The sequence below is a fragment of the Rhipicephalus microplus genome, chromosome 1 (genome assembly GCF_043290135.1).
Source record: "Rhipicephalus microplus isolate Deutch F79 chromosome 1, USDA_Rmic, whole genome shotgun sequence".
In the NCBI taxonomy this organism is placed as follows: Eukaryota; Metazoa; Arthropoda; class Arachnida; order Ixodida; family Ixodidae; genus Rhipicephalus; species Rhipicephalus microplus.
In genome coordinates this window covers 254,337,174-254,465,243 of record NC_134700.1, presented here as the reverse complement: position 1 = coordinate 254,465,243, position 128,070 = coordinate 254,337,174, and the positions used below count along the sequence as shown (strand labels likewise).

Sequence of the window (128,070 nt, the reverse complement as noted above, 5' to 3'; positions counted from 1 at the left end):
CGTGTTGTGATTAGAGTGCTCGGCTGCTGACCTGGAGGTCGCGGGTTCGCTACCGGCCGGCTGCGGCGATCGCATTTCGATGGGAGTGAAATGGTTTAGGTGCGTGTACTGCGTGGTGTCAGTGCACACTAAAGAACGTCAGATGGTCAAAATTTGCGGAGCCCTCCAGTACGGCGTCTCTCATCAAATCGTGGTTCTCGGACGTAAAGCCACAGATAATATTATTTGATGCCTGCGGCTACCAAAATGGAAGCGCGTGCAATTTTTCAAGATTATCGAATGAGCACTTAGCAAAGTGCATGGCAGAAATGTACGCATGACATAACTGTTCTGTGGCTCGGGAACGTGCCTCCAGCTTTTTTTTTTTATGGCACGTCGTTGCTCGACTTGTTATTTTTCAATGATAACTGGGACAGTTTGATGACAACCACATTTCTTTTTAACGGCGCAGCCCCTTATGCCGAGTCCCTCCTCCGTTGTCTTAGCCACCCCTTGCTTCACACAATGATCACTAGATGGCGCTGCGCTATTGCAGGTTCTACTTGGGCAACATTAGAAATTAAGCAACGTGGAATAAATAAGCTTGCCTTAGGAGCTCATGGGAATACACCAAATCAGGGAGTACAAGGTAATACGAGATGGACATCATTTGAGGGCGGGGAAGCTAGCAGCAAGACAAAATTTGAGAAGCGATTGAGAGAAATGGGCGAGGAGCATTGGGCGAGGAAGGTTTTCAGCTACTTGTACATGAAGAATGTCGATACAAAATGGAGGAAGCGAACCAGAAAATTGACTGGTACATACTTAGAAAGCAGCAGGGGACCAAACGGAAAAGAATTATCGGTTAAGAAGAAGGTGAAGAAAGCTTAGACCGAAATGTGAAGAATCGGGATGATTAAGAATCCCGCACTAGAGATCTATCGAACTTTTAAGCAGGAAGTTGCCAAGGAAAGGATCTATAGTAATAATAGGGGTAGTTCTCTACTCTTTGAGGCCAGGACGGGAGTATTGCTAACCAAGACATATCGGGCCAAATACGAAGGTGTATACACGGTATGCAGTGCGTGTGGAGAGGAAGAGGAAACTGCCGAACACTTGATAATGTTCTGTAAAGGGCTTCACCCTATAGTTCAGGATGATGGCGCAGAGTTTTTCAAAGCACTGGGGTTTAGGGACAGGGAGGGCAAGATAGACTTTAAGCGGGTAGAATTAACTAGAATGAGGTTATCTTATTGGGGGCTAAAATCAAGGCACGAGTGAAAATTAAACCCTTCACTGCAAAGTACGAGTCCTCAACCTCACTAGTTAAGGGGGAAAAATAAATGTAGTTTTTGTTCGCTAAGTATTACGGCTTGGTGGCGTAAGCCACCGCCCGATCTAAAGGGTACAACCAAATCCATCCATCCACACATAGTAAAGTCCCTTGACACAAGATCAAGGGACTTTAGCTGGTAGAAGGGTTACTGCTTCCTACGGTATATGCTCCCTACGGAAGCAGAGTTGCGCATAGGTCCGCCATAATATCTTAGAAGTGTGGCGGCATGGGCTATAGTTGGTATGGCATGACGATAGTTATAGCGCGAGAACAAAACGACGACACAGAGAAAAGAAGGACACGAGTCCTTCTTGTCTCCGAGTCGTCGTTTTGTTCTCGCGCTATAACTATCGTCCGCCATTATGTTTCACGGCTGTGCAGTGAAGCCATACCATTGCTCGCGCAGGAGAAAAATACGGTGCGATGTTTCGGCGCGGAAGCGTGCCGCAAACGTATTCACGCGTGCTAAACAAGGTTGCACTGTTGCGGTGAGGCGGTATATTGCTCTAGGTTGTGAAAATGCTTGAGACCCGTGTGCTTAGATTTAGGTGCACGTTAAAAAAAACCCCAGGTGGTCGAAATTTTTAGAGCCCTCCACTAGGACGTATATCCTTATAATGTGGTAGTTTTGGGACTGAACAACTAATTAATTTAGGTGAAAATGATTGAAAAGGTAACTCATGCGAAATAACGCCGCTGCACGGTTTTGACACCGAGCATACGATGCACAATGTTTCTGCAATAATTTCAAGTTCTCGGTACATTTTTTCCCCGCTAGATGGCGCCACCTATTCAGTCTGTCGGGGGCAAACACGTTTGCGGTTTCGATGTTATTGCCATTCTAGCTTTAGTAATCTTGCTGAAACAATGTAATCTCTATCGGTGCTCGCACTTCTGCTTATTTTGACAGGATGTCTGGAGTCTCCGCAGTGCGGATATTGCGAGTTCCTACGAACAAAAGGAGATTTGCAAGGTTGCGCCGCCAACGTAAAGCCTATCCGGCGGGTAGTTTACGTTACGTGAAGGTTTAGGTTTTGTAAAGACCCACATGAATATGCACAGATTCTCTATCTGGTGACACGGTAACGTAAAGAAGTATACGTACACGGTAAAAGCCCATAAAGGCGGCCACGATGAAGTCGGCACGGGCAGAAGATGCGCGGGCGTCGCGCCAACGTACACGTAAAGTTGGCTTCACCGCGAAACTGCAACATTTCACGTCACTTTGCACCACGTGACAGCGCTCGCCGATTAGTGGCTTAAGCGGCGAAGGAAAAGGTGTGTGCAACTCAGCTACCTAAAGGTAGCATATACAGTAACTCTAGCAGGTAGGCTTTCTTTAGATTGTGGTTGTGGTTATAAGAAGGAAAAGAAGAGAAAAGTGAGCCCCGTAACTGTCTGCATCAGCGCGCAACACGTCCACAGTAGCTTAGAAGTGTGGCAGCTTGGGCTAGTTGGTATGGCATGACGATAGTTATAGCACGAGAACAAAACGACGACACAGAGACAAGAAGGACACGAAAGACACGAGCGCTCGTGTCTTTCGTATCCTTCTTGTCTCTGTGTTGTCGTTTTGTTCTCGCGCTATAACTATCGTCAACAGTAGCTCACAAGGGATTGGGGTGAGGAGGAATTAAAAGGATAGGATTAAAGGTAAGAGAGAGAGAGAGAGAGAGAGAGAGAGAGAGAGAGAGAGAGATGCGCAAGGACAGCGAGCGAATGACATAAGAGAGATATGAAAGATGAAACGCGGTCACAGGAGTCCGAGGACGGGGCATCACTTGCGAGAGCTCTTGTCGACGACAGGAGATAGCGTAGGGCTAATCCAGTTGGCCAGAGCTGCTCTGTCGTCGGAGATTGCGCGGGCACAACCGGTCGGCACGGAATCCAGCGAGAGCTCACGGGAATACACCAAATCAGGGAGTACAAGGTGATATGGGATGGACATCATTTGAGGGCAGGGAAGTTAGCAGCAATATAACATTTGAGAAGCGATTGAGAGAAATGGAGAAAGAGCGTTGGGCTAGGAAGGTTTTCAGCTATTTGCACATGAGGAATGTCATTACAAAATGGAGGAAGCAAACCAGAAAATCGACGGGTAATTACTTAGAAAACAGCAGGGGGCTAAACAAAAAGAACTATCGGTTAAGAAGAAGGTGAAAGAAACTGAGACCGATATGTGGAGAATTGGCATGATTAAGGAGTCGGCACCAAAAATCTATCGAACTTTTAAGCAGGAAATCGCCAATGAAGGTATCTATGAAAATCCTCGGAGTAGTCCTCTCCTGTTTGATGCCAGAGCGGGAGTATTGAGAACCAAGACTTACCGGTTCAAATACGAAGGGGTAGACAAGGTATGCGGTGCGTGTGGAAAGGAGGAGGAAACGGCCGAACACTTGATAATGTTCTGTAAAAGGCTTCAACCTATAGTTCAGAGTGATGGCGCAGAGTTTTTCAAACCACTTTAGGAACATTGAGGGCAAAATATACGCTAAGCGGGTATAGAAATAACCAGAATGATGTTATCTGATCGGCGACTACAATCAAGACACGAGGGAAAATTAAAGCCTTCACTGCAAAGTACCAGTCCTTTACTTCACTATTTAACTTAGGAGGAAAAAGATATATCTAGGTTTTGGTTCACTAAGTACTACGGCTAGGTGGCGCTAACCGCCACTCGATCTAAAGGGTACAGCTATATCAATCCATCCATCCATACATGCATGAAGGGGAGGCGGACGAACGGATGTGTTAGAGACGCGTGCCTATAGTGAACTAGAATATGATATATACTCTACTTCACTATACACGTGCCCGAGAAGTGGTGGTGAAATGCACACAAAGGGGCTATACACAAAGACAGGCGGGTCCCGAGCTGAGAGCTCACGAAGCTTCGCCCCACTCATCAACATTCACTCCGTGGATATGATTTCAACTTTTTTTAAAGTGTGAATACACTTTATAAGCGACCCCAAACCATCCACCGCTGTCGGCGGCGTCCGCAGTCTTCTCTCTATCTTTAAAAGAAAGAGGACTTGGCTGGCCGCAGCGCGACGCTCTACCGAATAAGCCCCGGACGCGACGGTGGTGGTAGTGGTTACAATGAAGAGGAAAAAGGCACCTAATTTCTGTCTGCCTTCAGGCGACACGGCGCAGTGCCTTATAGGGGTGGGGGGAAGGAGGGATAAAAAGAATAGAAGGAAAGTAGAAGCAGAAGAAGACAGCCAACGAGAGGAAAAAGAAGGAGATAGGAAAGTGGGGATCCGGTCGAAGCAGTCCAAGGGCGGGGTGCCACAATGCGAGAGCTGATATCGGTGTCACTAACGCGCCTTATACCCCCTCCCCCTTCGCTCGCTCCTCCGCTTTCCTCGCTCGCTGCAGCTGCGCGCGCACCCCTCTCTCTCGCGCGCCCGCCTTCTCTCTCAGTCTCCCGTCGAGAGCGGGTCGTGAGGGGGAGTAAAGTTAAAATCCGTTGGCATTCGCCAGTGAGTTAACGTAAAGTCCCCCGTGTGATCAAATTGCGATTCCCAGGAACCATTACACCATAAAGGCACCATAGTGTGATTAATAAATAGAATAGTGCGAATTAATAAATACCCCTCATAGCATCACCCCGTGTATTCGCACTTAACCATGTTCACCCTCGGGGAAATGCTTGGGAGTTTTTTTATTGGGGCAGCCTGAGTGTCGTGAATAATCGACGCATAGCCATTGAAGCCAGGTCGTTACCTGATCACGTGCGCTCGACTTGATACTTCTTAAAAAATGAAAAAAAAATAGAGAAAGACGACAACAATGTTACCGAAAATTAACGGGCGCGCTTTCGCCGTGCCGCCAGTGGCGGCTGCTGACCCCTGCGTGAACTTACGCCATGCTTCCAGATGCGCAAGGCGTTTATTTTCACTTTATATTTGTGATGCTTCTACGCAGAAGTTCGAGCTCATCCGTTGTACATCCGTTTGTTATCCTGTATCAGCGACAAGTTTCTGACTACGATGACGTCACGAATGAACACAGGAATCGTTGTTTGTCCTTCCTCCGTTCCGTAAACTTTCTTATGCGATGTTCTGAGCCGAACTAAATGATCTGCTAGCAATTGTGGAGTTACGTTAAACTTAAAGAATCACGGCAAGCAAACCCGAGATTCACGTTGAGCCCTGATGAGCGCACTTAAAAGTGTAGCTGTGCAATGGCGTAGGTATTCGCTCGATTCCATTTACGTTTCACCTATATTATACTTAGAGAGCTGTCCGACAGTTTAACGCTAGTGCATATTCTTAGAACCCCACAAGGTGAGCCTTAAAAACACATAATAACCAATTACCCATTTACACGCGCTGCTTAAGGAGTGCATTGAAATTCTACTCACCTCCTGACTATCGTTGGCAGACTCGGCTCCGCTACGGTAACGTCTCGCGGGTCGCCACTGCCTTCTGTGCAGCCATTTCCAAGCTGGCAGCTTAGCGATAACTTACTATAGCGCCTTTGCACTCGCGAAGCGTTGTGTTTTGACTGCGTACCGCTAAGAACCGTGATACCCTGTGTACTGAGCGCGTACGCTGCGTACACCGCCGCAGATCCCCGCACAATGATGCGGCGGCGCGGCATCGCAGACGCTAGACGGCGCTGCGGCGTAAAAATTTTTGGATATCAAGGGAGCGTACGATAGCGTGGTTCAAGAGGAATTGTGGGGAATACTGGACACACTAGGCGTGGAACATGTAGTCACTAATCTTTTAAAGGGAATCTATAAAGGTAACAAGGTAGTTATAAAGTGGGAAAAACAGGTATCCAAGCCTGCAGAGGTAAAATGTGGGCTTAGGCAGGGGTGCCCCCTGTCACCCTTTTTATTCATGATGTACCTACAAGGATTAGAGGCAAAATTAGAGGGAAGTGGACTGGGCTTCAGCCTCTCTTTAGTCAAACAAGGAAAACTTATTGATCAGGTACTACCAGCATTAATGTACGCAGATGATATAGTGCTAATGGCCAACAACAAGGAAGATTTGCAGAGATTGATGGACATCTGCGGTAATGAGGGAGATAGGTTAGATTTTAGATTCAGTAAGGAAAAATCAGCAGTCATGATTTTCAATGGCAACGAAGGTAGTGAGCTTAGAATACAGGAGGTCACGCTAGAGATAGCAGATAAATACAAATATCTGGGCGTATGGACAAGCAATGGGACCGAGTATCTCAGGGAACACGAAATATACGTGACGACTAAATGTAACAGGAATGCAGCGGTCATGAAAAATAGGGAACTGTGGAATTACAATAGGTATGATGTTGTGAGAGGAATATGGAAAGGGGTCATGGTTCCTGGGCTGACGTTCGGCAATGCGGTCTTGTGCATGAGATCAAAAGTTCAAGCAATATTAGAAATTAAGCAACGTGGAATAGGTAGGCTTGCTTTAAGAGCTCACGGGAATACACCAAATCAGGGAGTACAAGGTGATTTGGGATGGACATCATTTGAGGGCAGGGAAGCTAGCAGCAAGATAAATTTTGAGAAGCGATTGAGAGAAATGGGGGAAGAGCGTTGGGCTAGGAAGGTTTTCAGCTATTTGTACATGAGGAATGTCATTACAAAATGGAGGAAGCGAACCAGAAAATCGACGGGTAATTACTTAAAAAACAGCAGGGGGCTATACAAAAAGAACTATCGGTTAAGAAGAAGGGGAAGGAAACTGAGACCGATATGTGGAGAATGGGCATGATTAAGAAGTCCGCACTAGAGATCTATCGAACTTTTAAGCAGGAAATTCTCAAGGAAAGGATCTATGATAATACTCGGGGTAGTTCTCTGCTGTTTGAGGCCAGGACGGGAGTACTGCGAACCAAGACATATCGGGCCAAATACGAAGGGGTAGACACAGTATGCAGTGCGTGTGGAGAGGAAGAAGAAACTGCCGAACACTTGATAATATTCTGTAAAGGGCTTCACCCTATAGTTCAGGATGATGGCGCAGAGTTTTTCAAAGCACTGGGGCTTAGGGACCGGGAGGGCAAAATAAACTTTAAGCGGGTAGACTTAACTAGAAGGAGGTTATCTGATTGGTGGCTAAAGTCAAGGCACAAGTGAAAATTAAACTCTTCACTTAAAGAACGGTTTGAAGCCAAACTTGGTGTAGCCTTTACTTGAGTATACGCTTCTTTCAAACTCAAGGACATGAAAGGTGGGTTAGGTTTCGTGTGAGTTTCATCGAAGATAAACGAGTCCAAAGGATGTTTCCCCTCGACGTGTGGTCGCGCGTTGCGGGCGGTGGAGAGGGGAAGCTAGATAGAGACAGAAGTGTGTTGCGAGCGGGCGCGGGAGGAGCCGGCAGCTGCTTCTGGTGAGAGAGCGAGTGACGTCAACGAGCAGCTGTGACTTGACCTACTTGGTATTGTTCCAACAACGGCGGGGGGAACGCGGTGTGGCGTGTTGGCACGGAAACACGGACGGATAGCGTTACGCAGGCTAGTCAAAGAGCTGCTTCGCATCTAATAACAGACGTTCCGGCTACCGTATACGAGGGCTTTCAACAAGAACCTCGTAGGAAGTCGGAACATCTGTTATTTGGAAAGTGTTTTGGTGCAGCGTCTTTCTTTTTATTTGTTTGCGCTGGACTTACAACTCAGTTATAAGTCCAGCGCTTGTCCTGTGCGGTTGTCCTTCCTATTACCGACCAGACTATAGTTTCCGTCCAACTATTGATTTCAATATTGTATTAAGCTTAAGCTCCAACCAGTATATATGTACGTTCTCAGCCTACCGCGTAGTATCACTGGACTAGTCCCCGAACAAGAGCGCTCCCACTGCGTTTCAGACTTCGCTACTATAGTATCGAGGGATCTAGTATGCATCTGAAATGTCCTGATAATGTATCTAGCTAATATGGTTGATTGGGAGTTGGTTATACATGATTGTTTTGAAATGAGAGCGCACTACTTAGACGCGGACAGAAAGGCAGGAACAAACGCTCTCATTTCAAAACAATCATATGTCTAGCCTTTGGTAAATTATTGTGTGGAGAAGAAACTCAAGCCAGGAATGTCAGACAAGGAAGGGTACTTCGTAATTAGCTTTTGCCTCAGAATAACGAAATACAACTTTTATACATCATCCATAAAGTTTCAGAAAAAAGACGCCAGGCCTGCGCGGAAGGCACAACACAGCCACAACGAAAGCTAGCGGCCTTTCGGAGCCTTTTGAAAAGACTCATTGGGTAACTATATTGCCAGCACACTTGCTTGGTGCCCACTAGGGCATAAATTATAAACTTTTGGGTAGTAGGCTGACATTCGCTATGCTATTTTTCGTCAATTTTCTGAGAAGCGTGGTATATATCCGCTAAACACTTGCTAGGAATTTTGTGCCAATTGTTCATGCAGTGCACGTGGCTGACGACGATGAGGAATTATGGCTGAAGTGGGTATGTACCACAGTTAATAGGGGAACAAGAACAAGCTTTTGTGATGGTTTGGCCCACTCGTTACGCTATTCGCTATGTGCGACGACTGGTTGTTTTTTCGCTATTCTAAAACGCTTTATAAGTCGTATTAACGCGATTGCTTTCCCGACATCAAGCCTGCATAAGGCAAGTCTGACAACAACCCACAAACACCGGTGAGTCTCAGTGGTAGAATACTGGGCTGGCACCCAGCAGACCCGGGTTCGAGCCGCACTGTGCCATCGGTGCTAGGTCATGCCTGCCTAAGGCAAGCTTGACAACATGTTACAAGCACCGGCGTAACTCAGTGGTAGAATATTGGGCTGGCACCCAGTGGACCTGAGTTCAAGCCCAACTGCGTCATTGGTGCAAGGTTTCTTTCTTATTTCGCACGTTGTGGTTACCGACACCGGCGGCGGCGGCGAACAACAACAAATGCGCGTGACCCGAAAAGTGATCTCGTAACAGCTTTCGCTGTAAAAAGCACGTAGGCGCCATGCAGTATTCTCCTAAGTAAATCTTCAACATCGCGCGCTTAAACTTTTGTCGAATAAGTTGGTTGAAACGGTATTATAGCCTTGTCGTGCTTAAATACTTCCCTAGCCAAGTATTGTGAGCACAAATAGATTTTCACGCACAGGTGAAGTTCCTTTTAGATGTATACGCTCTCTTTGCGTTGCAGTCGCTAAACGTTTAAAGAAGTTGTTTAAAAAAAGTCCGAGTGTGGCTACAGAGAGCGATACGAAAAAACGTGTCGTAGTTACTCTTCACATTCATTGCATTTCACAGGCTAAAGAAAGTAGAAAGTATTGATTGATTTGTGGGGTTTAACGTCCCAAAACCACCATATAATTATGAGAGACGCCGTAGTGGAGGGCTCCGGAAATTTCGGCCACCTGGGGTTCTTTAAAGAAAGTAGGAAGTAGATACGGTGTTAATGTTGTATTTACGGCTGCTAATGAGCTAATAATTTATGCCGCTGGGCAGAAAAAGAAAGATATACTAATATATAGGCAAGAAGCGGAGCGGCATTTTTTTTCGTAAAACATGCATACAAATTTACTTATTGCCGCACAGGTGTGTTGATTTGTGGGGTTTAACGTCCCAAAGCACAGGTGTGTTGTTTAAGTTTTCTTTCGGCTGCGACCGCTTCTACTTAGGACAGACGGGCAGCTCTATCAACCAGGCATTATTGGAACAAAATAAATCGCTAACGGGAGGCTCACCTTGCAATCTTCCTTAGCATCGTTCAGAGTGGAAGCTCCACGCCGAAGCTATTACAAGAACACGTCGTTTTGCACCGCCAAAGGAATGAAGAAACGTGTTCAATGATAGAGGCTTGGCGCGTCGATAACAGTGGAAACGCATACGTGAGTTAACCGACGATTAGATTGCGAAAAGAATAAATGAAATGCCTTAACGTAGACTCGCACACATGCCGCATTGACAGGTTTGCTTGCGCTGACAAATGGTCGTGCCTTCTTTCTTTTCCTCTGATTTGCAATTATGCGTTCGGGCTTACATCTTACTTCCTTTGTCTGTCCGTGTTTGCGCACTATGTATATTAAAATAGGGATGTTTACGCAATACGAGGCAGAACCATTCCCTTTCATATTAAGTTCGGTGGTGATATGCCATTTGTGATGTTTGTGCTCACGTCAAGCTGTTGTCTCGTATCTTACGGCACCAAAAGTTCTGCCCACCGCGGTGGTCTAGTGGCTAAGGTACTCGGCTGCTGGCCTGCAGGTCGCGAAATCTAATCTCGGCTGCGACGGCTGCATTTTCGATGGAAGCGAAAATGCTGTAGGCCCGTGTGCTCACATTTGGGTGCACGTTAAAGCACCCCAGGTGGTCGAAATTCCCGGAGCCCTCCACTATATGGCGTCTCTCATGATCATATGGTGGTTTTGGTACGTCCAACCCCACATATCAATCAATCAGCACAAGAAGTTCTGCTATTGCGCGCTTCAGATATAAGCAATAAAAATATTTTGGGTTATACGTCCCAAAACAAGGATAAGACACAATATTGAAGGGCTCCGGAAATTTTGACCATCTGAGGTTCTTCAACGTGCACCGACAACACACAGTACACGGGCTTCTACCATTTCGTCTCCATCAAAATGTGACCACCATGGCCAGGATCAAACTTGCGACCTTCGGGTCAGCAGCTGAACACCATAACCACTGGTACATCGCGGCGTGCTAAGCAAACACGTATACGGTTTGTGTTCTCGCTATGTCGAGTATGCGAGAACACTCACCGCTCTCGTACACTGGCCCTGCGATTGTTGATTGTGGTCTTTCTCAACGTCTACGCCCATACTGAGAGTTAAGCTCCGCCCAGCTCTCAATTCCACACAGCAACGAGGAAACAACACGGCGACGATTAAGTGAGACACACACCATGTTGTATTGCACGGCTGTAAGGAGCTGGGGTCTTGGGTTGTCGGGGTGTCTTGATTTTATTTCGGCCATCAGGTGGGTTGAATACACTCGCTCACAGGTATGACCGATAGGAGACGTTGGTATGGCACACTGAGTAAGGGGCACACGTGATCACTGCTGGAACAGGTGACTGGGTTGAAACACCGTGCATCGCGCCGTACGGCTCATACAGTGCACCTGCAGCGTAGTGTCGTCACTGCTTCTAACAGCTCTGTGACTGCTGGGGACTGCCTTGTAGCGATGCCTCTTCTGATGCCTGCCTGCGCTCTTCATCGGTGGTCAAAGTGATAGCCCGCCAGAGTTATGAACGGCATCAGCCGGCTGTGATTGATGGATGGTAACAATGGCCCAAGGCCGAGCGGGAAGCATCGCTGCGCAATGGCGGCCCGGGACTGGAACATTAGCGCTCAAGGGGCACCTCACGTTTCACATTTGGAAGGCTAGGTTTAGAGAAATTCACGGAGTCATCCCTGGAGTGACGTCATGTGGGTTCGAAACAGTTCATCCCGTAGGCCTTCTCGCGCCTGTTTCTCTCGCATAAACACGATGAGCATATAGTCAGCAATGGTTTAGCTCTACAACCGCTCGGGAAAGATAACGCACGAACAAGCGCTAGAGATGCGTCCAAGGGCCCGGCAGGCGTGAACTCAGCTATATATACTGGCATCACAGTCACAATGCAGCCGCTAAGTAACCAAATAAGAGAGTGAGTTCAAGTTAGCAAAATGCTTTCAACCACCGCTGTGCTGAGTTCTGAGCGATGGAGTGAACAATAGAGCAACGGGAGTTCATTGGGAACATTCACCTGTAATCAACTACATATGAAATACGACAGTTTCGAGACATTCGGGAAGATGGCAACTGACCACTTCCATCGACACCACGGAGCGCGGAAACATGTACGCGAGACACAATGAGCATTCATAGCAGATTTTTTTCATGCGCAGGAATCGATTAGCGTATTGTACATTGAGTCGACGTACCGCAGCTAGAAATACAAGAAATAAAATGCAGTGGGAAGCGCGACAGGGCGCAGCAGGGGTTGGGGTGAAGGTTACGAAACACCGTTTACAGTCATTCCGATTATGCAAAGAAATTCGTTCTCATGTGGCACCCACATTTAGTGAGAAAGAAACGTCGGATGTGTTTGAGCAACGTAAAAAGCACCGAAGAGATACAAAAGGCAAAGGACCGAAGAGGACTGGAGCTATTCCTCATCGATCGCTTGTCTTGTCTCTTCCGCTATGCGTTGCCAGCCGAATAGACCGATCATGCACCTTGCTTCAGTATATTCGAGTGCTTAACGCATATTCTTAGATTCGTTTAAAAAGTAAATTTCCTTCATTGATAATTCCAGGCAACCCCTGTACATAAAATCGGGGGATGTGATGCCTATCGCCGAAATTTTAATGAAACGATAGACTGGCCTACTATACGCCTCCTCCAGAGGCGTCAACAAGGAGGAGGTGCAAAAGAGAGAGTTCATCAAGCAATAATGAACCTCATAAGTTGCCCACGGAGAAGCTAAACACCGCCTCCTCTAATCTCCTCTATCGTCGCTTAAAACATTAAAATTCCCAGTTAACGGTTGAATATGTTGATGAGACACGTAGAATAACATCTTACAACTATTCATTTCGTAGCCATTCTACTTCACCTCTCTCCCACGAGCAGTCCTTTTGCCCCTCCGAGAAATTCGGAAGGCTACCACCCTGGCTACCACCACTGGCGAAGCGTAAGGTCTGGCATCCATAACGGGTGGCGAGGCCTGGACTAATCTCAAGTTACCGAACATAATTGCCGAGCTGTACGCAGCAGAAAACACAGAACGCCGGACAAGATGATGCCCTTTGCGCGAAGAGGCTGCATGATTCCTGACAACCGCGTTACGCACGTCATCTCAAAACAGCTCCCAGCGTTAGGCTCTTGCGAGTCCGGTGAACCTTATCGAATGATCTGCAAGTGAAATCACGCGCTGTGCAAACAGTTGGACCTCGAAATGACTGCATGTCCGCAAAAATTCAGTCGCAGCATCTAGCTGCTCTTCTTTGTTTGACGAACCAGCTTTCTTTTCGTTTTATTTTTTTTTAATTGCGAGTAGCACGTTGGTGCCCTGATGTGAGCTGTGGGACTAGCATATTTAATTCTGGCTGCATCTGTTGTTAGTGTGCGCGTGTGCACGTGCGTGCAGTTTTTTCAATTGTATTTTTTTACCTTCGTCCTGTACAATAACACGCTAGTGCAGTCGATCACGTATTCCGACACCTTTATTTATTGTTGACAACATTTCTGATAGCTGACTGCGGCCGCTATCATGTTATTTTAAAAGTGTGCTCGCCTAGAGCTGGAGCGGCAATTTGAATGTGCATCCGGCGTCAAAAGTTTACGCACTGTTGAATTTATGCACTGTTGGTGCGCGATGTTTTTAACCCATCGCGTTACTGTGTTTGTCGCTGGAACTACAGGCTGAAACATAGAAGTGGAGGCCTTGTTTCCAGAAGGACATGAAATAGAGCTTTCCCGGAAGTTTCGCGTATCACGAACTTTACCTAGGTGGGAGGGTGGAGGGGTAGTTGTAATATATGGTTCAATGTTTCGGTGCAGTGAGCGCAAGGGGCTTGCGATACTACTGGTGGCTCTAGGCTCGAAAATGAAGATTACGTGTTCTTCAGGTCTCGTAAAAGGTCTGAGGGCATTTTACTTGTTGTATGCTTATATATTTACCCAACAAACACATGTTTTTCGTATGCAAGCCAACAGTAAAGCACCCAGGCAGTCGCGATATTTGTTATTATTAAGACGAAAGCCTTGTATCTCACACCATTCAAGAAATTTGCTCGAGATTTTGTAAGACTTCAGAGAGGGTAAAATAACAGCAAACAGAAAAAAAATAAAGGGTGGTTAAGTCACGTGACACTCAAGCGAATGGATGTGCGCCGCCAAAGCAGCATTACTTCAACATCGGTGACGTCACACACCGCCACTATTTGTGACGTCATAATGACGTCATATTATGACGTTATGCGCAACATCGTCGCGTGGTCAAAGTGGGCGACTCCAGGAGACCATACAAAATCACGTTAGCTGCGGAAGGCTTCGGGTGAGGGGGGAAAGGGGTGTTGAATGGAATGAAGGATTGATACCATCGACTGAAAAGAAAAAGGTGGTTTTCTCCTTCGAGTCGTTTCAAGCGAATGCTTGAAGAACCGTGTAGCTTTTTATTTGGATCAGTCTCAACGTTGTGCTCGGAAAGAGGACGTGCACTTTCTTTCTCTTTTGATTTGCGCATATTACGACAAGCTCGCATTACTGCTACCGTTGAACTGTTGCCATTGCTTTAGGAATACCATGAAAGGCGGGCTGAACTTTTGAATGCCGCGCGAGTACAACAGGTTGTATTCATCTTGCGCAACGAGGAGCAGGAAAATAACTCCATGTCCGACGAATTGGTTGCTTTATAAGTGAGTGCATTGTCATTTGAAGATGTCGATTAGGAAGGAGGTAGCTTTTATGCGTAGCATGAGTATGTGAACCTTGAGTAAACTGTTCAATCGGTGGTTATTTCGGTCAGCTATCGTTGTACCATGAAAAACAAGGTGCAGCTTCTAGCACATTACAGCAAGACTCACTCGTCTCCGGTGCATCCGCATGCTGATTAAGTGCTACATACTCTGCTAAGTTTCTGTTTCTATTTTCTGTTTATTATTCATCGCCGTGTGTAATTTAGCACTTGCATGTTACCAGCCTCTCTGTTATCAACTGAACAACACATTATCTGAGCTGTCCGGAACGAAAAAAAAAAAAACAACGTTGGACCAGAAAGCTTCCTATACACCGTAGTAGGTATTGCTTATCTTCGGTGCTGGCAGAAGAAAAGAAGAAAGGCGTCGAAAGAGAATAAGCATCTTCAACGGCAAAGTGCTGTGCACGAAGGATCACAATATACCGGGTACACGCGAGTGGAGATGTGCGAGCTGGCCCGTAGAAATGAATGCGTGTGCTACTGAGCCTTCGTCATTTGAACAGAGCGGTGCGGTGCATCTGGGACAACCTGTCATCTTTGTCACATCACACTGCGGTCCGTCTTCGTGCGCGTCTGTCAGTTATTTATGACTGGTTCCATTGATCTCGTCTGTGAGGCAGGAGAAGAATAACTGTTACAGAAGACATCGGGTCATTAATTTATAGCGCGCACTATTTCGGTCGTAAAATAATGGCATGATATGTTGAAGGTTGCTACGTTGCAAAGGCTTATATAAAGCTACTGAATGGCATTACGCTGTTAACTATTAGCACCGCGAAGATCGTTATTAGAACGTCACATTCTCCGAGCATCTTTCTTTGTGAGATTTCAATCTCCCGTGGCAGCGCTTCGAAATAGCCGTATACAGAAAGATACGAGCAATGCTAGCCTGTGCACAAGTATAACCAGTGCTCCCGTCCCTGTAATATACGAGGAAAAGATGTATAAAGACGCTGAAAGAGGGGGATGACGATTGACCGACCAATGCGAGACACTATGGGCAGAGCTCATGCCATTTCGTGTTTGCGGGCCACTTCGTGTTAATTTTTTCTGAAGCCTCAGTCGCTACTACTCCACGTACATGCTATACGATGCGTTCTGAATCGCAGCCATAAGTAAATGTGCCATCGCGAGCACCAATTCTGCAATGCGAACGACCATTGCATGTGAATAAAGTTGGCCGCATGACATCCGCATTGTGGACCACCTGGACATCGAAACCTGTCGGTTGCCTTTCTGCACCTCCACTAACTGAAATGGAATGAGATCGAAGTGCAGTAGTACACATGCAGAAGAAGTGAAACGATATCTTGCATTGCGCGTCATGGTATCCCCAGTCGGCATTCAAAATTAGACGCATATACCCCAGCAACTCTCGTGGAGTCAAACTTTTTCAGCCCGGGAACGCTGCACGGTGTTAAGGGGCAGTATACCATATGCAGCTGTGCTCAGCCGCTCATACACGCCCCCAAGATTAGTTGATGGACGCCTGCTTCTCGATACACAAATACCTTTGCGACAGTGACGATTATATTACACGACACTACGACGAACGAAAACGGCAGCCGCTTTACACGTGCACTCTGCGACATTGCTTTCAGTGAACACAGCAGGCGCTTTGATTGTATGCACGTGCCATACTGGCATGTGTGTACTTGATATGTAAATACTTTCAGTGTTACAACAGGGAGAACGATGTGGAAGATCCCCAGCGTATATGGTGTTGAGTGCCAACTGGCCTGTGAGGCACGGGCATCGGGATGCGCTTGTCGTCTGGTGCAGCTATGGGGAATAGTCATCTAGGCATGGCTGAAGTCGCTAGGGAGGCCATAAATTGAGTGGACGCGCCCGATAAGTTGTTCGCCCACGTGCACTGCCCTGTCGCGGCGCTTTGCTGCGAGGTGCGGCGAAGGGGTGAGGGACTCAGATGTAAATAACGCCTCTTCTGATAGGGCTGACCGGTATTGGAGTTAGAGGAGTACGCATGAGCCCAACACTGGAACGACAGAACACGAGAGAGTGCCGGCTGCTGGCCTTCACCTGTTACTGCTTCTACTACCATTCGAACACTTTGAGATATACGTAAGAGGACACTGTATTGGGCTAGTTGGTAAGATAACCTCTAACGCATCGACCTTTCCATATCCAATGACAAAGACAAAACGCCTCGTTTGGCTCGCGCTGCAAGTCTCTCGACGTGTCAGTCGTCACAGCACAACAGTTCAGCGGCAGCGCCTCTTGACCGGACAGGCCTACACCAGCAGGTCTCGTCCCGTCGTCCTCCAGGTGGGATAAGGGTCGGGTGATCAAGGTCTGCTCGCAAGCAGGTTGAGTGGGTACCTGGGCCGGTGGACCTGGCAGGAACATCCGCTGCGGTAGCGGATGTAGTCGAGCCTCCAGGGCCCGTCGGACTGGAACTCGCGCACCAGCGCATACATGTAGCTGTACGTCTGGACGCAGCGTGACTGGGCTTCGTATTTGGTGCGCACGTAGCGGCAGGGGCGGCCCTTGACTTGCTCTCGGCACGACGTCTGATAGAAGCGTTGCGTGGCGTTGGGCTCGCGGTACAGCTCTAGGATGCGGCCCGTTATGGAGACGCCTCCAAGTGGCTGGATGGCCTCTGTCACGGACGGGCAGCACTCCGCCGACCGCACGTAGCCCATGTCGATGGGACTCGAGGGCGGCGCCGAGGGGTCGCGTCGCCGAGGGCGAGGCCACTCCAGAGGAAGTTCCCTGCAAAGCAAGAGCTTCAGTGAACTACTTTATTGGTGCGGTTAGGTACACTTGACAGACTCGGCTAAAAAATATCACAGCATAACCACGGAATGAATGACGATGGACAAAGCTCCGGGAATACATCGGTATACCGTGAATCCCACTCGCAGCCGTTCCAGAGTATCGAGGAGCCTGTCCCAGTGTGTTTCGTCGGCAAAAAGCGCGAGAAACGCGTACAGTTCGCCCAGCTGACGAATCACGGCAAAGGGCTCCTTACAGCGTTCTTTCCAGTTATGCACCGTGTTGTGAACTCTCCGCATGAAGGCCAGGTCTCGGTTGAGGACATCGTCTATAAACTCGCGCCCACCGCTCTCTAGTTACTGTCGCGTGAACGAGCTGGTGATGAAAGCGAGCGCTGCAGCGCCATCTAGTGAGCACTCCGAGAACTAGGTATGGCTAAGACCAGAGTCCTTCAAAGTATTGAAGGATTCTGCTAAGACGGACAACGGCGGACAAGCCCACACCCTAAGAAGCTTCGTTCCTAAAAGTATCACTACGACACTTTGCATGAAACTTTTGCCTGGCCTCAGAGCAATTTTGACACCCTGAAGCAATTACAATATGAGAAGTGTTTGTTGCAAAAAATAGTTGGTACGTGGACGTGGCCCGCAGCCGAACCTTGCATGGAGCTGGCCCCTCAGGACTTCAACAAAGTTCTTTGGCTGACTGGCGACATATATTCAAGCTTCAAATCTGCTCATTGGGACGCGCAGTTTAAATTTCCTCGGACCTATATGGTATGGTATATATGGCGCAGACTGGGAGATGTATTGACAAGCGTTTAATGAAACACTATAAATCACTGAACGATGACAGTGGAAAGCAGTTGACAGTTCATTGGAATACTTGTGCCAATAAGCGGACGGCCGTTTACAGCAGCACTAAGGTTATAGGCCGAGTGAAGGACCAAAGATCACGTCATGTCCTGGAAGCCTCGTGGATAGCAAAACATTGCCCTGGCAAATTTTCTCTCTCTTTGAGAAAGAGCTCGATTTTTTTGTTTAGATAACGGTCTAGCGGAAGGAGTCTACTAGAGTCATGTGGTCATGACTGTTTTTGGCGCATGTGCATTGTTCCAGGAGGCAAGAGTGTGTGACTTCAATAAATCATCCGTTAGTATGCGTTCGTTCCGTCTGCATCTGATCTGGTGTCCCGTTCCAAGCACACTTTAAGTTTGAATAATATATACATCTTTCAGGATGTCCTTCAGTGCTCGAAGCACTCGATCTCGGCAGACGCACGGCAGCATTTTTCGCATGTAACCATGGGCGTCTGCAGGATTTTTTCTTGGGAGTATATACAAAACTTGGTTTTGTACGGCAGTGGAGAGTTTTTGTACGCCAATTGAGAATAAAACGCTCGTTTTTTGTATTTGTATTTTTGAGAGGCTGTAGAGGGACCTTTTAAGGTTCGTATATATGTTCCGGTTTCAAGAAGGAAATTGCTTACAATTGTTTTTTTCAATCATAGCCACTAAAACATGCACCAAGCGTAACCATCCCACAAAAAGCGCGAACTGATACTCACAGGAGGCGCCTATTCTTCCTTGGGGCGGCTCTGCCATGGGCTTCTGTGGCAAGGGAAAGTAAGCAGGTCGCCAGGGACACCACCTGCAGTGACCCAAGAGACGTATTATGCCAAGAAGGTGGACTCTCTCGCTGAACATACTCTGCAAGTCACGGTCGCGATTAAATGAGAGAACCTAAATTCAGCATGCAACGTCATGTTTTCGTGAATTAGCTGCATGAGGTGACCGGAAAGACTGTTGCTTATTCGGTCACCTGACATTTGATGCGCACAGATAACAGTGAGGAAGTTGTGATGTTTCGACCGATTGCACTTGATTTTTTCTTGTGTTTTCCATGTGTGACAGTTAGAGTAGTTATATTATTTGCACGTTTATATTTATAACAAGTGCGCTTAAAACGTAGAGGGATCCTATGACACTTTTGTAACAAACAGAACACGAGCCAGATATCATTCATGATCCTGTATCAGTGAGGCTACTGGAAAGTTAGCGACAAGGTAACATTTCTGGGGTCTCACGCGCCGAAACTATACTACGCCGTATCAGGTGCATCGTTGGAGGGATCGCGGATTAATTGTGACTAGTTGAAGTTATGTGACGTGCAAACAGGTTGCCATTTCTTTCTTTTCCCGGGCTTTCATTAACACCACATCGTTTTATGCCGGTATCCGCCAAGACTTTGATTACGTATTTCCGTCAAGGAAACACGTCAGCAAAATGAATGTGACCAGATGGCAAAGAAGAAAAAAAAAACATGAATGTCCTGTTGTCTAGATTCAAACTCACTATCTCTCGGTCCACAATGATGACTGCCGCACGTTCAACCCACTGCGCCACCGTAAAAGCCATTAACGAGGGTAGATGGACGTGTCTTTTTTAATTTTGTCCCCGTCGCCATTTTACCGCTCGTGCCAAAAAACAGAACATGCGTCGTCGTGCTTGCGACCGACACCGGTGCTCACGCTCATGGGCGTGCGCAGGAATCCCCATTTAGGGATCAGCGCTCCCATCCCCATCCCATTGGCTGAGTCCGAAGCAGAACAACACTTCAGAAAGCACGAGAAAATGAAAAGGAAGCGATGATGTGCCTTTCACAATGGTCTGCCTTTGGTCCCTGGCTTTCTGGGAGTAAAGACGGGAAGTATATAGATAACTCTTGAAATTAGGCACCAGGGGCCTCCAGTCGCCATCATCGTCAAATATTTGCGTCGCCACAACGTTTCTCTTTAAACAATGACGATAGAGGCCCAACTAAGTGATGGGGCAGACTTCGCACTCTCCCCCTCTTAGATGATTAGATGGGGGCCTCTTCTCCCTCCCCCCTGAATCCCGTGCGCATGCCTACATAGTGCTGCGGACGGGTGGATTAGAGTATCATCTTTTTTGAACAAGGCTTAATCCCGCACGGCGCCCTTCATTTCTCGACAGCAGTGCACGTTCCAGGTCGCTGGATCGAATCCCAGCGGCGGCGGCTGCTTTTTAGATGGAGGGGAAATTAGCCCGAGTCCTCCACTACGGCGTTTCTCAAAATCATATCTTGTTTTTGTAGCGTAAGACACCAACACTTATAATCATGCACGCATAGCGCATGGTGCGCCCCATCAGCCTCGGCTGTTTGCGTCGGCTTGCTTCCGCAGCTGCAGCTTGCACGCGGCTGGTGTTAAATGTTGGTTACTGTACTCTTCGCACGATGTCCGCAAAATTAGTCTTGAGTAAAGCTGGTGAGCATACCGGAGTCGGCAATGACCATAAGTGAGGCAACTTGCACTTCTCCTCTACAGGCAGCACTTTTTTCTCTTTGGCTTACGCAACGGACGCGCTCACTCAGGTTTTCATAAACGTGAAGTTCCGCCCTCAATTCAACTAATCACGATAAGGGAAAAAGAAGAAAGTGATGTGAAAGAATGGAAGGTGAGGCGATATAGTTTTTTTCTCTTATCGAGTAGAAACACTCGCCGGGACAAACATTAAAGTGCAGACGTTGAAACACAACGCTTCCAGTTCGTTAACGCGAGCTTTTACTTCTCGTTGTCTGGATTTCCGTAGTGCTGACAGCTTTTTGCTGGTGTTGGACATTAAAAAAGGAAGAAAGGGAGAGTGCCATGCATACTTAACTTCTGAAGCTGCCTCGCCTTCTTGAGTAACGAACCGTGACAAGCGGTACGCAGTAGCACGTTATTCTTATTTTATTCAGCTTTAGAAACGCACCGTCAGGATTCTTTTTTTATTTTCTTACCTCGCGTACACTTTCATCCACTTTATCTACACGCTTATCTTCCTTTAAAGTATTTCTGTGCTGGCGAAGTATTTTGTTAATGCAATTACCGGACTGACCAATGTATACCTTTACGCAGGCGAGAAGAATACAATAAACAAAGCCAACGGAGCAGGAAATGGCAGGTCGATTGCGATGCTTCACCGAGCAACCTACATGTGCACCCACTGTTCATCTAGTCTCTTTCTAAATCGCAGAACAAACTTTGTTACTCTCTGACTGCTCCAAACAAGAACCTACCGGAGCCATGCGGCATTGCACACAATAACCCATGAAAGATTCTCAAGCCCGGATTGCCCCTTGTGTGGCGGTTATGCGGACTTCAAGCATGTACCGTAGGGCTGTGCCCTTGCCGGCCCCCCTTTCCAAGAAGAGGAAACGAACAAGCTGATTAAGGCCCAGGACCTCACCTCTCAATTTCTAGCCGTCTAGAGGGCCCGCACGAGGGCGGTCAGGTTCAATCTGACCGTCCCCGAGTGGGCCTTGCCAGGTGACGCTAAGTTAACTCGCGTCTGTTATCGACACAATAAAGTTATTTTACTCGCCTACTTTTAGCCTGAAAAACGTGAAACGTTGAAAGAATTCAGAGGGGGTTGGGGTAGAGAGGAGGTGGTCTGAACACTCAGCCCCTTCTTTCACTTAGCTACGCCACTGATTGCCATTCAAGTTATTGTACACTAATGGCGGCTGAGGGCCTCTTGGTGTTGCATTACAAGAACTGCTTTTGCTTCCCACCAGAAAGCCGGGAATCAAAGGCACTTGAGAGCAGCACGAAATTGTTTCGTTTTTTTTTAAAATTCGTTGAGAAGCTTGTATTTTTTGAAATGCCTTGTTTTGCCGTAATTGAATGAACGAATGTGAGAATTATTCAAAACGAAGGCCGACTATTGGCCGCTGCTGCTGGTGAGGTGGAAAAAGTGTAAGGGAGTTGAGAAGCGTGTGAACCACGGTGTAAAAATATACAGGTGCTGACACTCTCCCCGCAGCGCATCGAAAAGCGCAATCCCAGAGCGTCCAGATTCTAATGTTCGGGCAGTTATCAGTTATCTCGTAGATGGCGCTACGACCAGCGGGGTCAGCCATCTTGGTCTCAGCAACACGTTCGGCAGAAACGTGCGTGCAGCCGATTCTGGGTTCTTTTGTTGGCATGTGTGACCACGTTGTTTTGAAGCCAGATTTTTTTCTTCGCGTATGTTTAAATCTATTCTGTCGTCGAGGGTGACATCAAATTGCTGAAGGGTTTTTGAAATGGCTAGAACATGTTTTGTAACGAATTGCCGTTCTGGCTTCGGACTTTTGCGGAGCGTGTCCCTCTCTTCAAAGTGCCGTCTGACAGTGATCGTCTGACGGTGATCGTTAACATAAATATATATGCGAATTCACATCGCAACATCTAGCCATGAACTTCCACATTGCTTTAGTGTGCTGTATATGAAATACTTGCGTGGTTCAAATATTTGTTTATTTCATGCAACAACTGCATCGCTCTTGTGTGCTTGTTATGGAATACTTGGGCGTTTCAATTATTTATTTATATGGCGTTCACATTGAACAAGCATAAACGTTTCAATGATTTCTTGTGTAAATGAAAGCAGTGGTACGCATGAAATAAGTTTCTGGTGCAGTAGCGACTCTCTTTTAATAGAGGGTAATAATTAATAATGAAGGTTTACGCGTCCAAATCATGATTTGATTACGAGGGATGCCACAGTGGAGGGCTCCTGACTAGTTTTGACCATCCGTGCTGTCTAACATACACCTACATCTAAGCACGCGGAAGTTTCTTGCATTTCTTCCCCACGGGGAAGTACTTTGATGGAGGAATAGCACGCTGGCTAACATTTTTATGTATTTATTTTTCTTTGCCTCGAACAATACTGTGAACAGACGAAAATACTTGTGCGCGTGAGCGGAACTATCTGTGTTGACGACGTTTGCACCTTGCACAAGGCATTTTCGTGTTAAGAAATCCACAAACCTGGTATGCGTCTACCTTTTGATCCGAAATAAAAACTTTTCTTCGCTCTTTAAGTGTTACTCACACCGCTTGGAACGAAAACGTTGGGGAGGCGGAGGAATACGAATGCGCCAGCACCGCTCTCTGGGTACGTTGGCCGCGGCGCCATCTGACGGCTCTCCGCACAGCGCGCCCGCGGGAGCGAACATCATCTGGACGCTCAGGCGCGCTCAGTGTCAACACTTGATTATTCTTACACTATGGTGTGAACGTAACCTTGTTGGCACACATTCACAGCAAAAAAAAAAAAAACGCACGAAAATAAACAAGGACGAGACAGGACGAGCAGCGCTAGTCCAGTTTCATCTGTCTCGCCCTGGTTACTTTCACGCAGTTTTTTGTTTTTTTTACTGAGGCTTGGGATTAAACAGACGCCTTTGAATTACTAGTGCGTGGAATGAAGGTGCCGTAGGCAAAGTTGTTGCGGCCCTCCTTTGGAACAGCGTAGAAAGTTGGTAACACCTGTTCACAGGAGGGGAAAAAAAAACACCGCCATAATGGGCTGCGCGCGGGAGTACAAAGGCTAAGGGCGCAGCCAAACATACTGACAAGGTATGTTTCCACCTTGTCAGTGCATTTTTCAGGGATCATGCCAATTTGCGCAGCCCAAAGAGGACTATGGCGGCTCCCAGAGAGGCGTTTTTGAAAAAGTCTTTATGAGTGCACCGTGGAAGCAGTGCGAAAAGACGCAGACATTGCCAAGACATGATCGCACAGGACGAACGCCTCTCCTTCCTCTCAGCCTCGGCTAAATAAGGGAAAGGCGGTGGGTGGTATATATATATATATCTTTCAGTCATTCTCCCGTGTATCTCTTCCACGTTAAAAGAATGAACGCGTATAACATCCGTCCATGCTATGGTCAGAGAGACAAATACAAAATACCGGCTGACAGCACTAATCGCGTCGTCTTTGGCCAGTGTGAAATCGCCTTCTCGATCGTGGGCGAGAGCTTAAAAGAGGACATCGTGTCTCAGTGACTGGCCGAAAAGCGGATGTACGTGCATATTCATGAGCTGCAAGGACCGAAGTGAGATGATCGGACTTTTGAATCGATTCATGTGCGTTTTAACGCTCTAGAATAATTCTATGCGCTTCTATAACGACTACAAGACTTCGCGTTACCAGCCTACATGCCCGAAGCGTCGAACAAAGGCCGTCTTTGGAGAGGGTCCATAGACGGAAGAAGGCTTTAGCGTAAGTCATAAGGAAGGCGCATGCAGGCGGCCTGCAGCCACAACGGATATATCGCGCGGTAAATATGCGCACTCGCCGCGAGGTGTTTGTTAGAAAGATCCTTCAAAAGCGAATAACAAATGCAGTTTGTTTTCGGTGTTTTACAGCCGCAAGTTTGGGGCGACCACCTCAGACGCAGTCGGAATTTTTCCTTTTTTTTTGCTGGATGTGCACTCCTTGAGGTGGATTTTGTGGAATTCAAAATCTCTGGGCTTTTTCTGTCGAGCACCGTCTACATATTCGATATACATACATATATAGGCACCGATGTCCTTACGAAAATTGTGCTGTGAAAGTTCGGCTCAAAGGAAAGTTTTTTCTCTACAAATTATGTGCTCTTTCTACTAACTTGTGCAAAAAGTTGTGCCTAAATTTGGATGTTTTGGTGCGCTGGGGTATAAAGTAAGAGTACTAATAAAAGAGCATGGTTCCAGAAGCTGTCTATATATATTCGGCGATGACAGCTTGCGTTAGACAATCTCCACCAGTTCAACGACCGTGCATTTCAGACATGGTATATAGCTTCGCAACAGTATGTGAGCTTGCGGAGCTTTGCCGTTTAAGTATATGATTCGTATTTTTAGTCGGTGCTTCTGATGTTTTAGATGCGAAGCAGCTTGTGAGCAAGCTCGATCTGGTGGCATCCGCGCTGCACTACGCATGGGCGTCCTCCACTCTATCTCCTCTCCTATGCTTCCCTCTCCCTCGCCTCGCAACGCCGACGCAGGCAGTGTCTGCAAGCAAGTTTCTTGCTTGCAAAAAAAGTGAGGGCAGATCCACGAGGTGAATGATGATGAAATTGGGCGAAGCTCCTGGAAGTAATACCGTGAAATTTTCTTCCATTAATTCGCCTGGCGATATGCGTGCTTCCTCGCCGCTTCCCATTGTCGAACGTTTTCAAGATCTGCTTCGCGACGTTGACGTGCTGCCTCGGCCTCTCGTTCCCGGACGGAAAGATCTTTTCGACGCTGACGTGCCACTGCAGCTTCTTGTTCTCGTACGGCGGGATCTTGCCGACGCTGCCTTGTGGATGTGGCTTCTTGTTCCCGTACAGCAGGATCTTGGCGGCGACGTCGCGCAGCTTCCCGGTGCGCTTCTGCCTCGCGTGCTCTCACTTCAGGGTCCTGTCTGCGAGCGCGCGCCGCCGCTGCCCTGCGCGCCCGCCTTTCGGCATCCTTATCCAGACGAACACACATACGGCAATGATCATCGGCAACTAGAAACCTTTATCGATATGGTTTTGATTATAAAAACATTGCTTTAGAAAACCCCTGGCGTCTTCTTTTTGTTTTTCTTTAGAAACATCTGGCGTGTTTTCGTTTTGCTTTTAGAAAACACCTGGCATCTTTCGTTGGTTTATTTCATCAATCAACGGCGTTTTGAACAAAAATTCTTTATTGTTTAATCACGCACAGGTGAAATCTCACCAGGCACTACCTTGGAGGTAAACAATGGCTGCTACTGGAAATTAGAGACAGCAGAAGTCGGCTTTTAACACTTATACTTCTACTAAGGTTTCCTACTGGAACATGCCAATGACTGCTGATGGGGAATGAGAGACAGAAGAATTCGGCTTTTGGTAACGCGCACGCTGCGATTTTTTTTTATTGTTCAACAACGCACAGGAGAAATCTCCCACCGGCACTACCTTGGAGGTCAAAGCGCAAGACAGGTTACACACTACGACTACGACTACGACTACGACTACGAGGGACGAATGGGGGCCGCTATAAGGAGCTTCGCCCCTAAAAACCGACTGCTCGCGCTGCACAATCGTTCGGTGACCAGCCCGTATATATAGGCACTGGATCTTCACCTCCAAGGTAGAGCCGGTGGGAGATTTTCCCTGTGCGTTGTTGAATAGAAATTCGCAGCGTTAGCGTTAACTAAAAGCGGACTGTGGGTCTCTGTCTACTCGGAGACTTCTGTATCTCATTTCCCATTTGAAGCGATTGGCATGTTCAGCAGGAAACACCGGTCCAGCGCTGCATGCTTTGCACCTCCCCAGGTTTCTCTCCTGCTCAACGCCGCTATGAGCGCCAGCGTCGACGCGGCCGTCAGCGTAAGCGTTAGCGGCCGCTGCTTCGCATCTACACATGCTTCGCTTTAGCAGGAGATGGTGTAACTTTTTTTACGTGTGTGTGCCGGAGCATGCATATATGCGCATGTCTTGTTTACTTACTTTGCGGAAGCTATACACAAACACGCATAAAATCACGACCTGCATATGTTCAGACCAGGCACGCGATATAACAAAATGAAAACAAAAAACAAAAGAAAGACCTCACATCGGAGTTTAAAGCTATAAAAGAAACAGTAACCATTAATGCAGGAATTCCATCTCCAAATGCTAGAATGTCATAATTCTGACGTCAAAGGAAAAACTTCTTTGTGCCGTTTGTACAAGCTTATATAGTGTACGCTAAATCAAGGCACAAGAAGAGGAATACGGTGTAAAAAAATTCAGTACCCCAATTCGTAATGCTTGTAATCTGTGAGTGTAGTTAACCGTTTATTAGCCGTCTCAGCAAATAGTATATGGATCGGCTGAAATTAGCACTTAAGAAAAAAATGAGCCTAACAGATTTTTACGCGAATGAGGGGGAGGGGGGGGCAGTACTCAAAGCCTCGCGTATGAAAGCGCTCGTGTTTTTTGCCACTGCGGAAGCGTCGTTCTTCAAGCTCTGGGTACTCACGTATAATTGTACAGTCAGACGCACGTCTCTTGTCGAGATTCGGTGGTCCATATTACCTTGAGCTGCAAGAATACCGAGGAAAGATTTTGTCTCCAAAAGTTGAGTGCCTGTATTCCTTGTATTGTTTGAATCGCACTTTTTCATATCTATTGGTTTCTCGTATGCGATTCAAATCGCACCTGTTGATTTGTTTTTTTGATGCACTTTATTTTAATTTGTGCCCATGCAACGTTGAAATCTTGCAGCTGCCTGAAATAAAGCGTTTCTGCAATCCGTGCGCGTGATGGTCGCGTTGACAACCACGGCAAAAAGCGTTTTCGAGCAGCATGACGGCCTGCGCAAAACCCCTGACGTAACTGGTCGTTCAAATCCAAGTTGGCGTCGATGTCATAAGGAGCTCCGTTTCGCAATCAGTCGCATGTCAGACAATTTAAAATTGATTCTACACATGTACCGCACCCTATGTCAATTTCCCTCGGCAATTCGTAACAAATGTATGTGTGTTCACACAGATCAGTCTCGCAAGCTATCTCACCTTCAAAGTTTTGTCTCTCTGTTCAATCATATCATACCCCATTGCAGAGTTAGCGGCAAACGCACTGTATGTAACGCAAGAGCATGGCAACAAACCGGAACTAACCAGCTTACCCCCACCCTCCCTGCGGCCTGCTTCCTCTGTTCACATTGCCAGTTTCGTTTGCCTATAGGAGAGGAGAAACGGAACGAACCACGCGACAATGGGACAGCGCTGTGTCGTTATCCGGCGGTTCGCGCCATTTTTTTTTTTCTACACACATGCGCCGACCGGTTCAAATTAGCACTCCGGTTAGTTTGCCTGTTAGAAATGACTAAAATCATTGTGGTCACAAGAAACTGGAGCTGTCGGGTCTCAGACTTTACGTAATACATACGTTATTTTGCAGAAATAAATAGCGCTAAATCGTAGAAGGCAATGACGACGCACAGAAGCACAAGACAGGCGCTGCTCGCAACTAGCTCCTAAAAGTCTCCATAATAGAGCGCTACTCGCAACTAGGCACTGTTCCGAAATGTCTCCCTAATATAGCGCGAATCACAACTAGGCTTTATTCCGGGAAGTCTCCTTAATATATACGCGGTCAAGTGACGCACGCTGCCTTTTGAACGTGAGGGTCAAAAACGCTAATCAAGATCGAAACAGCCAGACAAATATAACATGCACATCATAGCCTTGTTTCTAAAAAAACAAACGCTAGGTGGTCAAAATTTCCGGAGCCCTCCACGGCATCTCGGCCATCTCTATATAATAATCAGATGGTGGTTTTGGGACAATAGACCCCACATATACACCAATGTTTCTAAAAAAAAAAGTTTTTCTTCACTGCGCAGCCCAACGGAAGTGTCACTGATGCAATCACCATCTTTCTTGTTAACCTGATAAGCCTCCATTAGTTCTCTCGCCAACGCACTTCCACTTTTGCGCATTCCTACGCTGGCGAGAGAACTGATGGAGACTTATCGCATTAAAAAGAAAGATGGCGATCGTACCAGGGGCTCTTCTTAGGTGCGGCGCCGACAAGAAAAACTATTTTTAGAAACAGAACTACGATCTACGTATATGTCTGGCTGTTCCGATCCCGATTAGCGTTGTTGACTGTCGCGTTCAATGCGCCTGCGCACGCCGCTCGGCCGCGCATATTCTAGGTAGACTTTTCGGAATAAAGCTTAGTTGCTAGTACAGCCTTTTCCGTGCTTCTGGGAGTCTCCTTTGCTTTGATGTTATCTGTTTGTGAAACGTATGAACTGACTAGCTCAGCACCGTACTTTGTTATGCCTCATCTTGCTTCGCCGAGAAAGCGGAGCATGCATGTGGTCATTCCTTTCGTTGTGTACACATTCCCACGACGACTCGCAAGTGCTCGGGCGGCGCAGTGCATTCCCAACCAACGCCGTGGAATGTCTCTCGTGTATATTGGGTTTTCATTTGTTCAACCTTGCGACACATGCAAGAAAGAAACCGCGACCCAACGGCGCTTTGGTCTCGAAGCACGTGAGCAGTCTTTTCAGAGCAAACAAAGAATCGTGTACGCTCAGTGAGTCTTCCCACGACCTGTCAAAACCGTCACGGACAGCGAAGCTACTACGAGGAAACCATGCAGCCTGCAGATAACATGGCCCCGTAGCCGTGGTTGGCGCAGAGCGCTCAATTCACGCCAGCGAACACGTCGTGAGCGAACGCAGTTCGGTGCAGTAACGTTGTTGCGGGATACAAAAATGTCATCCACGCCCCCTGTTTTTTTGGAATTCATGACCAATGAGTATTCGGGCAGCTGTCGTGATTGACGCTATTTTGGGATGGCACACGCGCAGAGCCATATCGAGGGTGATCATCAATTGTGTGATGATGATGATATGTGGTGTTTAACGTCCCAAAGCCACCATATGATTATGAGAGACGCCGTAGGGGAGGGCTCCGGAAATTTCGACCACCTGGGGTTCTGAAACGTGCACCCAAATCTGAGCACACGGGCCTACAACATTTCCGCCTCCATCGGAAATGCAGTTACCGCCGCCGAGATTTGAACCCGCGACCTGCGGGTCAGCAGCCGAGTACCTTAGCCACTAGACCACCGCGGCGGGGCAGCATCAATTGTGTGAATGATACACTTTGATGACTGATCATATACCACAAAACAAACAGGAAACGTTTAATAACATATTTTATTTTCTCCTAAGCTGAAAAGCTGTTTCGCAATCGGAAAGTATACAATCGGTGCATATTGCCAGCAGTTAGCAGCTCTAACATATGGGACTGAAACATGGAGGATAAGATAGCAACTGGTTAAAAAAACGTTGAGTGTTACGCAGTGTGCAATGGAACGAAAAACGACAGGAGTAGCATCAAGAAATTGTAAAACGGCTGAATGGGGCAGGGAACAAACTGGGTACCTAATACCATATTCAACAGAAATAGAACTGAAACGGCCACGTAATGTGCAGGACATGTAATCTGTGGACAGTATGATCAACATAACGGTCACCAAGGGATGGCCGTCGAGGCAAGCAGAGAGCTGAACTGTGTGACGAATCGAGAAGTTTGCCCGGATAAAATGAAATCATCTCGTACAGGATAGGGAAAACTGCAGATAACGGCGAAAGGCTTTCCTCCTGCACCTAACGGAAACAAGCTGAGAATTATGATGAATAACAAAGATGCAGAGCACCTCTCAAGGATTCTTGTGGTTCACTACTTGTAATCTCTTAAGCTTTCATAGAAATCTATATACAAAAAATGGGACATCGTTAGTAAAAGGCGCGTTTGTAACGTTCCCCGAGTATGTGGTCGTGGCGCAGTGGGTATAGCATGCCCGGCAACTGTTGTTGCGGACTGGAAAGTCCTGGGTTCGATTCCTACTGATGGAACGTTTTTTCTTCAGCTCTTGCGTATGTTTTAATGTCATTTCCGTGACGGAAACACGTCACTAAAGTCTCGGTGAACTCCAAAACAAACCAATTTCGTGTTAAAGAACTATTCACAGCGTCTGTAGGAGACTCTAAGCAGAGCACGACATAATGACGTGAGTCAAGTTGTTGCGTCACAGTGAACTTTCAAGTGTGATACTAACGAGACACTCTTATACTGCACATTTCCCTTAATATACCTTTATTTTCTTAATCAGCTGCTGTGGTGCAAGTCTTCATCTGCTTCCTTTCGCGCAGTAAATATGAGTGCACTTCCGTTGTCCTCGAAAAACTGTCAGAAGGCGAAGCAAAAAGGTGACCAGAAAGAGACTGCCACAAGACTTCTTAGCCGTTTTTTAAAAAGTCCGTATGTTTTTTTTTCTGTTATGGTTTCAAAGCCACTGACTTGGAAGGAGCCGCTTGTTCTTGTAATGACTAGCATAATCACTTGTATTTTTAAAATGTCATCATGAGACAGGTTACACTTAGTAGTATTTCTTGTGAATAAACTTGCAGAAAACACTCCATCTGTAGTAACACCTGTCCATGTTGAGGCATTGTGACATTTATTACATTTACCATTCCTTGTCATTTATTTTCTTAATGTGTACTTTATCGCTGCCCATTATTATTATTATTATTATTATTATTATTATTATTATTATTATTATTATTATTATTATTATTATTATTATTATTATTATTATTATTATTATTATTATTATTATTATTATTCACAGGAGATTTGGTCTTTAGGATTCGTACTTTTGTTGATCTGCATGTATTTCATAGCTTACAGAGATTGTTTACTTCCTAGCATTTTACCATTTTAGCATAGGGTCTCGAATTGCACATTACCTTTTCTCTTTGTCTGTCAGCCTGCCATGTGCACTGTTGCGCACGATTTCATTTGTCATGGCTCTTGTGAATTTATCACGTTCCATCCTGATATATTTTGCCCTGTACTACCTTTTCGTTTTTAGATGCATCCTCTCTGCTGTAATTCTGCGATTAATGTATTGTTTATCAGTAGTAATTTTTTGCCTGCACCAATACAAATACGCATAGCTGTTCCGAAACACGTTAAATAAATACGTGAGTGATCGATTTAATAATAGGATTGGTAGTATCAGTAGCACTTGGCTGCTAAGTATGAAAGGTAAAGCTGCAACAATTATTCTACTATACACGTACTGCACCGTTTTAACAGCGAACGTCTGTGCCGGCGAATGTAATGCGTACGGGAAAATGACTTCGCCATAGCTTTCAAGTGCTGCATGGTACAATTGTTGACGCACGGTATATAGATTGGCGGCTACTGCTCGCACCGGTGCCCGATATACACCACTGCTGAGCTGTCCAGGGGGAGGGGAGTGGATGGTGCTGGTATGTTCTGGAGGGGACAGAGGGGGCGGGTTCCTAATGTTGCGTGGGTGTGGCATGTTTGGATTTGACCTTGGGACTGACCTTCCCACGGCGTCCAGCTGAGCGTGATTGCGCAAGGCTGACGTCGAGTGTGGGTCGAGTACTTGGTCATTGAATGGGCTCTCAAGTCCTGCGGCAGTTTGCAGGCAGCCAATGATGAGCAAACAGTGTCAGTAGTGTAGGGTTCTGTCGTCCGAGCATTCAATCGGATGCGAATGGGAGAAGCCTTTGACGAGGAAAATCAGTTTCGTTGAAATGGGATTGTCTCGCGTTAAAGGGCGCAAGGGATGCGCAATTTTCCGTATCTTAGTTCATCATAGCCACCCAAAGGGTAGCATAGCTACTCAATGAGACTTTATGAAGCTGCACTTGCCGCCTGTTGTCTTTTATAAAGTAAACTGAATAAAGCAACACGCAGCAAGAATTTTTTGAATTTAGTTTCCTCGTGGTCGCAACACTCGCCGCACACCAAATTTTAAACGGAACTTTAGCGCAAGGAAGTTTCCTCATTAGGCTGAAATTAACCTAAAACGTACTCTTAAGCTATTTCTGGTCCCGGGGTCATTCACCGAAACAACCTTGTGTGAATAAGTGATTTATTAGAGACCATAAGCTACTTCTTTATCGATTCTGAGCAAACTTTATTACGACTGCGCCAGACAAAACTTCGCACAATGCATATTATCACGCTCTGTGCACTGCCGTGCCCATAGTGAAAATGAGCATTGCACACTATATTGTTCTGAGTTCGACGCAAAGCGTAAGATAATATTGAATGGATTAAATCACAAGATGGCCACATACTTCTATGCAATGACATTTTGCTCCCACGAGGACATTACGTATTTAGGATAAAAGTGCTCTGTGTGCTCATAAAGGTCACCCGTAACACCGGTTTGGAGTGCGAACGATAATATTGTTTGTGTCAACGTAATTTGCTTAACGTGAAGCGAGTCTCAATTAATTGTGATGGCGTTCGGACGTGTTATGTGGCGGTTTGGAGAAACAGCGGCCAGTAATATTTGACTGCAGCAAACAACGCTTTTTCTCCGTACTTTAATAAAAAATAACAGTAGCTATCGCAGGGTCGAATGGCTCGAGTCATAAACCTCTTTCTCGTTGTCTGACCGCCTTGGAATATGTTCGGCATCAGGACGGGCCTGATTTCGTTCTTTCAATACCTGGAGTGTAACAGCGTAAGAGCAGTACTGGCCCTTATATTTATTCTCAATAACGGTTTGGTTAAAAATAGATGATTACTTTGTAAATAGGGGCTGACATTATTGCAACGCAAAAAGATGAAACCGACCATTCTTAAGTTTTCGTAGGAAGCCAGCATTACAAAAAGAGAAAAAGAAGTGACGGGTAAAGTGCAAGCTATATCTATAAAAGTTGACCAAATATGGTCTTGTTTTTTTTAGCTATATCTGGCACTTTATGCAGGACGCGATGAAGAGACTTCTTAGATTTACGGAAGAGCGGGCTTAAGCCAACAAGCGTTGAACGAAAACAAAACAGGCGCGGTCACTTTTTCAAAGACTGAAATGATTCTATACTGAATGGCACTGGAGTGGCAACTATATACATGACCTCTCATACTCTCTTCTCGCTCTTCAGTCTTCCTTTCTGTGGTCAATATCTCTGATTTTTTCTTCGGTTAATATTTTTTCGCTGTTGTTTTTTCATCTGTGGGTGAAGGCAGTTCTCCCAGTTGAAGACCCGGCCCACATGCCGCGAGCTCCAGCACAAAAACGCCAGTCTGAACATGAGCTCCAGCACAACTTTGATGAAGACACGATTATCTGCAGTTCACTGCCTCTGATTACATCCTCAGCTGTCGCTTTCGCCGCAATCTTGATGTATCACGGAGCTCTTTGCTTTAATGTAAAGCCATGCCGAAGAAGGAAAGACAGAAAAAAGAAAAAACGAAAAAAAAAACAGGCAGACATAGATAGATAGATAGATAGATAGATAGATAGATAGATAGATAGATAGATAGATAGATAGATAGATAGATAGATAGATAGATAGATAGATAGACAGACAGACAGACAGACAGACAGACAGACAGACAGACAGACAGACAGACAGACAGACAGATAGATAGATAGATAGATAGATAGATAGATAGATAGATAGATAGATAGATAGATAGATAGATAGATAGATAGATAGATAGATAGATAGATAGATCTGCACATCCATGAACTAAAGAATTCGTCTTGCAGTAATGTTTAAAATGAAAGCCTCACTGCTGCTGCAACGGTGGAAACTGGATGGGAATGTTGCAAATTGTGTAGAGGACAAGGAGTGACATTATCATTATCATCGTCCTTTCCTCAACATATGTTGAGGAAAGGACAAGCCGCCGTCCCCATGGCGAAGCGCCCCGTTGACCTCTTCTTTATTCCTAACGCTGCTTGAATCCCCGATTATGATAATTTCGCTCCTCGTCCTCTACATTATTTGCAACGTACTCCTCGCCTCCACAGTGTGGGGACGTGTGATGTGATGAACCATATCACAGTTGCTGCAAACACTAAACACACAATGTTCACCACTAATAGTTTTAGGCACACGTCAATCCACGTGAAACAATCCGGGTTTGCTCTTGCGCCTGGTTTTCCAACGGCGCTTCCGACGCTTGTTCCATATGCGTGCCTTCAAACACTTGCAAGTGCCTTCGGTTCACTTGCACTCTCGATGATCAGGTTTCATTGGCAGAAACATAGTTTCTTCTGAGAGCTTCTGGTGTAGTTTATTTTGAGAAATTTCGCTTTTGAATTTCCTGCCTTGGCCGTGTTCACCTTGGAAGCATCATCCTTCTTCCTCTATCCCGGACTTGATTGCTTCATTCGCCGCTGTGGCCCTGTCTCAATATACTTAATCGGCAGTGAGGTAGCTTTTACGGTTAGCATTCCTCTCCCCCTTGATGTTTGTAGCTTACTCGTAGAGCCCTTAGGACTAATACAGGCAGCTGGCTCCCCTGCCCTCGCACTTGTTTATTTGCTTCTTTTCGATTGAATGCGTCTTGATTTGCTTCTGTCAGACATCTCTACGCGTGGCTGCGAGGACTGTGCAACATCTGCATTTGTTGGCTTCGGCTTGCAGCCATTCTTAATATCCCACGAATGCCCTTTTAGATCTTCAATGGCTTCCCGATTTATATTAATAGAACTTTGTCCTTTCACCATATGCACTTGACTTGTTGTAACTGTCGTGTCCTTTGCTTCATTCATGGTGCACGCTGACGGGAGCTCTAAAGGCGTGGGCCATTTCTTTGACAGTAGCGGTTCTGTTCGTGCTTGAATGCTCGTTACGGTGGTGAAATCGGTGACTTTTCGGCTTCCAGCACGTTCAGCGATTCGTCGTGAGTGTGAGTCTTCTAGCTTTTGTAGAAGAAGATTGCTGTTGAAGAAGCAGAGGCTAGATAAGGGCGCCACAGACTAAGAGCGCACGTTAGCTTGTACTTCTGTCAATCTTTTGCCTCATGGCCTCCAAGTGAGCTTGTCGAGCGTTTAATACGTCAGTGATCTTACATTCCACTCTGACCTTGGCTAGAATGATCTGGTGTTCATAAAACTCTGCTTCGCCCGTCTCAGTTTCCAAGTAAGCGATATGAACTTCGTTTTCTACTTCCTTTGTATTTCTATAAGAAGTTCGTAATACTCAATCAAAATTTGATGAATATATTGTACCTCACTTACTGACGGATGATCCACGTGTATTATACGTTCAATATTGGCGATGGCTTTCGTGACGGCCTCGCGCACTTCATTCCGCCTTGCGAATAGAGCCTCCATTATCCGGTCCAGTGTCGTAAACGTGAGAAATCACTGGCCGGTCACGTCACGAGGTGAAGTCGCAGTCAACGTGGTATCCGTCACAAACGCTTTGCAGCACGAAGTCTCAAGCAATGTCGATGTGTCATGCTTCTTGATCGGGTTCTCGAAAACGGTTTGGCTTCGCACATCAGCTTCAACCAAGGGCGGCGTCACGACAGTCCCCCAGGCTTTATATGCGGTCGAAAAATCGTAAAGTCAGCTTGGTCTCACTTTTAAAGGTCCTGTATCCAGGGTTTTGGCCCCAAAATGTTCAGGAAAGAACGAGCCGCCGTCCTTGTTGGTTGGTTGGTTGGTTCCTCAACATCTTGGCGCAACCCACCTAGGGGGATAGGCCATGAATGGGATGGTGCCTTGCTTTTTAAATTAATTCACTTCTTGAAAGAGAGGGTTGGAATAATTAGGTAATATAGGTAATAATAAAAAGGTGTTAAATTTCTAAAAAAAACCTTGAAAAGAAAACATATAAACACACAAAAAAGAAAAAAAAAACATTATACATAAAATAACTGAAGTTACTTATTTTTAGCATTCCAATCTTTTAGATTCTCGTAAGAAATTTGTAACAACGGTAAAAACGCTCCTGTGGCTGAATCCAAATGCGACTGCGCCAAATGAAAGACTCACTGGAAGTGCCAAGTTTAAGCCCGACTTTCGTAGGGGTTCTTCTAGTAGATTTTCCCTTTGTGTTTTGAATTTTCGGCATGACAAAAAGAAGTGCTCCAAAGATTCCCTCTCATTACAATAAAGGCACAAAGGCGACTGTACCAGACCCGACCTGTGAAGGTAAAAGTTCAATGAGGTTATTCGACAACGCAGCCTGGTAATCACTATTTCTTCCTTTCTTGATGAACACCACTTGTTCTTCCAAGGGAACTTTAGCTGTGGGAAGTCTGATTCAAACAAAGGGGATTTTTCAAAGTTATTGGCCGTTGTGCGCTTTTCAAAGCGTGCTGCTGTGATATATTCCGAAGTAGGCAAAATAGGTAAAACAGGACAATCAAGGGAAGATACAGCTAGTGCATTTGCATGCTCATTCAGAGCTAAACCTCTATGGCCTGGTACCCAAACTAGTCGGACGAGTCGCACATGTGTAAGAATGAGCGAGTAGAAAGTTTCTAAGGTACGCGAAAAAGTTGGTGAGCTTAAGGCAGTACAGACCGAGAGACAGTCTGTTAGAACAATCACCGCTGATAGATCTTGCGGCACTTTACGCAATGCAAGGACTATTGCCAGTAGTTCAGCTTGGTAAATAGGTGTAAAGTCGGGAAAGCCCAATCTAGAGGGGATGATACGATTCCTACGCCAGCCTTCTTTTCCTAAACCGAAGCGTCAGTCGCTATCACAATGGATGTTTCTAGATTGGCCAAATGATCTTCCAAAATGCCATTTATATACTGATATGGTAATTTTTTTGCATTCTTGGGATATATATCGTCAAATGCTATCCTAATTGCATCTACAGTGTAGAGCACAAGTATTTCCCAAAGGTTAACTCTTAAGGGCTCCAAAAGTTTCTGAGTAAATATTACTTGAGGACACCTTAATTTAGGCCATTGGTGGTTGAAGAATGAGGTCTGCTGGTTAATGAACACATACTGTGCTCTCCGCTGAGGTGATGCATAGATTTTAAGGAATGTACGTACTGTTAGAATATGAAATCTTTTGATAAGAGAAGGCAGGCGGGATTCTTCGTATAGGATATTGTTGGCAACGTATTTGGGTAGCCCTAGGCAAAAGCGTAAAGATTCGCGTTCTAGCAAAATCAGTGGTCGAACTTTGTAGGCCGGAGCGCCAGAAAATAAGACACAGCCGAATTCTAATATCGGTCGAATGTACATGCAATATATCATAACGAGCACGTCTCTACGCAAACCGGCACGATAATTATTGAGCCTGCGCAGCATTCCCACGGCACGTGCTCCTGTAGCAGCCATGTTTTCTATGTGGCGACTCCAGTTAAGTGTTTCGGTGTAGGTTACCCCCAAGTACCTAACTGACTCGACCTGAGGTATGGCGTCCTGTCGGTACATTAGGGAAATTCGCACTGGGGCATTTTATGCAAAAACTATGATTGTACTTTTGCTTGTATTGAGGCATAGGTTGATATCCTCCAGCCACGTTTCCGGACTGTTCATGTATGTCTGCAGAATCAGGTATAGTGTGTGAATGTCCGCCGACGCAGCAAAAAATGCAATATCATCGGCATACACATAGACCTGTACAACTTGCTGTATGGGAATGGTACATAGTAGTGCATTAAATAATAAGGGCGATAGTACTGACTTTTGCGGTATACCTCTCGTTTGCCTGTATATTGAAAAGCTGACACCAGATTGCGGGCAGTAAAATTCTCTATCACCTAAGAAAGCATGGATCCAGGTCACAAAGAATTGAGGCAGTCCTAAATTCTGAAGTGAATCTAGCAGTTTAACATGCTCCACGCTATCATCGGCTTTTGTGATATCTAAGGCTACCAAAGCGGAATATTGTTTCTCATATCGAGCAATTTGAATTCTGCTTTCGAGATCCACGTGCGCACACCTAATGGAGCAACCATGCCTGAATCCAATCTGACATGGGCTCAGTGTCAGTTTTTCTGACATCTATCGATCTATACGTCTATATAAAATTTTTTCAACAAGTTTTACTAGGTTCGATGTAAGTGAAATTGGCCTGATATTATCTAAGGTAAACCCAGCGCCTTGCTTTTTTAATAATGGAATCACTTTTGTCATTCTACAATCAGGTGGCATCCAAGAACTTCTAAGTGAGTGATTAATAATTTCGAGTTGGCCAAGTGGGTATATTTTATGTACTGATTTTATCACTGATGTCGTCATGCCATCAGAACCAGGAGCCGAATGGGGTAGTGTTCTGACTACGTTTACTTGTTCTGCAGGCGTAACCTCTTCAAAATCCTAAGCCCTTTTGGGGGACTGGGCTTGGTATGAGAGAGGTGTCGTAAAGCGACTTTCTAGGCCCTGAGCTATATCTGCTAGAAGGGCCTTCAGTTAAACTGGTGATGATACTACAGATTCTATATTTCTTTGTACCGGAAGAACTTTCTTAGTTCTCAGAAAGCGAAAAAGTGCTTTTCTATTGACCGGCTTTGACGGGAACTCACATCGGTCGTTGTTAAATTTGTCCTTCGCATTAGCGATGGTTCTTTTAAAAATAGCCGTTCTTGTGGCAAAGCCCCCCGTTGACCTCTTCTTTATTCCGAACGCTGCTCTAATGATGATAATGTCGCTCCTCGTCCTCCACACAATTTGCAACAGGGAGGACGGTCTTCCAGCTGAGGACTCGGATGGCAAGAACTGGAAAAAACGGACTCATAAAATCGCACATAGACGATTCCGTCGAGAGTTACGAGAGAAATTCGTGCCTTCGTGCCTTCTCATTACTCACATGAAAGTGAGTAATGAGAAGGCACGAAGAAAGGGGAAAGAAGGAATCAAGAAATGAGTGCAAAAAAAAGGTGAAACATAAAAAAAGAAACAATTGCTTAGAACATGTACACATACACAAAACCACGCTTTTCATTATGCGGATTGAACGTTCTCTTTTTTGCAACATAGTTTTTCTTATTAGTCCGCTCCATTTCTTTTGGTTTCGAGATACAGGAGGTATTTTATATTTACGTGACATCATCCCCAAGGTGCGGCAATCGCCATATCCGTAGTCGCGTGTGAGGTCGACATTGTGGGACCGCAACTAAGGTACTTGGCCACTCGTGTTGTACTGATATCTTTTCTCGTCTTTTCATGTGACATCACATAGTTATACCCGGGATCGCTGAACTATTCCGGCTATGGTGGCCAGATGTCGGTTTAGATGTCGGCGCACACACGCGCAGTCTGGCAATGCGGCGAATATCAGAGAATACCTCCTGTAGAGTGACAGAGAGACATATAGCTTAAAGTCACTTTGCCACATACAGCCGTGACAATTTCTGTCGAAGTCCAACTGCCAACTAAAGTGATAAGTGGCCTCCAAGGCATAAATCTTGGTGGGGAATGGTGGCGCTTCCCCCAACTGTAGGGACACGAGGGCGTGGAGGTGGAATGAAAAGAAATGGGCCGAGGTTGGCCAGAGGGACGTATTTATAGCCGGATTCTGGTCACCGGGGTGAAAGGGGAGAGACAAAGAAAGGGTTAAGAATGATGGTCGAGGGAGGACGTAATTACAGTGGGCTATAAGAAAATAGGCGCAGTAGCGTGCGTGCGATTTGTAGTGGGCTACCAGCTTTCAACCATGGCGCCGTTATGATAATCACATATTCTGACGCCCGTTGGCCATGAACGCTTGTACCACGCATTATTACTGCAATATTTCATGTTGCATTGTGAAGCATGTATACATGTAGCACACGTATGTTTGTCAAAACAGCGAAAGCTGCTGCAGAGAAAGCAGAGAAAGTTCTTTTCGCTGTTCCCACAAGTAGAGGCGTGGCCGTGTGGTTGAACATCCGCTTGCCAAGCAAACAACCCTGGTTCGGTCCCCACTGTGCTCCAAGATTTTTTATAATTTATTTATTTATTTGCATTTTTCTCACTTTTTTGGTCACGCATAAGATGATGATTTCTTGCTCACAGTCAACGACGCCGACGCCGGAATTTCTGCAAAGCAAACTCTTTAACGCTATCGCATCAGAACTGAACAAGACCCATAAAACAAATTAAGTATTCTTCGCACGGCTTGTCTTGAATCTGAGCACCCACATCACAATCATAAGCTGCTCGACGATGGGGCGGTGCACGCAGGTTTACAGGACGTGAATATATCTGAATCAATCGAAAGCGTTGTACCCGCGATCAGAAACGAATGTAAGAAGAGAATACTTGAAAATTGCAAATGACGAAGACCAGACACATGCAACAGAACTGGGGTGCTTTACTCGTACCTGGCGTTAGTTTGAAATGAACATTATGATGTAACCGCGCATCAAGCTCTCACATCATCCCACTAGATATTGCGCGGGTCAATTTACAAACATGCAATTTGAAAAGAAATATCTAGAATATCAACGTGATTGTATTCTTTTATTTCACAACGTTTTTTTTAACAGAAGGCAGTTCAAACACAGAAGGATAAATCGTTAAGGCTTACCTTATGAAGAAAGCAAGGGACAAGTTTGTCAGCTACCCATCTTTATTGTTAAAACAAAATGAAGTGGGTTCTTTTTTTCTAAGCAACATTCATACACCGCAGATTTGTTTTGAAATTTCATGTTCGAAGAGTGCCCCACGCATCTCTTGCGAGATGATGTGCGCACATGCATGAGCCTGAGGCACGGAAATACATCATGACGCTCGTTTTAAATAAACGCCTGTTGCAAGTGAAGCAGCAGCCCTGTCTAATGTTTCGTCTTCATTGTGAACTTTTCATGTTTCTTCAAATGACGGGGACATCGCCCAAACCAAAGTATTGTTGATGAGTTATTACAGCAAATCGGGTAAGTTGGAACATATTCATGGCGGTCAACGCATGTGTCATGTACGTTCTTGTATTTCGTGTTCTTTTTCGAGCTGACCGTCATGAGTACTGTTTCTAAGAAGGGCTAGCCGGGAGTAATAATTCTCTCTAGACTAGTAAAACCATTGTTTGTACTTGTGTTAATAGACACAGCCGCAGGCATCCACAGGGTTACATATACTTGGGGTGGGGTGGGGGCAAAGTAACATTGCAGCACTCCCCCCCTTCACCCTCTCCGTCGGACATGTCGAAAGATGCTTTTGGATAAAAAAACAACTAAATAAAGGAAATGATCACATGCTTCTCTCAACGGTCTGGCTTTGGTTCCTGGCTTTTCTAAAGTAAGCTTGGGAAGTAATAAGTTCTTGGAATGCAACGATAGAGGTCTTCGGTTACCATTATCACCGAAAATATGCATGGAAACAACTGAGTGCCCCCCCCCCCTCCCGCCTGCCCCTTCTTCCTCCCTCATGAGCATGCAACTGGGCACAGCCGCATATCTATTGAAAATCAGGTCCCTCAGTAAGCTACCCTCCTTTCGTTGGAATCAATTTTTAAACACAGTGGTTGAACCATTTTTATATTAAATATGGGTAGCTCTGCCTGACCATGTTATGCGTGATAGCTTATAAGATGGAAGCATTGTTGCGGAAGTCCTAAGTTGTCGAAAGAACATGTCGAATACCCCCACCCCCCCCCCCCCTCCTCTTCGGCAGGACACACTGAATTTAGTTTTTCGGCCTGTTCTAAAGCACGCGAACAGCACGCACTCTTCAGTTCGTTTGATTACAGTCCCATATTGTTGGGAAAGTCAGATTCTTAACACAATTTTTTTTAAATGTAAGGGCCTTTAAACTTCCGATGCCGTGTGCATACAGTGCCACAGCTCTCCGTTCACTCTGCGCTTAATTCAAGCACTATAAGCGAGAGGATTACGATAGAGGAAAAATGATGATGATGATAATGATGATGATGATGATGATGATGATGATGATGAAAACTCTATTGAGGTCCAGAGAAGACGCAGGGGAGACCCCGCGCCACCCGGCTAGTTCCACGTAGGGACCGCCAAGCCAAGCTTGGTGGCCAGGGTGTGATCGCAGAGTTCGGGGCCGCGTAAGAGCGCGGCCCACCTGTCTTCGCTGAATGCGGAGTCGCTAGCTTCACATTGCCACAACGGTTTCATCTGTATAGTTCGAGAATACCTCTTAAGAGCGCCTAATCGTGGGTTTACGTTGACAGGCTCATTCCACAAGTTTAATCCAGGAGAACATCGGCGGCATGGTTGCAAGTATCGCACAGCCCGAGAATGCCGTCAGTGTAGTTCCTGTCCTACACGTAAAGGTTCGTGAGGACTTGTCGATGAAGGGAAGAGCATCGTACCGGGCGGTCAGCCAGCGTGTTCCGTTGAGATAGCGGGCGCGCATAAGGCGTTGCCAGACAGACAAAAGAAGCTCCCGAATTCCCCGAAGGCCGCAGACGATTGCCTGGAGATAATGATGGCTCTGTCGAGACCACCTACAGAAAACCTTTCATGGCACGTCGTTCCTCCGCTCGCTTCTCGCATTCTCGAACTGCAATGCGGGCACAGTTACACGAATGCGGAGTCCCGCAACTCTTGTCTTCAGGCTGAGAACCCATAAGTTTTCCCCGACTGTGTTTATAGCCAGGAACTTTATTGTGGCGTCGTGTCTCAAACGGAGTTGTATGTGAGTGGAACATAACAAACCGCACGTTAGCGGACGTGCCATCAAAGGCTTAACGCTCCGCTGCAGTGATGGCATTTGTGTACGTGGAGTCCGTTGCGTAGGCTCGTAGTGATCGTCACGAATTTGTTTCGTCAGAGACGAATGAATCGAATAGAGTATGGCTGCGATTCGCAAAGGGTGATTGCGTCCTTCTGGTGGGCGTCTAGCTCGGAAAGTGTATTGCTTGGGGAAAAGAGAGTGAAGTTGGCATTGTGCGGGAGCCGTGTAGAAACGTAAACGTTAGTGCGTCGTTTCGTGGGCGAGCGTTGACATCGTCTGAGCCATCATCGCAGCGCTGCGCGTGCATTTTGCGTCGAGATGTGTGCGCAGCGGCTCAAGCAGATTTGCGGGCCAAGCATTCCGCAATGGCTGTATGGCGGCGACTTTCTGCTGGGGTCCGCCAAAAAGACGCAGTATAATCCAGCATGCGAGCCGTCACCTGTGGCGCGTGGTGCGTCGCACTCGAAGATAATGTTTCTAACAGTACCGACGAAGCGTTGCTCCTGTACAAGGAACAATAAAGACATCTATACAGTGCATTATTTAGTTTTTTTTTTGCTTCATGAAAATCGTTTAGTGGTGTTGCGCAAGTCGTCACGTCAAATAATGGGAGCGCGAATAAACTTACCTGTAGTTTACGGACGTATATACAAAGAAGCGACCTTTGAATGGCCGTTGCCACATCTTTGCCACATCTTCAGAAATTTGGCTATCGTGTCTGACAATTTCTTAATCACTCGGAACCGACCTTAAAGCGTGATGAACATTTAACATGGCCTCCGCGACTTGGCGGCTGCTTCAGTCAGCCGTGAAGAAACACTGTGCTGAAGAAGTTCACAAAATTTTCAGGGTTGACGAACGCATGGCCCACGAACCGCATGCCACCCGTCGACCTTTCGCTTGCGGCTCAAGGCGAGCATAATGAACCCCATATTTTTCTAATGACCTTGCGACTGTTTGTGACATTATTATATGGTGCCCACATTATTTTGTCGCCTATCGTAATTAATAACGTTTTGTACGGGTAACCCACACAAAGTCATAGGTCTTATACGTTTTTTTCGTAAAGTACCTAATGCGGTCACCTTGTCAGTAACCTAACCACCAAAAAAAAGCTCCATACTTCTGCATAGGCGTTCAGATTTCGGACATTGGGAAGGTCGGTATTGATATATTTCTGGAGTCCTTACTCACGTATGACAACTGACCCAATACATGACACGTGGGAAAGCCTTTGGATTTTCAACGTCAGCTAACGCTTTGTTCAAACCCCCTCCCCGAGATATGACATATGCGTAACGCCTATAAAATTGCAACATCAGCTGACATTTTTTTCAGCCCCCCCCACCCTATCCGAAATATGAAAAATGTGAGAAAGGTCTTCGAAACGGCGACGTTAGCTGACGTTTTGTTCAGCCCCCCCTCCCCCCTCCCGCCTCCACTTATCGAATATGACAATGCGACATTAGCTGACATTTTGTTTACCACACCCCGGAGTGGAGTGAACGAAATGTCAGCTAACGATGCTACCTCAAAAGGTTTCCTGGTATTTCATATCTCGGGGGGAAAGGGGGGGGGGGGACGTTGAACAAAATCACGAAGTGTCCCTGACCCTTCGCGAAACTGAATTTTCTGACATCAGCCCGGTGGCTGACGGGATTTCGAGACCCCTGTCATATGCACCGGCGTTAGAAAAAAATGTAAGTGAAAGCCACGAAAGCCATCTTCTATGAACAGCGAAGCTGTTTCGGCTCGCCGTAGTTTGCGAGGTGTCCGCACCCGAAAACTTCTCAAGATGGTATAATGCGCCACAAGAATCGGGCAAGTCGCACTACCATGTATACGGTAAGTGCGAGTGTGAAACAAAAACGAACACGTGAAAAACAGAGAGCGTAAGAAGAGAGAAAGAAAGTGATGAAAAGAAAGTGGAAGAAAAATTTAGAAAGGAATAAAGGGAATAAAGACATAAGATGATAGCGAGAAAAAATATATATAGAGAAAGAAACAAAAAGAAACAGGCACAAAAAAGAGATATGGAAAACCGAGAGCAGTACAAAAAACAGAAATAAAACAGAAAGAGCGAGAAAGAGGATAGAGAACGTAAAAAGTAGAAACACAAGGATGACCATCCAGTAGCACGCTTTCTTCAAGTTGGCAGCCCTATAGTGTGAAGCTGCCATAATATTTTTTTTCCGTTATGTATACTGATCCTCCTCCATACCCTTCCGAAAGGCGTCTGTACCTCACTTGGTTTTGCACTGCTTTCGTGATCAGCGCACCAATGACCAAGATACGGTGTCGTGGGACGACGTCATCGCAACGTGGCAAATTCTGGTGAATATAATACGTCGTCTGTGACGTCATCACTCGGTGATTTCTCGCAGCACTCTTGCTGACACCGCCGACGCGATTTTCGCGTTTGATGAGGAATCCGAGGCCTTCGCTTAAATAATATACTAGCATCGTTTGTTCGTTGAAGAAGACGCTCAAAGATTATGAACGTGTGCCCGTATACGAGGTTCATTCCGCGCTTAGATTCGGCGCGCTCTTTGTTCACTACCTCGGCCGTGTGAGGAACAGTGGGGGTGGAAGCACACACGGCATGCGCCCTCTCCATCCACTCCTGTGCAGCACGTTTCGCGCAAAGCTCGCCAAAATCGCGTACAAAAGGCCCCTCGATTGGTTGCAAGCAGGCGCTTTCACGATGACGCCATAGGCATTAATCATCGCCATTTGATGCTCGGAGTTGCGCACGCCTCCTCTTTGTTCTTTACTTTTCCCCGCACAACGTGCTCAGTTCGCGTCCCCGTTGAAGCGACGAATGATCCTAATGGAGCCTTCCCTGTATGGTAAGGAACACGCTTCACACGTGTACAAGCTATGCTACAGTTTGTTTACGCTGTGGACGGAGATGAAGGGACATATTTTATGCGTATACACCCGTTGCGTCGCATACACGCTGCGCTTGACGCTGCAAGGTGCGACGTGGGTGGAACACTGGCCAAGCCGATGTGGCCATTCATGGTGTCACGCGGAATCGACCCCTTGTTGCAGCGCCCTGGTTGACAGATGTGTCGAAGTGCGGCGAATCACTTGCGGAGGCACGCCCATTCTTGTGTACAGAAAAGGCTGCATAGTGCTTTTGGTTCAACGAACCCTGTACACAGTTTTTGGCGACCCGTATGCTCCAAGAGTACGCAGAAAAAAAAATAGTACAATGTGAATGAATAAGCGAAAAGTTTCTATTTTGGGCACTGAGAATGTTTTCAAGGGATAAAGCTGCATGATTCTTCGGTGCTTAATGCCGCGGCCGTTGACAGAACGTTTTTCTGGTAGCGGGTGTGGGGAGGAAAACGTTCCGAATCTGTGCCGTGTACGAAGCCGAGAGCTGGGCGAAAACTGTTGTTCACAAAAGCCAGACGAAGTCGGGAAGAGAGATACTGATGAGGGCGGATATAACACCGCAACCCCAAAACTTGGACGAGGAGCTGGTGGACGTACCAGACCCAGTCCGACGACATATTTCGATCGCCCCTATCCCCAGGAACATGACCAAGGAGCGGCATCACGAAAGGCGAGAGGAGCGTGTAAAATGGATCAGAAAATTAGTTAGAGGCAATGAGAACGTGCTATACGTTGACGCGTCCAGGTATAACTGGAAGCGCTGCGTCGTCACCATGGTAAGCAGTGACACGAGAAGCATGGCGTCCAGCGCATCACTGTGCACTACATCGATCACCAAGGCCGAGTGTTTCGCCATCGCATTGACGATTAAATGTCGAGAGCGCAGCGACGGCCAGACGCACATCACCATACTCTCAGATTCGCAAGAGGCGTGCCGGCTTTTCACGAAAGGCCGCCTCCCATTAAACATTTGCAAATTTTTAGGCGGCGAAGTGAGCAACACTTACAGGTTGGTCTGGTGCCCTGGACATGCAGGCCTAGAGGGTAACGAGAGGGCGGACGCTCTAGCTCGAGCGCTCACGAACCGAGCGGAGCAGCAGCCTTTCTCGCTGTTACCACCACCCAGCAACGACGGCTTTCGCGAGGAGGAGGAAAACGACCCGGCTCGGATGGCTCCGCGAGAGCTTCTTGCTCACCAGCGATACACGCGGCAGAAATATGGCACCCCCCACAAATCTCTTAAAGGGGAAGACGCCATAGACCTCCGTAAAATTCAAACGGGAGTTTATCCAAATTTATTACGACTGCACAAAATTCATCCAACTTTGTATGGGCGCGATTGTCCGTGGTGTCGCGACTCGCCACCGACCCTTTACCATATCTCGTGGAGTTGTGCTAAACGGCCAAATGAACTTGATCGCTTACAGCGTATGTATAGAATAGAAAACTCTTTGGAGCAATGGGAGGCACTCCTCGCTAGCTCGGACCCGGAGGTGCAACTAGCACTCCTGGACCACGTCCGGCAGGCGGCGCAAGCCAGTGGAGCCTTGCACATGGGGCCCCACCCTTCTAGCTCCTAAACCCCTTCTTTTTCAACCCAATAAAGTTATTTCTCTCTCTCTGTCGTTCACAAACAAGACTCTCGTACGGGAACCAGGACGTCTTCATTTTATGTTGCTTTTACTTGTGGTTGGTGCTTAACTTATTTGTTTTTACCTCTTTTAGATATGTTCGTAACTTGTGTTTGTATACAAGTGCGCGCATGTATACATACACGACGTCAAACATTTGCGAAGAGAGGGGGGGGGGCTGTAAACTGTTCAAACAACCATACTGGTTAGGCTAACGTTTAATGGGTACTGAATAAACAAAGAAAAGAAATTGACGAAAACATCGAAGTTTTACTGTGAAGACGCGACTATTCCGATAAACAGAGCTCATTTTGAGTATTTTTTGAACATTCGGCTCTATTTTTGTTGAATTATCAGCGCGTGGCGGCTGCACATCTGCAGTGCGTATAGTGATGTCATATTGACGACGACACATACAGGGTTAAGTGTTTCTGCGCTCTGTTCCCTTTCACAAGGCACCGATTACAGTGTAGCGATGAGGAGGAGCACACAAATTTTGCTAAAAACGAACGAAAATAATCTCTTCTGTTGTGGGGGGCGACGACGGTTAGTCGGCCAGGAGCCCCTGATATTTCGCGGCTGCCTCAGCCCACCCCGTGATCCAGACCTGCTCGTCGCTTCCGGTGCCGTTCATAGTGGTTCAGCGAACCGTGGTGTGAGCTCATCGGGTTGAGATACGCGGGTGACAGCTGGCATTGTGAGCATGCCCGTTTACGCTGCATAAAACTTCACCATACGTCACCTCCCTTAGTTCTCGAAGCCACCACTAGACGTTGCAGTTAGTAAGAAACGCATTAAATTCGTTATTATATAGATGCGAAGCAGCTTATGGTCGAGCTCAACCCGGTGTGCCGCGTGATCATCCTTACGGCGCATGTGCGTACCCTCCTCCCTCTCTCACCTCGCAACACTGACGCCGGCAGCGTCTGCTAGCGAGTTTCTTGATCGAAAAAAAGAAATCACAGCATATCAACGAAGTGAATGATGATGAATCAGGCGAGGCTTCGGAAGGTTTCATCGGTAAACTTTGTGTCGCCTGCCTGCCTGCCTGCCTGCCTGCTTGCTTGCCTGCCTGCCTGCCTGCCTGCCTGCCTGCCTGCCTGGTCTGTCTGTCTGTCTGTCTGTCTGTCTGTCTGTCTGTCTGTCTGTCTGTTACTCCTTTTGTTAGCGGAGTATGTACCCCATATGTTAGTACAATCAAAGCCGACTATATCAAACTCGCGTAATATTTTGGAATGCTACAATGGTTGAACGTCAACGTATAGAATAGCTAACAGACATTGAATAAAAATTGCTGGAACGCTTGATTTATTGAACACCGGGCAGCGTGAATTACCCCAAGAAGTTTGCTTTCCCTCACAAAAGGTTAGCCCTTTATTAACGTAAAGGGACTTTTCCGCATTCACTTGGCATGCGCTGTGATTACCAGGGTGCCGGGCAGGGCGGGTAGAAAGGAAACTGTCGCTTACCATTGCATGCTTTCTCCCATGATTTACTGTCGTGTGTGTTGACCGTTTCACTTCTCATCTTTATTTGTTAAACGCGATGGCTGCCTTTAACGAAAGAACATGGCTGTTCTAGGCAAAGCCGTCGCTAAACAACACTCTAACGTATGAAAATTAAGGCTGACATAGATTACCAAAGAGTACGCTGAGAATGATACTGGAAAACAACGTTAGAGCCAAGGCAGACTACAGGCTCCTGGCGTACGACGAGCACGCGCAGAATTGCTGATTACATCAATACCGTATTTTCTCGCCTCAACCTGCGTCTGTATATAACCCGAATCCCCAAATGCAAATCAGTGAAAAAAAAAAGTCTCACGTGTTATTGTAGGTTGCTTTTCTTGCATTATCGCTAACCAGTGACATGAAATCAACTTGGGCACCGAGGTTGTAATTGGAAGTACAGTAAATTCTCTGAAAGTTAAATATCAGATTACACAATATATTAATCTAGTTTCTGTTCTTCTGTTAGTTCAATATATGCGCATTCTACTATACCTGCAAAATTCAGTGGTTGTATTATTCAGGAAAAACGACTAGTTGTCGATCATAAATTTGAATGCCTACCTTATCCTCTCTTCGGTGCATGTCCTCTAAGTGTAGTCTCTCTCGTTAGTAATTGACCTAGATACACGCATTTTAACATATTGTTACGGTGCATCATCCACAGGAGCAAGCGTGGCACTTAGCGAAGATGAAGAAGACGCCTGTGCGTTAGGCGCTTGCGCGAGAAGCAACTCAGACATCTTGTTCGGCTGCCGATTCTCGGTGACGCTGTCTTGTAAGCCAAGACCTCGCCCCGTCACAATATTCTAGAGCGTTTTAACCAATTGTGAACTCTCTTTATTTGGGACAGATGTCATCTCTTTGTGCCCCGTTATGTTGAACCCTACTTTACCACATCCTCGGCTCGTGTCTTCAATAGATTCCTTGCATACAGAACCTCCTGTCTTGTATATACCTATGGTTCAAGCTATAGTTACTGAATAACGTTCATAAACAAGTTATATATCATAGCTATAGTTTTACCTATAGTACCCATCTTTTTATACCTATGTTAGAGCTCTATGATTCGATCATATGCGAAATATGCCTAATAAGCAGAATTCATTGTAAAACGCTGATAGTCATCACCGCTGATCTTGGTGTAGATTTGAGCCCGTATAAAAAAAAAGACCGTTCGCCAGAAATTAGTGTTATACAATATTTCAGCTAGTCATGATACGGGAGACATCATTAGCAAATCCAGACGCACAGCAGGAAAATGCTTTTACGAGATATAACTTCTGTGAATTTGGCCCCTCATCTGTGCCCCTCACAGAGCCCCTCATCAAGAGATAAGGGGCCGTGTGTCAACGCGACATGGCATTTGCCCGCGGAACACTTCCTTTTTTTTTTACCTAAACAGAGTGTAAGCCGCGTACTGGTGCCTTAGTTTTGTTCTCAGACTATTCCTGCAAAAAGGTCGTACACGATCATTCTGTAAGCAGCGGCGAAGTCTAGCACTTGTTACTGCGTTCTGAGAGAATCTCGCGTACTGCGTCTTCTCTGCGCACTGAGCCCGTTTTTAGCGCCTAGCAGATTGGCTTCGTTACACGCATGGGCGTACGTAGACCGAACGAATGATGAGCACTTTCAACATAAAGAAAAAACCGCGAAATTCTTCACCATCGGAGTACATCTGCACGCGATATTCTCACGGAACGTGCGACGAACGCGAGATATACTGTAACGATTCTGTTCCATCTATTTATTCCCAGCCTTCCAAGAGGCCTGACGCTGCCTTTCTTCCAATAAAGGCAGCATTCAGTGCTCGATGAATAAGTCAACCGCAATAATACGAGCCCACGGCTTTCGACACATATACGTGCTGTTTCTAAGCTTCGAAACGCGCTGAAAAATTTCTCCCTCGCTGGCATTCGACAAAGGCAGCTTTTTCACAGCGCTTTCCGCTGTTTTTTTCTATAAAACTCACATGTGTGAGAATGAAGCTTATGTCAAGCGCCGATTTCATCACGCTTAAAGGCAGCAATAAAGAAAGGAATGATAGATAAAACAAAAATAATGCATATTTGTCAGTATCTAAGTCAAAAAACAAACGTCAACATTTCTATATACATATATTTTTTTCTAGTGCCGGGAACAGAAAGCTTGTCGTAGCGAAGTAAGTTAGAGACACTTCCGTTACTTTTCTACCGTATAATGGTATACCTACCGTCTACTGGCATACCGTTAGCTTTACGTAAGAAGGGAGCCAGAGCTCCCTTATATACGTGGTCGTTGCGTCCTAATGCGGTCGCAAGACTGACCCATTGGCGACCGTATGTCCTCGTTCTACTCGTGCGTAACATGTGTTGTTCTCCTGGGTTTTCCAGCTCTGTATAGGGCTGCGTATCGAATGAACGCCATTAAAAGACGAGACAAGACAAGTCTCGGGAAAGGAAATCTCGCCTTAGAAGTACGCGGCATGCCCACACGCACGGCTTACTTCACCGTTATTTCTCTGGGCGTCCGTGTTTTGCCTGCCGTGTCGGTATGTTTACTCCGCCCGCGCTGCGTGTGGTAACAAGAGCGACAAATCAATGGCGGCGAAGTGGGGCCCGGAACAAGACGACATGGTCCCATGTTGGTTACATTGTGTATGTGGTTAATTGGAGAGGAAGGCGCCGTAAACACCCAACAAGAAGTGTAGACATTATATATGTATAAAAACTTAACACGAAAAGCGGCCGAGTCACTATTTCTTTTACGTTTTAATGCGTTTGACTGACATGAACGATATGTGTGGTTTAACGACCCAAAACCAGCATATGATTATAAGAGGCGCCATAGTGGAGGGCTAAGGAATTATCGACCACCTGGGGTTCTTTAACGAGCACCCAATTGTGATCACACGGGCCTATACAGCATTTTCACGTTCATCGAAAATGTAGCTGTTGCAGCCGGGATCAGATCCCGCGATCTGCGCGTCAGCAGCCGTGTACCTTAGCCACTAGTCAACCGCGGCGGGGCTTAATGTGTGCACGCCCGTAGCGGAGCGTAAGATGTTCAGACTCGTTATGTACTGCCCCTCGGAAAGAAAACGTTAATTTGCGGACTCGACCCGAATAGACACACTCACACGTCTTCAGTGCTTTCGTACTCGGCTGTACAAGGAAAAATCGTAATGGTAGAAAATCTACAAAGCTCGAAATGTCGGTCTGAACACATCGTGGGTCAAACGTGCGTGGATACGTGCGTGTGTTTGGGGGGGGGGGGGGGGGAGGACAGGGATTATTTGCGAACTTTACCTTTACACATGCATCCACACACACACACACGCACAAGCACGCACTGTAGCTCACTCACTCACTCACTCACTCACTCACTCACTCACTCACTCACTCGTTAGCTTGCGGGTACTCTAGGGTTTAATTATCGCACACACACGCATGCACGCAGACACATAAAGACGAAAAACTGGCCACATTACGTTTAAACCAAGAATATCCAGCTGGTACATAATCGACACATAAAAATTAATCGTTTCTCAAAAAAAAAAATGGCAGCATATCCACGGGGTGAATGATGGAGAGTGGGGCGAAGCATCCGTCCGTCCATTCGTTCTTGTTTCCGTCCGTTCATGCGTCCGTCTGTGTGACCGTCCGTACATCCATCCGCCCGTCTGTGCGTGCGTCTGTTCGTGCGTCCGCACGTCCATCCATGCGTCCGTCCCAGCGTTCGTCCATGCATCCGCCTCTGCGTCCGACCATGCGTCCAACCGTCCGTGCAGCCATACATGCGTCCGTTCATGCATCTGTCTGTGTGTCCGTTTGTCCACCTAGTCAACACTCCAAGTACCACCATCTCGCATCTTTTCATCATATATTCCGCATATAGAAGCACCGCCATCCAGCGGACATTCTAAGGACTAAACGAGAGGTGGCACACGCACACTTTCTTACGGCTTGCGCTTCGTGTCTACTTCCCACCTTTAACCACCTCGAGTATATACTAGTTCACTGTATTCATGGCACTGCGGCCCAACACTCGCTAAACCTTTCTAAAACCAGTGAGCATAACTTAGCAACCCTTTCTTGTCAGATATTCCTCAATGTACATTTCAATGGCTGCTAGTGGGGAATGAGAGAGTTAACGCGCACGCTGAGAATTTTTTATTGTTCAACAACGCACAGGAGAAATCTCCCACCAGCACCACCTTGCAGGCCAAAGCGTAAGACATGTTACGTAGTACGACAAGGGACGAACGGGTGCCGCTTCAAAAAACTTCGCCCTAAAAAAGAAACGCGTAGAAAACATGTTTTGCTCTGTTCTTAATGATGTTCGGTTCATTTTTTTAAAAGAATTCGTTTCTAAGGCGTGTCTTTCGTTAATAATTACTGCAAAGCCGCTTTTTTTTTTACTTTCAGACGCGGCTAATTCTTGTTCATATCTTTTTGTGTTCCTCTCAAAGCACTACAGTAGCTCACGGGTCATTGACTCGCTCCCTCGCTTTTTCAGCGTGTTAACACTCGATTATAACACAAAGTACGCGGCCGAGGACTCAAGCCCTGAGGCGCGCAGGCCGGCATTAAGATACGCCGGGAGACATTAAAAAGATTACGCAGAAAAAACGGTTCATAAACGAAGAAATGCTCGCAGAAAGTGTTCTATGTGAGGCATGCCCAATTCATTCGATATGCGTCGGGGGCATCGTTAGGATTAAATGACCGTCGAAATCGCGAGAAGCGCAAACGATGTGACGGGTGAAAGCACGCCCTTCTACGCTGTTGGGCAGCGCTGTTGACTGTGCTAGAAGATAATACAACTAGAACTTTGATTCCGTTGACCGAGACTGCGATATATAGGTACATATAGTGCGGGGGCGACTACGTTATCGAAATACCAGTGGCGTTTGTCCTTACCTCTTTTTTCGTCATCGGCACTGGAGTCTGTAATGTAAGGCTTGTTTCTCGTTAGGGCAATCACTGGCTTCGCCATCTGCGTAGGTGTCCTACGAAATTTGTGCCACAATATGTCTTTTTGAATCTCTCTCCGAGGAACCGGCCATTCACGATCAGTTGTGTTGGCTGTGAAGCAGCGTAGGCGTGTACGCTTTTTCTTTTAGGCCGGAAAACGATGTCCCATGTCGGAAATTCAGTGAGCTGTGTGCAGTGGTGAACTTTGTATGAAGAAAACTAGTTGTTATCAGTAAAAAGTCTTTAATATATTGCAAATGAAGTGAAGGCTCGCGCTACGAAGACCACCTATGGGTGAGTGGGATGCGCTTACGAGGTCAATTTTATCGGTGTCTGCACACACGCGAAGCAACACAGACTTGTATCATTTCGCTTCACGCTTCATCGCGCAGCAACCATAGATTGTTTCTTTCAGCTTTTGTTCAGTAGTTCCTCCCATTGAATAAAGCAGACGAGTTCGATGCTTTATTACCAAGCAGCAGGGGAAAGTTAGTCTATACATAGGTTGCAACGTATTAACATCATTACAATTGAGATATGTGTCGTTTTCTTTTTTTTTTATAAAAGAGCCAAATACAGAAACCGAAACTGTGCCCAACTCCACGGGAACGTGAGGCGCGCCTAACAAATCACAGCATATCCACGGAGAAAATTATGATCAGTGGGGCGAAGCGTCCATCTGCCCATTCGTCCGTCCATCCATGCCTCTTTCCATGTGTTCATTCATCCGTGCTTCCGGATGGACGGATGCACTGACGGTCAGGGCGGAAGCATGGACGGAACGATGGACGCATAAGCGGAAGCAAGAACGCACGCACAGATGGACGCACGTACGGACGGACAGACAGACGGTTGGACACACGGACGAACGGACAGCAGCACGGATGGATGGACGGAATCACGGAAGGACAGACAGATGGATAGACAGAAGTACGAACGCACGGACAGACGCGTGGAAGAACGGACAGACGGCCGGAAGCACGGCCGGAAGCACGGCCGGAAGCACGGCCGGACGGACGGACGAAAGCATATACGAACGGACAGAAGCACGGATGGACGGAATCACGGACGAGTGAATGGACGGAATCACGGACGAGTGAATGGACGGGCGAACGGACGTATGCACGGAAGGTTCGACACAGAGATGGACAGACGGACGCTTCGCCCCACTAATTATCATTCACTCCGTGGATATGCTGTGAAAACCACTAACGCCATTTAGCTATAATATTCCCAAGGACATATAAATACAACACCATCAATTAAGTATATCATAAATTAAAAGTGGCAACATACTGCATACAGAGGAGAAAATGACTCATGGCCCAAGGAGCTTCGCCCACAAAAAACATAGGGCAAGCACTCCGTACAGATGGTTAATTAGCGAAGCCGAAACGTGCGGCCATGGTGTCAAGAAATGGGTTAATACCGAGGGTGTATTGAAGCCCTTCGCAAGTGCTGGTGTGGTTCGAACGATGAAATCAGGCAGTCTTTGAGGATGACGTCGAAAAGCTCGTGGACGAATATCGCACACGCCACAGTAAAGGACGACGCGGTCGACGAACGACATCTCCTGCCCGAACCAGCGTTGCGTGTCGTTGCCGTGAAGCCTGGCACGTTCGAGCGGCTAAATTTACTGGTACCAGTAAACTTCGGAGGCCGACAAAGTTAAAAATGCCACTGGCTTGCCGAGTTGTCTCTCTAATGCGAACACCCCCTTCTTGCGTTCAATGGACCGTCCGACCGTGTTTCGGACTCCACGCATGAGCGCAATATCTCGGTGAAACACTCAGACGTGCGCAGGGTTCCCGTTCAGGGGGGACGGGGGGTTTGTAACAGCTTTCCTCCCTATGAAGTCAATGTATAAAGTAGATTTTGCCCCCTCCCCTATTAGGTGACCAGTGGGGCCGCTGCCCCCCTTGTCTCCCTTGTGCGCACCCTTTTTCCAGTGAAGGGTTGCAAACCAGAAGTCCGTCTGACCTAACCTCTCTGCTTTCTTTGCATCGCTCTCTCTCTCTCCCACAAATTTAGGTAGTTGTTGACCTCACGCGAGTAATGCATGATGCATCACTCACATGATGCATCAGTGGTACGAAATGTGACGATATTTTTGCGACATGTAATTAGACCACCCTCATGGCCATGTACACGAGTTAGCCGATTCCACGCCTTGACGGTCCCATGCTAGACGACTTGAATGGTCTGATGTCAGATTTTAGGTCACATGGACTGAAATGTGTGTATCTGAAAGCCAGGTCTTTTCGGAATAAAATATTTACTGTAGAAGAATTTTTCAGCCCCGCCGTGGTGGTTTAGTGGCTAAGGTACTCTGCTGCTGACCCGCTGGTCGCGGGATTCCATCCGGGCTGTGGCGGCTGCATTTTTGATGGAGGCGAAAATGCTGTAGGCCCGTGTGCTCAGACTTGGGTACACGTCAAAGAACTCCAAGTGGTCAAAATTTCTGGAACTCTCCGCTACGACGTCTCTCATAATCATATGGGGGTTTTGGGACGTTAATTCCCCACATATCATCAGAAGACTTTTTGAGACAATCTTATTTTCATTCATCGGTTATCATGCTCAGTGAAACACGGAGCACAAACGAGTGTGACGCCTTCAGAATGAAAGGCTATACGTTTAAATATAAACGCTTGCATTTCCGATGGAGGTGGAAATGTTGTAGGCCCGTGTACTCAGATTTGGGTGCACGTTAAAGAACCCCAGGTGGTCAAAATTTCCGGAGCCCTCCACTACGGCGTCTCTCATAATCAAATGGTGATTTTGGGACGTTAAACCCCACAAATCGGATAAATATAAACGCTTTGTTTCTTTCTGGCTGGCTTTTGACTTGCCACTGCCTGGATGGTTCCTGCCCGGCTTTGACCCTCGCCACATGGTACCCAGAAGACAGGAGGGGCCTTCGGTCTCTTGGGTTTCCAACTTTCCAACCAGAACGTTAAAAATACATGTGGTACAATTGAGAACAAGGCTAGAACTTCGGGCGTTCGTTGTATACAATTGCTCATCAACCCCCCCCCCCCTTTTTTTTTTCCCGCTACGTTGGTGTGGCATATAGGAAACCCCTCTCTTGTGGCAGATTTCATGTAGGCTAGTCAGGTAAATGCAATATTGAAAGACTACGACAGTAAAAAACTGCCTTAAAAGGAACGCTGACGTTACACCTCGTGACAAATTGTAGGGATTATGGATGAAGACCGTTCTTCGATACCCCTGTTATCCTGCACAAACATAGAAATAAAAGAGCGCAGGTACTCGCGGGAGCGTATTCCATTCAAGATGCCGTAGAAGATTGCATATCTGAAGCGCTGGTTTGCCTTTTAGATTGTGAACTACGTGAGTTGTATGAGTTCTTTGATAACAGGTAATCTCTGCGAATGCGTTTTGGGTTTTCAAGATGGTTGAAATCTCCTTCAATGAACTTCAGTTGTTAGACAGCGTTTGTTCGTATCTCTTCTTTATGCTCCGTTTCATTCACGCTGAAAAAATTTTCAAGAATGCAGAAGTATCGCTATTCGCTGGGGCCAGAGGCTGGTCCGTGTCGCTGGAGGGCAAGTATAACACGCGCGCCGTAGCGCTTCGCGGTTCCCACTGTTTTGCCAGCGTCACTGCTGCCAGAACTAGAGTCAATGGTGACGTACAGCTCTATACGATTGACGTCATACGTGACATAAATGTTCGATTCACGCGACCGTTTCACATGTGACGAGGATCGGAAGCTTTGCTGCTGTGCTTTTTAGCACACGGAAGCGCGCGCGGCAGGCGCCAATATGGGGCACAGGCAGTGACGGTTCCGTGATAACGAGCCATAAGCCCTCGTACGCCTATAATCAGCCTGACATCCGTTCAATGAAGAGTCTCTCCCTTATAACTGAAGTATGCTAGCCGTAAGTTAGTTCCTTTCACTGCCTATTCTTATTGAGAATGTGTTTAGTGAAAGGCGTTTGTGTCGTCCTGATCTGTTCGTTTTTGTCCGCCTTTTGACGTTTACGTTCTTTTGTCATAGATTTGTTTTCATTTTGACATGGTTATGAGTGTGGCTTTATGTTTTCGGAAGTGACGAAACAATTTAAAACGAAAAAAAAAAAGACCGGAAGGATGAAACAGACTGTACAGGAAGCCTTCATTATAGACAGCTTGCAAGCGTACGCAGCGACAGCTTTGAAACACGGCACATTGGGAGGCTGAGAAGGGTTATTGTAGTCTTAGCTTTTCGCAGCAGTTTCGGTCAGCAGTGTCAGGTTTCCATTTATGCGCGGGAAAATTATACGAAAGGGTAAGCCACTCCGTTGCGTTTACGTAGGCTCTGAACCCCGTTCTGCGGCACACAACAATAGGTGTCCGAATTGTGTCACGTGAAGCACCGTTTCTCACACTTCAATCTTTTTTATGGCATGAACGGGATTGGACTAGTATTTGTGCTTTCCGTTCTACTTTTTGTGTTGGTCACAAGGCACAATAATACAAAGTGCTGTCGATTTAGATGAGTTACTAAACCCTTGTGTTACTAAAGATTCTCCATCAGTTTTGCAAAATCTAGAACACACCGCACAGTCACAGCAAGAACTGGAGGAACGACATATATTGAGCTGGTTGTGAACTCTCTTGGGGTGGCTGTTGAAAGTGCACTTGCAAGGTACCCGCTACACCATAAATCAACATAATTTTGCGAAGTAGTGGAAGTACCCACCATATAACATCGCTCATAATTCGGCGAAGAACTGATGTGCCCACTACGCGTCTGCAGGCATATTCTCCATTTTAATGATGCTGTGGCTGTTGACTGTGACCAGTTACAATTAAGCCCTTTGTAATTAGACAAAACCCTTAATCCAACCACTTGCACAATTCGCATTGCGTGGTGCATGGTCTTATTTTTTACTGTTATACTATACGCCAAATTACTTTCCCTAACGTGAATCCTTGCCTGCCATCGGGTTCGAATCCCGGCTGCGGCGGCTGCATTTCCGATGGAGGCGGAAATGTTGTAGGCCCGTGTGCTCAGATTTGGGTGCACGTTAAAGAACCCCAGGTGGTCTAAATTTCCGGAGCCCTCCACTACGGCGTCTCTCATAATCATATAGTGGTTTTGGGACGTTAAACCCCACATATCAATCAATCCTTGCCTGCCATGACGCCAGTAAACGGTCTTTTAGCGGAAAAGTTTTAAACACCGGTTTGTACTTGAAGTCGAAGACTCCACTGCCTCGCCGAGGGCCCTGGTTCAAATCCCACCCTATCCTGTATTAACTTTCCAATTTCAGGCAATAACAGTTACGTAAAGCGGCGGCGGTGGACACCTATACCATGAAAATAGGCTGTCTGTTGTGATTCCATAATATCTTTGGCTGCAAAAAGCACCCGGGCGGTCGAAATGCGGGCAGTCACGTGATCAGTGCAGGCATGTCACGCATGACGTCGTACCACCGAACGAAAGAAAACGGTTAGGTTGCTCCGTCTCACTTTAGCGCCAACAACTGTGCAGTGCTTCTGCGCGGTTTTCACCATTGGGCCAACATACGTATCACCAGAAGCAGAGAGAGAGAGAGAGATAAAGATACAAGGAAAGGCAGGGAGAAGCAGAGTCGACAGTGACGTGGTGCTGTGCCAACGATGTCACACGTGGGGTTTGTTCTTAGGTCGCGTCATTCACCCATATGTGACAACAACCAAAGGTGTTTCCACTGCTGTGCTTTTGTTTTAAGGTACGGAAGTACGCTGCTTAAAGAAAAATTTCGATTTAGCACCTATCGAAGAGAGTGTAGGGATGTACTGCACGTTGTCAAAGGTCTCCGTTAAACTATCGTTTCTGTTCCCTTTTTCTGAGAACAAGCTCGCTGAGCATAACGTCGGTCGTGCGAGACTGGCGGTGTCACGAAAGTAAGCCACTTCGCGTTTTTTTTTTAAATTACCCAGCCGCGTAAGCATATCTCATTTTCGGTCGATCCACAAGCGCGTTCTACTGAACTGTCACATCCTGCCACAGCCAGCGATATATATAACGCAAGCGACTGTCATATGCATGGACCAGTTCTTCTTGCAAGTCGTACACCCATTCATGCACAAACGGAGCGCGAGAAATAGGCAAACCAGGTTTGCGAACGGTGGTAGCTAAAAAGAGAAGCTGTATAGGTCTTGCGTGAGCTTATTCTGAGACGATAACAAAGGAAACATCTTCCTACATCAATAACAAAAGAAATAAAGATGTATAAATTCTATGCTAGGGCTCTCAGTTGTCACGTTATATTCAAAATAAGGAAGTACAGACACATTCGGAACTTTTTAAAGTGGCACTGATCATTTCTAAACATAAAGCCTCTGTTATTTTAGGCTATATATGGATGAGTTCTATTTTTTGCAAACACGTCGTAACGATGCGTCCTCGAGCGCTGAGCATATGGACGTGTAATTGTTGGTGTCAGTCACACATCCTGTGAGAGTTAGCCGACGTACTCACGCAAATATATCCTCGTGCTCATCACACAGGGTTCGTATTTCATTGCGACGTAAGCTATAGAACGTTGAAATTTGCACTTGTTGGTTTGTTTCTCAGTCTATTCCTTCAAAACTCATGGTGGCTCTCGTAACCATTATCACCGTGGTCGTTTTGTGTCTTCTGCAAGTCTGCTTGTTGTCTCTTGATAGCGTGAAAGAAAGGTGAAGGATACTTTGGAGAGTAATAGGGCTTTTTTTCGTGCTGCAGACACGTTGCAGCAAACCGACCTATATCAAATGACATAATCGATAACAGAATTGTGTGATTGAGGAATTATGCGTTCTGCCCAACAAAGCAGCAAATTACGAAACCATATCTGTACACTAAATAGTCAAAGAAGTTATTTTAAAGCACCTTGACTTTGTAATGTAACGATGGTTTACGACGGTTTGGCGATGCGGTTAGAAAGCTATAATTTGCATGTTCTAATGCACTGGGTTACACGCGGGGCAATTACGAGGGGACACGAGACGGCTCACCGGTGTGCTCGTTTACTACTCGAATACACAGCTCGTTGAGCACCGTCCAAAAGGTTAGTGACCTCACTAATCCCTCTTTTTCATATGTCGCGTTGACACGTGTCTTTTGCTTTTACAATCTCAAAGAGGGCACACTGGGATATCGCGTTATCGCACAAGCGTTAGTCGCAATGCTATACCGTGTATGGACGAGCGTGATTAAACAACGTTTGCTAAAACTGATGCTTGGGCGAGTGGGCTCATGATTAGGATAAACCCATCAGCGCAAATGTGTGCGTCAGCGCTGTGCGTGTGTGTGTGTGTGTGTGTGTGTGTGTGTGTGTGTCTTTCCTAAATGTTCCGTCTTCTTTAGCGCTGGTAAATTTATCTTAAAGTTTGACGGCTGCACGGTCCCACTGTTCCTACTTTTTGCTCCAGGCCTAACTCTCATGAAGTCAAACAGCTGCCTTTATAGCGTTCTCTAACACGTTTACAATCGCACAAGCAGCTAACCGACAAGGCATCGACGCTGTCGGTGTCAACGCGCAGTCAACCTGAATGCAGTCAGGGCATCTGGCGTTGGCGGCACGAAGTGCTGATTTTTAGCATCTGTAGGCTTCTCCTCATGTGTTCGTATTAATCTTTCGCAGACGGCAAACTCGCCTCTGAAGCGCTTTTGCCGACGTTACTACATCACCCGGGGCGCGTGCAATGAAGCACGTGATCTACGTGATCACACGTTAGAGAAACGTCGGCGCGAACTCATCTGCGATGATTTTTGCGCCAGGCCACAGATAGTGTGTAAATGATTGCCCGCGGGTGCTAACGCAGTTCAGAGACTACGACATCACCTTGACTGAGCGAGAAGGTCAGATTCACGGAACGAGGCGTTTTTATGGGTTTCTACATGGAAAAGTAAAGTTGTCACTGTAACATGTGGTGATTATGTATAATACGTTATTATGATTATGTGGTAAGCCGCTGCAGGGCACGACGCATGAGAATGATTTGCAGAGGTGACTAAAGAGAATTCGTATTTAGAGAGGAACGCAATTCGTAGCGGAATCGAGAGATCGACCGCGTTTAATGACGGAGTCTGGGAGAGGCATTTGCAGTTCAGTGGAACTAGTCAGGCTAATGATGACTATGATAATGGTATTCGTCCACACGACCATACTTACAAACATAACGAGAGCCGATCAGTTTCCCTCCTCCCTCCCCCAGAAAAAAGTGCACAGTTAGTGCACACACCTTCAACATTTTCATCGTCGAAGTGACAAGCGCCTCGCTGAGTCGTGATGTGATCCTTTGTTTGTGTGGAGAGAACTGGAGGCGCACGCGCGCGTGGATGTGTAAATCTGAAGAGGCAGCTCCATATGCGACCTTTACGGCGCATAATTTCTTTATTTGCTAGAGCAAAGTTTCCAAACTGGGACTTCGTTGCCATTGCGAAGGCGCGGACGCTGTGTACCGCCGTTCGTTAAAGCAACGTGAGAGTCGCTCGAAAGCTTGAACGCTCTTTCGTACAATAAGTGCGGCTGTGAAAAGCTGCTTAGCGACGTGAAGTGTTACTCCTATTCTCCCGAAGTGTTTTACAACGTGACGCGGAGCGGTGGCGCTTGCGTAATTGATCAAAGGTAAGAACAAACAAAAAAGGCGACGCATAAAAGAACATAACGAAAGGGTTTCAGGAAGTCTCAGACGAGTCACGTTTTGACAAAGACGAAGGACAATTCGATGTCTTTGTTGCCCGTGACATCTTTCTGTGTTTTATTTTAGGTCGGAATACCAGGCTTGAGTGAGCGATATTTTTAGTATGCCTGACTTGGAAGGAAAAACAAGTATTATAGTAGACATTCTACCAGAATCCGGAACCGTGAAAGGTCAGTGTGCCTTCAAAGCTACTTGAAAACCACGAGGAAATCATGCACGTTGTCTCCTCAAAAACTTCATTACAAAACGTATCCGGCGACAATAGAAGATAAAGTCCAATCTGTTTTGTTCGTTCGTTTCATAACGCTAAACGGAACTGCTGTATACTTGTGTGTTCTCGTCAGCTATCGCACGATCAGACACTTTACTTCTTGTTCTCTAAAAAGGAGGCCACTGAGTGATTACGTTAGTTGTTCCGTGCCTGCCATTCTTATTATTGCGATAGCAATTATATGGACACTCGGCTGGATTTCGCCGCCGGTGTCGGCGTCGATGTCATGCACCGTATATGTATACGCATCTATTTACATGAAAATGCAAGACAGAAATAAATCAAAGAAAAAAAACACTCCGGCCCACGGAATAGAACGTGGGACCTCCGCGTCGTGAATGCGAGGCGCTAATCACTGAGCCCCCGAGAGGTATCTCCTTGAACGTTCAAACGGCAAGCTATTCGTATCTGCCACTTACCGCTGTTGGCGCGCATCTCGAGGGGGAACTATCGTGTTTTCAGCATTACAGCAAGACGGCGCAGTGAGCGTGCGGCGGCTCTCATCTCTCACGCGTACACTTTGGCCGATCGAGCTGCCCGTTCTGCCCACACTGGAAACTATCATATGTCGATTCCACTCTCCAGAACTGACGCTGCCCGGAAACTCCGCATGCTTGCTCGCAAGCGCACCCCGTCACAGCGGAACGAGTCACATTCCACCCATGCGCGATTATGTACCTTAGACCCAACTCTCAGCCTTCGAATTCCTCCAGAACTCCACAGACGAGACGCTACTATGTTGTGCAGATTATGGCTGTGTGTTGCACTTACCAATGCGCACGCACTCCGCATGGGAATGGCCGACCCTGCTGCATCGACCATTGCGGTAGTGACGAAACAACTTGACACATTCTGTGTGAATTCCCACAATACTGCTCGCAGAGACAGTCACTCTGCAATGCTCTAGACGAACTGGACAACCAGACTCTTTCGGAAGAAAGAATCCTGCGCTACCGACAGGACTTTATGCCGTAGACAAAGGCTGTGGAGGAGCTGCTGCGCTTCTTGCGTTGACCGGCCTGTCCAAACGAATGTGATCGGAACGCCCTGGAGGTGTGCTCATGTGAATTTTTCTTTATATATTTATTTTATATCTCTCAATCTCTATCCTCTTTCCGACCTTGTTTCCCAACCCCTGTACAGGGTAACAAATCAGTTCTTCTAGGTTAAGCTCTCTGTCTCTTCTTTTTACTTATTTCTTTCTCTCTCTCTTGGCCCGCGTAGAGAGTAAAGGGGATGCACGCTCGATCGCGCACCCTTATCTTGCAGTGGGGAGAATTGGCTAGCCTTTGAGTTCCGTCGGAACAATTCTGTTGTAGTTACCGGGCGCACAAAGGTCACTGCAATGGTTGCAGAGCCTCCGTTTGTGAAAAGGGCGCGCTTTTCAGACACAGCGAAGCAACAACTGAAACGCTTATTCACGTTAATCTGTACCTGTGAGTACGTTCCGTGCGTCCTTTGAGCGTGAGAAGCGTGGGACACGTTTTATCGTATTTAAAATCCAGATAGCGAAGATGGCAATTATTTTGACCTGCTTGACGAGATGCAGCCTTTCTTGTCCTGTTCATAGTTGATAAATGATTCTTTCTTTTTAGTTTTCTCTTACAAGACAAGTCAACTACCCGTTCTGCCCACGGAGAGTCCCCGATATCACGATGCTGCTAATAATTGTAATACAGAATAACATATCTGCTTTCCTATTTTTTTCTCATCACTTCTATGCATTAACGGCCTATACCAAAATGAAAGCTTTCGTTCAGGGCTTCTTTTAACTACATCAGCGGTACCAAAATGTTAAAAAACAAGAAGTCCTAGGCAATACGATAGATTTTTTTTTCTCCATGCTTCACCATGCAAAACGACATTCAAAGCTGTGTGATAAGCGGCAACATTGCGCAGCAAAGAACAAAAAAAATCTCAGGTGCATGTTTTAAGTGCAGAAATGACGCTAGTAAGTGCTGGAGGCTTCCTCATATAATATCAACGTAAATATTGATTTTCTACAATTTAATTTCAGTCATGTGCGAACTCTTGACTAAGCACTCCCATCACGGTTCATGCGAGCTGCTGCACAACATAATTTCCGGATAAACCGCTACCAGCGATCACTTTTAGGTCTGTGGGAGGAGGTAGTAGGCAGAAATACGGTTTTTTTTTGTTTGGGGTTTGAGGAGGCACTTCCTCAATTCGGAGCGGGCTCTTGGCCGGCAGATGTGGTAGAGTGGCATTTCGTCCTCTATATTTCACAGCACAACAACAACAACAAAAACAAAGTAATCTGAAGGACGGGCATGGCCCCAGAGTGCCATCGCCTGGCTACGCCACTGAGTCTTGGCGTATTTTAATCGCAACTCTTGCGTGTTTGGTTAAACAATTTCCAAGTAATCCAATATGCGGGCGCAGGGAGTGAAGTGGTAGAATGATTTCCGTTGAAATAGTCCATGGGGTACTTGCAGATAGAGTGGATGCTTGGGCATGTTGGTACGACATATTGGAGGGAAACAGTGCGAAAAACGAGAAAACTGGCAAAGAAGGACGCATACACGCGCACTCTTGTATGTGTCCTTTTTTGACCACTCTTTTGTCTTTCGCGCTGTTTTCCTCCAGTACTTGCAGATGCTGCACGTATTTTCATCGCCATGAAAGTCACGAAGAGTGTCTTAGTTCCATAAACGCACTTATATCCTTAAACCCCGTCGCCTCCAAGAGACCTATTCGCGAATAACTTTATCGCAGTATCAGTGACCACTTCACGGCGGCGCATCCGGTGGGACGCACTTCGACCCAGTGTCCGGGTGATCGCGTCCGCCTCGAGGCACCTCTCGCCGCCACTATAGATCCCACATTGCACGCTTCTGCAGCCAAGCATTAGTTGTCTTAGTCACGCAAATACCAACGATCGAGGCTATATAAGTTCCTGCGCAGCAGTGGTATAACTATAGGGCAAGCCATTAGTACACCGAGACATAACCTCGGCAGCACTACCTGCAACACTCCGACTCCATGTTCGGTCTTCTGTGCTGTGCACATCGTGCAGTGATGTAGTAGGAGCCAGCTCATCTGAAAACAGCAGCGTTATATCATAAAACGAAGCCGGGTACGTTCAATAAGTGCGTTTCATGAGTCACTTCGCAATTGGTCCACTGGCGGTAAGCAGCTCTCACACACGATGGGTGAGATAAGATCACTCGCGAAGTCACCAGCACGTGCGTTACCCAGTGTGTTTGTTGGACATTGCAAGACAAACTGCATGAGGTTCGGCGCATCGTGCGTGCAAAGAAACGACGCCGTGAAGCGCGGGAAGTGAGCCCCGGTGTACGTCAGGTTTGTAGCTTACAATCTAGCCTATTCCCATAGAGCAGGAAACGGGATCTACTTCGTTCTTCGTTTCGTGCTTTCGAAGGAGAGGCTTCGTCGAAACGTGGTGCTATCTTACCACCTTACGCAAGCATGGCAGTTCCTACAACGCTGCACCGATTTACCCGCGCAGCCCGGCCCCATAAATGCCCACCGATGGCAGGGGACTCCCAGAAGAAACGGCCGCACTCCAGCCAGGGCTGTGAGGGATTTCGAGTTCGCATGAGACAAGTAGTGTGCCGACGCATGGAATGGCCTGCGTGTGCCTGAAGTCGGCCCCTGCTCTTTCCTTCCTACGCATCGCTTTCGGCGCGGCGCACTTTGTGATCTCTCTTCGGGCGCCACCGATGGCTGCGGAAAATAAGAAAAAAGCGATGGCCAGATTGCCATGCGGGATGGGTCGTTGTGTCCCAACGCATGGATGGCGGTTGTCGCGAGGATCTGCGCGCGTTGGCGCCGCGTCACGCCGTTCGCGTGCAGCGTTGATCCCCCGATCGTGGAACGCGGCCGGACGGGCGCTATCCACTAACAGAGCAACGTGCCACTCGAAGCCGCGTAAACAAAGCAAGAGAGAAGCGTCACATAATCCCCCGGTCATTCAGCGGGGACTCCCACCTCACTCCCTGGCGCAGATGTCGAGGAACGGGGCGGGCAGCAGGCGGAAGAGAAAGAGTGAGCCACGAAGACACCGAAGCGAGTGCAGCCCAAAGATGGCCGTCGTATACGTCGACCGGAAACAATACGCGTACGAGGCCAAGAGTAGCGAGAGTGGTTTTGCTCACCGGCAACGTATGAGCAGCACGTGTCGCCCCCTGAGGCGATGCACTCGAGTGAGGAGTCATTGTAGCGAAATGACGAAGAAGTAAGACCGGACCCGGACGTCTGGCTATATCGAAGGAACGGAAAAACGAACGAGCCAGGAGCTGTTGCTCCTGATCCACGTCGCTTAGTTTCCTTTATTCGGTAATAGCCCACTAGTGATCACGTGTGTTCGCCGAACGCTATCGCATTGCTATCAAGAGGTGAACTTTGTCGTTGACCCTCACCTGAGGCGCGGGTGGAGGTTCTGACCTCCTCCAACCTGAAACTCGATCTCCAGGTGGATGAAGGGGCTTGCAGACTCAGCCTGGCAGATAACCTACCCACATAAAGTCCGACCACAATAAAGCTGTGTCCTGTCTCTTTTTAACGTCGAGTACGCCGAGCATGTGGCAAGGAGGCAAGGAGAAGAATTTAACGCCCGTAGCAGTTCCGCCTTGACTAAGCGAGTTGAATATTAAATGCCTCCATGAAAGGAATAGTATTGCCAACCAAACGACCTTTGCGCGTAAATTCAAATAAAATTTATTGCTTATTATAGTTGACGAAAGCTTCTCAGTTGACGTTCTGAAGCATTATCCACTTAGCAAAGCTCCGCGGGGCTTCTCTACCATAATTTGATCTCTCTGTACTTTGCGTTCTCATGATAGTTTCAGCTCCCGACTTATAACTGGATAATTAAAAACCTCCACCAAGAAAACGTCGAGTTCCTTTCAGTGGACAACCACTAATTTCAACACGTTTTAAAATAAGTATGGTGCATAGCTGGTTAGCGCGAATTCATGGTTGATGGAACCTCTAAGTAGGTTTTAAATAAAGGAGATACTTATAATTGTTGGTGTTTTACGTACCAAAATGACGGTGTGTTTATAAGAGACGGTGTGTTTATAATGGGGTGCTGAGAAAATACTGACCATTTAGGATTTTTTAGCATGCACCTAATTCTAAGTGAGCGGGCTTCCAGCATTTGGCCTCAATCGAAACGCGGCCGCCGCAGTCGGAATTCGAACCCGCGACCACACATATGCAATCGCGCAATATAGCCACAAGAACATCGAAGAGAATACAAGATGAAGAAGAAGAAATGTTCAGCACGCGTTCACTAACACGATCTACATTTTAGCAAACCTACAAGTGTAACCTTTGCTGAACGAGACGACACCTTTACAAATATCTTAAATACAGCACACCGTCGTGACACAACGCTGCTTCGGCACGTCGTTTCACACACAGCCAGTGCCATGAGCGACACCGATCGAAGGTAAAACAAACTTCGTTCTTTTATAGGCGGGCTCATCGCGAGTGCAGTATTGGTGGTGTCAAACACGCGCGACCAATTGACGCAAATGGGCTTTGTCGGAGGAAAGCGGCTTTAGCAAAAGCCCCGTCGGCCAGGCGACACTAATTAGGCTTTTCGGACACACTCAGGTAATGCCACATCTCGTCGTCGATGTAAACATGTCGCTCAAACTGGGGTGCCCAAGCACGCGCCTGCTTGTAGGCACTTACTACAAGCGAGTGCCAAAAACAAAACAAAAAAACGACAAATTTAACGACGATCACAATGTTTCTTTCCGGAGACGTCACTATTTTTCGTTAACCTGCTCATTCCCAGAAAAAAAAAAACTTTGTATTCTACGAGCTCGTCTCGTCTTTTCGACGTTTTGTAATTAAATAAGAAACGTTGCCAACCAGTTTGACACCGTCACACTCTCACTACTGCCTCCATTCAGCTAATGAAAGCACAATGCAGTCAGATGAGCGCAGCTCCGCAGTTACCTCTTCGCCACTCACTATTAAGTTCCGCTACGCCACGCTTTCTGTCTGTAACTCAGAACGGCTTAACTGTACCCGCTCGTTTCAGAGAAAGTTTTCAAGCCCACACCCGACAAGCAGTCGACGTGTATAGGGGCGCGACAAGCTCACCTCTTGTGCGTCATCAGCGGGCGGACTTTGAAATCAAATTGCCACGTACGATAGCTGGATGCCGAGCGACCTCGCGTACCGACTTCATTATTCACTACGGCACCTAATTAGACACGTAGGTGGTTAATTAGGTTGATTATGACTGTATGTGACTTTTTGCACTATTTAAAGAACGAGACGCTAATAACTGGCTATCATATCTAGAGCGTCTCTCTTTATATATATATATATATATATATATATATATATATATATATATATATATATATATATATATATATATAATGTACCAGATCAGCTGCGCAATGCACTAACTGACTGCTGTGTCCACCAGAAAATGCATAGCAGCAGGCAGGTTTCACGTAAGTTGGACTACCAGAAGTTTCATCTGACTGTGCTGATTAGGTAAAAAGTTAGGCCCAACAACTTCCCTCTAACGTTTGTGGCTCTGCACGAGGGAGAAGTGTGCTATAAAAGTGGACAGGGCGACAGGAACGTATAAGGTCCGTCCTCACCTTTCTATGTACGTAGCATTGTGCTGTTGCCGAGCGCAGGTCAAATCGTATAACCAGCCTCTCAAGATTAGATAAAGGCTCATCGCTCGCTGTCGGTGTCAGAATGAAGTGGACACGAATGTGCTAGAAGAAACAGACGAAAGTCGAGGTACGGAAGGCAAAGAGGACAACACGAGTGCTGACTACCAACTGAAATTTATTATTCGCAGCACACATGATAATATATACAACAGGCAACCTTTGAACAGCACACGTGAGCAACGTGACATATTCTGGGGAATGTTCTGATGAGAAGAAGGTACAAAAATGGCTAACCCTTATCTAAAAGCGCACACTCTTTGTCATGCAAGGCCACCGAAGGTTGGCTCACGCATCCGTCACCATTTTTTCTAATAAAATACGCTTCAGCTATTTCCGGAGTTAACTTGTCCATGTGGCGTGCCAGCACACTCACGCCCGGAAATCGAGGCTGGCACCCGCAGCTTTTGCAGGGAAAAACAAGGTTTGAACTGATTCCTTTGTATAGTCAGCGCTCGTGTTGTCCTCTTTGCCTTCCGTACCTCGACTTTCGTCTGTTTCTTCTAGCACATTCGTGCTCGCGCTGCAACTCTTATTATCATGAATTCAAACCAACTAGCCCAAATCGCCATTCTTCTTCAATGCGGAGTAGAGTAGACATATGCACATGCATATACACTGAACATTATTAGGACGCTCAGCGTCGCTGATACCTGAATGCGGCTATGCCCTAATTTGGCATTAGGAATAGTCATAGGTTTTTGTCTCCCTCACTCTATCTCTCTTTGGAGCACCTGCTTCGATTAGACTGTCCAAAAGTTTTCTTCTGCGACCTCAAGCGCAAAGAGGAGGCTACAGAAAACTGTCTATACTTGTTTCGAATGAGAACAAGCTACGATACATCGTTCTCAACTGCTTTTCGCGTAAAAAAAAGCCTGCTGGGAAATTACCCAGCTTTAAAATTAGTTCCTCTTAGGCTACATCATTGACAATAAACTGGCCCGGAAGATTGTAGTTTGTAACCAAAAGCCACAGCGTTGCAATGTTGCTCTAACGTTGTCACTGCCCTTACTTGGCATGTGCCAACGTCGATCCTCTAAGCCATGCTGCACTGCCATTGCACATTAATCCACTGAAACCTGACACATTCCTTTAGGGATTCGTTCCCAACTCGCTGGCGTTACTCTATACGAAAGAAAAAAAAAACTCTGATCAAGAGCAATTAGCAAAGTAATTACTTAGCGGCGTGCGAAAACCTGTCCAAGCTTCGTGTTCCGTCTTTTGTACGTTGCTGCGCCATAGCTTTAGTGAAATGGCGTTTACGTACCGCGCAGATATATCGCCGACAATTATGTTTGACGCTAAGTGCAGCAGCTGCTCAGTTTTGCTGACATGGCTGTTGATTTCAAGCGTGATAAAGTTCAGTTTAACGTGGTTGGCGTGAAATAACGAGTTTACTGTGAATGCCTGTATTTCTCCGAAGCAAATGCAGGCGCTTACGAGTGCGTCAACCTTCTACGAATGAAAAAAAAAAAGAATCCAGCAAATCTAACGCTTTGAGGGAATGACTTTCATGCTAAGCTGTAAATTAATAGCACACTACGTATAACGTTATTTTTAAAGACGATAGTCTTTCTTGGGGTACTTCGACGCAAAAACTTTGGTCTGTCTTTCTGTCTGTCTGACTGTCTGTCTGTACATTTGTCTGTTTGTCCGCCGTAATGATACCTCAAATGGACAGCTCCATCCGCAGCGCCCACCAATATTGCTCAAGTTTCAGCGTTCATACTTGTGCGATTGTCAATTAAAAACACTTATTGTGCATATCTGGGGCACCATAACAACACGTCATTATTTTGTCTGTGTGGCTTTATACTAGAGAAGGCACACATAAGTAATACTAAGGACCATAGCGTTAATCACGCTGTGCTCACAGTGCAACGCGATGCTCAAAAAGGCAAATGTTTGCAACGCTTTGCTAAAATGACACGATGGTGGCACCTGCCCGTCGCGTTGCGTTCTACACTGTATTGCCTTCGAGACAGGCGTGCAAGCTTTTTTTCGTTTTCGAAGATAACTGCCAGATAGCGCTCGTGTCTAACGTGCCTCGATGCGCTCGTTTGCCTTCGCTGCACAGATTGAGACTCTCCAACGCAGCACTTCTTCCAGAATACAATTAACCAATTTTCTCACGCAGAACACCAAATAAACGTTTCGTTCACTCTCTCCACATGCAAGACTATCGTATTTAAACGACATTTGCAGTGAAACGTGCAGATACGGGGCCAATTTTTTTCTTTGAACCATGCGTAAAAAGAAGGATCGGTGTTTTCGTGTGGAGAGAGTGAAAGAAAAATGCCAAGAAAGACGGGGAGGTTAACCAGACGCACGCCCGGTTTGCTACCCCTGCACTGTAGGAAGAGATGAAAAAAAAAAGATAGAATAGAGGGAAGGAAGATACACACAATTACGAGCACACTTGAGGGAGCACACGCAGTATACAGGCGGTCACTCAAATTTGTTGTGTTCAGGTACTGCAATAGCACTTTAGTAGCTTTCTGTGCTATCGAGCACACGCCTAAGGTCCCCGAATTTTTTGCACTTGACGTAGACTGAAGTCCAGTTGGTTCAAGACCATCCGGAGCTGGCATCGCTGCGTGTCGTAGCAAGCGCAGCAGCACAGGACGTGTTCGATAGTCTCTTCAGCTCCGCAGTAGTCGCATGTACAGGTGCCTGCCATATAGACGCGATATGATTACGCCTTTGTGAATGCAACACACAGCCATAGGCGGCATAACAGTGTCGCATCGGAGTGGGAAAGTTGCGATGGCAGCTTTAGCTTGAGCGAAGGATCCAGTTCATACAAGCGACACCTTTGGAAGCTGGTTGATGACAAAAACGTGCGTGTAAGTAATGGAAATGAGTTTTGTGGGAACCTTTTGGTTAACGGAAGGGTTAAGAAAGGGAAAGAACCTTTCCGCCACCTTGCGCGTTTCCGCAGAACACATTTGCATTACTTGCGTCCATGTGCTTGGAGTTGTCGATGAATTCGCCCTCGCACTGCCAATTGCTAGCTTCCTGGTTAGCTCAATTGGTTGTGTGACCACCCCGGAAAGACGTTGGTCACGGGTTCAAACTCCGGACAGGGACGAATTTTTCACTATCTAAAAAGCTTCTGCTCCCGAAAAATCCGTGGGAATTTCCTTGTGGCGAATTCGTGTTACAAACGGGTCTTTCTTGACCCTTCCGCCACCTTGTGGTTTTTCGCAGAACTCATTTACACTGTTGATGTTGTGTCGAGCCTTCACAGTCTATGAATGGCATGCGTCTAACGTTTACACGTCCTGTGTCACATGCATCCGCAGTGCGTTATCAATGGGGTATATGGTGGCATGATGCTTGTACGCTGGCTCTACAGATTTCGTCCTTGCTTACGGAAATCAGTAGGTATGCACGAAGTTTATTTTACGTAGCAACGTCTTCTTATCGGCCGCGTTGGGTGCCCATCATTTATTGTAGCGATTAGCATGGTGACCATTGTCTTTCAGGCCAACGTTTACCTACTTCTCCACTGCTTCAAGAGACAGTGTGTCGGAGGGTAGTCTGCTTCTCCACAATAAAAGCCTGTGTGTGAAAAAGCCAGCTTTATAAGCAAGAATCGCAAGTTTTTGTTATTTAGTTACTAGTTGGTTTGTTTGCTTCTTCGTTTGAATTTGTACATCAGCTTGTGTGCCAATAAAATATAACCGATACTGTCGCCATGACAAACGTAGGCGTAGGTTTAATCTAAATGAATGGATAAACGAACCATGTGCGCATTGAGAAGTCGTGGCATTAGGTGCTGCCCACTGGTTGGCAATCGCTTTTCTTTGGACTTGTCTTCCGTCGTGGCCATGAGATGGAACCGTTGCTATAGTCTAAACATATGTTAAACACAAAAATAAGTTTCACTAAAAACTTCAACGTAGACATGGTAATAAGGGCTGCAGCGCGAGCACGAAGGTGCTAGAAGAAACGTGAAACGAAAGGCGAGGCAAGGAAAGCAAAGAGGACAACACGAGCGCTCGTGTTGTCCTCTGTCGTCCTTGAACAAGAACGGCTATTTGGGCTAGTTGGTTGGAATTCATGGTAATAAGGGCTGCAGCGCGAGCACGAAGGTGCTAGAAGAAACGTGAAACGAAAGGCGAGGCAAGGAAAGCAAAGAGGACAACACGAGCGCTCGTGTTGTCCTCTTTGCTTTCCTTGCCTCGCCTTTCGTTTCACGTTTCTTCTAGCACCTTCGTGCTCGCGCTGCAGCCCTTATTACCATGAATTCCAACCAACTAGCCCAAATAGCCGTTCTTCTTCAACGTAGACATAGGCTAAATATAAGGTAAAAGATTGCTCTTCCCGGCCAAAATAACCTATCGGGAACAGTATTGATGAGTTGATCTCTACTAAATAGTGCCTTGATATTGAGACTTTTCTGGGAAACCTGTAAGACAAAGGTACACATTGAGCACTATATGTGTCAACAAACTACGCATATTAATATTTTATCTTTCCACCAGTAATATGGCAGGTTCTTGGATTAACTTTCGAGGCATAAGCTCCATTACAGCAATTTTGTAAGTCCTCCTTGATTTACCTAACACGACTAGAAGGCAAAATAAGTTTACATTTCTATATACACTATATATCAATGAATTCACATTATATGGAGAAACGCTTGGATAACGTACAGTTACTCACCGATACGACACCCATAGCTTCACTCACTCTTAATGGTCCACCTATTGATGATGCGTGAAAAATTTTTTTGATTTCATTACTAGCAAAAATACCTCTGGAGAATAATCATGTAACAGAGTAATGCTTAAAGGGTGCAGAGTTTATAAATACAATTACATATATGGCTGTTGCTCATCGCGAGTTCTTGAAGTGCACTCAGAGTTGTCATTTTATTATGGTAGATGTTATTGTAATGCGCGAATAAACGAGTATACAAATAAGAAGCATGCTGGACAGCACGAATGCAGAACGCGTAGTGTTTATTTCTGGTAAGCAATTAACAGATATTCCAATTTGGAAACCGCACACGTGACGAACCATTAAATATCATATGTGCCGATAAACATAACATCACCTAATAAGAGCGCAATTTAAGATGGCGGCCATATGAACAGCGCTGTGTTTTAAACTGCAAGCTCTTCAGTATCGACGTCGCAACATCCTCATCCAGTTGTGGCTAATTAGGAATAGGCGACATAAAAGGTTTTGTAAGTAACTTCCCAAACTGGTTTTATGGCTGTATTTCTGTCAAAATGAATGTCACCAGTTTCGCGCTATAAAACGTGAGAAACAAGAAAAAATTATAATCGCAGTTTATTACACGCAGACACGGACGCTACTTGCCCTATCTGGCTGTCTGAAAGAGTACTTAACATTGAAGCATGTTCTTTATCGATTTCCTCATGTGCGTAAAAAAAGCTACAGTGTTCATGAAATTATAACTTATGCACAGCGTGTAGTCGTCACGAGCACTTCATTTCAAGGTACAGTCCGCCTACTGTGGGGAGCATTTTTTATTTGCATAGCCGTTCTGAAACTCTAAAAGGAGTAGGATGGCATAATTAGGTTTGCTACCCTACCATGCGATAGCACACCGTTGTTAACCAGTTTAGAAAAAATTCGCAGATCCCACGTACAGTGGGAATTTATGATATGCGAAGCTCGAATGAAAAATGTTCATATGTCACTTTAAAGTCAACACAACGTTACGAGGTGGAAGTAAATGATGCCGTAGATGACTTCCGTGTCATGATTATCATGTTTGGATGTGTCGTTTACCTTCGTAATCTATTCACGTCACGTGATACCGAATTTAGTAAATGTGGAGCTAGCGAAACGGCCGCGAGCACGCTGTGAGCGTGCTATGCTGTCATGTTCTTACATGACATGCGTGTCAGGATTATCATGTTTGCACCAGTCATATATTTCGTCATCCATTGACGTCACGTAACACCAAATTCGTATATGTGGAACTAGCAAAATGGCTGCAAGCGCCTCATGAAGGGCCCAATATACTCCAATGTAGCGTTGACGCGTGCGCACGCTGGGCACAGCGGCGCTACGTTAGCAAAACCCGAGCACTCTTGTCTGACGCCAGGTGCAACCAGCATCCGTCGGCGCGGCCGAAGGCAACCGGCGTGAAATGCGACATGCTGTATTTCGCGCTGATGCCTTAGCCAGACAACACCACGTCTCCCTCTTTTCGGACGGAGGGACACTGGACGCGCTGAAGCGCGCATGCGTCAAAGCAATGCAGCGCGGTGCGCGCCGGCGAGTATATGGCAGGAACGGCGCCTGGCGGGGCAACGCCGGCGTGACGCGAAGAAATAAACGCTGGCGAGCACGCACACCGCGTCACGTCGCAATGTCTTGCGCCTTGACTGTGGCATGTAGTCGTGTTCTGACATAATACGCATCTCATAATTATCATGTTTGCATCAATCACATGCTTTTGTTATTCATTCGCGTCACGTAATATTAAATTTGGCATATGTGAAGCTAGTGAAGCGGCCGCGAGGACGTCATCAGTGTGGCATGTAGCCATATTGTTACATGACACGCATCTCATGTTTATCATGTTCGCACCAGTATCATACCTTCGTCATCCATTCACGTCCCGTAATACCGAATTTGGTATATGTGACGCTAGCGAAACGGCCGTGAGCGCATCATAAGCGTGGGATGTAGTCATGTGGCTACAAGACACGCATGTCATGATTTTCATGTTAGGAAATGTCGCATGTGCTCGCCATGCAATCATGCCATACCATACCAGTTTTGCAACACGCCATGTGAACAAAACCCCCGCAAGATGTGCAGGACTATGAAATGTAAATCATGACATTCATGACATACATGTCATGATTTTCATGTTATAATTTGTAAAATATGTACATACAGTCACGTTATGTCATACCAAGTTTGGTATCGATACCATTATCGAAACGGCCAGAAGAGCTAAATAGATAGATAGATAGATAGATAGATAGATAGATAGATAGATAGATAGATAGATAGATAGATAGATAGATAGATAGATAGATAGATAGATAGATAGATAGATAGATAGATACGCTCACATGCGCCGAAGTTCGCTAAGAAATGCTTCGAATTTAAAACTTGCATGCTGCTCTAAAGTGGTGTAGCATACCTGAAGCTCCCTCTCTTTTCAAAAGCGCAATAGCGCTTTAACTGCTCTCCAGGTCAATGATATGGGTAGGTGGTGCCTCACCATATAGCGTCTCCCCACTCAGTTCGGGGTCGTATAGCTGCGCGAATGCAATGTGCATTGACTGCCCTTGCGTATGGAATGGAGTTAAGTGACGCAACAGATGATCTATATTCTTTTAGAACCCGCAGACATCACGCGCAGGGCGGTCTGCCATTGCAGTTAGTAGTACTTTCCGCTGACGCTGTACGCCTACCTTTGCAGTAATGTCCGATGCTTTCTGGGTTAATTTTAATTTTTCATAAATGTCCCTGCAAGGTAAACAGAGGCTGTCACACCACACCGGCTGCTTTGGCCACATGCGAGCTCTAAAATATTAAACGATTTATTATTACGGTTGCGCGAAAGTAATTGGGCGCTCTTTCGTAAGATTTATGTGAACAGGCAGCCCTATATAGTTAGAGCCTTTCGTCTACCGGCGTTCATTTATGCCTAAGGACATGTGAGACATTGAAACCACGACCAAATTATTTGTAATGATCACAACATAGTTTGCGTGGGATTCGGCGGCAATCGTTTCGGGTGCGTTCGGCAAACATTTCCCGCTATAACCGAAAACCAATCATTGCAACAGCTGCGAATAAGCGACGCTTTTGTTGCTTGGTCAGAGACATCGGCAATCACGGCGTTGCGATGAGTTGCGACGATGCTGCATTGAAAGAAGAGCTCGATAAACAAGCGCATTAAAATAACAGTAGGGAAACGCGTTCACATTTGCTTACATAGTGGATTGTAACGCGAGTCTATATTAATTACGCTCTCTGATCGTCCCCATACGCAAGGCTCTATAACGCTGGTAGCGACTTTCATCAATAGCAAGCATATTCCTATCTTCTTTTGCCTTGTTTTCTTACCCTAACATTCTAGACAACTAGTTTCACGTTGATATGAATCCCATGACATGAGAAATCTCCAATTGAATTGCGCTGAGGAGTTCCATAACGTAAACAATGTGAGCGATTAGGAGCCACAAGAATAACACAGTCTTTTAAAATCGATTCAGGTGAAATCGCGATCCGATCACAGATTCTGATATGAAATTTCGCTCATTTATATATGTACCTAGAAATGAGAAAACAGACAAGAATACAACAAGGTCGTCATATCTACAGTTTTATTAGATTGTTGGAAAAACCTGGGACTGGCTCAGATAATGAAAGTCTATTCGGTCTATCCACCCTTTGCAGGCAGACAGCGTTACATAAGAACGCGTCACATCGAGCGAAAGGTACGGATGACGGACAGTTGACCAATACAATTTCTTGATAATAGGTGCTTGACTCGAGATAACGATAGAGGAACTGAAAAAAAAAGGTGTAATGCATATTCTGACAGAATCCCGTATTGCACAATACAACAAAAGCAATAGCTGTCGCTTTAACGACGTCTTGGTTGGAATTACCGACCTATCCTTGTGATGATGACGGAGAGCGAGAAAAAGGTGAATGTGTAGTCGAGAGAAAGAAAAGGTGCTGCTTTATCGAATGCAAAAACCAACTGGTTTATTTCGAAGTCCAAGCGTTTGGTGTGTTCGCGCATCCGCCGACCTCAACGTCGTCGCTGCCCCAGCACGTCAGCTAGCGTCAAACGAAAATTCGCAGGTTTTCTACCCTGCATTTGGGAACGATAGAGTAGGTGTGAAATGATGAAATCTTGGATTGATTTCTGGGGTTTAATGTCCCAAAACCACCACACAATTATGAGAGACACCGTATAGTGAAGGGCTTTGGAAATTTCGACCCCCCGGAGTTCTTTAACGTGCACCCAAGTTTGAGTACACATGCCTACAACATTTCCGCCTCCATCGGAAATGCAGCCGCCACAGCCGGTATATGATCCCGTGACCTACAGGTCAGCAGCCAAGTACCTTAACCACTAGACCACCGTGGTGGGACGAAGTGAATGGTAAGATGCGCCGTTTGGTGCGTTGATTTCGGTTTAGCCATATTTCATCACTCCGCGGTGATTACCAGAGGTCATCTTTCAAAAATTTCAAACTCTTTATGAACTACTCGCAGAAAGAACTTGAATTCGCCCTCTGGACTCGATCGGCTATTTTCTCTGGTTAAAAAGTAAATTATTTTAATGTTTATGATTACTGTCGTAATTAATGTTTGTGCGCATTTGAAGATGCTTTCTTGATGAGACGATGAAATCTTAGCAAGTACTTTACGATACTCCAGTGTTATGTAAATAGCATACCATCCAAAAGCAGCATACCAATAAAGTTAGTAAGCAGTCCAAACGGATCATTAAGTCCGGTTACCTTAACCGCAGCAACACCCTCACAAAGGCTCTTGTTTGATTCTGCGTATGTCAGCACCCTTAGAGCTTCGTTTTCCGTGAGAGGGTGCTTTCTCACCAGCCACGGCGGTCTACTGGCTAACGCACTCGGCTGTAGATCCACAGGTCGCGCAATCGAATCTCGGCCGCGGCGGCTGCATTTTCGATGGAGGCGAAAATGCTAGAGGCCCGTGAGCTTACAATTAGGTACAAATTGAAGAACCCCAGGCGATCGAAATTTCCGGAGCCGTCCACTACAGCGTCTCTCATAGTCATATCATTATTTTAGGACGTCAATCCCTCCTCTCCCCCTCCCCCAAAGAAAAGAAAAAAAAAAAGATGGTGGTTGTTCGGCTGGTCTACCTAGTGCGGCTGAGAGGGCTGCTCTTTCAAAGTAGAAGCAAGTGTACTCGGGAAGAATGCACGTGACTATTTCGCTCCCCTTCCAGTGTTCACGATTAAGGTTAGGCTAGGTAATACTTTTTTTTTCGCGGGCATCTTTGACTACGATACGGGGTGAAGATTACTCGAAAATATAAGAAATATAAAGTCTTACGTGTAAAAAAAAAAAACGCCATGAAGACGTATTTCTTGCTTATCATCATAGGCTTACATTACCACGACCTTTAAATTTAGGTTTTCTATGGTAAACTGCTTGAGAACGGTAAAAGCGCACTAAACACGAAGACACAAAGAAGGCACACGCAGGCATACACGTAGCAGTACTTTCAACAGTTCTATTTTGCGATTGCAAGGCTAGTTATAGGGCCGAAAAATATGAGCACATCTGCTGTGCTGTAGAACAAGATAATTACTAGGCACCATAACGAATGCCAATAAAGTCAAAATCTTTTCTTGTAAGCGTCATAGAGGGCATGCTAATACACTTGCCACCCGTCTTTTCAATCTGCCCTGCTTCCATGATTTCACGTGTACACTTTTTTAATATTTCTTGACGAAATTCTGCGCTTGTCAAACAAAGGAAAACAGCCACACTTCTTACAAAGCACAGCCAAAAAACAAGCTGTCACGTTTCCAACATTGAAATGGTGTTGACGCCACCATTAATTTAGGCAACGACCAGTTTGACCGACGTAGCTGATTGATATGTGGGGTTTAACGTCCCAAAACCACTATATGATTATGAGAGACGCCGTAGTGGAGGGCTCCGGAAATTTAGACCACCTGGGGTTCTTTAACGTGCACCCAAATCTGAGCACACGGGCCTACAACATTTCCGCCTCCATCGGAGACCGACGTAGCTGCGGCCACAAGATAGCGGCCAACAATACACCACACTCAACGCAATCAACAAAATTTTGTTTTGTGTGTTTTCTGAGTACGTGGGCCTTCTTTGTGCTTCCGTTTTCAGTGCGCGTTTACCATTCTGAAACATGGAATACCAACGTGCCCAGATGTCCGCCTTGATGGCAGACTGCAATTGACGTCTGTATCATCTTCATGACGAACGGTGAGGATCGGCAATCTTGCTTTGATTAGAGGCGTACATATCACACAATACATTTCATTGGGGTTGCAATCCGTCGAACACGCGTCATTATGATACGTGCTTACATGAAATGGATAATCGGATCATGCTTTATCGGTACGTCATTCGCGCTTATTACTGCAGTTATTTTCAATTGGCTTTGACAGAACAAAAAAAAAATCGTACGTGTGGGGCATTAAACGCCCGCGCGAAAAGCGTGCTATATTTACCTTCTCGGGAAATTTGAAGCGACTATGCCACGAGTAACGTACTCCTGCGGCGTGTTTGCAAATCGTTAGAGCAAGCACGTAGCTTGGTTTCCGAACAGACCTTAATGTTCGCTGAACTTTACGGACTCACGTCCGTGATGCCCGACGGTATACACACTACTGTAGTAATCGGCTTTGAGGCCGTCGCCAATTAGACCACCGCTGCAGCAACGCACGACCTTATATTGAACCTGTATGCACGTGCTGGGGCTTTGCAAACTGCGGGCACCTAGCAGTATACGCATCGAAAGGGGCATTACTTACCCCACAACGACGCTCGGGGTTCGAAATCGACATGGCACTATAACGTCGCAACCTTACTCTGCCCGCTGTGTACTCGCGTTAACGCCCACCAAAATGACGGGTTCACAAGCTCCGTCGCAGTCGCCCTCTAATTGTTGCCTAATGAAGTCGAGAGGCGCGGTTGTGACCGATCTGTATTCTCTCGTCAAGTCATCAATCGAGGGTCGCACGAGAGTCGCACTAGATCAATATCTATCTATCTATCTATCTATCTATCTATCTATCTATCTATCTATCTATCTATCTATCTATCTATCTATCTATCTATCTATCTATCTATCTATCTATCTATCTATCTATCTATCTATCTATCTATCTATCTATCTATCTATCTATCTATCTATCTATCTATCTATCTATCTATCTATCTATCTATCTATCTATCTATCTATCTATCTATCTATCTATCTATCTATCTATCTATCTATCTATCTATCTATCTATCTATCTATCTATCTATCTATCTATCTATCTATCTATCTATCTATCTATCTATCTATCTATCTATCTATCTATCTATCTATTGGGCGAAGTTTATGTACCTTTTTCTCCATAACCATAAAAAATACAAAAATAATTTTACTATCATTGTAATCATGGGTCATTTTTCTTCGTACTGAAGCAGATTTAGCACTGAAAATTGTAATGCTAACTTTTTGAATACTTTTTACTCCAGGTACATAATTATTAATTGATAATAGCTATCACATGTCGTGTTAAGAATAGCACTTCCTCACACAATAATTCTGCTTCGGTATATTCCCTACTTCGTCATCTAAATGCTGGCCGAAAAGTAGGATTCTAGATACTGTGGTTGCTGATAAAAAGGAACATAAGTACGAGAAAGCATGTTTTGAGGTTATCGCATTTAAAGTTCGAAATCTGCATTGCTTAAAAAAAACAAGATAACAGCAAATTGACGGACTTGTTGAGCACCAGGAATGACGGCAATTGAGCACCAGCCAGATGCTCCTAACCAATATCACTTTTTGTTTTTGTGTTGGAACGTCTTGCTTGGTGGGCCTCATTTGTCGCCTGCTATGCTGCCATGTCAGCAGAGCACTGTCAATGAAGTTCGAAGTTGCGTAGACCCTGCACTGTGCAGTGCCCTAGTAAAATTCTACAATAGTTCGGCACATTCACAAAGGCTATATTGTAATCATTAAAAGTGAACACAGCCTCAAAAATGCAGTATAACAGTGTTTGGAGGTCGAGGAAAAAAAATCAACACGCTCACACACGACAATTTAATGACTCGTTATGGTTTTCAGTTTTTTTCACGGAGGCATTTACAATTAATTCTGGATGAGCTCGTTCCAGATAACTTGGCTTGACAGCCTCAATAACAGATCTTGAAAGGTGTTCTTTATGAACGAATGGTTCACCATTCAACTGAGCTTTCTTGAATTGACTCAAAGTTTCGGAGTCCATCGAGCAAAGGTTGTGAGATTGACTGGTATCCTTGATGCCGTGTGAGAATATGTGAACCGGACAGCTCTTTCTATGTCCTTCAAGCTGGCTATGTTCCTTTTAATGACCCAACGATAATAGTTTTGGCGCCTGATAATGATGACACCACTAAGACGTCGCTAACCAGATATAGTTTTCCCGACAGAAAACTTGATGTCTCTGCTTTTTTTCGTTTTCTCAATTCTGGGCCCATTCTTTCATGAATGTGCGAAATCCACTCCAGCTTGCAAACTGTAATTTCTCCACATGGCTATAATGATTAAACTGCAAGGAATCCCTTGCTACGTAAGTATAGGGGCTTGGCAGGCCACCACACAAGTATTGCAATATGTAATTTTTAGAATGAAAGAAAATCGTAATAACGCAAACAAACCACTAATTCTGGTACATAAAAGGCTGTAAACTTCAAATAACGCGAAAAGAAAAAAACAAACCATTTTTTTCCTCCATAATTTTGCTTACCCTTTCCTTTTAAGAAAGCGCCTCTTTGTGCTACGGTCCACTTTGCTGCACTGGTGCGCATAAGACGAATGAAAGGCTTTCTCGGCTATTTGATCATCACCCTATACGATGACAGAGTTTTTATTATTTTATCTTGCTAAATAAAATGTCGCGGATGTGATTCCAACCACCAGCCGAGGCATACAGCATGAAAGCAGATCAGCAAGAATTATCGCATGACTGGTGCGCTTGTATTAGAGGCGAAAAAAAGTGGAACACATTTAACCCCCTTTTCGGAGTTTCAAGGCTATTAGGTAGGAAGAGTCATCTTATTTTAAAAGAAATTTGAGGCATGGCTGTTTATGTTCGACCGAAACTTCGGCAATATAGAGTTCTGTGATGTATCATCACGATAACAATGTTTGGGGACGAATCGGCCAGCCATCACTGGAGAGATATAGGTATAGGATTTAGCACGTTTGAAATATTGCTTTGAAATATTTGGCAGTGAAGGGACGATTTCGGAACGTATGTTTGGTTTCATTGAACATTCGGGCGGAACGATTGGCGTTCGCATTGGAAACTGCGCAAACAGAATGAGCTACACGCGCACTCGACATCGCAAGTTTTAGGGACGTGTGCTCCACTGCAAAAGCAAACTTCCGTTGCGAGGGTGCACGATGCTTCTAATCTTGTTGGTAATTGTATCGTATTGTCACAACTTGCAGCTTCGAACAATTACAAGTTGAAGCATTTGATTGGAGCTCATGTTCGTAAACAAAGCAGAGCTATCCTTTCCTCGTAAATTTCACATCCCGAAAATATTCGCTGGGACTGCATACATACACACAAGTTTCATGTGTTGAGGATTGCAATTCGCATCCACATCCCATCCCCCTCTCCTTTTTCTTTACAACTTATGAGCACGGCATACCATTCTGGTTTTATATGGAGTAAAAGTAAAAAAAAAGGGGGGGGGGGTATATCTTCAAGAAAGTTCGCCTCTCAAAATAGCAATCGACCGAGCCCATATGGCGGTGCCTAGAAACATGGCCGTGAGACAAAGCCACGAGAGGCGTTCCATCACATCTTCCTATCTGACTGGAGCTCAACAGAGGTAAGATCGCTCATCCAAAAAGCACGTCGTGCGTCAGTATCGGCCCACAAACCTTACATAATAATTTCAGAAGTTTTGGGGTGAAGGGTGTGGCAATCTAAATTACAAATCCGGATCCAATTTCGTACGGAGGACGAGTCCACATGTGACGAGCGTCCGTGGAAGTGTTGCTGTAAGTGCGTCAACTACAGAAATAATCATCAGCTAGCAGCAGGGAGAATGAATGAATGAATGAATGAATGAATGAATGAATGAATGAATGAATGAATGAACGAACGAACGAACGAATGAATGAATGAACAACTTTATTTATCCCTGGTTTAAGGGATGTGACCAAAAGGGCACAGGGTGGTGGGGAGGAACTGCTGAAGGAAAGTGGTCTCATCTGTACATAAGCAAACAGGCTGGCCTTGGAAATAAATTGACGCTTACACATTGCACTCTAAGCTATAGATAACGCCAAGTGCAAGCTGTCAGCACTGCATAAAGTAATCTGCCCTGTACAAGGCCGAAAAAGGATGTTTCGAATGTTGAACAACACCAGCAAAGAAATGATCGCTCTTAATATAGTCACTGCGTACGTTCCACGCGGTAGCATTTTACACGCTTCGCAATTTTCGAAGTTCACTTGCGAGATTCACCCACTTGCAAGATTAACACACCCACCGTTAGGCGTCGCAAAGGTATTACTCGAAGACTGAGTTCAATTGCCGCAATGAATGACCCGTGAGTGTCTACTTAAGTGAACGGATAATCTTTTCGAAATTCACGTGCGAGATTCGACCACTGTTAAGCGTCGTAAAGGTAAGGTATTACTTGAAGGCGGAGTTCAATTGCCGTAATTCTTGACCTATGAGTGCCTGGCTAATTGATCGAATAATTTGAATAAATGAAACACTTGGAACGCATTAAATATAAAAAAAACTATATAAAATGCACATAGACTTCTAAAGACCGTTACGAGTTCTTATAATACGGTAGTTTTTAGCGCGAAATAAACACAAGAGACAGACAAGCGCAAAGTCCCAGACGAGAAGGACTGCTAGAAGAGGCAACTATTTATGCGTTATAGGTGGCGCAAAGTGCGCCTGCCAATCTCGGAAAGGTAATCGCTCGTTCGGCGAACCACATTTGACGTTCATTGTGTGCCAAGACTTCTATGGTCCACTTCGACGAAGTGATTAGATTTAACTCTGACCTTTCATCACACTTCTCAAGAATCATTCAACCTCCCTCTTGCCGAGTGATACTAAGTCAGACTCACTCTCTCGCTCACTCTAACGCTCATCGACACACTCATGCTCATAATGACGTTATACCAGTGAACTCGCGTCAACGCCTCTCCGGATTAACCCAAGTTCACGCATGCTTACACTCTCGCAAGTCGGAACTATAGCTTAAACTCAGTCTGGCAGCTCACTTGTAGACTTAGAGAAACATGTCACTTGCGAATTCGCCGTCACCGATTATTAGTTTTGACTACAGCTTGAGGTGCAGCGTGTCAGAGACGCACTGTCAAGACCGACCTCTCGTCCTTACCCTTCATTAAATATTATTTAATACATAAAGGTCCATGACTTCTTTATTTGAGTCGTTGCTACAGTATGGTGATTTGCGAAGAAGTTATGTGGAGTTCTAGTGAATGTGCAGTGATAGTGACGTTGCCAGACTAATAAACGAGATAAACGAGAGACTGCGCACAGTCTAACGTGCAAGGTTACGATAACAACACGTGTGCAAAAACACTCGAAAAAAGGTGACCTCCACTTTTAAGGTGTCATATAGTTTCCCCTGAGAGTACTTGGCTGGAAAGATTAGAATAACGACGCAGTTTCTAACACCCTTTATCCCGAGTTGAAGCACGGTGGGAGAAAAGAGCACGAAGCTGCAGCAGATTCATCAAACATGGCGCTCGTGTTTTGCTAATATTTTTTGAATAAGATGCGCTGGTATTCGAGAAAGTTTCATACCTGAGAGAAAACTCGAGAGGACATCATTGTTTGCCTTCTGTGTTTTCACTACGCTAAAGGGGAAAAATAAACGCAGATTAGGATCCCGTGAACAACGGGGGAAAAGTGAACCACAACAACAACATAAAAAAAAGAACGTAAGGTCGGGTGTTTTAAAAAAGTACTTATTCGCCGTGAGCCGATACTAAGTTTTCAATTAGGAACGCACGAAACACAGTTATGTGCGCCTAGGCAAAGGAAGTTATGATTTATAAAATGGGTTTATTGCAAACCTTCGCTTTTTAAGTTCACTCACTGCGACAGCAACAGGTTTTTAGTGCCGGTGGGTATTGCCGTCTACACGAGCAAAAAAAAAATGTCTTTTGCAATTCACGCAGCCACATTATTGCCTTCATCGTGCCCTTCATCGGGGCCTTTGCGTACTCAATACAATAATTAGTGGCAAGCCATGAGATAGTTTAATTAATACCACGAGAAAACGCAAACTTTCTCGGCGAATAAGACATCTGGGCATGCAAGCAAAACTTAGCACAGAGCGCATTATTTTCATGAGTAAAGACGTGAACTATATAATTCTTCAAGTGGTCGTGTGTTGTTCATTGTTGGGACTTCTTCAATATATAGGCCACGTTAGCGTGCTTAAAGCCAGTAAGTACACTACGCGCACTCCAATAACGGTGACATTCGTCCTTTCAACCGAACTACAAGCACCAATAGTCTTCCGGCTATTGGAAATCTCCCAAAGGACCATATAGGTCACGATCTTCACTCCCAGCAACGATTTAGGTGAAGGCATTCCACGTTGGTTCAATGCAATGCGCGCGCACACACACACTCTCTGGGAAGGAAATCAATGTGGCTTCACTCTCATCGGAGTTTGGACAAACACGCGGCCAGCCGTTGATCCTTGCACGGAGCGCGCACTCTGCGACAATATTGACCGATCGGAACCAGGGTGCAGTTCCACCTTTCGGAAAAAAGCTGGTAGTGGTCCCTAGCGCCGAGTTCATCGGATCAAATTGAGTATCCAATAACTTGCCGAAATCACACGCCTGATAGGATCCACACTTAGCACGCATGACTAGCTTAAACCACGCCTGTCCGTTCATGCGGTATGCGCCAATTCGCGCCTTAACGGTCGCCGAACCGAGTTGCCGACTCGTGCGGGAACACGCCGTGCGGAGATCGAAGTCGGATGCTTGCGTTGCGGGGAAACGCTGCCCTCGGGCGGGTTTTTATTTCAGATGCGGTGGTCCGAGCGTTAATCACCAGTGCAACAGGGAATAAGGGCTGAGTGGGAAAAACAACACATAGGAAACGAAATCCTCGCGAAAGGTTGAAACCCACCACTTACGCGTAATGAATGGAATCTTCTTCCTCAGGGGTCACAGTTAACGTTTGAACTTTACTACATGGCGTGAAGCTGTTGATGCAATTGTAATCAGAAGACACCAACAATATGTGGCTGGTGAAAAGGTTAAAATGCAGTTTATAGTTCTTCATAAATATGAACTGCACCGACCAACTTTGAGCCGTCCTAACGATCCCGACGTGGGATTCACCCACTGCGCGCTAAAGCGCGCCTTGCAGGACCATAATAAAAATTTACAACCAACCAATTATTAAGTGACCTATAGAAAGGCTGGCCGACTTTTGGATAGGTGCACCTCTTTTCGTCGAAGACCCTGGTCATCCTTGGCGTGTTAGTTTTAAAAGGGCTAATTCTCTCAAGGCTCACACTTCAAGGACAGTGAGGTGCTTTTGGCAAAGATGAACCAAGCTATATACATTGATAAAAAAGTGAAAAAGTTTGATCAGAGGAAGTGAAAGAACGCTTATTTGAGCGGCCCGTAAAACATATACGTACTCAAGAAAACTTCATTGATACCAAAGCCGGGATGAGCTAGTTTTTCAAGTGGTCGTTGACTTTGAAAGAGATAAGCCTTTCAGTATAAACATCCAACAGCTAAATGACGGTAAAGCATCTTTAACTAAGATTAAATCCATCTATCGAAACCTTGGACAGCTTCTACAATGTGCTTATATCTCTATATAGCACACGTTGAAATGTTTGCGAGAGGAATCACTGGCGAAAGGCTGTAAAAATGCACTGAAAAAGCCAGGTTGGCTCGTCTTATTCACTGTACTCTTTCAAGCGCAGCCAATCTTGGTAGCAAGGTACCGAAAAAATAGTCAATTATCTTGGTGGGGCTCAGTATTCGGGCGCAACAATAAATTACATTTTTCACTTTGCATCTGTAGCTGTCACGCTCTTTCTCTTTTTTTTTTTTGTTTTTGCGACGTGCGCAGGTCTGCCGTGCATTCTAACCACGACGATCTTGGTAAAGGAGAAAGTGAAAAACAGAATGGTTAACTGGCATGTTACCCTTCACTAATGAACCAGAGAGAGGGAGGTTGAAAAACAAGAGAAGGGAAAGGAACAGAGCACAGGCTCACTAGAATTGACTGCAGTTGTAATGAAGCTGTACCCCTTCAAAGCACAAAGTTCATAAATCATCGCGAAAAAGTGCGTTATGTTATGCGAGGCCTTTGTCGGAATGATATTTAAACACACACACACACACACACACACACACACACACACACACACACACACACACACACACACACACACACACACACACACACACGCACACGCACACGCACACACACACACACACACACACACACACACACACACACACACACACACACGTGCACGCACGCAGTAATATATGTGCTTCCTCACTATATTAAGTTGTAAGCTATTAGAAGACGTGTTATTGTTGAAAAATGTCAAAGAGGTGTTCATGGCAACTTTAACGACAAGCATCCACTAGCGGAACTTTGTTCAGCTGAGTGTAATATATATATATTGTGGCCCGTGTTGGTGACTTCGAGCCTGTATTTGTCACGCCACTTCAGGCCATTACATTCAAAGAGACAAGCTGATGATGGTGATTGTGATCATGCAGGGATGATGACGATGATGTCAAAAAAAAGGGGGGGGGGGGGCGACTACGCGTCAGTGCTGCGAATACTCTGGAAACGGCGGACCTTATTGCCTATAGCCTTTCTTATTTACACCCCATCACTCTCGCTTCTGATTCCTATGAGTGTGTTATGCTATAGTATACATGGCTATGCTATTTTATCACTCTCTTTGTTTCCGTCTTTACTCGTTGTTTCTCTCTTTTCTTCATATATTTCATTTTTCCCCTTTTCTCCCTCTGTCTGCTCTTTCTAGTTCCCTCGCTCATAGAAATGCAATCATATGGTTCTCCCAAATGCTTGTTTTGATAGTGTGCCCAGATAGATGAGGCAAAAAAAAAAAAAAAGCCCGGATAGACGAGTGGTTACGACACTACCAATTAAATCGTGGTTCGCAAGTTGGAATGCAACCTCATCAACACATTTTATTACGGTGTATCTACTTCTCCTCCTACTCTCCACTTGCCATCTCTTCTCCTACTCTTTCTCTTCCCTCTCCACTTGGCCGACCAGAGTTTCCTCTTGACGCTTGCTCCTCCCCACCTTTGTAGCTCCTTACTTCAGTCCTCCTTGCTTTAACAGGCTTTACTCTCTCTCACTCCCGGCTCCAAACTCCTTTGCCATCTCTTTCCATGACTCCTTTTCTACACTCGCTCCCTTCAATGTCTTCGCTCTCTCTGTCCCCCGCTGCACCCGGTAGCGGAGCTTCCCAAATTCGCGCGCGCTTACTAGCACGACATTTTGCGAACGCCTGACGAGTGATTGGCAAGCTTAAAAAGCGCCGCTGTTAGGATAAAATAAAGAGAAATTCGTAAGAAACAAAAGAACGACTTTAGACATACATTGTTGGTTGAATTCATGGTGTATTGTGAATTAGTACCCGAAACAGAGAAGATCAATGAAGTTGACATCGTAATTCTATAGCTTATGACAGTTAAGTACGCGTGCATGAACTGATTGCTGCCGACTTTGTTTACAGCCTTGACGGCGTATGCTGCCTTATTATTGCGTCCTCGTGGTCTCGGGTTGATTCGCTCAGTTTTCGTTTTTCAGCTTTCTTACAGCGCAACACCAGAAAAAATACAGGACCGTCTTTTCTTTCTGTTCTACTCCTTCGCTGTCCTGTATTTTTTCTGGTGTTGCGCTGTAAGAAAGTTCACGATGGATCCTAACCAACTGGCCCGACTTACCGTCTTACTATAATTCGTTTTTCAGTGCGTGTCACGTAATTGAGTGAGTGAGTGAGTGAGTGAGTGAGTGAGTGAGTGAGTAAGTGAGTGAGGGAGGGAGCAAACATTTATTTGGTCAGGCAAAACGCGACATAACGCGCACCTGGCAAATCCCACTACGGGATCGACAGGTCTAGTCTGCCGGCTCGATCACGGGCACACTGGACGGCTAGGATTCGGTCTTCGAAGACGCGACTTCGAAGGAGCGTGTCACACTCTTCCTTGCAGAACTTCGGGCCCAGTGACCAGCACTCCCAGAGCTCGCGAGGCAAAGTTGCAACCTCGTCACAGGCCGCGCAACAACTATTCGTGTAAATTTTCGGATAGATAGACCTCAATAACGCATTCGATTTCAATCACAGCACGCGTGTAGGTGACTCGCGTTGCGGGAACTCGTGAAGTGATAGCTCGAAGCGAAAGTCACCCGCTTGAATTGCGGAATAATTTCTCCGAATCTTGTTGCTCTTTTCCAGTCCCTAGTAAAATTGCCTCGCACGAGAGGCCTTTAGCTGTTCCCGACCACTGAACAGTCTAGAGAGCTTGCTTTTTAGCGCCTGGCGTGCAATTGTAGCGAGTCAATGCTCGAATATCTGTAAACAAGAGGTGCAAAATGTAGGGCTTGTTTTTAAGATAGATAGATTAGATAGATAGATAGATAGATAGATAGATAGATAGATAGATAGATAGATAGATAGATAGATAGATAGATAGATAGATAGATAGATAGATAGATAGATAGATAGATAGATAGATAGATAGATAGATAGATAGATAGATAGATAGATAGACAGACAGACAGACAGACAGACAGACAGACAGACAGACAGACAGACAGACAGACAGACAGACAGACAGACAGACAGACAGACAGACAGACAGACAGACAGACAGACAGACCAGAAGGCAGGGAGAGAGGTGTAAATGCTTTTTCTTTCTTTTTTGATCCCTTCATTCCTTGGCTTCCATGTAGGGTAATAAACCACCCTTGCGTCTTGTCCTGCCTGCCACTCCTCCTTCCTTCCTGTCCTTTGGTGAACGCTATTCATACCAGAGGTTGTAATCATGCGCACGTGATTTGCACAAGCGCATCTAGCTTTTTTCTTTCACTCGGCGTTATGTTCTGCACGGCTGGAACCGGATTCTTGTTCTGACCTCGTCCACGACGTGCTGACGTCCAACTTGTTCTCACTGAACGAAGCGACAGAAAGACTAAATGTTTGGCTGGTTAATGTTTCAGTTACTATTCAAGAAGTAAACTAGCACATACAAAAATACAGCTGATACAAGAGAGGCCGTAACGTTTCTTTTTTTGCCTCCATTTGTTGTGCCAGTTGTCTTTCGTTTCCGCTAACATATTAAATATAAACTTGCAGCCATAGATTTACGATGAAGGAGCTTAAGAGAGACCCGCGGGTGTGAACGCCGGCACAACGAATGCAATAAAACAGTTCGAGACTCACATTTTACACATACCACCACCGTTTGTCAAACCACAATCCCGCAGTGACCGACAAAAAATCGGCGGCACGTGGATGCGCTGCTGATATTCGTCTACAAACGGCAGATGGTTTTCAAAGAGAAACTGTCGTTGCGAGGTAGGCCCGTATCCGTGTATATATTTGTACCTCTTTAGAGGCCGCGCCGCTTCTTAGGCCACACCAATACCTTTGGCAGCAATACCGCCAGGTCTCTCCGTGCTTTGTCTCCTTCCGCTTCTCCTTCCGTGCTTTGTCTCGGTGAAGAGTGCGACCACATACGACACGGATGCGACGTACGGGGTGATATCATCTTGGCGTGCTTTTCTTATCCCAAAATCATCGTACCTGAGTACGAGCCTAGAGGTGAGAAAATAGAGTTGCGGCTCGTTTTCTCTCCTTTCGAACTCGCCTGCCGTGGAACGCGTACATTAAGTGCCGTGCGGCCGGGCGCGTCAAAACAGCTTTCCCGCTCCTGCCTTGTTTGTTTGCTCACCGCGTGAGACGTTTTTTTTTTTTCTTTTTCTTCCGTGCCGACGAAAACGAGTAAAGGATAAAATGAAGAAAGAAAAAAGGGCTTGAGGACAATAACAACGACGTGTTTTTCAAAAGCTCATCTCTGAGCGTTTGCTAGTAGATGGTTGCAAAAGGGACATGGCGGAACTAAATGTGAGGTGTACTGTGTAACGTTACTCGTGCGCTCTTGTCTTATTGAAAATGACAGTCTGACTTAGAATATTTCAACGCATAAATCTTTGTCTGTCTGTCTGTCCGTCTGCCTGTCTGTCTGTCTGTCTGTCTGTCTGTCTGTCTGTCTGTCTGTCTGTCTGTCTGTCTGTCTGTCTGTCTGTCTGTCTGTCTGTCTGTCACTCGAAACGATTCAGCTACGCGGCCAAAGTTTAAAGAGTTCCTAAACGCTTAGCCATCTTGACCTGGTGGCGGCGTTCATACATCATCATCATCATCATCATCATCATCATCATCATCATCATCATCATCATCATCATCATCATCAGCATCAGCATCATCATCAGCATCATAATCTCTTTGACCCTTAAAAGCCCCCCAGGAGCATTAAATAACGGGGATAACGTTACCTAAATAAAAAAAAACTAAGAAAAGAACATAGTACAAATACACGACCAATACTCTCGCAGAATCCGAGAACAGACGCAAAAAATGTACTTATACAAATGTAAAAACATGTGCGCTCAAAATCGGAACTTTCTAGAGCGCGAAATAGAGTGATGGTGGTAGAGTTTTAATGGGTTTTCTAAGCTTAAGTGAGCTGTTAGTAGCGGTTTGATTGCGCACGAGTCCCGCTTTGATGGCTTCCAGTAAGCTATTCCATTCCTTGATGGCGACAGGAAGAAATGAATTGTTGAATGCAGCGGTCCTACTGAAAGGACGTTGGAGGTTTCGTGAATCGAATAGCCGGCAAGAGTAGCGGGCAGGGGAAAGTAAGAGAGAGCCATGCAAGCGAGGAAAAGAATAATATAACTTATGAAAAGAAGTCGAGAAAAAATACGCCTGTCATCTAGATTCTGCAAGCTAAAGACTTCTCAATAGAAGTGATACTTGATGAGTGATCGTAATTGGACGTGAGAAAACGGGCAGCCCTATTCTGAAGAGATTTCAACACATTGATCAGATAGGTTTGGTGGGCTCCAAATGGAAGACGCGTACTTGAGCTTCGTACGAACAAAGGTTACGTACTCAATTTCACGGACTATAGGAGGTGATAGGCATAAAGTTCTTCGAATTTAACCGACAATTTTCGATGCGTCAACGACTAAATCTGTGATGTGATCCGACCATGTGAGAGTGTTAGAAATAAGCACGCCAAGGTGTCAGTAACTGTCGACGTATGTCAAGTTCATTGAGTTCAAATTGTAGACGTATTCCAAGTTCTACCGCTTGCGAGATACGTGCATGACTTTGCATTTGGAAACATTGGTCTGCATCAACCATATTGAACACCATATTCAACTAAAGATAAGTCATTCTGTATAATTTCAGGTTCGTCAGGGGAGGTTATTCGGGAATAAAGGCCGCAGTCGACCGGAAATCATCGTATGGATGATGAAATTCCTGATGGTAGACTATTCCCATATAAGGAAGAGTAAGTGGCCGAGCACTGACCCCCGAATGCCGCCGGATTCATTGGGAGCATCAGTGGAGTGAAGAGCAGCAATGTCAGTGAGCTGAGGTCTATGTGGTAGGAAGCATCGGATCCACGACAGGGTTAAAGGGTTCAAGTTCAGACAACCGAGTTTGTTGATTAGTCGTTGATGAGCGACACGATCGAAGGCTTTAGGGAAGTATATATATGAGACGTCAGTTTGAAATAAAGACAAAGGTTCGTTTGAGGTCGGTAGTGGATTCGAAAAGATGAGGACAAACCAGGTCCAAAGTCGCGTTGCTTTTCGAAGAACCCGTTGTTATCTATGGGTGGTGGGCAACGTGCGAATAAATATTGTGCTCGAGGAAATTGCAGGCAGAGCATGTCAGTGAAATAAGACAATAATTAGATCGGTTAGAATGGACACCTGATTTAAACTCTGGGTTATTTTGGCTACCATATAGTCCGCAGGTATAATACCTCCGGAAAGGAACTGAGGGAATATGATTTGCAGAATGTGGCTAGTAATAGCTCTATAGGATCTTAGTATCTTGGCCGGTATCTTATCAGGACTAGAAGTAGTCGATGTTTTCAGTTCATGATTTTTAGAATACCTTCAGCATTTATGATGACGGGTGATATCTGGGTAAAGTCATACCTGGAGGCAGACCGAATATTGCATTGCGGCTCATTATTAAAGACTTAGGAAAAGTAAGAATTCATCGAGTCAGAGCGCTGCTGAGATGGTACCCGTGAGCCTCGCTTGTGAGCATTATCGATCAAAAAACGAATATTACGCATATATGAAGCGCAACATCAATACATAAGTATTAGGTGGCGTGTTTCTTTACTATAACTTGCGTAGATACATGATCCTAGGTAGTCTAGAGCTCCTTACACTGCCCTGACAATGCGACGCTATGCACGAACAAGCGGGTGTTTCCTACACTTCACTAAGACTATACGATGCTGCCACCTACCAGCGGCTCTGCGTTCTACACAAGCTTCCGTTTCCCGACATTACTGCCTGATGGCGTACATATCTCACGCAGCGCCTCCAGGCAGAAGACTATCGTATTGCGACATTTGCAGCAAAGCACACTACGTGGGCATTTTTTTCTATCGTTTTTTTTTATTTTAATGTGCCCAGGCGTTGCTCGGTAAGATCGACAGATCTTCGAAGAATGGGAACAAAAAAGGACGAAAAAATGGAGAGAAAAACATGTTTCAGTTGCATTTGGGGGGGAGTGTTGTAGCAGTCTACCTGCAAGGTATTCGCGCATCGCAAACAAATAACAAGGGCAGCCCGAGGATATATTTGAAGGTTGCAGAGCATGTGGAGTCAGCAGAGAATTAGCAAAAACAAGAAAAAGAAGAAAACAACAAGGCAAGAGACGATGAACCAAACACAGCAGAAGAAGAACAGGCGAAGAAATGTTACTGATCCAACGCTCGCAGAAAACAGTGATAAATGCGATAAAGAAGTAGTCGGCACGATAAAAAAATAATAGTGCATAGTGTGATGTTGGACCGAAGCTAGTACGAGAGCGATTAAATTGTAAATGTTGTTTTGACGGGCGTCTGCATGGAGGATATGAAGACGCCATATATTCTGACTCGTTCTGATTTATTGGCGGGAGTCAGGTTTTCGGTACCTTGTTCGGTCTATTTCTTCCTGTTGCGCTGTAAAATCAGAAGACGTGATGTAAAATCTAAAATAAGTAACAAAAAAAGGAACACATGAAAGATGAATGGTATAAAGATACGGGATAACGACACCTCCCCGTCGTCTTATCTTCCTCTGTGTCTAAAACGAACGAGTGAAAACAAAAAATGCAGGCTCCACCCGCAGAACGATGGCCCACCTTCTATCCACGAGGGAAAAACAGTCGTGTTGGCAGGTTCCCCCGATCCCTAAGCACATTTTCTCGGCTGATGTAAACTCTTCGCATAATTGTAGTTAAAAGATGTCACTATCTAAAACATTTGCTGTTTGAAACATTCAATTTTGTTAAGCAGCGATGCTTGAATGCTTGAGGTAGTTTGGAAAAACGTTCAAGTTTCCAGTCTTAAACCACTGACATAAGCGTGTGCCCGTTTAGTAGCTAGTCAATTATGCGGAACACTCGAAGAGTGCATGACGTCACGGACATGAGTAAACGCTATTTAAGCAAGTTTGGTGGAGCATTTAAGACTGCGTAGATGCCCTGATATAAGGTTTGAAAAGGTACACGTCAACAGCGAAGAGAGATCAGGTGGGTAGAATTTGCGAAAGCACATCTGTTTATTCCTCTTGCGTTGTGGTTTGCTCTTTATGCAGTTTATTCTTTGATCCTTCTTTCTGCAGCCTAAAGGCTACAAGTACATCGAGTAACACCATCGAACTTTTTCTTGTACTTTTCTAAGAACAACAGAACGAGAAACCTATTATTCAACCAGTCTTGAACGCAGCTCTGCGAGAACACAGGCTGCACTTTTTTTTATTCGATCTATTCTATGCGGAGGAGTGAAAGTTTGTAAGCAGCAAAAGAACATGCAAGCGCTAAGGTCAGAAAGTTCAGAAGGATGTATTCACTTGATGTTATTTGCCAATCTGAAAACAGTTCTTTTTTCATGCTGAAGGGCAGCGCAACACGCAATCTGTTTCGATCTTGGTAACTGTTAAACTTGATTTTCACCTTGTTTTCGTCGAGCGAGTGGGCACACCTTTCTTTGTTAGTATCTCGATCACTCTAACAACAGCACATTGCAAAGCACGAGCGGGAGCTGCGAGTGACCGATTGATTTTTGGGACTCTCGTAGGCACACTGCATGTAGGCAGCCCTGCACTCTTCCCTGGGTTTTAGACCTACTTTCAAAAAACCCTAGGTGAAAACTTTCCCGTTTCATTACCTTTAAGACGGTCTGAAAATAAACAGAAGCGATCTTTCCCTGCAGTTCTTCTTTTCTACAATGCGTCATCGCAAGAAGATTTGTCACTGAACTACGTCGCTGAAGTGCTGTGCGAGTTTCTTACCGCCTACGCAATTCACTCGCGAGTCTTCCGAAAAGCTAGCATCTTTGAACGTTCGCCCAAGGATGCGTAGTGCACTTCTATGTAAGCTTGAGCAACGTTTCTTTTGTGAAGTACCCGCGTGGTTATCGTGTTAGGCGCGAGCACGCATACATTCATACCTGGCGCCGAATTCCCAGTCTGTAGCTGTTAAGTGCTTCTTAACGTTGGCCGGACGGACGCGCTTATGATCCGCATTGGCTGAAATGCTTTCCGAACTGTTTTAGCGTAAGTAGCTTTTGTAAATAAAGGCTGCGTTCTTCAACTATGCTTTCACATTATTACCAATTAACTACTGCTTCACCGCCTTCTACAGCTCCTCAGAAAAACACGTGAAACATTCCGTTTCACTGCTAATGAAGTGAAAATGAGAGTGACCAAAGATACTCCACCTTTGACTAGAAGCAAGCTCTGCTACACCGAGCCTAGAGGTATCTCACTGTCTGCTCGCATTCGAGAACAGAGAAGAAATATTATGTGAAAGAAACACGCAGTAAATGTCTAAAAAATAAACGTGATATAAAGTTTCACATTTCCGTGTCACTAAATAAGACGTAATTATTACCTAGTATTTGAGTGTCGAACAGAAAAGTCTTCACGGTTATAATTTCCTAATTTTTCTAACAATGAGAACCGCGATATGGTTACGAGGCACGTCGCAGTAGAGTGCTGAAAATTTTCAGTCATCTGACATTCTTTGAAGCGCACTGACATCGTGCACAAAACAAGGGCGTCTGTAGACCTATTCCATGCTTGCAAACAGAGGTATAGGTGCCGTCGACATACGGAGGCGCTTATAGCGACGTCATGGTGCGCAAGCTCTGCCCAGCCCAGAGCTCGCCACTGCCCTCTATGATCACTTCACAACTGGTGCATCTGCTGCAAAGCTTCCTCTGAGCACAGCGCGTCGTTTCTTTTTAGTTTAGTTTCTTTTTTTATGTAACAGTAAGCCTGCATCACTGTATACATTTTCTTTTTGGACCCAGGACTAGCCATTGGCTACGGGTCCAAGCAGTCTGATGATCTTTTCTATCGTATGATTCAACAAATAAAAAAAAAAACTTAGGCTCAAAAAAAAACTTAGACCCCTAAGCCTTCTGAAGTGACCTAAACTACTTCGTTTTCAACTAGTGTAATCGAGAGCTGGTGACGCCTGATTGTATTAGAATTATTGCTGACCAGAATCATGATTTATAGCGGGCTCCCTTAGTACAGTACATTTAAATTCACAATACTGATTTCCAGGTAATTTTCTCTGGCTCAACCGTGACAGCCCCACGTTCTCACAACTGATGGGGCAATGCAATGTTGTCCGAACAGGAATAAGTATCTCAGACAAGTTGGTCGACCTACCTTCGTCGAGAGTGCCTGATAGCCTAGTAGTGTCCCAAGCATCGTCGTAGAAACATTCGAACAAGAATCTCACAGATTGCATTTCAGGCACCGCGCATAATAACACTGTAAGTGCAAAAGGTTCCACGCATCTTGAATAATTGCCCGCGTATATAAATCATCGCTGTTTTCTCCCTATCAACGGCATCAGTTTAACAAGCTACGCTCTGAATAAAATAAAGCCACTCGTTTCATTGCGCATAACTATACAGCCCAAATCGCAGCATAATAGCGGTCAAACATAACATATTACTCTTGCCGCTTTATATACGAGATTATGCCGCCATTTTATGCTTACTTATGTACTATCGTTGCAGCATCAGGCCATATCCTTTGCCACGAGAATCCCCATCACGAATTACGCACAGCGTAATCTATGAGGTATTAGAAGTACAGACGTGTGAACTAATGCTTTCAATCCGTCGGTGTTTCAATGCACCATTTTGGAACGATGCTATTCGAAAACACTGATTCCATTTGCAGCCATAAATTTTTTAACAATAAAATCCACAAACATTTTCTGTTACGATGTGATGTCGTCATAAATACTCAAAAGTATTTTTTCTGTAAGTGCTCTTTTATTGTTTCTTTCTTTGTCGTGTGTGAGACAAATGTTAACAATTTAAAGTATTCATGCTGATTCCCTGTTATAACCCGAAGTACAGCACTTACGCATGCTCTTTCTCTTTGATTTTGCCCGGTACGAAAATTTTACAAAAATTTGGATGTTATTTATGTATCCTCCGCAAGTAGTATCCTATATTTATTAGGAACGCGTGGCTTAAAAAGGCGTTTACAGAAGTTTTAAAGGTCGAGTATCGTCGCAAGAGCAATTTTAAGCACATGTTAAATCATGTCAATGTAAAGCCGATTCTACTACCCACATGACACCCTGTTTTCACCTGAGGTGTAAAACTTGTGAACATCTTCAAGGTGACATTATAGTTAAAAGCACCGAAATTGATTACATGCATCGTATAAATTGCAGCTTTACCTGCACTATTTCAAACATTGTCTACATGGTCGAATCTTCATACTGTGACAGATGGTACGTTGGTGAAAGAAGACAGCCTGTTAATGTTGGATTAAATGGGCATCGCGCGAACACGACTCAGAAATTACCGAAAGCAGCGACACAACATGTTATTGTAGAAAGTCACAATTTCAATGACCTCAAGCTTCAATATCTCAAGTCAAACTTCCGGTCTCCAAGGTACGGAAGATATACAAGCATACCTTATTCGCAAGTTTAATACACTCCAGCCAACCGATAAACATTTCAAAATGCGCTCTTGGGTCCATTCCCTATGGTACAAACAACGGAAACCGATAAGTGATAAGTCCGTCTTTTAGGAATTTCTACGTTGTTCCTCGTACTTGCTTGAAAGATATATTTTGACAATTACATACCATTGTGATGTGGTGCTTTCTTCCGACAACCATTATTCAGTGACGCGTGCCCCTCTGCCCCCCCCCCCCTTTTTCCGGGCGCCCACACTTCATTGTTTTTTTCTTTTTCACGAGTTAATGCGACCTCTCATGGTCTAGTGCGCCGCAGAGCACGTAGTGTGAACTCTCTAACTGCACCATGCATGCTACGCGGCGTTGTCTGCTTCGTATTTGTCTTAAGTGCCCTTGGTCTTTATACGGAACCTCACGGCGACGACAGAAATGCATTGCCAATAATGAGAATGGACGCTCGGACACTCACGGCGATGAAGACCAGTCCGTCGAGTCGCATGCCTTGTAGGGTCGTTGCGCGTGCGGAGCTGGTCAAGCCTCACGACCGGACTGAGGCCGCCGTTTTCGGGGAGATGCTGCTGCACTGCTGCCTCTGGATTCCGCTGCTGCGGGGGCCACCACTGCAGGCCGGCCAAGGCATGGGACGGGCCGCTGCGAGGCGCACATCAGTCGTCACGCATTGTATGCTAAGTGCTCTAGAGGTCACCTACATTGATTCCACATTCTGTCGCACACGACTTTCAACTACCTGTTGTTGTCTATAGCGACATTTATTGATATAATAATATGTGGCATTTTACGCCCCGAAACAACAATATTGTTGCACACATGCACGAAGACAAAGAAGCGTATACGGTGAACGCACTTGTCGCCCAGAGCCAGAAAGGAAGAAGAGGATCAAGAGGATCTCTAACCAGTCGTGAGGGCCGCTTCTGAGCTACCCTTCACGACCTAATAAACGGACCCTTTCAACCTCTACCAGTCTCTTTCAAACGTAACAGAGTGGTGGAGGAGCTGGGTAAGCGCTTCACTTCATGATCACTGCCACAGCTTCGACGAAGCCGTCGACTTGCCGGTCTCCCACCATCTGCCGTCAGTGACTTCGACATGCCCGAAGAAGCAGGCGTTTCCAGGACGGCGCCGTCTGGTCCGCTTCCGTACTACCGAGTTCCACCGCCCTTCGGAGGAAAAGCCGAAGATGTCGACGCCTGGCTCACCAAGTACAAACGTGTGGGCAAGTCCAACGGTTGGGATGCAGCCGCTATGCTAGCCAACGTTGTTCTCCGTGACCGACACCGCACTGGTATGGTACGAGAACCACGAGGACGCTTTCACGACGTGGGATATTTTTGTTCAAGAGCTCTGGGCGACAAATGCGTTCACCGTATACGCTTCTTTGTCTTCGTGCATGTGCGCAACAATATGATTACGAAAGACACCGTGGTAGAGACGATAGTTATAGCGCGAGAACAGAACGACGACACAGAGACAAGAAGGACACGAAGAACGTTCTGTTCTTGCGCTATAACTATCGTCATGTCATACCAACTAGCCCAAGCTGTCACACGTGGTAGAGAGCTCCAGAAATTTAATCCATAAGGTGTTCTTATTTTAACGTGCACTTATATCACACAGTAGACGGGCCTCTACCACTTCGCTTCCAACGAAATGTGACCGTCGAGGCCGGGATCGAATTCGCGAGCCTCAGATCAGCAGCCGAGCCCTGTAGCCGCTGATCCACCGAGAGACATGTCTGTCTGTACGCGGAAGTCAATGCGACGCGGCAAGGACGTTATTGGCAAGCCTGCAAATATTTATTCCACATCTATATTGTGGACAAACCTACCCCCAAGAATTTACACCGCGTGTGGACTTGTCTTAAAGAGTGTGACATTGCACATCTCAAAACACGTTTCCTTCCCCTCCGCCCCGTTATTTTCTCACATAGATGAACGTGTTTCTCTCATTATCATTATCACCACTCACATTATCATCTTATGTCATCGCAACGAAGTATTCAAAGGAACGACATGGTTTCAAACTCTCTTCACGATCCGCCACTTTAGAGGACCTTTAAACAACCTCTGGAAGTTTGAACAACGAGCGTGCTATTTTTTTCCGGTGTTTCCCGTTTCCGCGGCACAATTCGCGATGCCAGCAGTTCATTCATAGGATATCGGGATTAAATTGGTCGATATACGAGAGATATCTGCTGCAAACTGTTGACTGCCCTGCTTTCCAAGGGGTTGCGTGTCCATTCTGCCTGATCTCGAATGGCTATCATGCGTGATCTACTGACGTCACTTCGTTCACTGCATTTGCGGGCAAAATAACGTAGATAGCAGCGCTTACTCGAAAAGTGCGAAGTCCTGAATCTCTCTAGCGTTGACGTTCCTCGCGTATTACGAATACATAGGTGGCGAAGAGCAGATACCACTTGTATAGGAAGAGCTAGCTGTGAAGGCGAGCAATAGACTATTGTGTCAGCTTCGAATTCTGACCTTTAAAGGGTCCTCAAACATAAGAGTAGTTTATCAATTACTATCGGTTTAAACTTGAAATCATTAACATCCACTTTCATACGCACGGCTGGCTATTAAAAAAGCGCAGAAAACTTCTCCGAGGAAACAACGTCGAGATCGGTAGACATATTACATGTAGATGTTTGTCTTGTGACACGTGTATTTGTAAAGATTTTCACTTATACGGGGTACCCTTACGGCCTATACTGCGCATAATGACCAGTTATGCCAAGTATACCTTCCTATCCTAATTCTCTTTATTTATAACCGCTCTTTCCCTACACAACTCAAGGATAACAAACCGGACATTACCAACTGGTTGTTTTTGTATTTTCTTTCTCTTGTTTATTTCTCTTGAATGTCTTGTTCAGTATTTATTGCACTGTAAGTAGTGTTTTTTTTGATAACTGATTTACCAGGTCTTGCGGCGGCCTATTCCTAACTCTCACACTACGTAAAACCAACCTGTTTTCTGAAATTTCCGACAGCATTTACATATATAAACCTCGAAAATTTTGTCCAACCGTTTTCCCATCACGAATTTTTGTAAGCGACTCTAATTAAACGATTCAATCGTGGCATTATTTTTTTGCGAAGAACAAATTTTTTTTGGTCTATTCTTATTATGAGTACCAGGCATAGAATCCAGTAATAAAGCCTTTTGAAAAATTACGCTTTCTTCAATTTCGCCATCTCTAGGCCTACTAGAATAAAACTTCGATCGTAATGGATTCTATAACCATGGATGACAGCTTTGAGTCAGTCTCAAATAATAACTGGGCTCGACATGTGGTTGGCAGTTTGCATCTCGACTGCCTTGGTTAATGTTTCCTTAAACCGGCTGCTCACGTTACTCACTCAGTGTAAGCATAACTTGGATTTCATCGTATTATCGCATTGCAGGCAGAAGAGCAGTGCAGAATAGTAACGTTGTCGTTTAAGAACACTGTAGTGATGTGCAGGTATCAAAATAGTAACTAGGAATCGGCGAAGAGAAATACAATTTGTTCAATGGCAATTGCCTAATTTTAACCTAGTTCATAAATTTGTGCTTCTTACCCATTACGCTATTAAGTACATGTTCTGCGTAAGTGATGTGAAGTAGCAAGAAGCAAGTTCTTCCAGGCCATCACACTTAATGCGATGTACTCTTAGAGGGGCAGCATATATATTGAAGGAGCAAATACCTCCCAAGTAAATAGTAATGGGGTGGTGCGTAGCGTGCACATTTTCGCCTTAGAACACGCGGCTTACCCATACTACACATACAGCAAGTATAAGCAGCTTATCTACAGCTCATGATGCTGAAGTTGGTTCTTATATAGACCTTACAGAACAAGTATCACAGAAAACCGAGTCTTGTAATTGCGTACGTTTCAGCAACAAAATATGCTTCAAAAATATCACTTGACCTTATGAATGTTCTCTTGCGCAGGCACTCCTGCGGTCTTGAACATGCGCTTGTAAGAAGCAGTAATTCAATATACGCGTACACTTATGCACACCTTAAGTTTGTAGTCTTCCTATCTAGACTTCCAGTTTTGTCACTAGCCGTTCGAAACCGGAGCAACCAGTGTGCCAACGCAAGAGGAACTTCGTTCGAGTGAAAATCGTGTCAAGTAACGCAAAATGGCACACTAAGGTCGGGAAGCTTCGTTGCGACCGGTCTGGTATACGCGGTCCCCAACGTTATGAGAAAGGCAATTTCTTGGCCCATTTTTTTATGCAAAAAACAGCCGTGACAGCTAAGTCCTTATGAATACCCGACAGATTAAACAAATCACATGCATGTCATGAAAAAAAAACATGATTTGCTTGATTATTCAAGTCATTTGCATATCTACTGTGTGCCTCTGTTGCTTTTTCGGGAAAAAGGCGACGAATGCACCCATTGTTACGGTCACGTTGCTCTGAATACTGGTTCATCTAGTTTAATGTACTGTTATTTATAAAAGTTTAAAAAATGATAAATGAAGAGGCAGTGTTAAACCTCCTTGTCAGTGGTTTTCCGTGGTCGAGACCACATTTCAAGTTTGCTGACTGAACAATAACATGGCGTACTCAAAGGCAGAAACGGAGCCTACTGGTGCATGACAGTATTGCGCTTGGAAATTTGTTCTTGTTAAGCAAAGTATATTTAGATGCAGCTTCATTTGTAGACGATAGGGGATCAATTGGTGAATGATATGCGGGGTTTAATGTCCCAAAACCACCATATGGTTATGAGAGACGCCGTAGTGTAAGGCTCCGGAAATTTCGACCACCTACCACCTGGGGTTCTTTAACGTGCACCCAAATCTGAGCACATGGGACTACAGCATTTGTGCCTCCATTGGAAATGCAGCCGCTGCAACAGGGATTCGATCCCGCGACCTGCGGGCCAGCAGTCGACTACCTTAGCCACAAGACCACCATGGCGCGGTGATACGTGATCAAGGTAAGTGTAGTTAAATAGTATAGAATTTTGTAGCACTAAATGTAGAGTAAGTGATCGCTCCCCTTCGGTACCAGACACGACATGGTCTGCAATCACCAGCCTCTTCTTTTTTTTTCTTTTTTTCTCTTTTTTCAAATAGCCTAATTCAAAAACCGAAAGTAGGTAGCGAGAGCATGACGCCTGCCTAAGTATTTGTTTTCACTTCTAGAACAGTTGGAATCAAAATGGGGAAATTCCTTATTGTAACGTGAACTCATAATGAAATTTCAAACTAAAGATGAGCGAAATCCTGCACCTGTTTGAATTAAACTGAGCCAGATCCATTAAATTAACGCTGAAGTAATCATGACCGGAACAACCAACATGGCCGGATTCAATATGTTCCATTCGTGTGTAGTTTCTTCGCTATAATGCCTTTGTTCCACAATTGGTTTCTCTGGTGCGAGTTAGTACTCACTGAAGGACATGGTCTAGTATATCATCGCAAAACTTGGATCAGAAAGGCTAAGAGACCAACTTTCCTAGTTATTTTGCGCCTAAGTGTTTCTCTTGGAGTTTCGCGCCACATTAACATCTTTTTTTTTCACTCCAAGACGGTCAATTTCGAAACAAAACGTAACTAAAATGAAGATATTGGGCACAGACGTGCTACATGAAGAAGAAATGATCAGCAACGAGGTGTCGTAGAACGAGATATGAAGAACTGAAGCGCTTTGAGTAGGTCTTAAGTAGAGCCGAGATGAAGACAAAGCTGTCGGCAGTACAGAATGGCGTGAAATTCGCTAGGAAAGACCACTCGTTCTCCAATTCTAGACATCGCCAGTACGCCCATGCAACAAATAAATTCCATGACGGAAGTGCAAGGGTAATGTTTATTTTGTCGCAATGTTTTTGCCTATATTGTTCATGCGTGGACTTTGATGAACCAATTCAAGCCCAAATGAGATGTAACAATCTATAAGAGCCAGATTAAAATTTCACTCCTAAATACCGACAACAGTAAGCTATATTGATGCTAGCGGCAAAGCAGATTTGAAATATTTTGGCCACATCAGTACGCTGGCAAAAAATTGCCGGAGCAGGCCCAATCATATTGCCAGATGCAAAAAACTCAGTTTTTTTAGTTTAAGTCAAATTAGACTTGGCTCCTAAAAAAAATTGGGGAAAAATTGCCACATGACATCGCAGGATACTTTTAAAAGTACTACTTCCTGCTACTAACTAACGCTCATACAAGTGCCAAACGATCCTCAAGTAGCAGTACCTTTGGTTTGGAAAGCCCGAAAAATTCGCTTTCATAAGTGAAGCAAGCGTGAATGGGACTTTGAAGGGCACATACTTTAGCATGTTCATAATCCACGGCACTTACTTTAGTGGCAAAAAGAACGTAAAACGAAAGGAAACAGCACGGGCGTAGCGCTAACTTTAGAGTTTTTGTTTTCTGAATTTACGCATGTGTATAGATAGAAAAGAGTAACAGTTCGCACTAACGCACTCGTAAAAGTTAACATTTTAACCAGTGATATCACTTGTGTGAATTGACAGCAGATAAAAAAGTATTGTGCGGTTTGCGGAAATCTACCTGCAAGATCTCGATAACATGAAATTTGCCTCACAAAACATATATATAGTGGCCCAACGTAGATGCCAAGGACAACGCGGTGACGACCTAGTTAGTGTGAATCCTGATTACCTTTTGGCGTGGAAGGAAATTGATTGATTGATTGATTGATTGATTGATATGTGGGGTTTAACGTCTCAAACTCATCATATGATTAGTGAAACGAAATAACAAAAAGAACGGCAGGACAAAGCGCTACTCACCAGCGGTTAATTGAGAATCGTGCTTTGTCTCGACATTCTTTTTTTGTGGTGTCGTTTCACACTAAAAATAATCACTACGAATGGCGAACCAGACTCGTATAATCTAGCTAACAGTTCACTAACATTATTTAGTAATTTGATCCTTTGTCTGCCTACGAATTCCTACAATTTTTATATATGTAAACGCTTCTCAAAATAAATCAAATATTATAAATTGCCCGTCAAAAATTCCTATATTTGCGCCAACGCAAGATAATTATGAGGGAGTTGGAAAAATATGTTCCGAGGCCTTTGAAATCATCACGCCCCCGCAAAGTTTTTTTTTCAGCTTGCCTGATTTCTTCAAGAAAACTGAAAGTAACTATTTACCTTGGAAAACAACGCCAGCGGACGAATACACAAGGTAGACAAGGCGGAGGCAACGCGACACAGCACAACACAACACGATCGTATCACTTCTGTCGTCATTTTCTGATGCTAAATATGCTTTCAAATTCAGAATACCAACAGTCCAAAATATGGCAGAAAAAAAAATGATGCTGCTTATGGAACTCTACGGGAAAAACGTAAACTAACTTTCTACCACTGTTCCATTCCTCTTTGGACTCTGGAATATAGAAAAAAACACCCTATATTTTTTTGTTTTTTTTTACTTTCACGACTGCATTAGAGTTGGACGTACACACAACAGCTCGAGCCGTCGAAACCTTCGCCATGCTTTGTTAATAACCTGAACATTTCACACTGTTCTCTGTGTGTTCTAAGGTCGCGTCAACTCTAATGTAAAATTACGTGATGATTACACGTTACGCCATGTCAACTCTCAACTTTTATGGTTGAAGACAACCATAAAAATTGTGTTTTAGCTGGAAGACCAGCTAAAACACACAAAAAGCACCCTATTCATCGCTTGGATATTTATTATTATTTTTTGTTGATTGTAGTTTTTATCTTAAAAAATCACTTCAAGCATGCTAATGACTTCTCAGAAGTACATCTCACGTCGCTGCCGAGCACGAAAGCCTCAATGGTGTTCATTACACATTTAGCGCGTTGGAACAGGGGAATTCTAACGCCTTGTGTTTTACGTTGTAGGAGAAACAATAACGTGAAATACTTGCTCGAAGAAGCTGCTTTTTCGATCGTTACAGAGGCAGCATTTTGAGGCATCACACAAAATAAAAGAGAAAAGAAAATATTTCCTATTTAAAAAGTGTCCACAAGAAACGTGAGTCGTACTGGCTACTCTTCTTCGCTTTGGCAATCCATCTACAAAACCGGGTCAAACATTGCGAGGAGATATTTCTTCGATGACAGTACGGGACGTCAACATTCTCAGCATCTTGTTTTTTTTTTTTTTTTGAACAAAATCTGAAACACGAATAGACAGACTAGATGAGTTACGCACAGTTTCCAGCGTTACCTGTCATGATGTTCTAGTGATTATGGTGCTCGACGAGCCGAAGGCCACGGTATTTCGAATGTAGGTTAAAATGTTAGATGTCCGTGTGCTTTGATTTAGGTTCACGTTAAGGAACCACACGTGGACGGTATCTCCGGAGCGGTCCTCCGCACGGCTTGCCTCATATTGATATCGCGATTTTGGGACGTTTAGCCCGCCAATATTGTTTATGAAAATAATGGGGTGAAAAAAATTTTTTGATGGCAATCTAGGATGTCAACCTTCTCTCATTTGCTGTTTCTTTTTTTTCCTTCTAATGAATCTTGAACACGAACCACACAGTAGATCCGACTACGTGGGTTGCACGCATTTCGCGGCGTTCACCGATAATGCTCGATCTGGAGCAGCCCGCCGGTAAAATGTACCTACCGTGGGTGCCGCCGAGAAGGAAGTGTTGCCGAGTGGCAGCTACACCACGTATCGTAGAAGTCAGTCGGGTGCCACACACGGGCGCGCACACTTGGCACTACGTCGCCGTCCGGGCCGAGAAAGTAAAGCAACAGGTCTCCTCCTCCTTTCGCGTCCAGCTGTTCAAGGAGCGGACGGCAGCGCGAAAAAAGGGGATTTTCGCGGGAGGAGAAAGGGAGCACTCTGCGGTCCCTCACTTAAGTGCGGCTGGCCGACAGTGCGGCGCTCGGCTGCGGAGCATCCTTTTTGCTCTCCGCGAGTGGGATGATCCCGCGAGCAGCGAGGAGAGGAAGCGGAGGGGCGGGCGCATGCGCCAGGACAGCGCGCCGACGACGAAGGCGCGCGCCTCGTGCACTTCGCCCCCGCAGGTGGCAATAGAGAGCTTTAGAATACCGTTTGCCAGCGCTGCGGGCGTTGCGGGCGCCATATGAGTTTTAGAATAGCGTCTGCCCTGCTGCAAACCGCAACGCACGATCGCAGAGACACCGTAGCCTCGAAACCAGCGCTTGCGGGCCGCGATCGCCGCACGCAATTTCGGATTTTCTGCGTGCGGTCCGCGAACGCTGACTCGCGTTAAGACGCATGCGCAGTGGCAGCGACCGCACCGCGAGAGCTCGCAGTGCGCTATTCTGAAACTCCCTAATAATTGGCGCCCCGCTTGTGCCGTGCATAGTTGCTGGTGCTGCGATCGTCGCGAAAGCGCGAGCGATTTGATTAATGGACTTACGAAACTCGTGGCAGACGCTGTCCACGAGGTTAATGCGTGCCGGATGCGCTCGACGAATCGGCCAGCTTTATCCAGTTTTCTCTGGCGAGTCGCGGCAAAGGTTGCCGGTTTACTATAATAGTAACCAAGGAAATCGACGACATCCGACGTTTCTGATTCTGGTGTCGCCTCTGTGTGTGACAATTCGTTCGAGGCTTTCGGGGTGCTCTTCCGTCACAAACGATAGTTGCAGTTAGCTTTTTCACTAATAGCTCAACTGCGGTGACTGATCAGCGTCAGCTTGGACACGTAGCTTTAGATAGCCGTCATAGGCGTAAGTGTTTTACTATACCGCGACTTCGCTCTAAAGCAGAGACAGAGAGATACATATTTTAATGAAGAGCTGAAGATGTTTGCTTGGCTTTTCGCCTAGCATGCTGCTCCAGGTGCTTATTTATTTATTTATTTATTTATTTATTTATTTATTTATTTGTCCTATTTAGCATGTTCATGAACCTTGATTCCGGAATGAAGGGATGTCCGAACTTGGCGCGCCAAGACGACAGGCGGGTTTCGTTTGAAGTGTCTTTGGCTTGATATGCGACTTCGTATAGTTGCAAAAGGTATCTGCTCTATGGTGTCCGTGTGTGGGTGCCTTGTCTCTAACGCAATACGTACCCAGCAACTAGATCAGCTCTCTGTCAACCACAAGGTGGCCGAGGTCCATGTTGCAGGCAGTGAGAAGGGCGTCTCATCGGCGTCTCATCGGCGTCTCATTGCCTCCACCTACGAAACACGTTTCTCGAATCCTGACGCCAAGCCTCCTTCATAAACGACCCAGATATGATATACGAGAAGGACCTTCTTAAAAATGGCAACGCTAGCTGACATTTCGCGCAGACTCTCTTCTTCCCTCCCCTCCCACGCTCTAACTTTCTTAAATTAGCTTACCGGACTAGCCGGTTGTCCATACTGAAGATAAACAACGCGAAAGAAAGCACGGCTACGAAAGGCAAACACTCACGACACGCGCTGTTTTCCTGGCTGCACTTTTTCGCGGAGTTTATCTTCACTAACCTTCTTCACTGTCCGAGTTTTGCGAGACTAAGCTTCGCAATTGCGTCCCGCTGGGTGAGGTGAGTGTGCCACTTCTGCTCCATAGGCTGGTGTGAGTTACTTGAGTGCGTAGTGCGATGACGTTGCACCCCTTCGCTTCGCTTGCATTGGTCGTCGTCTTTTTCTGCGTCATCTCGAGCGAGTCACACCGGATTTGGCATTGCGAGGAATTCTCGTCGTTTCAGGCGCGAAAAGAGCCACCTCGCTTTCGGATCCCGCGTTGATGGCGGTCTCCGCAGACGTCCTAATTGCGGGAGCAGTTAGGGAGACAGAAAGCGACACTGCTTGTGACCGCGAGCATCGTTTACACGCAGAACAGTCAAGTCGAAGCAGTGGGTCTGCGTGGCAAATGTTCTAAGGTTCTCTGACCTCGAGTGACTAATGCCATAAAATGGAGAAGCGAGTTACGTTTTCAGGCTTGCAAATTCGCTCTTGCGTGGCTTATACTGCTGGAGCCGAATTAGGAAAACTTCTCTTTCGTAAGTGCGTTTCCCCATCGCTCGATGGGTCTCTAATGATATGTTCCTCATTGGGGTTGACTGAAATACTGTCTTACAAAAAAAAAAATGTTATACTGTTGGTGAATAGGGGCTCTGCTCTGTATAGCTACTGCAGGTTAAACGCTGTAGAAAATGCTGCACGCTGTTTGCATATTATACCCGTTATTTTAAAGTCATGTCAATTTCGAGCGCTACGAAATGTAAACCAGAAAACACGCCGCTGACTCATGCGAGTCCATACGCGCACTTGCTACTCCAAGTTGAGAGAAGGAAAAAAAAAATAACAGCATATCCACGGAGTGAATGATGGAGAGTGGGGCGAAGCATCCGTCCGTCCATTCGTTTTTGCTTCCGTTCATCCATGCGTGCGTCTGTGTGGCCGCCCGTGCATCCATCCGCCCGTCCGTGCGTGCGTCTGTTCGTGCATCCACATGTTCATCCGTGCGCCCGTCCCTGCTTTCGTCCATGCGTCCGTCCCTGTGTTCGTCCATGCATCCAGCCCTGCGTCCATTCATGCATCCGTCCATGCATCTGTCTGTGTGTCCGTTCGTCCATCTATTCAACACTCCAAGTACCACCATCTCGCATCTTTTCATCATATATTCCGCATATGCACCGCCATCCAGTGGACATTCCAAGGACTGAACGAGAGGAGGCACACGCACACTTTTTTACGGCTTACACTTTGTGCCTACTTCCCACCTTTAACCACCTCGAGTTCATGGTATATACTAGTTCACTGTATTCATGGCACTGCGGCCCAACGCTCGCTAAACCTTTCTGAAATCTAGAAGGTTACGCCCAGCGAGTATAACGTAGCAACGCTTTCTTGTCTTCTGTGCATTGTTGAACAATAAAAAAGTTCGCAGCGTGCGCGTTCACTAAAAGCCGAATTCTCCTGTCTCTCATTTCCCCTTAGCAGTCATTGGCACGTACATCGAGCACTATCTCTCATTGTTCAACAACGCACAGAAAAAAATCTCCCACCGGCACCACCTTGGAGGTCAAAATATTATACTTGTTACACACTACTACTACGGCTACGAGAATTAAACGGGTGTCGCTATAAAGAGCTTCGCCTCTAAAAAACAAAATAAAGCACAAACAAGCAGCGAGACTGCACCGGTAACTAGTACGACTCAGTGGATCAGTGGTTATAAGCTGCTCGGTGGCTGACCCGAAAATCACGGGTTCGATCTCAGTCGCGGCGGTCGCATTTTGATGAAGGCGAAATGGCCCGTGTACTGTAGTGCGGTGTCACTGCACGTTAGAGAACACCGAATGATCGAAATTTCCGGAGCCCTCCACTGTGGCGTCTCTCATAATCATATCGTGATTCCGGGACGTTAAAACCCACGTATTAATATCTAATGGTAACTAGTAGTAAAACGAATGCATGTACTAAAAAGTGATCTAAAACCTTAGCATAAAAATCAATAACTAATGCACATGTTTAATATTAGCATAAATGTTAATATTGCGGTGTTCATTTGTACAGAACACAAATTATTATGACTTCTATACTGATAGAATTGCGGTACTCTTCTTGAACGGGCTGATTCAAGCATCACGTACACTTTGCAGTTGTGTACATGGCAATGAACTACTGTATAAAAATATAAAATTTAGCAGACCGTAAAAGCCACCGGAACGCTCGCATCATGCGTGATTGATTACACAGCAACCACAGTTTTGAGAACGAGTGAAAAAAAAAAATGGCAGCATATCCACGGAGTGAATGATGGAGAGTGGGGCGAAGAATTCGTCCGTCCATTCGTTCTTGCTTCCGTCCGTCCATGCGTCCGTCAGTGTGACCGTCCATGCGTCCGTCAGCCCGTCCGTGCGTGCGTCTGTTCGCGCGTCCGTCCCTGCGTTCGTCCATGCATCCGCCCCTGCGTCCGTTCATGCGTCCATCCATGCATCTGTCTATGTGTCCGTTCGTCCATCTATTCAACACTCCAAGTACCACCATCTCGCATCTTTTCATCATATATTCCCCATATAGAAGCACCGCCATCCAGCGGACATTCCAAGAACTAAACGAGAGGTGGCACACGCACACTTTCTTACGGCTTGCGCACACTTTCTTACGGCTTGCGCTTACGGCTTGCGCTTACGGCTTGCGCTTACGGCTTACGGCTTGCGTTATCCCCTTCCCACCTTTAACCACCTCGAGTTCATGGTATATACTAGTTCACTGTATTCATGGCACTGCGGCCGAACGCTCGCTAAACCTTTCTAAAGCTAAGGAGGTTACACCCAGCGAGCATAACGTAGCAACCCTTTCTTGTCAGATAGTGCTCAATGTGCATGCCAATGGCTGTTAATGGTGATCGCAGCCTGCGCGTTAACTAAAAGCCGAATGCTCCTGTCTTTCTTTCCCCATTAGCAGCCATTGACATGTACATTGAGCACTATTTTTTATTGTTCAACAACGCACAGAAGAAATCTCTCACCGGCACCACCTTGGAGGTCAAAATGTTATACTTGTTAAATACTACGGGGAACGAACGGGTGCCGCTATAAAAAGTTTCGCCCCTAAAAAGCGGTTTTATTTTTGCCAATTTATGAGGGTATGCGCGCATCATAGCTCCCTATACTTGGAGATCACCTCTATACCACAAAACAACACTAGGCATGTTACGAGCAAAACGACCCGAGTGGCAAGTTCTTCGTAAAATCGCTTTCCATGATCATTCCACACCTCCAAACTAAGCCTCTTTTTATCTCTACTATTTCTGCGTTACTAGCACAAAGTCGTTGTGAGGTGATTTTTCGCAGCGCAATGGCATACTTCCCGTTGAGCTTTTGTCCAATTATTCTTAAGGTTGTGCTACGAATGGTCTAATAGGCCTCAGCGAGCACTCTTCGTCGCGCTTCCACAATACGCTTCTATGCGTGAATCAACCTGTAGAGTAAAAACGAAAAAAAATTACATGGCCAATGCAATTCATAGACGTCAAAGTAGCCTTGATACACCCTTCCTTGGACATAGCGTCGGCACACGGAAGGGCATCGCCGCAGCGGTTCTTGCATTTACATAGAGTTCTCAATTTGCCTTCAACGACAAGGTGGAAAGCCGCACCGACAACAGCCTCGAACGGGCTTGCTACAAGATAGCGTCCATCCGGAACTCACTCAAACAAAAAGAATTTGATACACGGACGACCTTAAGTCACTTCGTTTTCAATCCGTGCACTCTAAGAGAAGGGTGAGACCTCAACCAGTCGAGTACATCGTATACAGTCACTTCCGCCATTTCAAGAGGGCATGCCTCCCTCAAGCTGTCATTTCAAAGGCTTCTCACAATTCACACAGCCTATGTTTTTCTACGGGGACAGGTTTTGAGACGCTGCCGACATGTGTGTGTACACAGGGAAAGGGAGTGGCGCGTGCGTCAGTCCCGTGTCTATATAGCAGGACGCGTGCCAGCCTTAACGAAATGATGGAAGCAAGGAGCCGAGGATGACGTCTGCGTCGGAGCGCCGAAATCGGTCTGCCGAAAAGCCGGACGACGCCTTGAAACGCTCGTATGTAAACAGGCAGAGCGAACGACCTCGTCCTCACGTCGAAGCGAGAAGACAAGGCTCTAGACGAAACGACTGTTAAATGAAGTGTTCGTCGCGGACGTCGATGAAGACAGCTGCCTCTTAGTTGACTGACACCGGCGCGCGGCAGATGTCTCGTCGACCTCTGCGCCTCTCGTCTGATGGACCGATGAACGAACGACGCCACAAAAAAGGACGTTGAACCTGGTCGTGCGCGAGGTATTCGGTGGCTGCGAGTCCCACTGGCGGTGGCCCTTTCCCGCCAGCGTTAACGGCGCTGCAAAGTTTGTTGGTGCTTCTGTTTCGAAATACCGGATGTCGAGTTCAGAAATTTAGAAGCATAACTACAACAAAACGCCGACTAAACTTTTCAGCATCCACGCGGCGTTTTTCATTGCGCATCTAAGATCGCTCGTTTACTATTATGTACTTCCCCGAGTCAAATGTTGTTTTCTGACACTGCTTCATCCGGTCAGTTTTACGCCATTAGGCAACGTAAGCCTCTTCTAAAAGGATACATTGACAACCCACAGCAAGGTTTATGCTCGCCTCTCGCCAGGCTCAGCATGCGTTGAGTATGAACGTCGTACACACGGGAGCAAAGTGCGGCGAATCCCCGTGTACTTAAATTAGGGTGCGTGCTAGAAAACCCCAGGTAGTCGAAATTTTCAGAATCCCTCACTACATGACGCCTCTAATAATCATATTGTAGTTTTAGAGCGTAAACTATAGCAATTGCTATTACTGTAGAGGAGCGCTACTTGCTGTAAGTCTTCCGCACACTGGCTGAAATTCTCACAGTGTTTTCTAACTAAATGTATACGACATTTTTGTAGAATCGAGCATTTTAGATACAACGCGCTTCCTTTATTCAGAATAATGCGTGGTGGCGCTGTCGTACAGCATTGTGCGACACGAGCACTTAATGTGAAGCGACGATTCATCACTTAAGTTCTTCACAAATTGTGCGAATGTATTTTTTATCGTGTCAAAACGTAATGTCAAGGCTCTTCTCACAAGCTACTCTATGGCGTAGACGATATTCACGACACCTAACGTTATCCTCTCTAATTAATATTGGCACGAGTAGACTCGAAAACGCTTTCAGAAGCCGACATTCTTGAATCATGGTCATGTGTGGCATTGGCGCACATGGCATTGAAGGCCTTCGTGGAGTATATTTAAACTCGACTGGTCTGAGCAACGTCCTGTAGATTTGATGTGCTGCTCCAAGTGTGAGTGCCATTATCTCTCTATTTCTCTTTCATTTTATCTGGTATTTGGCCCCTTTATCTCATTCCCCTGTGAAAGGTTAAACAAGAACGAGTGTCTGGCTAACCTTAATTCAAGCGTTTTATTGCTTCTATTCATCTAGGTTTGCGTTTTAAAGCTATTTAGTCATTCTTGTGACTATATGAAACCTCACAGTCTCGTTTTAGTGTTTTAGGCATGCGCTCGAGGAGATCAGGAGGGGGGGGGGCAGCCCACTCCCCCAGCCCTACTCATCGAATTGAGGGGAGCAAGTCTACACGACATTTTTAGCTACTCTGTTAGACCTGTTCTGTCATTGTTTAAAGTTCAGGGCTACCGCAATGAAGGTTTTTGAAGATAGTGACGACTGAGGACCCCCCACTGTTGCATTAAAAGAACTTTTCGCTTCCTACCGTTATCCGGGGAGAGCCGGTGACCAGAGGCATGCAGGTCATTGTGAGAAGCGCGTCATCACCCCGTTTTCCCTCCTGCGTCCCCTGAGAAGGTTGTTTTCATCACACTCGACCGATGAATAGAGAGAGCTGTGGTAAAAGTTTGCCGCCCACCTGCACCCTATAGTGGAGAAACCTGCTTACGCCTTTGTGCACCGCGGCACTCGGTTGCTATATTGCTCAATGAAACAAGAAATGTACGAACGGCTATGAAGCTGCAACGGAACTCAATATATTACACCACAGACGAATCACGGCCCACGCTTTCGCACTGTTTAAAAAAAAAAGAATGTGGTGGTGGCAATAAAACGAAATCACTCTCCGAAACCTCAACATCGAAGAAGTTCATTTCCTTTTGCCTTCTATACACTCTGTACATATACTACGCAACGTCATGGTGGCGGCACCTGCAACGTCTTGGGTCGCTCATCGTGAAACTGAAACATTCACGAGCAATCGTCCGCCTCTCGCCCAGTCTGTTGGTTAGAGCACAGCTCCACACTCGAAAGCGGAAAGGAGCAGAATAAATGTATGCGAACTATTCCGCGGCTTGAACATTTATATTGTAGCACTGCGGCATTGCATACATGAACATCTGCATGTGTGGCCTTTTATGAAGACTCGTGGTTACCTAAAAAGTAACGGGGATGCTGCCTAAGCGAATAGGAGGAGTCATATAGTAAAACTCACAGGGTCGCTCAAGAATTCGCCAGAGAAGAAGACTAGAAGGCGAATGCCCTTAGATGCGGCTGTTTTACCCTTCGCATCGTATCACGCGAACAGTGGTCTTAATAATTAGCCCACTTCAAAAATGGTAACGTAGCTTATGGCGCGAAAAAACACTTCTCTCTCGTGTGTGTGTGTGTGTGTGCGCGCGCGCGCGCGCGCGTGCGTGCGTGCGTGCGTGCGTGTGTGTGTGTGTGTGTGTGTGTGTGTGTGTGTGTGTGTGTGTGTGTGTGTGTGTGTGTGTGGTGTGTGTGTGTGTGTGTGTGTGTGTGTTTGCGTCATAAGCTGCGTTAAGAATCAACCAACTCGCCAACAAGTCACCTTGTTCAAAATTAGTAGCGAATTGGTGCTCGTGATTTAGTGTAGTTATGACCCCCCCCCCCACCTTCTTCAATCCCCCATCACTCCCCTTGGGCCCTCCCTTTTCTTAATAAAAGAATTTATTTGTACATCGTAATAGACATCGAAATCTTTCATCTTAATAGACAACAGTATTATAAGCCTAATCAAACTTGAAAAAACGCCTTGGCGTTTTTTCACGTTTCATGAGGCCTCTAACATTGTTTAAAATGCCATTAGGTCGTACAAAGGAGTGATTCGCCCCACCGTGGTGGTCTAGTCTACTGACCTGCTGGTCGCGGGATCGAATCCCGGCTACGGCGGCTGCATTTTCGACGGAGGCGAAAATGCTGTAGGCCCATGGGCTCAGATTTCAGAGCACGTTAAAAAACACCAGGTTGTCAAAATTTCCGGAGCTCTCCAGTACAGCGTCTCTCATAATCACATGGTAGCTTTGGGACGTTAAGCCCCACATATCAATTAAACGAGTGATAGAAAAACTCGTAATTGCGTGATGACGTCCCTACGTGAGGTTGTCATGACGTCATGATATTTCGATGCACGTTTATCAACGTCATTTTGATGTATTCGTGCTTCAGGCACAAAAGCTGTTAGCAACACTAGGTGCAAACCACGATTGGGAAGCTTCACTATTATTGAGCTCATTCTGTTAAGATTGTGCTCAGAACGCGAGTATTCAAGTTTATCCGAGAGCTTACGCGGGCACCAGCATTAACGCTGGACGGTTCGACGACTGTTTTAGAAAAAACAACATCCACGATCGGGTTACTCAACTGGCGGTGATTGTCCACGCCACTATCACTTTATCATTTTTCCAAACATCCCGGTCACAAGAAGATCAACCGTGACCCGCTTCGCTGTTAAACAGAGATTGACGTGCCAGCCGAGCACATTTGCAGGTAATTTGCCACCACCATATGTATTCTTCTCCCAAGTGCCATTACAAAAGTTTTATATTGGGCAAGTTGGTAATGCCTCTTCAAAAATCAGCCCAGAGAGGCGAAAAGGGACAAGAATAGGAACAGAAATAAGCGCTTGTCTCCGTTTATTTCCCTGTGGCATGTTCGTAACGAAAGTTGAATCGATTTCACGGTATCCTATTTGACGCGCTTGCACTTGGACAACGCAATTACATTGTCGAGCATGGCCACTCGGGACTGCTGTAAAATTGTACTCGAGAGAGAGAGAGAGAGAGAGAAAGAGAGAGAGAAAAAGAGAGCTCAGGTAAGTTTTGTTGGCACTGGCTCAAAAAAAGGCAGCTTTGTGAACGCTCCAGGATTGGTCTTTTTCTGCAGCGACATGAATAAACTGAGATTTCACCGTTCTTGCGTTGACTTAGCTATGAAGCTACTTTGTTTTCTTAAGTGCATCGCGAAGAACACCAGGTAGCCAAAACTTTAAGTGCCTGCACTACGGTGCCTCTCATTATCGTGGTTCTGAAACGTTAAACCAGAAGAATTATTATTACTAGCCCGCTTTGTCTCGCTATACACTTATCGCTGCTTTACATTGGGACAGTGAACACGCTTTGAAAAGCAATATTCTGGGGAGGTAATCTTGCGAAACTACTTGTTTGGTTTACGGTATTTACGGGGAAGGAGCTGGGGTTGACCCCCTTTCCACTCTAGAAATCTATTTCACATGTTTACTTACGCCTCCACATATACAGATGCATGCACGAACATATATAAAATACGACGGAACCCCCCTTCCCCCCAAACGAAAAGTTTTGTCTACATTGATGGCTATGCAACATTGTATACCAACTTAAATCAACTCAATTAAGTGTTCCAAGTTAGTATCTCTTTGAGTGGCTACGTGTGGCAGTACCTATTTCGAGCCAACCTAAAATTATCTCACTACAGCAGCGTATTTAAGTGCTACTTTTATGTCTTTTAGGAACCAGCAATTGAAAATTGAAAGATGATGTTACTACAGCTCGTCAAATAATTCGGCATCGGACACAACTTAGAGAGCAATTGTTCTGTTCTTTTTCTTTTTCTCGCGCCGCGACCATATCCCAAAATAAGAATATCGAATGTACACTTCCCCAGATCTTCGGCGTTCTGTTGGTATGCTAAATATAGGGCTATAATCATATACCTAAGTGTATACAGGATATGTTTTTACAATTGCCTATACATTTCTTATAATAATCATGATTTGCTGCAAGATCTCTTGCAGCAAATCAGGTACATTGGTACCTCTCTCGCAGTTTCGAGGTACCAATGTAACACAATATAAATACCTTCATTGAGAATGAACACACGGATAGTTTTTTTTTATTATTCAGCATATTCGTATAGAATCTCTCGAAGGTCGCTGCCATTTCTTCCCATTAATTAGCCATGAACATATTTTATTTGCCCAGAGTAACAGGAGATGCAAATCGAGAACCGCGGGTGATTACTGGAATCGAAATGGTAGATATGTTGTTACAGCAAAATCGAAGCAACGAACGCAAGAGATGTAAGAAATTTATGGCTATTATTCATACTGTCGATGGCTGCCATAGGTTCATCCTCATTCTCTGAATGGTAATAGGTTAATATAACCATCTTGACAACTGCTAAGAACGAGGCTGTGAATCTGAAAAGCATCAAGCTTTTCATTTTCTTGTTTTGTTTTCTCTGCATCGTAGTGCAAGGTTTTTGGGATCGCTGATCTCGGTGTTTCCTTTGATCCCACATGGCACGTTTCCGCCCACGATGTGCAAATTGCACCTATCCCAGGGTCTTCGTTCTCTCGGCCGCGTTTCAAAAGTATCTATGAAATTCAATCCTTCAATGCTGTTTGAGAGTTCTGCGCAACAGTTTTTTTTTCTAATTTAAAAAGACACTAAAAAAATAATAATTTTTTTGCATTATAAAATTACTCTCCCACAGTATTGATATCATCTCGCTTGCGACGGAAAGATGTGAGGTAAGTGAAGATAAGTGCTAAAAAAAATGCGGGTGGCGACGCCACGTTGAAGTTGCCGCACTACTTGCCATGACATCATAGATATTGACGGCGGCCGCTAAGACCTACAGTCAGTTATCGGTAAAAAAAAGATCACAGCACATACATAGAGTGAATGATGATGAGAGAGGCGAAGCGTTCATCAGCCCGTATGTGCTTCCGCCCGTCCACGCGACCACCCGTGCGTCCATCCAGGCGCCCGTCCGTCTGTCCATACATCCGTCCGTGAGTACGTTCATCAGTTTTTCCATCCGTTCATGCGTCCATCCGCCCATACGTCCGCGCGTCGGTCCATCTAGTGAACACTACAAGTACTGCCATCTCCCATATCGCATCCCCTGTGGCCCATATCCGCTCTAGGGCGGGTATGTGCCATCGGTGGTCACGTATTACTCCATACATACGGAGGAGCAACAGACCCACGCCCTAAGGAGCTTCGCCTTTAAAACGAAGTACGTTGTTCTCCAAGACGGCCAGAGGATTATAGCATACCAAGATTCATGAGGGTGAAGGAGGAGGAGGAAGAAGTAGAGGAAGGAAGGACAGAAAAGTTCACCAAACAAGCATCTGGTTTGCTATCTTACACTAGAAGAAGGGAGTTGAGGGGGAAGAGTATTGAGGGTATTGAGTTTCAGGAAATTTTCATCAGCCATTGTCGCCAAAGTTAATCTGCAGAAAATGAAAGTAATGTACAACAACCTCAGAAGAGAGCAGCGCTTCGAGATGAGTAATAGTGCACTTGAAGTTATAAAAGACTATGTCTGCTTAAGGCAGGTTACTAACCGCGGAGCCAAAACACGAGATTGAAGTAACTAGAAGAATAAGAGTGGCGTGGAGCACATTTGGCAAGCACTTTCAAATCATGACAGGTAGATTGCCACTATCCCTCAAAAGGAAGGTATATAACAGCTGCATCTTGCCGGTACTTAGCTACGGAGCAGAAACCTGGAGACTTACAAAGAGGGTTCAGCTTAAATTGAGGACGACACAGCGATAATGGAAAGGAAAATGGTAGGTGTAACCTTAAGAGACAAGAAAAGAGCAGAGTGGATTAGAAAACAAACCGGGGTTAAGCATATCATAGTTGAAATCAACAAGAGGAAATGGACATATGCCAGGCATGTAGGGCGTAGATAGGGTAACCACTGGTCATTAAGGGTAACTAACCGGATTCCCAGAGAAGGCAAGCGGGCTAGGGGGAAACAGAAGGTTAGGTGGGCAGATGAGACTAAGAAGTTTGCGGGTATAAATTGGCAGCAGCAAGCACAGGACCGAGTTGAATGGCGGAGCATGGGACAGGCCTTTGTCTGCAGTGGACGTAGACAGGATGATGATGATGATGATGATGATGATGATGACGAAATTAATGACCCTAGAGTTCTTACGCCATAATTTGTCCATCTAAACTAATTCATTGATTTACTTTAATGTCCCTTATAATCGACGTTTAGAATGCGGTGACGGTGATGGTAGCACTGGTGACGTTTTCGCAGGTGGGGTTAGCCTGGAAGACGTCGCCTGCAATCAATAACTTCCGTACAGTATGTCTTGCCATACAGTACTTAAACCTTCGTGTGAGTGCGCGTAGTTTTTCTTTCTCTTCAGTGAAGTTTATATCGTTCCTTCGTTATTTCCTGCACGTATGTTAAAGCGCATGCAAATATACCCACGGGTTGAACTGCTGCAACTCTAAATAAACTCTCCATTCCGGGTGCGGACGCAGTCAAACATAATAAATGCCGGGACGGCTTGCTTACCTAATTGAAGGTAGCGGATGCAATCTCAGTGGAAATAGCTGAACACTAGCCGAGCAAAACAAGGATTTTTTGGAGATTCACACTCTTTTCCTGCCCTGATTGATGCCTGTTCATTACATGAGTGTAGAAACAATAGAATGAGTACTCGTCACTCGGCCGTGTGTTGTAAACAATGGCGGGATAGAGTTAAGTAGCCCATTTCACGGATATTCCGGCGTCGGCGTCGTTGGTTGTTATCAAAATATCACCATTTTTGTGTGACCGAAAAATTGGCATCTTTGCGTGATCAAAAATTTGAAAAAGATGCAAATAAAACAAAAAATAAAACAAATTTTTTGCAAGGCAAGCGCTTGTTCTACCACACAGCCACACCTCTGCTGTTGAATACAGGGAAAATAACTTCTTCTGCTTGGAAATGCAGGGAAAGTAAGTTTCATGTTTTACAAACCTACGCGTCCTGTATACTGAAGGATTAAAGTTCCACAATTTTTCCAAGTTGTTCGTACGTTTAATTGCTTCTTCATAACTAAGAAATGGTATTGCTGAGAGAAATGAATAATATCTGGGATTTAATTAACATCCCAAAACCAATATGATTATGAAAGGTGCTTCTGACAGAAACTACCAACGCCTTTGCATTTTACGCGTTTGTGTCTTTTCGAACTCCTGCGAATCAAAAGCGCTGGCGACGTTCATTTTAATATTAATTGAATGGCTCGTATAAGCGTTTCTTCAAAATTGGATTTAATTTTCATCGCAAAAATAGTTTACTAAACTAACTCACGGACGCGACCTCTTTCATCGCCGAACCGCTTCGCATTAAAAACACAAGAACAAAAACCTCTCGTTTAGAGTTTTATGAAATGATAGCACCTCCTACAATTACATTCTCCAGTTGGCCCTTGAGCATTTTCTCGCGGAGTTCCGAACGCCATTTCGTTCGTAGTTAATTCTCTGGAACAAAAACATCGCAAACAGTGCCCTCTCAGTGTTTACGATTATTCACACTTAATGAACACCATCCAGGTGAACGCTTTTTTTTTTTTGTTCAGCAGTTTAGGCAGAGCTCTAGATCCGTGCTACTTGAACTGATGGCTGTGAATGCTATCTTGCTGCTCTCTTCTTGCCTTTGGTTGGTGTTAGGACCGGCGCCAGGTCTGACAATGGATCGGCGTTCCTTTTGATGTTCCTTTTGAGTCACCAAACGGGTTGGCGGCCTGTGTCCGCCATGTATTGTTCCCACCTGGCCGGAGGGTGCGGCGTCCTGCCGCCGCGGCGCCGTGAGCAGTTCGGGAGACCACCGGTGCAGCTTCTTCTTTGGAAGATGACGGCGGCGGCGGCGGCCGGGAATCGTCCCGCTAATTGAACGAATCGTTCGGCACCATTTGAAGCTTGTTTACGGCGGCCCTTTCGATGGATGCAGTCATCAACTTCAGACCCCTCGCCCAGCGACACACCTTGACGGGGGGGGGAGCCGCGTTCGTGCCACATGGCCGTGCGGTGACCACGCTTCAGTTTTGAACGTTCGCGTGGACCGTGCGTGCTCGTCACCCTCGCGGGTAATGTGTGGTCCGTGATTGGACGGTGCCCTCTGTACGCGGTCCCCGATCTAGGGATCTGGGGAGGACAGACCCTTTATAATGAGCCCCCACGGCTCATTCGGTGTGCTTTTTCGAGTGGAGAGCTCGCCATGTACGAAGAACGCCACTATATATCTAAACTTTCTTATTGACCTCTCTCTAATGTAAATAAACGTCTGTTCTCTGTTTTCCCATATAAGCATTGCTTCTCGCTATAAGGGACGAGTCCGATGGGAGCCAGCTACCAACGACGAGACCCACAGGACTCAGGTCCCAACAACTGGATGGCAGCGGTGGGATCGAGCTCATCGACCAGGAGGCAATGCTGAGACCTGCTGTCTGGAGGACCTAGAGTCGGACAAAACTGCTTCGTGGCATCACTGACAACACTGGAAGGAACGCGTCCGAATTCATGACTGCATAGGGTGAGTGCACTGCTTTTCTTTGCTGAGATATCACCAGGCTTTGCGTAGGATTGTAAACAAAGCAGTGATTTGGTAACGGTGGACGGAAGTATTGATAGTACGTCAAAGTTGTTTAGTTAAAAGAGTTAGCAGCACCAAGGACCGCCATGAATTTGAAGGGACTAAAAAAGCCAGAGTTGTTAGAGTTGGCCCGAGAGCTGGGCCAGGTAATTGCCGAGACGAAAAGAAAGCAGGAGATCATTGACGCCATCGAGAAGATCGGGGCAGATGACGAGGAGCTGAGCGAATGCTTGGAGGCTATTACGCAAAGGAAAGAGGAGCAGAGGCTCCGTGAGGAAAAAGAGGAGCAGAGGCTCCGTGAGGAAAAAGAGGAACAGAGACGTCGTGAGGAAAAAGAGGAACAGAGACGTCATGAGGAAAAAGAGGAAAGGGAAAGAGAACGTATCGATCGTATGGAAATGAAACGCCTAGAAATTGAACTAGCAAAGGCTCAATCAATGAACGGAGCTAGCGCAGTGGCACGAGAAAGAGAGCGCCGAATGACAGATTTGATGCCATCCTACGCGGTAGGAGGGGACATGGGTCTTTTTCTGGTGCACTTTGAGCGCACGTGCGAGAGGGAAAATTTTGCTAAAAACACGTGGCCCCAGCGCTTGCTTACGCTGCTGCCGTGTGAAGTAGCTGACATTATAGCCCGTATGGGTAAAGAAGACGCAGACGACTATGACAGAGTCAAAGCGAGTCTGCTCAAAAAGTACAGACTGTCAGCGGAGGCGTTCAGGCGAAAATTTCGTGAGATCGAGAAAGCCAAAGACGAATCATACCCAGAGTTTGCGTACACCTTAAAGGTAAATCTGGAGGAATGGCTTAGAGAGGAGGGTGCGCTTGGCGACGCGGAAAAGACTCTGCAGTGTTTTGCGTTGGAACAATTCTTTCGGCGTCTACCTGAAAACATTAGGTACTGGGTTCAGGATAGACAAGGAGTAGATACTATCACGAGAGCGGCAGAGCTCGCAGAGGAGTACGTAAATCGCCGTGCCCTCAAAGGCGAGGATGTCCCTAGGAGGGAGATTAGTAAATATCGGGCCGACAAGCCTCCGCGATGGACAAAGTCGGGTCGGTATATGCCGAAGGGGGGTTTAGACTCCAAAGGAAGCGGTGATGAGAAAAACAAGAGAAAGGAAGAAGCACCCGAGAAAAGGGCGGAAGGGCAACAGAAAAAGGCGTTCGAGGCCAAGAAGCCGATAGTTTGCTATAACTGCCAACAGACGGGGCATATTTCTTTGGGTTGTAAGAACCCGAAAGTTGTGTTAATGTCACTCTGTAGTAATGACGAAAACATGAAATTGCTAGAGCCATACATCCGAGACCTAGTCGTGAACGGCCAACCGTGCCGCGTGCTCCGCGATTCGGCCGCCACTATGGATGTAGTGCACCCGTCCTATGTCGAGGAGAGTCAGTTTACAGGAGAATGCGCATGGATAAGACAAGCAGTAGAGACAAACAGTGCATGTCTCCCAGTAGCAAGAGTCCGCATCGAAGGCCCTTTCGGTGTTCTAGACACTGAAGCTGCCGTTTCGGCACATCTCCCAGTGCAATACCCGTATTTGTTCTCAAATAAATCAGAGTACTTGCTGCGACAAAAAGGAATTGGGTTCAGTGAGGGTATCGTACAGGCCTTAACTCGATCCAAAGCAAGGGAGCTCGCCGCTCAGACAGTTTATAAAGATCCGGTGGCAGACGAAACAGCTTCAGCGGCAGAGCCTTCTTTACCTGGCACGAAACTGGACCACCCTATAATGGAGCCTCAAAACACAATATCTAAAGAAAGATGTAAGAAACCGGATGAATCCGAGGCATCTCGAGAAGTAGAATGCACTATAAAGCTGTTAAATGTAAGTCCTACAGAACTGATAGTGGAACAGGAAAATGACTCCACTCTCCGTAACCTAACGCCAGACGCGAAGGAAGGGGTGGCTAAGCAAAACATTCAGTTCACCAAGAAGGGGGGCGTCTTGTACAGAAAGTACACGAGTCGAAAAGGAGTTCGGTTTAATCAGCTAGTCGTACCGTATCCTTTCCGCAAGGAGCTGCTGCACCTGGTCCACGGAGGTTTGTGGTCAGGGCATCTCGGCATCAAAAAAACAAAAGAATGTTTGTTACGGGAGTTTTACTGGCCCGGCTGCTTTCGGGGGGTGGAGGCATTTGTAAGAAGCTGCGACACGTGCCAACGCGTTGGCAAGCCAGGGGATAAGGCTAAAGCACCTATGAAGCTGGTCCCCATTATCACAGAACCGTTTCGCAGGCTAGTTATAGACACAGTGGGTCCACTTCCTGTAACGCAGTCCGGGTACCGGCACATACTCACAGTGCTCTGCCCGGCCACGAAATTCCCGGAAGCAGTACCGTTAAAGGAGCTCAGCTCGGAAGAGGTAGTTAAAGCGCTTTTATCTATCTTTGCACGTGTAGGCTTCCCTGCAGAAATTCAGTCCGACCAGGGATCTGTTTTTACAAGTGCACTAACCTCGACATTTTTAGAAAAGTGTGGTGTTAAAATCATCCACAGTTCAGTGTACCACCCTCAGTCAAATGCTGTAGAAAAGGTACATTCAGTCATGAAACGGCTGCTACGCGCCCTTTGTTATGAGCAAAAAGAGGATTGGGAGGCTTGCTTGCCCGCAGCTATGTTCGCGCTTCGGGTCGCTCCTCACGAATCAACAGGGTTTTCGCCTGCGGAGCTTGTTTACGGACGTGCTCTTCGCTCCCCACTTCGCATTGTTCGAGAATCTTGGGAGGGCCGGGCGGACGACCCTTCGGTAGTAGCATACGTACTTGAGCTGTTGGACCGACTTCACGCAGCTCAAGAACTAGCGGAGCAGGAAATGCGCAGAGCTCAAAACAACGCTAAGCGCTATTATGACAAGACAGCCCGGACGCGAAGCTTTCGAGTGGGGGAAAAAGTGATGATACTGAAACCCTCACTGAAGAATAAACTTCAGGTCCAGTGGGAGGGACCTGTTGAGGTGGTTCAGAAATTGTCAGACACAAATTACTTGGTTACTGGACTGGGAAGGCGTAAAACGCAACAGGTGTACCACACTAATCTGCTCAAACCGTACCAGCAGAGGCATGCCGTTGTAAACATGTCGCTCAATCAACCGGAAGAAATGCCTATTGATTTCCCGGAGTTAACAACAGAAAACAAAGACATTGGCGAGACTATTAGTAACCTGGTAGAGCAGGCGGAGTTGGAGCCAGATCAGAAAGCGGAACTGAAGGAACTATTGTTTGACTTTAAAGAAACATTTTCAGACACACCTGGCAGAACCAAAGCCCTAGTTCATGATATTGAGCTGACATCTTCGGAACCAATTCGTTCTAAAGCTTACCGCGTTTCCCCGAGGCAACGGGAAATAATGGCCGCGGAGATAAACCGAATGCTCGAGCTAGGAGTAATCGAGCCAGGAGAGAGTGATTACACCTCGCCTCTGATCTTGGTTGAGGTCCCAGGGAAAGAGCCGCGACCGTGTATTGACTATCGGAGGCTCAACTCGATTACAAAGGACCAAACTTATCCAATTCCGCATATTGAGGAAAGACTTGAGCAAGTCAGCAGTGCCAATTTCATCTCGACTTTGGATTTAGTCAGGGGATACTGGCAGGTGCCTCTAACTGAAAGGGCTAGTAGGCTTGCGGCGTTTATTTCCCCGATGGGAACATTTCGGCCGAAGGTCCTTAGTTTTGGATTAAAGAATGCCCCTTATTGCTTTTCTGGCCTAATGGACAAAGTGTTACAGGGTATGGAGGACTTTGCCCTCCCGTACCTAGATGATATTGCTATTTTTTCTTCTTCCTGGATAGACCACATGAAACACTTGCGAGCTGTGCTATGTCGTCTGCGTGAGGCCGGCTTAACAGTGAAGGTTGCGAAATGCCAATTGGGGCGCGCTGAGGTAGCTTATCTAGGGCATGTAATAGGCCAAGGCTACCGCCGGCCGTCAGAAGTAAAGCTGGCCGCAATAGACAACTTTCCCCAACCACGAACCAAGAAAGACATTCGGTCGTTTCTTGGATTGGCCGGTTATTATCAAAGGTATATCCCGCGTTACTCTGACATTGCAAGTTCCTTGACAGACGCT

At 45.8% G+C, this 128,070-nt stretch overlaps 1 protein-coding gene across 1 annotated transcript; it reads right to left on the bottom strand.

Annotated features, from left to right (window-relative positions):
* Positions 1–16,902: 16,902 nt before the first annotated feature.
* On the bottom strand, positions 16,903–108,665 carry LOC119186808 (uncharacterized). The gene is made up of 4 exons (XM_037435215.2): positions 108,511–108,665; positions 100,366–100,547; positions 19,025–19,107; positions 16,903–17,455 (listed from the first exon to the last, which is right to left on the bottom strand). Exons 2-4 carry the CDS (start codon positions 100,393–100,395, stop codon positions 17,029–17,031), a joined length of 540 nt encoding a protein of 179 aa, XP_037291112.2. The 5' UTR covers positions 100,396–100,547; positions 108,511–108,665; the 3' UTR covers positions 16,903–17,028.
* Positions 108,666–128,070: the final 19,405 nt, after the last annotated feature.

Bases quoted from the DNA above. Each gene is read 5' to 3' on its own strand.
- LOC119186808 (XM_037435215.2), bottom strand. From the start codon at position 100,395: ATGCGACTCGACGGACTGGTCTTCATCGCC. The intron at 19,108-100,365 runs GTGAGTGTCCGA...GGGTCACTGCAG, and splicing joins ACGGACTGGTCTTCATCGCC to GTGGTGTCCCTGGCGACCTG. The intron at 17,456-19,024 runs GTGAGTATCAGT...CTTGCTTTGCAG, and splicing joins AGGAAGAATAGGCGCCTCCT to GGAACTTCCTCTGGAGTGGC.